Raw genomic sequence first — 129365 nt, forward strand, 5'->3', positions numbered from 1 at the left:
GGGAACAAGCGGGTGTCTGTGGGCGCCCCTGACTTGGTGGCACAGCGAGGCCTGCGCTTTGGGGAGAGCCAGGGGCACAGGGGGAGGCCAGGGGAGGCCATGGGCCTGGGCCGCCGGGGGGGGGGAGAAACGTGAGGAGCAACTAAATGGGGCTTTATTGGGAGTCGGGCTTAGGGACTGTTTTTGTTTGGGCCCTAGTCATAAATTAGTCCCACACATAAGCGTTCCCAGAGGACCCAGGGAAAATATTTCGGCTTTAGGAGATGGAATAAATCTGTTTCTTTTTTTTTTTCTTATTGATTTAGAGAGAGGGAGAGGCATCAATTTGCTGTTCCAGTTATTTATGCATCACTGGTTGATTCTTGTATGGGCCCTGACCGGGGGTCGAACCCACAACCTTGGCGTCTCAGGATGATGCTCTAACCAACTCGGCCCCTTGCCCGGGGCTCCTCTCTGTTTCCAAGGCCAACCGCACTGCTCTCCTCTCAGGGCCCAGGGCACCCCCCACCCTGTCTCTCTGGTGAGGTGCCCGGAGCTGGGAGGCAGGACCCATTCTTGGGACAGCCAGAAGGCCGGGGCGGGAAGGGACACCTGTCTGACTTGCTGGTCTCTCCCAGCCCGGGTCCCTGCCCCGATCCTCAAAAATAGACCTGCCAGGCCATGGAAGGACAACGACAAGCAGTAGGAAGGCTTGTAAAGAGGGTTAAAGGGAACCGTGAGGGGGGCAGAGGGTGGTGACCCTCCCCTCCTTCTGTGGCTCCCGCCACAAAGCCCGACAACGGGTAACAGGGTGGCGGTGAGCCAAGCGGTGAGAGGTGCAAGTTGAAGTGGGGGAGTTTTACAAGGGACACGGGTTCTGAACAGGTGGCTCTGTCCTGTCCCCTGATTGAGACCCTCGGCGGGAACATCAGCCACTGCCCACATCACAGCCACTTTCTCTTTGTGACAAATGAGGCCCAGAGATCCCAGCACCCTAGAAAACAGGGGTTCCTGCCCTCAACAGCTATGCTTTAGAGGCCCCTCTCCTGGCCTTCCTCTGGCCACAGTCCTTCCCATGGGGTAGAGTCGGTAGGACCGACGGGATGTCCCTACCTAGAGCCTGTGACTTGCCTTATAGAATCTACACCTTGCTCAGTGGACCCAAGACTCCCAAATTCCCTTCCCCAGTGGCTCTGAGCTGCTTCAGGGACCTGCATGGGACTCTCCTCCAGGTCTCTTTCTCCCGAGGGGTGGCCAGGAAGCAGGTATTGGTGGGAGGCGTGAACAGAGCTAAGACCCGTGCCATGCCAGTCAGCTTGGGGGTGTCCCTTGTCTTGGAGAGCAGGGCGAGTCTCATTTCCACTGTAGCCTCAGGCGTCCTTCCACTCAAAGCTGACATGAGAGAGCTCTCAGCATACTCTAAATTCTTGCGTAGATGCCAGGCACAATGCCTGCCTTCAGGGCAAAATTAACCCCCTGACCTCCTCAAGCCTGATCTGATGCCAGTGGGCTCCTGTCAGAAAGCAGCAGCAATAAACCACAGCCTCTGGGCACGTGGAGGAAGCAGCCGGTGAGCCTTCTGCTCTTACCCTGGGTCCCGTGTTCACGCCTCCAGGCAAAAGACAAAAGAGTGTGAGGGGGACAGAACCTCAGGGTCCCTGTGCCCCCACCTGACTTCATCAGGAGGCGTCTCTTAGGAAAATTGCTAAGAAAATAAATTTTAAAATCTCTCATTTCCATCAGGAGATATTTTAGTGGCATTTGGACCTTCTCAAGGTAACCATTGTGGACCTGTTAGAGGTCCCATGAGGCAGGACATGTGCATAAAACCAGGGCAGCGACCCACCCCAGCCCAGAGTCCATAAACTCAGCCCACCCTTGCTGTGCTGTGCACTCAAAGGGACAGCTGCGGGGTCTGCCTGGGCACCTCCAGCAGGGCTGGGTTAGGGTTAGGGTTGGGTTAGGGCTAGGGTTAGGGCTAGATTGAGGGGTTAGGGTTAGGGGTTAGGGTTAGGTTAGGGTTAGAGTTGGGTTAGGGCTAGGGTTAGGGGTTAGGGTTAGGAGGGAGGAAATGAGGTTCCATACGTCCAGAAAGCTCACTCCCAGGTCTCAGGCTAGCTTGGGCCCAGGGCTTTGGGAGGGATTCCTCCATCAATTCTGCACTTTTGCACTCACTAGCCTCCCCCTAACCTAAGTCCTGAGGATGGGAACAGGATGGGTCTGAGCCACTCTCCCCTGGGGCCCCGTATGCCTCATTTTCCCTGCAGGTATCAGACTCAGCCCTGCCAGGGCCCTTTCTGGTGGGATGGCCAGACAGTGACCTGGCCTTCCCTGTCAGCTGTCCCCATACCCTTTGTGGTGGCCGATTTCATCCGACGCTGAGGTCTTGCTCTCCGGGTTCTGTGTCCACATGCCTGGTGTGTACTAAGCAACCTGCATGTCATGTTTTCCACCGACGCCACACCCTCCCCTGTGCCCCACCGACTAGCCTCAGTGCCACTCCTGGGGCCTCTGCCAGTGACCACAGGCACCAAGGGGCTCTGTGAAGGCCGCCAGCCATACAAGGGCTATTCTGTGAATGTCACGGGCAATACTGGGCCACGTCACACAACGATGGCATTTACACAGGCGGCTGCCACCCTTCCTGAGTCTGGAAATAGGTCGGCCTGGCCACAGAAATCCCACAACCAGCCCCACAGAGGCGGGCGGGGCCGCGGGCTCAGAAATCTCCACAGTTTGTTCGAAAGGAGAAACACCCAGTCACAAGCCACAGAGCAAAACCTGCAATCGCTCCTTAAAAAACACACACACGCAGAGACGATGCTTCCCATGGGAGGAGGTGAGCAGGCAGGGGCTTTCGGAAGATTCGGCACAGAGACCACAGTCGCTCTGTGCGGGGCTCGGTGGCATTTCCCTGGGGCCCGGCAGAAGCTGCTCTGCCCCTTGGGGTGTGGCCCAGCTCAGATGAAAGGAGAGTCACCAGAGTCCAATGTCCCCATCCAGAAGCGGTGAGATGTGAACACACGCTCGGCCCTGCTTCGCCTGAGCACCTGGCTGTCCCCAGAATTGCTTCTCTGGACAGCACGTGTGAGCCAAACACAGTCCTGGTCCTTCCTCTTTGGGTGACCCTGATTCCCGGGCTTACCCCAGAGCTGGGATCCGGTTTCTCCATCCTCTGTCCTTGGAAGGGCCTGTCCCAGGGCAACGGGAGGAGTGGGAGGCACTGCCTTCCCGCCACCGGCCCTGCCTGCCTTGGGGTCGCAGCCCCAGGGCTCACCTCCTCGGCAGGACAGTAACCTGCTGGCGTGGGACCCGGCAGCCAGGGCAAGTGCAGGACTCCAGTTAAATTCAAATGTCAGATAAACAACGGATTTTTATTGGATCAAGTGTGGCCCATGTTTTATTTGCTAAGGGTGGCAGCCTTACCCAGGAGGGCTGGGGAGGCTGCCCGGAGGAGCCCGGGACCCCCGGTCCATGCCCCTCTCAGCCAGGCGCCTGGTGACAGAGGCAGGGGGCCATGTTTGCCCTCCAAAGGCCCTTCTGAGGCTACTCCCCTTCCGCACGGGGCCTTTCCGGAAGGCCCGGTGTCATGGGCAATGCGACAGCCTGGGGAGGAGATGCAGGGGCACCTGGTCGCTTCCATACCCGAGAGAGTGGGAACCAGGTGGACTGTGAACACAGACAGAGCCAAGGTCAAGGTCAAAGCCCAGCTCCGACCCTCGCTGTCTCTTTTTTTTTTAAATATATCTTTATTGATTTCAGAGAGAGGAAGGGAGAGGGAGAGAGAGAGATAGAAACATCAATGATGAGAGAGTCATTGATCGGCTGCAGCCCGCAACCCGGGCATGTGCCCTGACCGGGAATCGAACCCCGATCTCCTGGATCCTAGGTCGATGCTCAACCGCTGAGCCACGCCCGCCGGGCTCTGTCTCTAAGTGCGTCACTTACCCTCTCCGAGTCCCTGTTGTTACCTCATCTGGAGGTGGAATTCCTATCACCTCACTGAGTAATTGGAAGGAGTGTGTATAAAGTGACAAGGCCACAGTAGACATGGGACACACAGGGGCTGCAGTCACGGTCATCGTCGGCTCCTGACCGGCTGCTCTGTGATGGACGAGACGCCTAAAGACCCAGCCCTGTGCCTCTTCTCAAGGCGTTGTTGTTCGACGGGGAGATGAGACAACCAGCAGTACCCCATACAAAGACCCTTGAGCCTGCCCTGGGGACAGAGGCCTGGCTAGGCCTTGGGGACAGAGCTGGCCAGGTGTGGGCAGCGACCCAGAGCCATGTGGCTGCCCTGGAGAGCCTGGCAGGTGTGGAGATCACTCAGTGATGCTCTCATGTCCTCAGTGGGACAGGTGCCTGCGCTCACACCCTCAGACGGCGGTGAGAGGGGAGGGAGGACCTCACAACCATTTCCCCTGATCCCCAAGTGTTGGTCTGGTCACCAGAGAATCCCAGACCCATAGGAGCCCCTGTCAGGCCCTGGAAGCCAGCCCGGGTGCCTGGATAGGGCCTGCGTGGGCCACAGCCACCCACGTGTGTCTCTCCAGGCCCAGAGGTCCCAGGGGAGGCGATTCCACGGTCTAGGACCTTAGGGAAGATGCAGGGAAACCCATTTGTACCTGGCAAACAGCTCTCCGCGGGGTGTCATTGCGGGGTCCTGGCTCTGCTGGGGTGTGGGGTCTGGCCATGGAGGGGGATAGTCAGGCCTGACTCCCAGCCCTGCCCGCCACCCTGTGAGAAGCCCAGACTCCCGAGTGGTGTCAGCGATGAGGTTCCAGGTGCCCTTGGGTGTTTCCCCTGGGACCCAATGTGGAATCTGCAATGGCACAGAGAAGGGGCTGCCCCCCCCCCCCCCGGCTCTGGGGTTCATTCATATTTCCATCCAGCACAGCTTCTCGCCAAGAGCCCTGCCTGCTGGCTCCTTTTGGCAGAAACTGCTATAATTTCCCGATATAGCATCTAATTTGAACTTACACAAGCATCCTCCCTCAAAATGCTTAATTGTCATGTTCTTCTGAACCGTGGAGGGAGTCGTCCCAGCCACGTGCATGAAGCTCCCCGAGGGAGAGAAGACAGACCAGCAATCAGAGCCAGGGACTTGGATCCCAGACAGCCCAGTGCTGCTGTTCCCCTAACTAACAGAATGCCGAGTGTCCACTGTAATTGAAAACTAAATACATGACAGGCATGGGACTCAAATAAATTAACTCAAATGATTGCCACACGTAAAAAACAACCACAAGGCACTAGATTGTATTTGGAACTTTTTCGAAACTGCCCCGAGTACAAACCCGGCTTGGCCCTCTCAGGCTGTTGTGACTGCTGATTGCCTCCTGGCTGGGCTCCGAGGACGTCAGGGTCACTGTCTCGCTCACCCCCTTGTCTCCTAGTGTCTCCCATTGTCACACGCGTGCATGAACGAATGAAGGGATCGCATGAGCAGAATGAAAGCAAAGTGCCCAAATACATGGTTCTTCCAAGGCTCCCACCTCAGACCGACACAGGTGCCTGTTGACAGCTCCCAAATTCTCTCCATGGGACAAGCCGGAGCCCACCTGGCTGATGCCTGGACCCCTGGCCATGTGGGGCCAGGAGCTTGGAGACCAACTCAAGAGGCTCATATTGCAGCCAAACGGGCCAGCTGTGCTGCTTGGAGCTTCCTAAGGACGGGGGACCCAGCCCAGCTGGGAGAGGGGACAGTGGGGGAGGGCGGGGGGAGGCTGGCCCAGGGGAGATCCGATCTGCCTCTCCTTCCTGCTAATCCCGAACCGCAACAGTGTGAAACCTGAGCAAGTGTGAACGCCTGGGCTCCAGCTGCTTTTCATATCAAGCCCCAGTCCCAGCCTGTCACCGTGGAAGCTCTACACCACCCCCCCCCCGCCCTGCCCCCTGAGGATGCAGGGGGAGATGCTGCTGCGGACTGGGGCCTAATCCCTACGAAACGAGGGGGACACCCCAGGCTCGGGGTACATTCACGGGGAATCTGGCCTGGTCCCTTTAGCTGGGCTGCCACAGAGGCTCTGGGTGGGCGCCCATGGCTGCGTGTTCCTCTGTCCCCATTGCCCCTGGGCACCCTCAGTTCGCCTTCCTGCCCTTGTGAGTTCCATGGGGCCTTTGGGATGCAGACCAGGCAGGCAGGGGATGGACAGGAGCAGCTGCCTCCCTGGGAATTGGAGACCCCGGGGAGACAGCCAGCCCCACAACTGTGAGCCCAGCCCGGACACAGACCCCAGCCAGGCCAGGCGACAGGCCCAGGTTCAGCTGCTGCGGCTGGATTAGCGACAAGAGACAGCACCGGCGGCTTCAGGGTGATTCTCCAGCTCGGTAGACCCCATTGCTCTACGGGAGGAAATGCCTGGGACCCTGTCAGAGCCTGGTGCTGGAGAGCTGGGCTCCCAGGACCTGGGGTGGGCCTCGCTCCTTGGGTAGGGGCCTGGTGGGAGCCTGGGAGCCGGAGGCCAGGGCAGGGTGCTTTCTGCTGCCTGCCAGGAGAGACAAGGACCACCCGCCCCGCCTCGCTGTTCCCTTCCAGCCCCCCAAGGCCCAGCCCCGTGTGCTGAGCAGTCAGTGTAGCTGAGCGCATTGTGGGTTTAGAGCTCAGGGTGGAGGTCGCCCTGCCCAGGGAGAAGCCGGAGCAACTTCTCTGTGCCCCTGATCCTCCCGCCGCTGATGGCCAGTTCGGGCTGGGCCGTTCAGGTGGCTGATTCTGAAGTTTGTCCCTGGGACCTTGAGAGCCCCGGTCAGTTACCTGAAGGTGGAGGGCGCTGTTTTGGAGCAGCTCTGAGGGGCCACGTGCAAACAGAGCAGAGGAACAGAATTCACAGAGAGAAGGGGGGGGGGAGAGAGACAGAGACAGAGAAACAAGGAGCATGAGAGACCATGTCACCCAGAAGGAGACCATGTCACCCAGAGAGAGACCATGTCACCCAGAGGGAGATCATGTCACCCAGAGAGAGACTATGTCACCCAGAGAGAGACTATCTTACCCAGAGAGAGACCATGTCACCCAGAGAGAGACTATGTCACCCAGAGAGAGACTATGTCACCCAGAGAGAGACCATGTCACCCAGAGGGAGGCAGGAGGGTAGGGGAGAGCAGTTTTCTTGGCTCCGGCCCTTAGGAAGCCTGTCTTGGGGTTCCACAAGGCACCTCGGCTTCTCCCACAAAAAAATCTTCGCAGTGCATGTAAGATAGACGGAGCTGGTTTGTGTTCTGTGAAGATGCGCCATTCAGTGGGGTCAGGCTGTGGGGGCAGCCAGGGCCCGGAAGCAGGACAACTTGGGGCCTGGACGGTGGCCTCGAATTTCTCTCCTCTTGGGTCCTGAGAGCAGAAGGTAACTCGGGCATCACAGACTGGCCTTGACTTTGGTCCTGACTTGAGGAAGGGGGCGTCTAGATCCCAGGAGGCCTGCAGGCTGCCTCCCCCGTCAGGAATCCATGGTTTCCCTTGGCCCCTGACCTCCCAGCAATCGAGAAGCTCAGGAGATATGAGGCCTGCTGCCCCCTCCCAGCCCTGGCTCCTTCCCAACATCAGGGAGCAATTGTGCATTGGCCCTGGAATATCCCACTATCCAGTTTCCAGGAAAGGTGGGCTACATTATTGGAACCTGAAACACACCAGGGGTAGTAAGATCAGTTTGAGGAAGCTGAGAAGCTTATAACTTAATGAGAAGAGCTTGGCAGACAAACCAGCAGCCTTCCACGGTGTCCTGGGGAGGGGGCGGTGCTGGGATTAACATTTCTCCACCTCAAAGTGATTCTCTCTCAGGGAATATGGGCAGAAGAGGGACCCAGAGCAGGGATGGATGGAGCCAGACTTTAGGAGTTCTGTTCCCATCACCTGGGTCCAGACTGACCCCATGAACTGCTTCTGAGAAGCAGTGGCCATTTCTGAGGTCCTGGAGCTCCAGATGACTGCTGATGGGCTCTGAGGACCCTTGTCATTCCTGACTTTACCTGGATGCCCTCATCAAGCGCTGGAGCCAATCAGGCCTCCCTGAAGTCTTCAAGATATTTCAGACTCCCTTGACCTACCATGATGGGCACACCCCCCCCAACCTCCCAGAGAAAGCCCTAGTCAGGACTTTTCCCAGCCCAAGACTCAGTTTACCTGCTAAGCACTTTCTTAGGAAAACCTCGAAAGTTCAAAACTCAAAGATGTTGAGGGACAAGTAGAGGTAGTGTTGATCGCAGGGCTCAAGGGATTTGGGTGGTGGGTCTGGGATCCCAGGGAAGACAGGAGGTAAGGTGGTTAATTTGCAGGCCCCAGTGCTGGGCACTGACTAGTTCACTGGGTGGGAGCAGAAGAGAGAGAGGGACTGAGAGATGCAAATAGGAACTGGCCGTGCTGGATTCTTCTATGTGCCATTGAATCCTCACCTACAGGGAACACAGGTCATCAGGTGGCCACTATGTCCCCTCAGGCCCTGTCCTCCAGGGTCCCTGCAGAAGAGGGGCCCGTGTCAAAGACCGAGTGCCTTGGAACAGGTTACTCCATTTATGTTCCCAACCTCCCAAGCAGGCCGTAGCTTCTGAATGACCAGGGTGCAACGAGCCTGCACCATCTCCTAGACAATGTCCACCCAGGGCCCAGTGTACTGTGTGAGGGGTGGGCACTGGCATCCCAGACAGCCCAGGGAGGAAGCGGTACCACCCACCCCTGCAGGCCAGGCCCAGGTACGCAAAGGGATCAGCCTCAGGTAGCACTGGAGAGAGGCTGGGCTGGATTTGTGTCCCTCAGCCAGGGCTCCCAGGACCTTAATTTCCCTCTGCCTTGACCCTCCCAGCCTGGCCTGGAGGTGGACTCGGGTCCTCTCTCCAGGCCTGGTAGTGTCCTGGCCATCGGGTCACAGGACAAAGCCCGCGGCCCAGCCCTTACTAGTGTGGGTCTGGAAAAGATGCTGAGCAGGGACCATCTCACCGATCAATGTCAGGATATCCCTTCCTTCCAGTTAAAAAGAAATACCCCATGCAGGCATTTCCAGTGCCGGGACAACCTCCTGTTTACTCCGCTCCACCTGCTCCAGCGCAGACAAGGGGGGCTGCCCATTCTAGGCCTGCACCCAGCTTGCTTCCTGCCAACTCCAGGCAGCCACTTCCGAGCTGGACTTTTTCCCAGGGGGTAAGGGTGGACGCCACAGGGCCTCCAGCTTGGGAGAAAGCAACGGAGAGAGAGGGATCCTAGGAGAAATACCAGCAGGCAAGGTGGTGAGAAGGGGCCCAGGCCTGCCTGCGACAGACAATCTTGCTGGTACATCTTCTAAAACCACACAGAAAGCCATCTGCCTTCCTCGGAAGACAGGCCCCTTCTCTCCATCGGTGGCCCCCAGCCTCTGTACTTGATGGGAACCCAAACAAGAAGCTGGCCACCCAGGCGATGGCACAGGGGACTGGCCCCTCCTGGATGCAGCCGATCCCACCCAGCAACAGCAGCCCCCTCCAGCCAGACTGGTGCCTGCGCCCCCTGGGCAAACAGATGCCACCAGACAGTCGCCACTCTCAGTCTTTGCTTTCCGAATGCGACACCGAGACAGGCCACATGCTGTCTGCTTAAAGGACCTACCTCTTTCCCTTCCTCTGACCTTGTCCTCCAGAGCCTCGCCTGCAACATCAGGTTTCCTGCTGGACAGCAAAATTTTCTCACTTGACATTCAATCGTTGGCCTCTCAGTCCTTATTTTTGCTTTAACAAAACTTTGCTCACAAGAAAAGCAGAGCCTCTGCTCCAAAGGTACCGGATCTAGAGCTTCATTAACCCACAAGGCTGGCCTCACATGGGAGCCGTGGGTTAAGCCCCACTCCAGGCCCAACACCAGCCTCCCAGCGACCGGCCCGGCTCTCCTAAATCACCCGGGGCAGGTGTGACCCTACCTCAGGTGTTTTCCCTTAAGATCCGACTCCCCAGACTCTTATTGGCATGTCAGACCTCCAAATCCACCCCCCTTTATGAATGTAGACTAAGGGCCTAGGACCAGCCCAACGGGCTGTGTGAACTCCAGCTGAACCCGTTTCAATGACGTTACTCCCCAGGTCTAACATTAAAAGGTCATCTTCGCCGGCCGGTGCGGCTCAGTGGCTGAGCATTGATCTATGAACCAGGAGGTCATGGTTCGATTCCCGGTCAGAGCACAGCCTGGGTGTGGGCTCCATCCCCAGAAGGGGGAGCGCAGGAGGCAGCCGATCAATGACCCTCATCATTGTGATTTTTCTCTCTTTCCCTCTCCCTTCCTTTCTCTGAAATCAATAAAAACATTTAAAATAAATAAAAATAAAAGGTCATCTTCTCCAAAGGAAATCACAGGACTTTACAGCTGTCTCCTCGCTGCTCCCCTCCCCCCACCCTCGGCTCACATTTCCCTTTTCCAAGTGGGCAGGTCTCACAGGGAAGTCACTGGGAGAACTGGGCGCAGGCCCTGCCTCTACGACACCAGTTAGGCATCCTGGCGGAGCTGTTTCTCCTGCTAGCAGATGCTGGGAAGTGGATGTTTCAGAGGCTCTGAGGGCCAGACGGTATTACTACAATATTTAGCATACTTGTAAATTAACAGGAGACACAGCGGTGTCTGGGTAGAATTTACAACTCAGGGCAAATCCTAAATGTGACAGGAATCTAGTGGCCGAGGTGCTGGCAGAGGCCAGCGAGCCTTACCTTCATCTCTCCACCCCGTCGATGAAGCCGAGGCTGCTGAGGTTCTAAAATCCCGCTCTGCTGACCAGGGTCCTGAGCTGCGGATGACAGAGCCCGTTCCAGCCGGTTGTCAGCAGGACAGGATTTATTCCAGGAGCTCAGGAAACCCACCGAAATGTCACAAGGGCTGGAGGCGCTTCTAGGAACGACTCGGGCACCGCACGGAAGGCAGGGCCTGGAGAGGACGCGGCCTCCGCCCACAAACAAGCATCACCTGGGTATGCAAATGCGCCACCCCCGCTGCGTCACCCCCTTCAACCGGCTGATTGGCAGAACCTGTCACCTGTCTGCAGCCCTGCGGCGAGGGATGCTGGGAAGCAGCGTTTTGGACGCTTTGATGCCAAAGTAGATTTCACATCATGGGGGAAGTTTTTAAACTATAAAAAGGCTGTTGAAACTCGGGGGTACCCATGAGTGGCCTATGAATTCCCCTTTCCACTCATCACCCGGTGGGACAGTCTTTGCAGGTGGTGCTGATGAGGACAGAGGGACATGATGAGTGTGACAAGGACTGGGATGGCAATACCTACACGGTAGCATCTCTAACATGTCTCGTCTCGTTCAGCCCTTGCAACTCTGTGAGGTAGGCATCACCGACTTTAGTCTATCGATGAGGAAACTGAGGCAGTAGAAAGGGGCTGGTCTTGCTCTTCGAGCTGGGTCTTTGTTTTTAAACTCCGAATCCCTTGATTTTTTTTTAAAGAAGGACCTACTGCTTCATACCGGGGTGATTCTAAAATGCATGAGGCTATTTGAATCGTAATTTCGACATTTTTGATTTTTTTAAAAAGAAATCTTAGTTGTGCAATTACTTGCTTTGCAAATCCCTTTTTCTCCCAGGGCATCGATCTCGCTTTTTCGGGGCTGAAGTTTTCTCGAAGGCAGAGGTTCAGTATCATCAGAAGCCCTCGTCTGTCCCCTGAATGCCATGGTCTTTCAGCCACGTTTTGTCATTTCAGTGCCTGCTCTCAAGGACTTAGTCTAGTGAGGAAGCCAGATAATCAATTACAACACTGGGCGGTGGATGCCGATGGCGAACCTTGGTGTAGGGGCGACTCTAACAGAGTTGTGGGGTTCAAGCACCTGAGGCTCCCTGTAGATCCCTCCAGGGTGGCCCCAACTGCTTAAAAAGAATGACCAGCCTGGTTGTCCCAAGACCCAAATATGCCATCAGAACACAGAGACTATAAAACCTTCCCTCCACCTCTGAAGGGGCTCAAGATGAGTTCTCCCACTCCCGTGGGGTTTGTAGCAATCCACCCACAGAGGAGAAAAGTCACAGCTTTTGTTCTCAGGGCTGGACCTGTGCCTTCTGGTTTTCTGAATGATTTAGAAGATTTAGGGCTGAGTTTTGTAACCTCTGCTGGCTCTCTGATGGGAACGTGTCATTTGCCACGATTGGCAGGGAAGCCGCTCACGGAAGGGAAATTGCCCCCTACGTGCCAATCGGAGCCTAGGGTTCTCTTCAGGTCCTTTTCAGGGGAGACTAAAAATCCAGTTTGGGGTCTATGATAGAATTATTTAACGATGCAAGAGTATTTAGTATATATCTATTCCCATCTGGTTTATTCTACTAATAACACACACGATGCAGAAAACTGAAGGTACAGATCCAACTGTAGAAAAGAAGAGACACGGGTGGACTTCGACCTGCGTGAGGATGTCGCCAGGAATTTGCCTGTTTCCTGAAGCCTGTTCTCAGATCTCTGCACGAAAAGAAATTGTGCTGGGGGGGGGGCTAAGCCTGTGTCTTAACCCCACATCCCGTCCTCGGAGGCGGTGCTGAGTGAAGCTCTAGACAGCTGCCAGGATGCAGAGGACCAGGTCACCCCGAGGACCTGAGAGCTCCTCAAGGTGGGACAATGGCCCTCATGGGAATGAAGAGAATCCAACAAAGATCACAGTTACGTCTGTTTAGAAACAGGCGCGATTTCATTCTCAACTAGTGCTTAAACATCTGGTCAACATTTGCCTAGAGAGAGTCCTACTGGGCCTTCCTTTATCAGTGAGATTTGTAACAATCATATTACGTTGCCAAAAAAAAAAAAACCCCGCACTAACACAGTGTTTTAAACTCTAGAGGTTTGTTTTTTTAGGCGGACAAACAGGCTCTTGGTAATCTCATTTAGATCATTGATTTACTTAGCAAATCCTCTCTCCTTTAAATTGGCCAGTTCACTGACCAAAAAGGTCCAATTAGTGGACAGAGGTTAAGCAAATCTTCCTGATTGTCACTTGGTCTCAAATGAAAACCAGCTCGTTTGTAAGAATCTCACTAGGTAAGAAAAACAACAACAAAAACACATGCACGAAAACCAAACCAAAACAAAAAGCGCTTGCTGAAAATCAAGAAATGGATCACATTTTAGGCGGCTGGTGAGGATGGTAGGGGTGCTGACTGGCATTTCAAATGTTGGCTTAAACCCCCTAAGAGGGAGACATGTGCTCTTAACAACTTGGGCCATCGATTTAGCTTCTTATTTAAAATTAAAAGTATATGGTTCTCAAGGTTACCTAAAAGAGACCCCTGAGGAGTGTCCATCCTAGGAGGAGCCCTTTTTGTACTGACCGCTGAATGCATACGTCTCCCTGAAACTTAGAAGAGCCCTCTCCTACCCCAGCTCTCCGCAAGGTCTGCTGAGTTAGCGAACTGCGGCCTGGTGGGCCTGTGTGTGGTCAAGTTCATGCTCTCACCCAGGGTTTGGGGGAGTTGATGGAAACTGTGTTGATCTGGTTACTTAATGAGTCGTTCTTGGGTGTGTCCACTGGTTTCTAAAGCTCATGAAAAGAGAAATGAACCTTTTTTTTTTCCATAAAAAAAATCCAAAATCAGGGCAGTTAAAACACTATTAAGAGCCAAACATACAAGACTCTACTAGTCAACCATGAATATTCATGACTTATTTTTTTTCTATCTATTTAACGCAAAGATATAAAACCTCTAAGTGTACAAAACCAAACATTAATGGAAGTGGCTGTTTTAACACCAAAAAACCCATCACAGATTACTATAACAATTGTAGATTAATAAACTAGATGCCAGCAGATATTTTGGAAAGGTTTACTATAGTGTAAAGGATATTTGAATGAGTTACCTCCGCATTAAAAAAAAAAAAAATCCCTCATAATTTTAACAAATTTCTGCTTTCATGGCTGTGTCTGAATCCAATGAGAAACAATCCCAGTTGAGTCTCTGAATTTTTTTGACCCAGGCTTCATTTTTTTTCTTCTAACACGACCCTCTTCTTTAAAGAGAAAAGACACAGCTGTTTCCAAGTCATTGTTTCCTCATATTTCATTCAGAAACTGTCCTAACTGCTGGTGGGAAGGTGGTTTCCATGTGAACCAGTGTGGATCGGGAACATTTCTTAATCTTCTTAAGACCACATTTGTAAAACTACTCTTCATATTACCCGTTAGAAAAAGTTTCAAAATTTAGAACGATTAGGGCCGGGGCGCGATTATTGCAAAGAAATTTAATAGAATAGCAGCTTAGCATAACTTTAAAGAATATTGTTTGAGGAAGATGTGCATGTCACAGCGATGACATGCTAGAAGTGGACAGACACAGATGAAGCTGTGTCATTTATTTCAACCAATACAGCTCCTCTCTTGAGGGCAGAGATGGAAGCAAACCTGCACAGGACCAGTTGCCTTACTCTGCCTCAAAGGGCCAGGAGTCACCTGGCCTGGGGCTCTCTTTGTCAACAAGAGACTTATCCTAAGAAGCGTGGCACTATTTAGGGCGATCCCATCTCTTCCTTTGTGCGTGTCTTTCTATGGCACCCACATAATTGTTGTACATTTTGGCTGATGTGGGGAAAGACACCAATGTGGCTATAAATGTGTCACTGGCTTCATGTCAAGTCTACTCAGGCAGACCAGTGCGATGCACTATTAAAATGCTTGGTGCCCTGGCCGCTGTGGCTCAGTTGGTTGGGAGTCATTCTGTGTACCTAAAGGTTGCAGGTTCAATGCCCAGTCAGGGCACACGCCTGGGTTTTGGGTTTGATCCCCAGTAGGGGGTGTGCAGGAGGTAGCGATGGATGTTTTGATCTCACATCGATGTTTCTCTCTCTTCCTCTCCCTTCGTCTCTCTCTAAAAATCAATAACAATATATATTTAAAAATGCCTGGCAACTGATTTTTAAATGAGGCCTTGCCCAAAAATATAAATTTTAATGTCATTTAGTTCCTGAATTCCAATGGAAGTGGCTCTATTTATGTTGTGCAATCAAATGTCCTAATTAATGAAGACCAAATGCACCAGAGTAAGGCTATCAGGCAAATCGGGTTGATGGAAAATTCCAGGTAACTCACACTCCAGATTTCTGGCTCACTGCTATGAGAGACAATTATTTTTCAAGCTGGGTAGAGATGTAAAGCAACTGTACTTTTTGAAAATATAAAACCCAAGAATCAGCCAACACTCATTAGACATGTGTTCGACCTGGGATATCAGGGCATTCCATGATTTTTAACAAAGTGAACCCTTCTCACCTCTGCATTCTGGGGCTCCTTTTCTAAACCTCTGGGTTTTCTGTTTCAAAGGAACAGCCGAGGCGCTGGTTCTGAATTTAATACTATATTTATTAAAGCGTTTTTATTAACAGACTCTCACCCGAAAGTTCCGAGTGTGCCAGGACAGCAGGCACACCGCCTTCGAAGGCTGGCACCTGGCAGTGCACAGAGCCGCACCTCACTCTGGCCACCCTGCCGCAGCCGTGTGGACGGTTTGGGCACGACCCGCAGCCAGCCTCCCCCATTAAATGGTTCGATAGAAATTTCGGTTCATTCCGATTTAAACGTTCTGAGTTCACAGTGACATCGGTCTGTGGCGAGCTCTGCTCGGCTCCCGTTTCTGCCCTGTCGGCCTGACCCGCTGAACTGGAGGCCTTGCTTTCAGTCCCCGCACCGCCTGCCACATTCCCCGTGTCTCTGATCTGACCGGGTCCCCTTTGGTTACTCTCAGGATCACAACACGCTTTCCGTAAAGATCCTGCGCTCCTGCAGACAAACGCTGATGGCTCGGCCACCTTTGGCAGATGCTCCTCGATGCTCTGCAGGCTGTGCGCGCTGCTCTTCCCTGTTTGGTCCTGGATGTGCCCCGGGGGGAGGAAGAAACTGCGAGGCCGGGGGCTCTGCATTCCGGGCGCTTTTGCTCTGCCCTGCAGGCAGGGGCAGTGGCGGATGTGTGGGATGGGGTGCCCGAAGCCCTCGGGGGCCGGGTGTGCCGCCTTCAGGGCCGCCCCGCCGTTCTGGACGTGCACAAAGCTGCCGGCGGCATGGGCACACTGGTGGCACAAGCAGTCGCTCATCTGCTGGCAAGGGTGCGGGCCGTACTTCAAGTGTTTGTAGGCATTTGGGCAGCTGCACCTCTGGTTCAGAGAGAGAAAGTGACACATCGTGTGCTGTTCCGGGGGTGGCTGCAGCAGCGCGGCGCCCGGCTCGCTCCTGGCGCTTTTGCCCAGCTCGCTATTGTGAGCCGCGTGCGCGGGGCTGCCCAGAAACTCGGGGCAGGTGCGGGTCTCTTCGTAAGCAGCCTTCTCGGAGGCGGGGCAGCCGTGGGACGCCAGGGGCTCTAGTTCGTAAAACTCATGCTCCATGTCAGACTTTTGGGCCCTGGGATCCACGTGATAAGCATTCAGGGCGTGTGTTTTGCTTTGTCCTTTGTCCCCAGGACTGGCAGACAAGGAATGGGAGAAGGCACTGCACTGGAGCTTTTTGGGTAGAGGGATCTGACCGCAGGTACCCTGCGGCCCAAGGCACCGGCACATGCTTTGGAAAAAGAAGGTGGCGAAGGCCCAGCTGATGCCCATGATGAGCATCATGAAGGTGCCCAGCTGGGTGTAGGCCAGGACCGTGGACGGCATCATCATGGCCCCGGCCACGAAGGTGGTCAGGGCGGCCATGGCGATGGCAGAGCCCATGCGGCTCAGGGAGAAGACCACCTTCCCCTCCCGGTCGGCGTCCGGGGCCAGGCGGTAAGCGACCCCGTAGTGGACGGCGAAGTCCACGGACAGGCCCACCGCCACCGAGATGGTGACCGACTCCAAAACGTTGAGCTCCCAGCCCAGCAGGACAAGGGAACCGACGGTGACAAAGATGGTCCCGGCGATTGAAATGATGGCGTACAGGCTTATGATGATGTTCCAGGTGGTGAGCAGCATCACGCTGAAGGCCACGGCCACGGACAGCCCCATGGCGATGAGGGTGCCGTCGGAGAGGCTGTCCTGGAGGTCGTAGAACTCCAGGTTGCTGACAAACCAGCCGTTGCTGAGGCCCTCGGGGGCCGAACTCAGCTCGCTGGAGATCCACGCGTCCACCTCCTTGTAGAACTGGTGCATCTTCTCGTAGGCCAGCGTGAAGAGGTAGGTGCTCTGGAACTCCAGGACCACGGCCCTGATGGTGTCGTTGATGTCGAACCGGGGCCCCGGCGTCTTGCTGTCCAGGTGGTACCCCGTGCTCCTCTCCAGCTCCATGATGGCCCTCTTGATGCACAGCTCGAAGATCTCCTGCTTGTAGGGGAAGCTCCAGCGGCTGCAGCAGGGGTACAGGGCCGGCTCGTCGCAGTCCTGGTTTTCCATCCAGCGCTTGAAGGTCTCGATGAAGCAGCTGGTGAAGTCCTGCTCGTCCGTCTGGTAAAAGAACGTCTGGTTTCGCAGTTTCTGGCAGAAGTGCAAAATCCAGACCTGGGAGGCCGGGCTGGCGATGTTGAAGCTGCTGTCCAGGGTCAGCCTCCCCTTGCTCTTGGGGTTCAGCGGGTTGCCGTTGTCCTCGGGGGACACGCCCCAGATCACCGTGATGGGCATGTGGAGCTCCTCCCCGTGGCGGACGCGCTCGAACATGAACAGCTTCTTGTACTCGGCGTCGTAGCGCTCGAAGGGGTGCGACGCCCGGAAGACCTGGAACTCGGACAGCTCCAGGGAGGGCAGCTTCATCTTGGGGTGGACGCACACGATGTAGGCGCCCCCCACCGTCAGGGCGAGGAACCAGCCCAGCCACAGGTAGCGGAACTTGATGACCAGGCAGGGCAGCACCTTCTCGAAGAAAATCCGCGACGCCTCGGACGCGGCGAACAGCAGGCGGTGGCAGGTCCGGCGGGCGGCCGTCCAGCAGCTCTTGCCGTCGCACGGCCGCGCGCGGGGCCGCCGCAGGCCCGCCAGCATGTTGAGCAGGTAGCGCTCGTGCAGCACGACCACGGCCGGGAGCCAGGTGACCATCAGCAGGTAGTTGACCAGGATGGCCGTGCCCGCGTACACGCCGAAGCACCGGATGGCCGTGATGTTGCTCACGTAGTTGGCGTAGAAGGCGGCGGCCGTGGTGAAGCTGGTGACGAACATGGAGAGCGCGGCGTGCCGCAGGGCCGCGCCCACCGTCTCCGCCGTGCGCGCGCGCGGCCGGTCGCCCTTGGTGTGGCTCCAGACGTCGCACAGGACGAAGGCGTCGTCCGCCCCGATCCCCGCCAGGATGATGAGCGCCGTGAGGTTCATGAACGGGAAGAACTCGAAGGCGAACACCACGCGGTAGAGGAAGTAGGCGACGATCAGGGAGCTGAGGATGGCGAACATGGTCATGAGCGTGATGAACACCGACCTGGTGTAGGCGCACATGACCAGCAGCACGAGCGCCATGGCGATGGCGGGGTACACGGTGTCCATCAGCAGGTAGTCCTGAAACAGGCTGTGCTTGATGCCGAACTCGATCCCGGCCACCGTGGTCACGCCGTCCGACGCGTTCCAGCGCTCGAAGTTGTCCAGGTAGATGCCCATCATGCTCTCGCCCTTCTCGGTGGGCGACACGAGCATGCTGTACTTGAGCGCCGGCGGGGCCTGCTCGGCCGCGCGGGGCGCCAGGAAGTCCTTGTCCACCAGGTAGTGCAGGATCTGGTACACGGCGTTGTACTTGGTGCACTTGCGCGGCACGCTCGTGCACTTGAGCTGGTCCTTCCTGCGCGCCGCCGCGTCCCAGCAGTCGGGCTCCAGCGTCCCGTTGCGGTAGTGCTTGGCGCACGTGCGCAGCAGCTTCAGCGTGTGCGACACGTCCCGCTCCACGATCTTCTGGCAGGACGAGCGGTTGTTCAGGATGGCGATGTAGTTGCCCAGCGTCCAGCTGGGGCAGCAGGACGCGGCCGTGGTCCTCTGGCACAGGTCGCCGAACTGCGGGTGCGCCCTGATCTGCGGAGACAGACACACGCGGAAGGGCTGGCGTGGAAAACTCAACGGGTGCGCTCAGAGGTCTGGGTTAGGGGGGCCTGCAGGGGCGGGGGGGAGGCATCAGGGGTGAGTACAGGGTGAGGCCTCCCCCAAAAGCTCCCCTGTGGCAGGGGCCTCCGCTGGGTTACTTTATTCTGAACAACAGGCTGTTTGGGGATGAGGTACAGTGGGAGACAACTTCAGGCAATGCTAGTGTGGTTTTAAAAAGGAGACGAAATGAACCTCTCTTTCCTAAACAAGCCCTTTCCAAGTCACTTTAAACAGCAATAAAGTGGGTAAGGCTGGAGGCTTCTGTCTGCATGCCCACAGGGTTAATCACAAGAGCCATTGTCCAATTGATTTATGAAACAAAATTTGTGGCTTTGCCTAAAATTTCTCGTCATCAACACGAAATGTGGGGTGATGGAGGTGTTTGTTATAGCTCCATCAACCTAGTTGGAAGCAACACATTTCCTAGAAAACTGTCAGTGAATCAAAAGGCGACTGGAGCCCTGGCCGACGTGGCTCAGTGGGTTGGGGGCCGCCCCTGGGCACCGAGAGGTTGCCGGTTTGATTCCCCGTCAGGGCACATGCCTGGGTGGTGGGTTTGATCCCTCGTCTGGGAGCGTACAGAAAGCAAGCGATTGATGTTTCTCTCTCTCTCTCCTGCTCTCTAAGCATGTCCCCCAGTGAGGCGTAAAAATAAGTAAATAAAAAACAAACCCACCCTTGACCCTTAGTAAAGTGGGCTTTAGCAATCATGCAGTGAAGTACCTTCTCGAAGTGGAGGAGATGTCGGCACAGATCATCTCTGTGGAACTCAGACTTACCAAAGAACCAAGTTACTCATGACCCCCTAAGCCCCGGCCATCAAGGTACGTAGCTAAGTTTTGGGGGAGTCGAAAGTTGTATGTGGACTTTTGGCACCCCTAACCCCCATGTTGTTCAAGGTCAACTGCACTTTATTGGGACTAGTCCTGGGATGAGGTGTGGATAAAATAAGGTGGGCCATGTATTGGGAACTGTTGAAATTAGAATTATTCTCTGTTTGAAAATGTCCATAATAAAATGTTGCTGGTTTTAAAGATACTCTTTTAGGGGTAAAAACAAGTGAGCCAAAAGGGTTATTATTCAAGCGTACAAAATGAATGTTTATTTTAACAAGCCTTCATTTTTAAGCTCACTTCTAGAGGGCAATAATTACTCGACATTTCACAAAACAGGATAATTCCCACTTAGCTGTTTCAGGTGAAAACATTCACATAGGCCAAGTCGGGGGAAACTGAACCGTCTAGCAACACCAGGGAACACTGGGAGAGCACCTCCCCGGTTTTCCTGGCAGATCCCCAGCTCTATCCCTACAGAGAAATTACACGCAGGCCCCTGCAGGCAGCCTGGGGAACCGAAAGAAAGGTACAGCACCCTCGTGCCTGACGGTTTTCAGAAAGAAGAAAGCGAACTGCATCCATTTTGAAACCCAGGACCTGCTAGAAGGAGCCTATTTGTAGCTGATAAAATAACCAAATGGAGAGAGAAAGGAAACAGGGTTGCCAGCTGGAACTGAGAGAGAAGGCACCCAATCCTGTCCTTGAAGAACCTTTACAGATAATAGCAGGTGTTTTTTCTTTTTCTTTTCACGAGTGTATCTGACCAAATTTTAAAAAGTTGGACAAGATAAACACAGCCCAAATACTACTTGGATGGCAGCTATCAAAAATAAATGCTAGGACGCCTCTGGACGCTGTGCTGGCCGATGGACAACCTTTGGAAATCAGTTTTTGAGGACATTTACAGGGTGAGAAATAGGGACAGAAAAAAGACATCGGTGTCAGAGGTAAGGCCATATGTTCCCATCCATCCATCCATTAAAAAAAAAAATTATTGGCACCTATACAAGATGAGTAAGGCACAGAGGTCCTTGCCCTCAAGTCGCTCACAAGTGTGGCAGGGAAATCAGACAAGAAAATCCATAATTCTAATTCAAAGTGAGAAGTACCGGATTATGTGGAAGGGTCACTCACCAGAGTGAGGGAGTGGGTGGGACAGTGGCCCTAACTCAGCTGTCTGCGACTCAGACAGCTAAACACACGCTCATACATTACCCTGTGGGGCTTACAGAGATTGGCAAGCACACATGAAGAAGGCAGCTATCTTCCTGCCATATTTGGGGGAGAGGAATTTATAGGAATGCTTTCAAAATCTTTGACATTTATAAAAATAAGAACAGAATTAGCGAGAGCGCTTTCCTGTACCTCTCATGAGCAACATTACTCTAAATTCGAGGCGCTCGCAAACTGGATGCTTTAGGAGGTCCTGTTGCTTACGTGGTCATAACACGTCTCTACACACTTCTTAGTTAGATAGTGGCAGGGGTGGAGCTGGCTTAAAATAGGGGGTAAAGGGGAGAAGAGGAAACCTGCAGGGTTTTAAATACTACTTTAACAGTGGCTAGGTTGGAGATATTTTAAGGGGCTGAGACAAAAACTAAAGGGAAGGAAAGTAACCCCAAATACCAGGTTCTAGAAACTGCTGGACTCTCCTTCCCATGTGCCCATGTGCCCCATGTATGAAAAGTTGAAAGGACTAGAGAGAAAAGAAAAGGCAAGGGCTCCATGGTCACCAGGGAGGTTCCAGCTCCCCATAAAAGTTACCCTAGAAAGCGGGGTCTTAGGCACCACATTTCGAACCCCTTTGATCAGCTGAGTGCTCAGAGCTCCGGCTCCAACAACTGCAAAGCCTAAGAACCAGGGCAAAGGGTTTCTAGCCGAGCCAAGATCAGAGAAACACACTTCTGGGTACTAAGGACCAACTGCAGGAGTGTCTCTGAGGATACGTCAAAGGGCAGAAAAAGGAAGGGAGAAGATGGGAAGTCAACTGAGGCTCCTTGGGAAAGTCTAAGAGACTGTTAGGAGGGATAGGACAGCATCAGAAACGAAGTTCTGCGTGTTGGGAGCAAGGCTGGACTAGGAGTGTCTGTGGCTCGTGGTGGAAATGGAACCTGGAGTTTGAACTCAGTGTGCTGTCAACACAAGCAGGTGACAACGGAAGGATCTGGTCCCATGAGATACTACACTGATGACCAGACGCTGCCTGGAGTCGACCTGTGGACAATTAAGCTCTTCTGCTCTGTATAATTTTGGTGTGTCATTCAATGTGATAGTTAATCATCAAGTGCTTAAGCACGATACTAGCATTTGAGGGTGGAGGGAGGGAAAGACTGCCAAGTAGCCTCGGGACACAGTTTGCTCAAATCACCACAACAAATAAAAGCGCTAAAAGGGTCCTGAGCTGGGAGACTAAAAAAGGTACAGTAATAATCTGAAATCGGAACTGCTGGCCGATAATTAAGGTACCACTGAATATCTTATCCTACGAGGAAGGTTTATTATTCTGGGTTCATGGCAGAGTTTGAGACCAGAATACAAAGCACTAGGGGTTGGTAAAAATAGTATTTAATTTAACAAGTTAAAATGACAGCCATGCCCTCTGAGGCATCTCCATGATCCAGTTACTCATCTGTGGCCTGGATCTGTAATGGGCTCGACCATTCCTTGAGACATATGTCTTGGGTCTGTTCCTCCAATTTTCACAAGTGGGCCACAATGCTTACGATGTTCATGCTACAGATTATAAACTTGAACTCGTAGCTATCCAATCCTTATCATGAGCTCAGTGGAAAAAAATACTCAAAGAAACAGAGTGGCTCCACGCCTTCAGATAGTCTACATTCTGCAAATGCACTCAAGCCACTAGAAGGCCACATACTTAGATTTGCTTTAATCCCTTGGAGAAATGCTTTTGCTATGACGTTTTCCTGCTACCGACCTACCTGAGAGATGGTCTACCAACCAGCTAAGATTCAGTGCTGCAGCTCTTGTGAGCAGGTGTCGAGGAGCTTGTACACAACATGACACTTGGTTGATGAAGGCTGAGTTGTCCTCTCCTGCCTGAGTATTAGGGGAAGCCGGGTTTCTTCTAAAAACAAATTGGTTACCCTATTTCTCTGACTTTCATCCCTGACTGTGAATTCCCTCTTGCGTTGGCTATGAGGGAGGGCACAGACAAGGTGGCGGCTCATGCCAGTAAGTGTACAGGATTGCGGGGTGTTACTGTGTGTTAAATCTCACTCTCAGCTTCATGATTTCCCTCCCATTAACTTCTTCAGGTAACTCATTCAACTTATCATATTCGTTCTGTATGCCTTTTTGTGAGCTATCTATTGACGCTGATTTTATTAATCTGATTTATATGAATATGAGATTACATAGAAATAGTATATTGCTCTCACTAAGGAAAGCTACAGTGGCACAGTATTGCTTACTGACTTGGAGTCTTTGAGTCCAACACAGAATAAACTGCTAGCCCTAAAGATGACACTTATTCTAGGCCATGATGACTCTGAGGTTCACTGGAGAGGGAAATGGCATAGATAGTAACACTAAACAAAAACGGGGTGTTATCTCCTGTATTCTGGGAGCATGAGGCACGGGGAGTAAAGGCACAGGCTGGCGTTAGGCTTGGCTGGGCTCAAATCCTGCATTTGCCACTTACCACCTGTGTGAACTTTCCTCAACTATAAAATGGGCAAAATAATAATACTTGCTTCGTAACACTACCATGAGGATGAATAATAATGAATGATGAAATAGTTCATTCGGGTGTACAGGACACTTCCTGGCAGACATCAACAATACTCGAAAAGCCTCGTAATCAGTTAAACGCTGTTGTTAGGCGACTGCACTGGACTGTCAGGCTAGCTCTTAGCATTGCATGTGATCAGATTTTCAACTATACGGTGATTTTACATCTTAGAGTGTCGCTAAGAATGCGGTGAGTTCCTTTTCTGCCCGGTCACTGTGCGTGGACAGGTCCAGTAGTGACATCAGACAGCAGTTTCTACTCGGGGAAACTCCTCTGAACATGTGGCACTGACAGCTCTCCCAAGCCCAGGGCCGCCTGCACATGTCTGGGGCTGGCTGCTCAGTCTTCCCGCATCCTCAAGGTGTTCAGAGCTCAGGACAATCTGGACTGGATTACTCTGGCCATTTACATAGATACTGTCTTTATGTCCTTTGATGTCCCTTTCCCCAGCCTGTGCCCTAAATTTTCCTTTGAGGTCACAGGCCCAATGACCCCGATTGCTAGGAAGGCAGGCATCTTGCTGTATAATTAGGATGCTGACAGGTGCCTCAGGGGGAAGTGCAGTGAACAAATGAAAGCAGATTAGGAAAGAAAATATGACAAAAGAAGAAAAAAGGTCTTAATGATGATCCTGAAAGGAGATCTGCTGCGAAAGAATACAAAAGACTGTCGTGGACAAAGAACAGGAGAGTGAGAGAAAAAGTTCTTTATTAAGGAAGGTGGTCCGTTGAAGGTGGGGACACACAAAGACACTTTGATCCTGGGATCTAAAGACTGGGGTGTTTACTCCAGCAGGTAAGCCCCGCGAGCACTTTCATCCGATCAGACAGGGGGCTCAGCAGTAAGAGGAGTTTCAAAAACATTGCCGCATTTGTGCTAAACACACTGCAGCTCTCCTTTACATACCCTTGTGTTATCTACATTGCACATCGATTTAATTGCTGGTAAATTCCATAATGTGTCCCCTCCAGCTGAAGTGAATACTACTCTGGAGTATCGGTCACCTGGTGATATGAAAAGAGAAAAGAAAAAAGGTTATAAATTTTTCATGGATTTCATAAGCCTTGGCATGTAGGAGCAACTGCAACTGGGAAACCACATGGACGATTCATTAGCGCCAGGGGAGCCTTTTCTTCAACAAATTCTGGGAGAAAATGTAAAAAAAAAAATTTTAAAAAGCAATACTATAACATTGTCTTAGCTCCAAGCCTTTGTCTACTCACGACGTCTTCAAAATCATCGGAGTTACATAACAAATGAATTCTGGATCAGATTATAATTAGGAAGAATGATCCATAAGAAAGTTCGGCAGGTGGTTAATTGAACGCCTCCCTCTTAATTTCACAACACATCACCATGATGGTATATGAATCAAAGAACGACGCACTAGGGAACACACAGGATGGATTATAAGCATGTTCTCTCTGGCAGCTCAGCAGAGAGGCAAGATGGCAGGTAATCATTTAAAAGCACTAAAAACAGTCAACTAAGGACAGACTGCTGGCCAGGATCACAGACAGACACTCTGCATTCTACTTGAATGCACCAGTCTAGAAAAAATATTTTGAAAAGCATAGTAACATAAAACATGTTTCTGAAGAAGGGAGGTTATGTGATATTCTGGAAAGGGGGTGGTCTTTGGAGTTAGAACTGGGTGTGACCGGGTCTTGTTACTTCCTAGCGGGGTGATCTTGGGCAACCAACAGCTTCTCTGAGCCTTGGTTCCTCAACGGTTAAAGGGAGACAGCAACACCATCTCACACAGTTGTGAGAATTCAATGAGCTAATGAAAAACAGGTGCTCAGTAAGTCCTGCGTCTGCTTCCCCAGCCTTTACAAGAAACCTGAACCAAGTAAAACAAACGAGATGAGTTTCACATTATCTTAAATGCCTAATGGTGCCAACAAAGAAAATCGACCTGCGAATTTATGAATAAAGCTTTATTACGTGAACTTTGCTCACGAGTATGATGGTTTCTTTAAGTAAACTCCTGTCTTCATCAAATGGTTATTACCTTACGTTGACTGATTTTTTACAGATCGAAATAAGCTTGTGGAACATTTCATTCTAGTAGAGTCAGAAATAAATGACTTTATCAGCGCAGAACCTACTACTTATGAGACAAATATTTAGCGCTGACTACTGAAATATAAACAAGACCATATATCATGACTTTGCTGATGTTCCTCCTGGTTAAGACAGTCACTACCAGGTAGATACTAGTTAAGCAATATCTAGTAACACTTTGAGAGAAATAAACTAGCCAGAACATGCAACTAACCAGAGCCCAACTTTTCTGATGAGAGACAGAAAAAGAAACTTGTATTGCTTCCTGAGATCAGTATAAAATTCTCCCTAATCTCCTACTTTTTCTGTCTTTAATACTATATAGCAAAACAGGGTCCAAAATAAAGACCCCGAGGCTTGGCAAGACCTAGAATCATCAAAGAGTCAATCAGGTCCTCTGTGATCTGATCAGATAAGAAGCTACACATTTTAGAGAGATTTTCAACAACACAAAAAGCTAAAATCAAAAGAGCTTTATGTTAATATGCACTGGTAGAAACTAATTACCCACAACTCCTCATTCCTGCCCTGCGGCTAACCAGTGACTTACATACTTGTAGTATCTCCTCTGGGCAGCATCTTCCTTCCTCCGTGGCAGCTGCAGAGTGGGGAGGCCAACTCTAGGCTACAGCAGATTTTCAGGGAACTTGCTGCCAACATCAAAACCTGGATTCCTGGCCTCAGGGAAGTTCTTACAATATCTGGGCTCTCAGTTCTCCAAACGCACATTCTGCTGCAAAGTAGCAACTGATTTCTTCCCAGGGGTGCTCTTTAGTTCCTCGCGACCACCACCATCACTTCTCATTGTCTTCCACCCCGCTAGCTTCACTCATTCATATCATGACCCAGGGCCCTGTGGCATTCAGGCTTTGGACTTCCAGGCCTGATTTTGTTCCTCTCTCTATCTCTAATGCCTAGTGACAAGGCAGGCACAGAGAAGGCTGTCAATATATGCTTTTTGAAGGAATCAAAATTTTAGAAATAGATTTTTGGTCATCCAGTAGATTACTTCAGGGTTTGATCCCAAAATATGTGCTATTTGTTAAACAGTATGAGGAATTTTTAAAAGTGACTAGATAATTTGAGGCCAGGTCAAGAATTTTATTGATTTATATCTTCCTTAAAACTGAATATAACTCAATCATCTCTTTCTTACTCATTTTTGTTACAGGTAAATAAATTCAGATTCCTGGCTGACTGACCTAGAGAAGTTCAATGATGAGTTAGTGAAGCTAAAATCTCTTTAAGTAGAGAAACTGTGAAGCTGTGTGACTAGCCACACACGCTACAGTCCAGATTTTAATCATGTTTAATCTCAAAAAGGCTACTAGGAAATCGCTGAGGGTGTGATCATCTATGAAAGCCACTCACTTGGGACATCACAGAAGAAGCTGTCTTTGTGGAAGTTCCAGTCTACTTCTCTCTTTTCTCTTTCATAATGGTCATCTGACCATCTGTCATCCCGGTGGCTGAAACAGAACAAGTGGATCTTCAATAAAGTGCTAGCCAGTTCAAGGCCCACAAGCAAGCCCATAACAGGACATCCTCAAAGTCATGGCCTACTTAGCAATTAAAATTAAGTTGGGAGGATTAATATAAGCAACCAAATTAATTTTCTCACTTCTGAAAAAAAAAAAAAAAGGCCCCCAAACCCTCACTTTTTCATCCAATACAACAAAATCTTACTAGACAGTGACAATTTAAACAAGATTTTAAGACACATATTTTACATTAAATCTTTTTTGCTCAGGCAATGTCTAAAAGTGGAATTCATTAAGCAATGCTTTGTCTGAAAGTTCATAAACGATTACCTTTTGGCTTGCTCATCTGCATATTTAAAGGGATAATTGGCTAATGTTGCTTTGTATCCTGTGTTTTTCACCATGTTATTCCACGTGACCAGCCTCTGGCCTATTGTAGTCCCTCTTGGTTCAAAACCCTAAAGCAAAGAATTACAAATTCCCATCAGTGCACTGCATTTCGGGCTAAGGGTAGTTCAACAGCTTGGGAAAGCAACATCAAGATGATGACTAGCTTTCACCCGAAAATACCGAGGTTCCTCACAGCTACTCCAGAGGTGATGGCATTAAAACAAGATGACGTGACATGATAATGACCTATTTACTGTGACAAAACAGTTTGATTATTTGGTATGACACGTGTCAGGAAAGAGGGGAAGATCTTATCTGAAGCTTCTCTTTCAAATTCATATTTAAGCATTTAGTAAATGCTTACTTTTGGGTTATAAAACATTACGGCCAAGTTAAATTATTTGTGCATGTTACAGTGTTTTACAACAAGGGTATCATCCATGCTCATCTTTTCCTCATCATTTCACTCCAGGGAAGCATTTACTTAAAAACAGACCCTGCTATCTCGTAGTAATACTGAACTTCCCTTAGTTTCTTTGGGGCAGAAAAGAGAGTTTAAAGATTTTATGAAAATTTTTTTTGCAGTATAAAGATTCTCCAGTTTCTTGCTTTTTAGCCTAAACAGGGGGACCAAGAAGCACAATTTCCAGATTTTTCATGGTGAGCACGTTTCTTGACCTCTTAAAGACCTGAGAATACTGAGAAGACACGTCTCTACTTCACAGAAAGATAGTTCTATAACTACCAATGGCTTGAGAAGGTTTTTTTAAAAATGGGATCCTAAATAACATAATGCATTTTGTATTAACATACTTCATTTTTTTTAGGTGGTTTTGAGAGAAAGAAAATAAATAAATGCAACTGGCTCAATCCTCCTTACCAGCAATGGGTCAGAGAAGTCAGGAAGCTCTGGCACCAATACTCCCACCAAGGCACAGACCACGATGAGCACAGTGCACATGCCCAGGACCACCACGGGCCAGTCGGCTATCAGGGCTGCGTAACTACAGAAGCAGAGAGAAAGCACAAAGAAGTCCTCTTAGAAGCAATGGAGAGTCTTTGCCACGTAAGAGAGCAATTTGTTCAATCCTCATGCCTCCAACCCAGGACAGGTATTTATCAATAAAAGCTCTGATGAGACTGTAAGTGTTTATGTGAGATTGTAGTAGGAAGTTATAAAATCACTGTTATCTCGTTTCTTCGATAAGGTAGCAGTGGTCACATGACATTTAGAGTCAGAATACTGTCTATTTCTGACAAATAAGGTGTTCTGTCTACATCTGTGCCTGGGAAAGAGAAGATCTAAAATCTACACCTCCTAAGCAGAAAGAACATATATTCTAACAGAGGATCCAACTCCTTGCCATCTCTTCCAGGACTCTGGTTGTCTAGTTATTCCCTTTCTCCATACCTTTTACTCTGTAAGTTCTGGAAAAAGAACTCAGCCCATAAATGGGTTCATGGAGTGTAGATCTTAAGAATAACTGAACCAAACCAAAGACATCCCCTAAACCTATAATTTTCCTTCTAGCTAAAACTATAATAAACGTATCCACTAGACTGTGAGTCCCATGAGGCAGAGATTTTTGTTTTATGTGTTTATTTAGTGCAGTTTCAGAGCCTAGAACAGCCCCTTTTCAGAAGTGCTTGGTACCTATCTATTAGTGAGATCAACAAACACCCATGTACCTACCCTCCCTTCACTGCCCAACCACTACAGCCTGGCTTTAGTCTCCTACTACACCTCAGAAACCCCTCTCTGTTCCCAAATGCCACCATCAGGCCATCTCCTCCAGACACCCTTCCCACACCCTCCTTCACCACCCCTGACTGAAAGACCTACTTCTCTGTCCCTCCCACCAGACCCTGGACCATGCCTGATTACCTTGACACTTTCAGATCTTGATGGGAACTGAGCGCTCAGTAGAACCTGACTGAACACTGAACTTTCACTAAAATGCAAAATCCATCTTGCCAACTCCAGGTTTCTTGAAACATTTAACTTGTGGACAATTACTTCCAAAGTCGAATTGATGTTAGCTCATTGGGCTGCTATGATGGCTACTTATGGCTCATCTGATACTGGCTTCTGACTCATATATTTGTGAATTTCTTCAGCAGCATCTTAGATGCCAGCAGTTTAAATAAAGCTGGTGGCTCTAAATACCACTCTGAAAAAAGCTACTATGTGTATCTAAGAATAGATTGTCGATGTTTATATTCTAATCTCACACCTTCACAGATCTGGCTTTGTGGTGATATTTACTTCCAACTAAATTTTAATAAGGAAATTAAAATATAACATAATTATGCTTTAAGGGAGCACCTGCCCAGGTTTTCTTCACTGTAGTTCTTTTAAAAGTAATCTTAGGAAAATAAAGCATGCTAGCTTACACTTACAAGGGCTTCCTTTATATAGATTATCATCTCATTTAATTCTCCCAAAAGCTTTATGAGATGAAACCGAGGTACAGACAGTGTGATAACTCATTCAGTCACAAAGCTGGCTCAGCTATAAGATAAATAAGTCATGGGAATGTAACGCGCAGCGCAGTGACTATAGTTAATCATACTGTATTGCATATTTGCCAAAATAAAAGTTCTCATCACAAACAAAAAAGTTGTGTGGAGGTTGATGTTAACTAAACTCATTGTGGTAATTGTCATGCAATACACACAATACGGAATCATTATGTTGCACACCTATAACTAACATAATGTTATCTCAATAAAAAGAAGTCCCAAAGCTTGGAATCGGGTTGTCTGGTTCTAGAATCTGGCCTCTTAACCACTATGATATAATCTCTTGCTTCAAACGCAAGAGAAACAGAAGACATCTGGAATAAGTCAGCTTGCCCCAAATGTAAGCTTCCCAAATTCACATTTTAAAATTAAATTCCTAAGCCACACTCACAGTTCATTTCTCTATGCCAAACCACCTAGATCCATAGGACTTCAAGTCTGAATATTACTCATTAGACTGTAAATTCTGGGTTTAAGAACTCATCAAGGGAAAATTACGGTAGATAAGATGGAATAACCTTTTAAGAATGACTCTGAATGTAATGAAAACATATAAATCACAATACGCTGGTGGCGGCTGTTCAAATTTAAACACCAGTGGTCAGAGGCTTTGGAATTTCTAGAACACGCCCAGCACTTTATTCTTTATACTTTATCTCCTTTCCACCAAATGTGAACGAAGGTGAAGGCAGCTGGTTTCGAAGCAATCGAGCCCTTTGTCAGCAGCATACTGGAGACTTCTCTTCATTGCCTCAGACTTAAAAAGAGCCCTTTATATGTTAGACCTTTAAAATATCAGCCCTGCGAAATGAAAACGGCCCCAGGCTCGTACAATTCCTCATTGTACTTTATTTTAAATGGATCAATTTTCTTTCAAATGAACGAAGTTGCTCATTTTTTACCCACGAACCTGCTATCAATAGAGGGCAGTGGGCCCCAAATTGCTTAGTTTTCCTACTGCGGTTTAATTTGCCCATATAATGACTTTTTGTTTTGTGTTCTTGAAAAATCCGTGCACACGTGCGCAGCAACCTTAAAAGACCTGCTGCAAGAATGGCTGTTCTTCCCTTTGAAAGCATTTGGTTTTGATTTTACAGCTGCTGCACACGACATACGTGCATCGCCTACAAATGGCATGAGCGACTTCAGCACGGTCCCTCCACGCCCGTCTAACCTCACCCCATATTACAGCTCCACCTCCTCGCTCAGCTGGCCCAGGACAGCTGGTAACGCTGAGGAAACGCAACCCCCATCCCCAGGACAGACGGCAGCCTGGGGGAAACGTGTCCTAAATACCACGCTGTCGCAGAGGACGTTGCCGCTCTCCCTGCTCTCTAGGCTAAGATACCACATAGCTGTGGGCACCCCGTGGGAAACAAAAGCGTCACGCGCAGCATGCAACTCAGACAAGGCCTGTAATATGAAGATAAAAATCTAGTAAAGCAGGAAAATTGGGGACGTAAAGGAAATTAAAAATGGCCTATAAAATCTCACTGCTATGTTTTCTCACTAATTCCACTCCTGGCGAGTCTGGGTCCAAGGTATATATTCTAACTAAGTTGAAAGAATGAAGCACTTGAATATTATTTTCTTTGGAAAGGGGACCACATGTACATTAGGAGAATTTTCAAAAGGACCACTCATTTCACTATACTGTGTTCTTCTGCATATCACATAATACTTGTCTTTCAGCTGCCTGCTCCAGTTTTGGAAATCCTTCGACAACACGACATAATTGAAAATGCAGTCCACCTCTGTGACACTTGGGTTACAGCAGGCAGTCATTTTCCAGTCAATGACCAGGTGACAGTTTTCCCTGAGGCCCTGCTGCTGTCCCAGCTGCCCAGCTTAGAGCCCACAGCTCCACCCAGAGCACTGCTACGTACAAGTTCACATTGTCTTCTCAACAGTTTGAGTCTCAATAGTACACAGATGAACAGAGTGAACGAAAGGTGTTCGTGGGTGAGCTGTGGATCTGAGTGAGTGGATGCGCTGCCTGGCATCCTGGTCCAGGTTGGCATTTTCATGAGCGTCCAATGAGAAGTCCCATGAATTCAAGCCACATGAGTTGGCAGAACTGTATCTCTCTTCTCTACAGGTAGGACACGGGGAAGCCAGCCCATTACAGGAAGGAACACAAAATAATTAGGCCAACATGAATGATGGAACCCAAACGGAACTCAGAGGCTATAAATCTAGCTGGAGATTAAAACCACTTTGGAGACAGAGGTCCCCCAAGCAGCCAACTCAGGGAAAAATTATTTTCCTTCACAAAAATATGAGTGAGGAAGGTGGAAGCAGCAGCAAAATGTGGAGAAAACACTGGGAGGGGAAAAGCACGCAGGTAGGATGGTTACTTAGTAAAAGGATCTGATTACTTTACCTTTTTGGCAACTTGAAAGGTCTGGATGGTCTGAAAAAAAGCAAAGGAAAAACCATCAGAAGCAAAGCACCACGACATAAAGGCTTAATGTATGTACAGTAGGTCACATTTCACTTCTCTCTCCTCCTGGGAGAATCCTGAAAGTGTTAAAAAAGACAGTCGAGCCTCGGCCCGTGTGGCTCAGTTAGTTACCGTCCCGTGCACCAAAAGGTTGCCGGTTCAATTCCAGGTCAGGGTGCTTATGGGAGGCAACCGATCAATGTTTCTCTCTCTTTCTCTCTCTCCCTCTAAAGTCAATAAAAACATATTAAACAATCGAGACTTGAAGCACACGTGGATTTAATGGTGAATGTTGACCATCTGGGCTACCACGCAGGTGGAGAGCGCTGGAGTGGCTGGTCAGCAGGCGGCACCTGCACACCCTCCTAACGGAATCTGTCACACGGTGCGACATTCTCCAAACCTACAGCTACAGATTCCCTCGGCTCTCTTACAAGAATCCACATCCCTGTCTCCAATCTAAGCTGCTTCTTACTTACCAAGGATCCTCCAACATCTTTTTTTTTAAAAATATGACACTGACACCTCCTTGTACGAGAAATATTAGATGCCTCCTTTGAGATGGAGGAGCTGCTCCTCCGTCAGTTTCTTAGTCTCTAACTTCACAGCCACTCTAACAAGTATCAGCAGGTCCTTCCATCAGCTCTTCCCCTCCTCTGTTCCTATTCTCTCTCTCTCTCTTTGTGTTACACACACACACACACACACACACACACACACACACACACACACTTTGTAACTTCAGCCCATCCTCACCTGTCAATCCTGAGCTCCCTCACCACTGGACTACATTTTGTAAGTTTTGTCTGTACCTTCAGTCCTTTGGTAGAGGCCCTCTTATCCAGTGCTACATGAACCATTAATTTGATGGAGAATCAGAAAGGTTTATTCAAGTGTAAAATTCTAGAGAAGTGCCACACACATCCCTTAAGTATCTAACTGTAACATCAATGTCTACTCAGCTGCCAATCTCCCTCACGCAAGCCACGCCACACTGCGTGGTCTATGACTTCCAGTCTTCAGGGGACTTAGGACGCTTGCCAATACCCTGAGTACACTGCCTACAATACACGCCTCAATTTTGATGATTTCCCCCCAAATCTTTTACCACTGTCTCTCTCATGCCTAATCCAATATCAGTTTTTTCATAGCAATTTACCCCTTTCTAGCCTTTCCAAAGCCTACAATTTTCTTTTCAAAAAATAACTCTTTCTTTTAGAATGTATACACAAATGGCTAATTTTCAAAATTTAATTAAGTGACATAATTACAAAAACAAGCCCAGCTGGGAGGTATAGGTTTAGAAAACACAGCTGTCAAAGGCTGGGAGTGGAGTGTGCGGATACGGTGGAGCCCAGTTTCTACCCTCGAGCCCTCGGCCTGCTAGGCCCCAAGAGTGCACGGAGGGAAGGAGTGACCCCGCAATGCCACAAAGGGGCTTTCAATAAAAATGTTTGCTACTGAAGAAGTCATAAAGAATATTTAATTTGGGGGGTAAATCTACCAGGAAAAAACCCATAATATTTTGAAACATAATTATATATTGATTTTTTAAATATAACAGTTTTATTGAGATACAACTCGCATACCATGTGATTAATCCATTTTAAGTGTATAAATTAATGGTTTTCAGGACTTTCACTGAGTTCTGCATCTACTGCCACACCATCTGTTGATTTTTAAAGACTATGCTAGCTGAGCACCAATGATGAAGCTATTAATGAGCTATGAGAGGAAACTTATTTTTACAGAGCATTGAACAAAGAAGCCAATCACTTAACTTGTACACAAAGTTCTACTTTTTTACTCCCAGTTTTCAAGTTACACATTCTCAAAACCACCTCTTGAATTTCCGTAAGTTAGTAGATTTTGCCATCTTTAGCTCTAAAGGGATTTTCAGAGCCACTGGGATAGATAATACTAAGCAGATGCGAAGAAATGATATTTTATTATGCACACTTTGGGTTGTAACAAATGTAAATATTCTTTCTTCCTACTTAGCCCAGCTAACTTGTTTTTTTTCACTGAGAAATTCATGGCTCTGAGGCTAGTTTTCTCCCTAGAGACAAAAACCCCATAGATTCATGCATTCTTTCTGCTTGAGTAAAGACTTCATTGTATGTTAAACTTGAGACCGTAAGTGGAGATTGTCTACATCAATTGAGAAAGAAAAATTGAGGTTCCCACAAAGATACCTCCTGGGAAAACATTAGATCCCTTTGAAGTTTTTATCCTAATGGACATGACAAGCAGATGTTCGAAACACCCAAACCACAACTACAGGTAAGACATGAAATCTCTTTGATTCGCCTCCTGTTATCTTTCTTCCTTGCCTCAAAAATCTCTTCCCAGAAAACATCTGAGAAAGGAGGCGGGGAATTCACCCTCACTTTCACCCGTCAAGAGCACTCTTCCTCCATTTGTGAAATCTTTCCAATTTGTGACTTTTAATCTACCTAATAAAACCTGCAGGATGACTTTTCACACTAACGTCGGGCTTATGTTGATAAAATAAAAACGAGAAAAAATAAACAAACAAATCTAACTTCTATTGTAGAGAGAAACAATGTTTTTTTCTGATGAGAAAAAGCCCCAAGGCAGATGACATTGGCAGGTTCCAGGGCAAGCTCCCACAGGCTGGGACGCAGATAGACCTGGGTTGTGCCCAATTCCTGGAGGACTAGGTGGTGTCTCTCTTTCCCATTCAAGAAAGCATTTCTGCATGAAAGTGCGTGACAGTGACATTGTTACAGGGCTAAGCTCAATTCTGCCCTGAAAAAAATAAAATAAAGCACTTACAAACTCGGGGATGCATGATTAGTGATGAATGGCCCTGGCACGTCACGCCTGAGAACTGTAACAGCAGTTGAGGACCTTGGCTCCACTACTCCGATGACCAGTGAGCTGTGGTATGTGGACATCTATCGGTCAAGGGAACAGCTAATGAGACTGTCAAGTTCTCAGAAAGAGGGGGGCTGGAGAATGATCATTATAAGGGGCATTGGGGCAGATCCGGAGGCAAGGGAATTTTTTTTTAAAATAATAGAAAAAGTAGAATGGGAGGGAAAAAATTATCAAGAAACAGAAAAAAATGGTAAAGCTATTGATGGTCTGTTTCCCTCACCTTTTCTCTATCTGTTAGTAATTTTGGGGGAGAGAGTGGGAGATTGAAGGGCGAGGGAAACAGGAATGCTGAAACATGAAGACTTGTCACCCGTCTAAAAAACTCTACTGTTGACGTTGCTGTAGGATTAATGTCACAGCCTACATAGGGATAGCATCAGCTTTCACCAATTGCAGACAGCTCTTTCTAGCACTCCGGAAAATAAAAGCTCAGTAAAAAACAGCTTTGTAGGGTTCTGAACAACTAGTAAAACTCAAGTGAAAAAGTGCTTCAGGTCACATCTTGGTCTCAATGGTCCCATGGGATTGCACCGTGTTGCTTTTTCATAAATATTCTGCAAGGAATAACTTCAGCTCAGGGCTGCTATGTTAGGAGGAGAGTGTCTGGGAATGAAGAGCCCACACTCGGATGAGCATTTTTGAAAAGATCTCCAACAATAACAACACCATCCTTCATCGTCAAGCGCTCGCGTGAATTATCACTGGCACACTTGGGTTGTCCTGCAAAGATGAAACAGAAACCCTGCAGACACGCCAAGCCTGGCCTCTAACTCATCTCTCGTGCACCAGAGCTAAACGCCTGTGGTCTTGTCAGGCCATCTGAAGAGTAACAGCCGCCACGACCACTTGCGCAATGCACTTGCTCACTGCTCGAGGGATGGTGGCCCAAGTGCTGGCCACGCTGACGCCCGACGCTGCTGATGCGAACAGAGTCCCAACCACCACGCGAAACAGAAAATCACCTGGGAGGCAGGAGGAAAAGGTGGGGAGTGGAGGACCCGTGTTTAAAGATCACCCAGTAAATACCACTTTTTAAATGTTAAAAAACTTAGACATAAAAATAAGCTTAGCTGTGTGGCAAATAAACATTTGAGTATGCAGAAGTTGTCTTTAAGAATATAGTAAGTCTGGGCCCTGCAACAGTTTCATGGTCCAGAGCAAGTCCTTTCATTTCTCAGGATTTGTGAGAAACGGGTAATACCTAAAAACGAGCTGCTGTGAATAACAGCTTTCTGTAAGCTAGTGGGCATTATCTAAAAGAAAAAAAGTGTGATTACCACCACCACACCATGACCACCAGTTCATCTAGAAATGGCACCCAAGCACCAGCTAAGAAGTAGTGAGATACACTGCGAACCTTTATGGTTTACAAGAACCAAAGGGCACTTGCAACTAGTTGTACAATTAATGAGTGAAAAGAATTTTTCTAAAGGGAAATTGCATATGTAGTCATTTATGTATATGTGGCTGAAATGTTTTATTTGAAAACTTCTCTCACTGATACTGAATTTGGGGAGAATGGGGCATTCTGGCTAAGCTAGATTTTTTAAAAAGTAACATTACACACAGATCGTAAGTTTTCAAAAAACTTAAATAATACATTTAATACAAAATCTACAGTTCATTCTGTCAACTGAATTATTTACTACACAGCTGAAGTGACACCAAGTGACTGATCATCATGGGGATCACTTGGGTAGCTTATGAAAAACAGGGATTTCCAGGCCCCTCCCAGCATCTGGTTCAGTGGGTCTTGGAGCAGAGCCTACACGGTCAGAGCTTGAACCGCTGCCTGGGACAATCTGCCAGGAAAATGTGACCTCCAGACAAGAAACAAGGAGAGAACGGTACAAGAAGACAATCAGAACTTAAGGGTGCAATACAAACATTAAGTGAACGGGGGTAGGGAGGTAAGATTGGAACAGAGTGGTCCAAAGCGCAGCCCTTGAACTTTACGTAAGAAGATCTGAGCTAGGTCTTAAAGGGCACTTGGGTTTCAGACAGATACACACGAGGGAGAGAGAAAGAAATAAATGGAAAAGACCAAATCTTTCTTTCATGATTCAAAGAGCCTCTGAGAATCTATAAATATGTGAATAAAAAATATGAGCATCAATTGTCAAAAATATGCATGGTGGTACAAGAAAAAATCCTGTTGAAATTTTGGGTAAACCAAGGTTTATATATCCTATGTACATTATAACACATTTCCACAGTCACTGTTGTTTAATATTTACCTATAATGTATCATAAGTACAATTAGAAATGCTTAAATCTATATTTAATGGACGATCTCCTTGTGTTGTAATCCAAATTGTCCCAAAGATTAGTCTGGCGGTTGATAGTACAGTTTTGTAAATACATTTGGGGGGCTTACATTAAGCCCGACTCAGCATATATAGTTCATTAATTTTATTAAAACAAGAAAGGTACACGCACATTTCTCTACTCTCAAAATGTTACGGATCTTATCTATAAAACAGTAAAATGTTTTGCATTTTCATTAAGAACTATAGAAATCCTATAAATAAGAGTTTACACATTAATTATAACTGCAGTGAAGATATATCTGCATTTTTAAAAATAAGTTGAAGTTATTTTATTAATAGGACAAGGCCTCCATCCATGAGACCAGAGATCAAAAGTATAAACAATCGTAATTCACAAACTTGCCAAATATCTTTTCCTCCAACACTTGCCGGTTTTTAAGTTTTAATAGAACATGTCTCTATTTTGTTCAATGAAAGAGCTATTATTTGAGCTCAAAATTATAAGGAAAGATGATTAATCTTTCTTCAATTCATTTCCCACATAATTTGGATTATTTTGCCCCTACAACATTAGTCAGTATTGTACAAGATGCAGTTTGGAAGGTTAAAAGTCACACCTGCTATTAAAAAAAAACATTGGGAGGGGGGGTAAAAAAATAATAAAAATCCACTGTATCAAAATGAATTCCAACAGTGAAACCAATACTTTGCAGCTGTTGTGATATCTTCATTTTACTAGCCAGGAGAATAGACTATTCCCTCAACTTCTACGGAAATTCTTTAGTTATGCTTTTGACAACAATATAGAGTGGACTGATTTTTCTTCTTACCTACATTTTCTCACAGCCATCCTTTGGCTGAAAAATTAAATTTAGGTAACTCCCATAACTGGCAAAAGCTTGAATAAATAAAGCTCAAAGCAGAACTCTAAGACAGATTTGATAAAAATAATACTGATAGAAAAAGGGTTTCTTCTCAGCCCAAAGTCTGAGGTTTAAAAAAAAGAATCTTAAGGAACCTTCGGGGCAGTCGTATTACAGCAAGACTCCCACATGCTTTCCTTGTGCACAGACTATTTCTTACAAAGCAAAACTCCCGTTCAATTCTAAGTCAGCTGAGCACAGCACGTCTTCCCAGGACCTGACTTCTACTGAGGTATTTTGGAGGAAAAGGCTCCCATATGTAGAATCCAGGGACTCTTTCTTGTCATAAATGTTCAAAACACATTTCTGTTCCTTCTTCCTGGCCCTAAATCTGGCTCTTGCATATGGAAAACTTAAATCTTTTCGTAATCTTGGCTCACTTCTACGCGAAAATCTCTGGCAGGGAGAGGGAGAAGATGCGTTACTGTCTTCCCTAAGGAAGGCTGCCTCAGGACAGCCCTTTCTTTCCTCAGCATCATTAAATCATTCCTTTGTCATCTCCTCTCCATCCTGAAAGCTCCAATTCCCCATGTGCTTGTTGAGTAAAAGACACCAAAATAGAAGAGGAGAGGCTGACAGAGATACGAGGGGGGCAATAAGCCAGGATATGTGCACAACTGTGACCATGTCACAGAATAGATTCGGGGGGGGGGGATCACAGTGGCCCCTCAGAGTGGAGCTGGGTTTATTAAGAAACTCTCCTAGGAGGAGGTGAGTAACTAGCTCTGCCTCCAACCCTCCTCCCACTATGTAACCAGGAATATAAAAATTAATCGACTATTGTCCCTGCCTTCCAAGTGCACATGGACTGGCCAAGAAGGTGAAAGGATTAAAGGGGAGAGATCCTTAAATCCCTATGTCATTCTTTTAAACTACTCCTATTCCACCACCTCTTCAGGAAGAGGCGCAGAGTTGAAGTGCTCGGCCGGATGGATTTTTACACATGTACACATCCCTGTAACCAGCGACCAGACCAACACAGGGGACATTTCCGAGCACCCCACCAGCTCACCTGTACCCCTCCCAGTCACCAATCATCATTCTGAAGCCATTCCTCTTAGTCACATCTCTGTGCTGCTCAAACATAAAAGAAGGAATTTTTTTTTTTTTTTGCTAAAACTGTTTTTTAATGTTTCAGCAGCGGTTCAAGAAACAATTACTGAGTCCTTGCTAAGCTGTAAGCACCGTGCAAGTTCATTACCAATCACGGGCCATGTAAATAATCAACAGCAGCGCACGGTCTGCCTTAGGCTGTCCTTGTCGTGCTCAGGTCATGCACGTGGCGCATTCGCAGAGCTGTTTGTCACCTCTGCCCACTTTCAAGTCCACCTAAGCACTCAGCGGCTACCGAGCAGCTCGGAAAACTCCCCTCCAATTTTGCTGTTAAACGGTTTGCAACATCCCCTTAGAGACACGTAGAGTATCGCAGAGATGTGATAAAAGACCGCAGTGAAAATGACAAACGTGTGCCTTTTGCACATATTGACAAAGGCCCACGCCAACTTAACCAAACTTGTTGGCCAAAGAAAAATACCAGGAGCCCCCAAAAGGATGTTTTGTGTATCACATACGTGAGTCTCTGTCTGTCCCACTCAGTCTCCAAACCCCACAAAAGCTGGAACAAATCAGACCTTCATGTAACAAACAGCTTGAGCTCCAATTGCAGCTTTAAAAAGTTCTATTATTAGTAGAGCTTGGTCCTAAGGAGCAAGCAAGCAAAAAAAAAAGGGAACTGTGTCAGACAAAAGTGCGAAAGAGTGGGAAGGGGCGTCACTTCCTCTTCTATTATTAATTATTTCTTCTGAGATCGATAGAGTCTCAAGGCCCAGCAGATCACTAGTTAAAGGGCAGCTATTCTGCTGGTCCTGAGAGGTGAGGGACGCGGGGCATGGGAAATTCCTTTCCAAACACACTTTGTCTCTGCCACTTACAAGGGGGACAGAGGAGGGGCAGCACCGAAGGTCAACACGCCACATGGCTCGGGTCCTGTGTGAGGCGCACCCCCCAACAGGAGGCTGAGAGTGCCTTTTTTTTTTTTTTTTTTAAAGAAACAGTTTAAAGCAACTCAAACTCTGCAAAGGACAACTGGTTAACTTAAAAATATTTTGAAATGATTGGAAAGCAGCTTGGGTTAAATTTCTCAGCCCAAGAGGTGAACGGTGCATGGTTTAGTTGGAAGCTATGGAGCAAACAGCCCATGTGCTACATTTTAAAGGTACGCTCAATTATAAAGCACTTGCCCTTAAACTTGAGCTGTTTCAGGCCAGGCTGTTGCTGTGAGCCCCGTACAGCACATGCTAAATAGGGGCATAGATTATACCTCTCTTAGTAAGATGTGAATAATCACTAATAAGAGGTCCAAGAAAAGCGCCTAAGAAAGCCAGAAAAATCTTATTAAACTTAACTAACTTAAGAGCATGGAGTGTTGGAATGGAGCCTCCAATTCTCGAGCCAAAATCCCAGGCACTAGAATTAAGCTTTGGAAGAAGGAAACAAAAAAATCCCTATAATTTGAAGCTTAATGTAGGTTTAACTCTGTGTTAGAGGGGGGCATTATAACCACCAAATAATACACTTAAATCAATCTTTCCTAGGGATAGCTTTACCATGAAGTAGTTTCAGTTTTTGCTGGCCAAGCTGGTAGGCCAATCAGTGGCTGACAGCTAAAAACCAAGTCCCAGCCTCATGCCAGAGAAACAAAGACCCAGCGTAGTAAGTGTCGGCCAAGAACAAAAATATTATGAATCCAGCTGTCAATTAAATATCAGTGGAAACGAAGACACCATCATTGATGAGATTTCTGTTTGAACTTCTAACGTGTAGGGGGAAAACATGGCACAGAATCTTACTCACTGAGCTCTGTGACCTTGTACCTATCCAGAGCCAGAAGATTCCTCCTCCTGGACACCCTTCCTTCCCCAAGACACAAGCCATCCCTTAGAGGGACTTGCAGTGCCCGGTCAAGGAGTCTGGGGAAAGCACGGAAGATTTCTGAGCAGGGAGGAGTGACATAATGAAAGCAGTGTTTTAGGAAGGGGGCGGTGGGCAGGCCTGAGAGGCCGCAGCCGCACACGCAGGGTCCGAGGGAATGAATGTGCTAGCTGTCCACCCTGCGCTTCTCACTGGACGCGCAGAACAGCACCTGGAAACAGTGGATGGTTCACATTCCCACAGAAAGCATCATGCTTGAGTCTCATGCTATTTGGTAACTCTCGGAGTCCTGTACCACTCAAACGGAGAAAACAAACGGATTTAACTAAACCAACAACTTGGCAAATTCACATGGGATGAGGCATCACGTCTGAATCTGGCCCCTCATTGTATTCTACCTTCTAAATTCATAAAATACACATTAACAAACATAAGCCCAAACTCCTATTTGGGAATTCGTTCACCCATCATTTTTATAATTTGCTGATTGCTTAGAGAGTCACTTAGACAAGATTTGCAGATACCCCAGAGGTGGCCAGAGCTGAGCAAACAGAAAGGTTATTCCGGGCTACTCTCCCAGGGGCACCGTCTCCTGCCCCTCCCAGGATTTCTCAAAGGGGCTCCAGAACCAAACCTGAAAGCAGCTTAGGACTGTGGGAGTGGACTGGCCCTCTATCTTTTCCTTCTTTCCTCTTCACGGGTAAGGCTATAATTTTTTAAAAGTCAGAAACCCAGTGTGTTTGGGGAGGGGGGACTTAAAAGACAGGATGGAGAAATCTCCAAAATAAACTCAAACAACAGCAATAAAACAGCTTTCAGAGGGAAACAAAGCCTGAGGACCTTCTCCGGATGTTTGGCAAACATCTAACTACAGTGGGCCGATGATGCCATTTTCATTGTTTATTGAAAACATCCTAAAATCAAGCTCTGCAGAAGACGGACTTGACTGATACTCAATTATTTCTTCCATTCATTCAACGATTAATTTCTGAGCGTTTACTAAATGCCTGGCACCTTGCTAGGCCCTGGAGATACACATTAGTGCAAAGAAATTGCTTCCACGAGCCTAGTAAAAGAGCAACGAGTCAAAGGTGTTAGAACTATATAATTACAGCATATAAAGTACTTAGATACTTAATTAGATGCCTAATAAATAAACAAGTAAATGGTAATAACATTTGCAACCCACTTCTAAGGAGAAGTCTTCTTTGACTAACTATAGCATAGTGATCTTCAAAAGTCAACTGAGATGAACCAACAGGCACAATGTCCCATGAGGCCACCTCTGGTCCCCTCTCCAGACAAAGGAGACCACTTGCCAGGCTGCCTCCCACTTGCTCCCACTTCCATGTCCTCCAGGCCTCCTGTCCCCATACTTCAGGCAGCTGGACTCGTTATTTTTTGAAAGACCCTCCCATCTCCCATGATACTTTCTCCAAACTCTCCTATGACCTCCTCTCCCTCTTTTCGACTCACATAACCCTCTCCACTCTGATTGTGGTCCTCAGAGAGTGTGCTTATTTCTGCCTCGATCATCTCTCTCCTACTAGACTATAAATTGCTTGGTGGCAGTGACCAATCTAACTTTGTGAGGTTTTTTAAAAACACTTAAACTCCGTGAATTTAAAGAGAGAGAGAGAGAGAGGGAGGGAGGGAGGGAGGGAGGGAGGGAGGGAGGGAGGGAGGGAGAGAGGGAGAGAGAGAGGGAGAGAGGGAGAGAGGGAGAGAGGGAGAGAGGGAGAGAGAGAAATTCCAGAGATTTTTTTTGGTAATCATTCATTCAACAAATATTTGGTTCCAAATATCCCCCCAGGCAGCAGGCTGTGTTTCAAACTCCAAAATACCAAGTAATTGGTTGATTATCTGGTTTGTATATTTTCAAAAAAGATATAATTTTGTAGAATCAATTTCGCTGAACAGAACACAAAATAATCCAGCAATCAAAATTCTCTTATAAATGGTAAGTTCTATAAATTCTTTTAAATTACACAAAACAAACCACCGAAGTTTGGAAAGAGGATACAATAGATAATTGTGTTTTTCCTGGAATTAGAGCTGTAGCTGATCCATAACAATGACTCTTACGTTTTATCGTTTGCCAAATATTTTACTTTTTTAAACTTTATTTTTAACCACAACAAAAAAGAGAAAATTTGAACCATTTCTTTTTTGTTCTCTACTCTCCAGTACCTGCTAAACACTAGCAACAATATGGAAAGGGGGTAAAGAACATATGACTTCACTGCAAAATGTTATAGGAATTAATTTTATAAAATAAGAAAGCCATTGTTTCTTGCCATTTATTGTTAAAATAAAAGATGACCCAAGCTCATATTCTGAAATGTATTGCAGGCTGTGCAATACATTCCACGAGGCATGGCACGCTCTAAAATCTGCTCATTTATAACCTAAAAAAAGTCTCTAAAAGAAGTCCTGCTAATAAAACAGGCCTTCGCTCCATCTGACTGCCAAACTCACTCACTTTGGCAAGCAAGCTTGGAACATTTAAAATTTTACAAACATTATCCTGTTTTAAAAAGTTAATTTGGACTACTTTAAGGAAAGTAAAAATAAACGTTGGTTGCAGTGAAATCAAGATTTAATCTTACCAGGCTTCTAAAATTAACTATCATAATCAGATTATATAATTAGTAGAAAGGCTCTGAGTCTTTGGGGCTGGAGAGGCTCATATATTTGGCCATTTCTTTGTTATATTTCTCCTCTTCTGGAAGGCAAATCCGTCGCCTTTTCCACTTGTAATTGTGAACTGCAATTGATAAGTAAGAATGAAAAGCAACACTTACTTAAATCAGGGTTCAGGCATGCCTTGGTTTCCGAAACAACGCTAGAAGAGTTAGCACAGGCAGCAAAGACCAACAACAACAAGAAGAGAGGGGGAGAGAGAAGAAAATGGCATGAAAAGAACAAAGAAGGGAAAGGAGGTGACTATTTGGTTCTGGGCGCTGTGCTATGTGCAAAACGGCCACTGCTATCCCCATTTTTACAGATACAGAAACTGAGGCTGAGCGAGCTGAAATATCTACCCAAGGCCACAAAGCTGGCAAACGGCAGAGCCAAGGTTCCAGTGCACTGGATGTCCTCTGAAACCCCTGCTCGCACTACCTGGTGTTGTGCAGACAGGATTTAAAAAGATGAGGGGAGCCCTGGCTGGTGTGGCTCAGTTGGTCGAGAGTCGCCCATGCACAGAGAGGTCGCCGGTTCCATTCCCGGTCGGGCACAAGCCCGGGCTGTGGGCTCGATCCCCAGCAGGGGTCGTGCAGGAGGCAGCCGATCAGTGATTCTCTCTCATTATGCTTCTATCTCTCTCTAAAAAATCAATAAAAACATGTATTCTTTAAAAAGATGAGGGATGCACCACCATGACTGCTTCTGGAGGCTAGCTGCGCTTATCTGCCTGTGAGAAAACCTTTATTATTACATCGGTATTTTAGATCCGCTTCCAAAAAGCCCAGGCAACTACAGATTAGATCAGTGGATCCTCTGCCTTAGGACTGATGTAAATAATGAGGTGGCAGTGGTTTTGTGGGATGTAACTGTGGCCTCTAGAAGATGCTGAAGGTTACTGCCTACCTGCTACAATTCCTTATAATACAGGGCTTCAGGTTTTTGAAGCGAAGGGATTTTAGCTTTGGTCATTTCTTTGTTATATTTTTAAAAAAACATGAGCAATCAAACCCCAATTAACTACAATTATGTTGACAAAAAATGGTGTCCACTGTGAAATCCTGCTGTTATTCCACATCACATGTGTTCCATTGGCTGCCACGGAGGCTGTTTTAACAGCCAGGAAGGAGGGCTCTGTCCAGCACAGCTTTCTTGATGATGGGAAGGTCCTAGATCTGTGTTGTCCAAGACGGTAGCCACTAGTCTGGATACTAAGACCCGAAATGTGTCCAATGTGACTGAGCTGAATTTTTCATTTTATTGGCCACTACAGAACAACACAGGTCTGATGAATGCTGTGTGACCATCTCTTCTTGCAAAAGACACCTGCTGTAGTCCTAGACAAGTCACAACTTATATCAATAAATAAAGACAAATGATGATTTAGCTGTTAGTGACCTTTTCATTGCTAAGAGAGGCAAAGAGGGGGAAATAAATTTATAAAACTCAAGTCTGGCTCTTTTTGTATTAATAGAAAAACCGGCTGTGCCCCTGCAAAAGCGTGGATATTTACCTTCTGTGCTCCAGGGAGCAGCAGTTACTCAGTCAATATTTGTTGATCAAGGAAGACATCCTACCTGGGGAAGGCTCATGCCCAATCGAAGGTCTTAACCTGTCCACATTACCGCCACATCTCCGAAGTTGAGGACCATGACTGTACTTTCTAACTCTGTCTCCAGCATTTAACACTTAGTAAGTACTCATTCAATCCTTACTAAATAAGTAACTAATCTTGAATTTCTCCATTCATTGCTCCAACATCTTAGAAAAGCCACTTGGGTTGAGTCTGGTGATTTGGGCAAATCGGAGACTCTGGGGTCTGTGTCCATGCCCAGGCTTATGCTATACCGCTGATGACATGTTCAAAGTGATTTTTGGTTCAAACTCCCCAGCTAACTACAATAACACAACCACCAGGGCTCAGGAGAGGGGAAAGGGTGGATCACTGAAGGCCAGGTGTAGCGAAGTAAGATGCTTCCGAAAACGATGCTCAAAGCTATAACTTTACCCCTGGACATTATGATTCAACACATACAAAAGAACAAGGTTCCCAGTAGCAGTTTCTCTTTCTTTTAACATAAGACAAGGATTCTTATTTCTAAAGAGTTCCCTCCACAGAAAGTAACGAGTGTCCTTAAGGGAAAGCAATGAGAAAACCTCTAAGAAAAGTGAGTCAGAAATTGGAAAATTAATAAAGAACCAAAGGAGAAAGGAAATATAGGTTACAAAAAAATTATACAGTCACAATGTACGGGGGGGCAGGCGAGGACAGTGTTTATTTAACCTTTAAGGGGCTGAGCTAATGCTGGAGGCTGCGTGGTCCCCTCTGTGCCAAGCCTTCCTAGCTCTGTATGGCTGCAACGCCTCCAGGGCGCCACGGGGACCGTTCAAACTGACCATCTGTCTAGGAAATCACCTTCAGGGAAATAAAAACGCATTTGGCAGGTGCCCAAAACTATCACAGGTTCCCTGCCATGATCATGAGTCTGTGGCATGGCCAAGTATCACTTACGAAGTCCTCTGGTACAATCGAGCACATTTCTCTGCGACACCAAATTAAAAGGTAAGTCGAGTTTGGATTAGAAATTTTGTATGCTATTTTTGGATGCAGAACTCCTGAGTAATTGTCATAAACCATTACCCCCTCCATTTAATATGGCAATAAGAGGATCCCAGATGAATAGTTTGCTTCAACCAGCACACATGGAACGTGACTGGGTCCTGAGAGACATTTTCCAGATCTCTCTGCCAGAGAAAGAGCAGACCATGAGCGTGGAGCCTCTCGGACAACTCGGCTGTGTTCAGGATGGAGAGCAGGGGAGAGCTATCATCGCTCGTGACCATCCAGATGACCCCTGCACTCTGGCCATCCTGTGCTCTACTTTCCTTCAGCATGGCTTTATTTTTGCAGGCTTTCCCCCTACCCTTTCCCCCACCTTCCCTGTCCTGCTTCCTGCAGTCCTTTATCCTGTCCTGGTGTTCCTTCGAGGGTCACTCAAGTTCTCTCTTCTCACACTGTCCCAGACAGGGATCCTTCTCCCCTCTGAATGCCTACCACAAAAGAAACTTCTTATTATATTTATTTTACTTAGTAACTCTCCAGGTGACTCTCATGATCAGCTAGATTTGGGACTTGTGGGTACAGGCCTGGTCTCGTGGTGGGGACAGGCCACTTTCTGCCATTTGGAATTCCTCAGTGTTCTCATCAGTCATGTTCATGATGGCTGAGCGATGGGTGTGAGAGTGGGAATCTACAAATGAAAAAAGCCGGACACTTTCAAACAAGGTCTAGTTAAACTACTTCGTATTTGGTGATACATGGATTTATTACAGCCTAGAGATTCGAGAAGGGATGAAAGCGAACCTCCTGTGTTACAAAGGGTGGGGAAAGAGAGTGGGGCAGTGGCAAAGACCTGGATACAATGGCATTTTCTACTTGACTTGCTGAAACATTCTCTATGATTTATAAATGAATAAAAACTTTAAAAAAACCACACAAAATACCAACCAGCTGGGCCCATTTGTGGTCTAGGTACAAAGAGCAACGGCAGTTGAAAGCACTTAAATGTTACTCTAAGGCATCAACCTTGCATGTACCCTTAAAGCCATGTGAACACCATACACCTTTACCAAGTCACGAGTACCTCTTAAACATTAATTGAATAATGCTTCATTAAGTATTTGAGATTACCAATAAAAAGCAACATGTGATAAATCACAGAAGGGAACTAAAAGAAAACTTCAAGTTCCTAGTAGAGATAAACTTCTAGACTCTTTGTTCTAGTAACTCTCCTAGAAGCATTGGGTAGAGTAACTAATAAAAGGCATGGAGCACCATGTGACCTCGTTTTCAGAACTTCTCAGAGAAGACATCCTCTGTGGACCATCCCAGAGTGCCTGGCTGTCCCCTGCCCAGCAGCTGTATCCATGCCCACACTCACTGTGGACATCTTACTGGTTTGAGAAGAGACACAGCACCGGGCCCAGTGCTTTGCCCATAGCAGTTTTATAAATAAGTACATGCTGAGCTGGGTCTCAGTGCTTCAGTGTTCATCCTAAGATAACCTCCATCATTACTGTTATCTCTAATGTCATTGTCGTGTACTACCCAGCATCCTCGTACTTTCAAGAGAGCTCAAAGGACAGCACTCTATCATGGTCACTGCCCCCCAGGAAGCTCAATGCCGCGCAGCTCTTCCAGCTTAGGGCTTTTGTCCTGTCTTCCCGGTTTTAGTGACTGGAGTGACCATCTACCCACCCAGGTGCTCAAGCCAGGAAACTGAAAATCCGTTGTGACTCCCTCCTCCCCATATCCAGCTGTTCACCAGAGCTGGTAGATTCTTCCTTGTAAATCTCTCCAGCACGAAATTATTTCTAAATCCTGGTTCAGGTCACCATCACGCCTTCTCATGGTCTTCCTCTCTCCAGTGGTCCTGACCCAGCCCAACCTACTCTCCACAGTGCAGATTCTGGGCCTCTCTAAAATGCGAATCTGGCAGTATTTCTTTTTGCTTAAAAATCTGTAATGTCACAGACATTAGGATGGCTGTTATTTAAAAAAATACACAAAAGAACAAGTGTTAGCAAAGATGTGCGCCGCTGGTGGGAATGTAAAATGGTACAGCAGCTGTGGAAACAGCTTGGTGATTCCCCAAATGGTGAAACACAGAATGACCATATGATCCAGTACTTGTACTTCTGGGTACATCCCCAAAAGAAGTGGAAGCAGGAACTCAAACAGATATTTGTTTACCGGACTTCGCAGCTGAATTAGTCACAACAGCCAAAGGGGAGGCAACCCAACTGCGCACTGACGGATGAATGCATGACGCAATGTGGCCTATACATGCATATAATGGGTACTGTTCAGATACAGTATTATTTCACCTGCTTTTAGTAGGCTTTACAGTCGACAAAACATGAATTTTCATTCACCGACACATTTTTCTGTCCTTTTGGGGACCCCACCAGCACAAGCAACGATATTCAGGTGGAATTACGAATGCTAACGGCTAGCAAAACCTTGGGACCACTCACCTGATGCTGGCTGCGTGCCGCTGCGCGGGCTGGTGCTGGAAATGCTCGGGCCACGGGTGGTGCAGGCAGAAGGACGGGCAGTGCTGGAGACAGCACGCAGTCTGGTAAACGGGCGCATGGTGCGGGCACAGAGATGCGGAGTATTCTGCGTGGGGCTGCATGCAACACGAGGCCAAAGCGGAAGGGGACACGGAGCCAGCCTCGGGGTGGCACTCTTGGTGACTGCTATGGCTAGTCAACGGGTGGTGGTATGGGCAGGGATGGCAGCACTGGGGCAAGAGCTGAGTCGTTCTTTGGTTGTCTAAAGGCAGGAAGGATGACTTAACTGTGCCATTCACTTGCAGGCAACCGTTTGGACTCACTTTTGCTCTTGGTGCTTCTCTGGGTGGGAGCTGCTGGGCTGCAAGGTCTCCGTCGCAGGGGGGCAGGGGACTGGGGTTGGCTGCACTGGCTGCGAGGCTGCCATTGCTCAGAGCCACAAAATCGCTGTTTCCATTGCTCATGGCCATGCTCCAATTTCTTGACCCTAAGGAAGACAGGGATACAAAATCATCCAGTTAGAGTCAGGCAGGCAGATCAGTAGAAAAGACAGGAAAGATACTTAAAAACAGCTCTTTGATAACTCAAGGCTGGCTGGTGCAACAGAGCCAGCCAACACCTTAGCCCCCCTCGTCTCTCCTCCCAGCTACTTCGTGCACCCTGGGAACCCTCTCCTAGCCTTCCTGACTACTCCCCACCCCTACCTTCAATGTCTTTCTTCTCTCGCCGTCCTAGATGTGCAAGTAACAGTCAAGAATTACGGTGGGGTGGGGAAGGGGAAGAAAAGAAAGAAAAAATACCAATATCACCCTTCAACTTTTCAAGAGTATCACTGGGGGGTCCTGACATAGGAGTCAGGGGCAAAACGAAGGGCCACTCTGAGGGCAATAAGCTGTGTAGGTTAAACTCATGTGAATAATCTTAAGAATGTTTGATGTGTTAGAAAACTGTCAAGAAAACATGATTTTTCCTCAAAGTCACTCAGATCTTCAAGTAAGAATTAAATTAAATAAAAACTAATCAGCTAAGCAAAGAACTGTGGCAATCAAGATATTAGACACAAAAGTTTTATCCCCTAAGTCAATAAATAAGACGCCAAAAAAAAATAATGAACAGACAAGCCACGAGAGTTGCCATGAACTTATTAATTGGTTTTATGTTATGTGCTATAGTAGCAGTCATCGTTTGCAGGTGAGAAAATTAATAGTAGGGATGGGATTAGCTTCACATGAGATTTTTGTTCTTAATTTTTTTCCTCCCACTAAAGGGTCCAGGCCTTCAATGTAAAAAAATAAAACAATGCTCAGATTACCAGTAGCATGTTTCTGCCCAGGCAACAAATGAAAGCAAAAACAGACAACTGCCTCCCTCTCCCCTCACCCACTCACCACCCTCTGACCAACATGAAGTCTGGAAATTTGCTGTTAAGAAAATGGGTCATCAAATGCTATGATTGGTCTATTTAACCTTACATGAAGGCCAACAAGAGAAAAAGAAATCCATGGTTTGGCTCACTAACTCTCTGGCATGGCATACTTCTAAGGAGACAAAACAGCTTCTAGAACAATCGCTCTCCAGCCATCCCTACTTTCTGCATACACACAGGTACCCAAAGAAATCATCTCTCTCCAGTCTGAGGACATGCATGTTTTCACCCAATATAAAAACTACTCGGGCATTTCTGAGCAAAACATGCCAAAACAATGCCTAAAGTTTCCAGCCTCATACACAGAAGACACTCATTATGCTAGGATACAAATTTAGCATTATCAATTTATTTATCTTTTAGATAAACTCCTCAAACACACACACACAAATTCCATTATATAAATATCAAAGCTAAGAAGAAATGGAATTGTATAAATTGTTTTAGTGAAAAAACAAAGCATTTATAAATATCAAAACATGTATCAAATCAAAAAGCTATTACTTCTCTCATCAGCCTTACAACTTTTGAAAGCGGTCTGCCAATCCCAACTGCCTTTTATAACGGCTATTGAGAGGCATTTTGAATTGTAGTAAATGGAGCTGCTCTCTCCTTCACTGAATCACTCCTGGGTATAACTATACACTATAAAACACAGTTTTACATGTTTTGTAATACATTCAGATAACATACCCAACACAAAGCAGTGGTAGCTAATGTACCATATTATCTGACTAGTAGGGAGGCAGGGTAGGGAGCTGCTAAGGGCCCTAACCTGACCCAGGAGGGACAACTGTAGTCTTCCTTCAATCACTTATCCTAACGAGCAATCTCGGCAAGATCTGCTCACTTAAGCTTCTGTTCACACAGAAAAAGTCCCCCCTTTTGTTGTTAACAAAAAAGCAGTATGAAAATGCTCTGAAAACAACAGAACATAAGGCCATTGAAAAAGGCACTCGACTTTTTAAAAAGTTAATTGAAATGTAAGATGCTTATTTGGATGCTTAAGTGAAAGGCAGTCTAGATAACCTAAGAAGCCAAAGCTGGATGAGGTCAATGCAGTCATTTCCCAGAAGTGGAAACTCTCACTGTACAAATACTGAAGGCTCGAGTTTTCTCTCGCCTCCACCCATGACTCACGCTCCAGACCTGGGTCAAGCTACCCGGGTGGATGGCCTCTGCTGGGATGACTGGGAACATCAAAGACTCCCTCTCACCTTTCCATCAACATGGTGGGAGGAAGGCTTTTCTAGTTTGATGGTTTGGTTCTACCATCCCAGGTTGGTTAACATCTCAGAGAGTCTATTTTTTTTTTTTTTAAGTATTTAATTCAGTCAATCCTATTGACTCTAATCACAGCTGCCGGGTGAGTTATGCTAGTGGGAAGTATCTAACAACAAAATCTTTAAAGTTTTCAATCTCAACAGAGTGCCATCCATCTATCTCCAACACCCATCAAAGCGCCCTGCCATCCCCTCTGGGCTCTTGTCGGTTTCACGTCGCCCTATCTTCTAACTGAATCTACTTTTCCTCCGGAAAAAATAATGTTTCTTTTTCTTTGTAACCAGAATTACAACTATCACTCACCTCCTCTTATTTTTATTATGAATATATCATTTTTGTAGTTACGTAAGAGTTAAATAGATTCGTGCAGGCCAGCCAAGGGACTTAATCACCATTTATAATATTTTTTCTCCAATGTGGTAAAATGCAGTCCGAATGCCAAATCACTGACTTACAAATGAATTTTTGGAACAGAACCTGTTTCGTAACTTGGAGACTTCTTGCAACGGAGTAGAAACTAATGGATAGTAAAGAATAATTTGAACTCTGACTTTGGCTTGAAGTAAATCACATGAGATTTCTATGATTGTGTCTTTAATCATAAAATGAAAAAATCTAATTGACTTTAAAAGTTATGAAAGATAAGTAAAAAATAATAAAAAGCAAAACCAGGAAAAAGAATGTCCTAAGGAATGTCTATGGATCAAGTTCAGTGGATGAACTTGTGCGGGACTTTGGGGGACCAGGAGAACAGCAAAGTTTCCATCTGAACTCAAGAGTCGACCCAAGGCCATATAGAGAAAGCTCTTCTCTCTTTAGAACTGAGACAAATGAGAAAAAGATTTTATCTGAGCCCAAGATAGAACAGGAAAGGAGATGAGAGTCAGTATCATAAAAAAAGGAACTATTGTAGCAAATATAATGCTCTGTGATTATAAATGCAGTGATCATAGTGTTTATGGTGGAAGTTGAAACTCAGTTTTGGATCAAATATAATGAAAACTTTAAAAGACAGCTAGCTATGTTGAAATCATCTGTTTTCCCCAGGGCCATAATATGCAGGGGCTGCCAGAAAAGCTATTTTTGAGGTGTGATGGGGCCCATGGCCAGGTACTTTAGTGTACTTCCTGTTGTTCATGCTTCTAATATGCCAACAGCAATATAGGCAATGCCACTAATCTCAAACTCCCTATTTCCACTTTTCCACCAGCATTTTTATGCCCTGAGTGCTTCAGGAGTGTGGGGGCAACAAGGCCTTTGTCCACGGACCTTCTTTTGATTATATTTTTAAAGTTAAGTGTTTTTTTCTTTGAGCCTCGGTTCTTCATATGTATAAATCAGGATATTAATCAGTGTCCATCTCATAGGATTACCACGAGAATGTAAAAATGTCTTGAAAACTATAAAGGGCTATGTATTTATAGTGGAAGAATTAGCATTATTGCTTCACTGAGTGAGAATATTAAAAATATTTTAAAAATACAGAATGCTGCTTCCTAGTTTGAAAGCCAAAATTATGCTTTAGAATGGCAGCCGAGACATCTGTATCCTGGAGGAAATAGCCTGGGTAGGTCTGAGTTTGAAAGGTGAGACTCCGGGTCAAGTTACTTACACTCTTAGAGTCTCTAAGCCTTGGTTGTTCTCAGAGTTAAATTTGTTTGAAATGCAAATTGGTGCAGCCCTCTGAGACAGCCACATGACACCACCAATCCAAATTTAAAATACCCTCATCTTTGACCAACAATTCTACCAGGCATTTATCCTTTGGCCATATTTGAACGATGTGTAAAGATAAATGTGGGGATGCAGTTGTTGACTGCACCGCTGTCTGTACCAGTGAAAACTGGAAACAATCTAAATTCTCAACAGGCCAATTGAATTCTGTCATATCCATGCATTGGGGATGCCGTATAAGAACAAAAATGAGCTGGATCAGGATTATTGCTATGAAAAAAAGTCCAAAATAGATCTTCATGTGTAAATAAAACCTCGCTGCAGAACAGCCTAGATGGTATGAACCCATTTAGTTAAAAATGCGACGGACACACATACACATGGTTAGAAGACACACAGATCATTTTAGGACAAGAAAATTCTAACACTGTTTCCAGCGGGAGAGCTGGACTGGGCCATGTGGAAGGGTGGAGAAGGCGTTCACATTTTACTTTCCTGTACTGCTTGCAACTTTTACTACAAATGTATAGGACTTTAGTAAAACAACAGATAGAGTTTCTAGCACAGTGACTACTAATGAACAAAGGTAATTATTATTAATATGCAAAAACAGAAACAAACTTATTTTACCTCTGAGGATAACTAGGAACCTACAAGGTTCTGTGTTGTAGCCAATCATCTTTTCAAAAGAATGATGCCCCGATAGCACAATTTCTCTAGATAAAATACACAACACTAACCCAGTGCTTCTCCGACATTAAGGGCCACTTGGGGATGTTGTTAAGATGCAGATTCTGATATAGCCCATCTGGACTGGGGCAGCCAGCTGCCAACAGCATGGCCCACCCTGATGGTCCCCGGACACACTCTGTATAGCAACATCCAACCACAAACGAGGTGGGACGCCTACAAGAAAATTAGGCCTAAGGAATGGGAAAATGATGGGTATTAAAGCAGAATGGATAAAACAAGTAGGGAAAGGACAACACTTGACAGAGAAACAAAGGCCCATTTTTTTAATTAAGACAGGGAAAAGTAAAGCATTTTAACAATGGAGGTTCTAATTGATAACCAAGTTTAACTCTGGTTTATTTTAGGACTCAAATTGTTGTGTGCATAGAAACATAACTAATGAAATCTTAAATCTCTTTAGTGCAACACACACATAGATAGAAGCACCTGCCCAGTTAACTACATATTAGAAGATGGGTGTAGAAAGATACCTGAAATCTTTGTTCACACTGGGTATAAAGGCAGACTGGGAGTACTGTACCCATTGTTTACCAAACCTCTTTTAATATAAAATAGTTCCTCTTAAAATTGCTTGATGCTTAGCCCCAAATGATGGTCTCATTTCTGATCCCTGGTACTAAGTTGACTTATTAATACTTAGTGCTATAGCAGACAATAAACAGCTCCTCTAAATGCACAACAGAAACGGACAAAGAATTGTGCTTTAGGCGTCTCCTGTAGTGAGCTATTCAAGACTGATGGTAAAAGGACATCAACCAGGTTTCGTCTCTAGGAATATTTTCCCCCTGAAAGGACTATTAAAAATGGTGTGTGTGCCTTAATAACTCATTATGTGAAATACTTTCTTTACAACACCTCTATGAAGATACGGTTAAGCCATTATAGAGAAAACTGAGGGTCAAAAATATTAAAGTATAACCGATCCAAATCACATGATGGAAATTCAATCTCAGAGCTGTACATCTCGAAAAGAAAGGCTTTTCCACTACCTCGAGGTGCTTCTAGGGCACTGCCAAGTTCAACTGGCTTTTATAGGACCACTGGAGGCTACTGATACAAAGTTCAGTCTGAAGGTCCACGTGAAAAAGAGCCTCTGAATTCAGTATTTCCCAAGGGACAAGCCCACATTTAAGAGACGTATTTCCCTGAATTAAGAAGAGGTGCCATCCACCCGTGTATCGTATGATGCAGACCTGAAAAGCAAGGCCAGGAACTGCCCTGCCCACGTGGTCATTTAGCATTTAAACTATTTCAAAATAATGCCATTGTGAGCTGACAGCAAAATCTGTATCTTGAATCAAAGGAGGGGGCGCTTTTAAGGAACTCAAAAGAATGGTCTTAAAGAAATATAATCTTCTCTCCTTCTGAGACAAATTAAATTTTTTTATTTTTCTTCGAGTTCATGAACTTTCTACCATTACACTCTCCTTCAATAAGAACAGGTCTAAATATCTTCACTTAATCACCTATAAACATTTTATATGTTGCAAGGAACTATACAAAAATAAGGTATTATGGTTATTACTCCCCTTAAGCATAAACTGCAATGTGTTAGAAGCCATTTTCCCAAGAACACAGTGTTATACATTTGAGAATCTATTCGATACCACTAAAGATACATTTCATAAGAACTTTCTAGGTATTAGTGTGCCTTCCATCACATCATAAGAAAGCAAAAAATCCAAAAGTAACGATTACTATTCTTTTACAATGAAAACTTCCTGTTTCCCCATTAAATTTATATTATCAAGAAGGTAGAGTAAATGTATAACAAACACCATCTTTGAAAATGGAAATATACCTAACACTTTTAGATAGCCTCTTTTAAGATAAGATATATATGGATAAAGGCATCAATAAAGATCAACTGTAAATATTATACATTTCATTACTACAAAAAATGTTCATAATATTTACAAAGAGCTCAATGATACAGAAAAAAATTTAAATTGCCAGATAAAGCCCTCCTTCCCCAATTTGTAACAACAACAAAAATAAAAGTGAAGTAACCTTAGGAAGAACATTACAGTGTATGTACCATAACAAATCTGAAGACCCTGAATCTAGCTAGATATGAGTTAGGTTGTCAAAGCAGAGATTGTTATACCTGTGGGGGTGAGCAATAGGAATTTCAGGGCTGTGGAAACATGAATCTCATTTCTCTCATTCATTTTATGTCCAACGTGCCTTTGGTAACAGGTCGATGTGGGAAGAGACATGTGGGTATAAAACAAAGTTTATCTTTTATAGTCTGAGATAAATGATAGTGGATAACATCCTCTTTTTAGCATAAACACTAGTTCCTACATATATATCATATATATTTCAAGACAGATCTCTTTTTCAAGGTCATGCATAAAAATGATCATTCTACAGAATCTTCACCACTTCTCCCCATACTTATGAGACAAGTGCTACATCCATAGCATCAATGCCCTTGACAGAGGGAGGGAGGGAGGGAGGGAGGGAGGGAGGGAGGGAGGGAGAAGCTTCTTATATCTTTGAGTTCCTATTTCAGATTAATTTAAATTCTATTTAAACTATTCTACTCTGTTAATGCTATTAAGTTGCACTAATTTCCACTGACTCCTAAGTCTGGAGACTTATGTTCATTTGTATAATTGAAGATATACAAAATAAAACTAGAGATGCTCTCTATAATCAGAAATATCTATCAGTAGCCTTTCAAACAAATTCTAGAAAGCCCTCTGATAAGTTAACTAACCCAAGAACCAGCCAAGACATCCATTTAGAGCCTGCTGCAGATCTTGAAGGAAAGGCAATAAATATAATAAATATTCACAAAGTTACAAGTCTATTGCAGCGGTCTCAGCCCTTTCTGCACATTACAATCACTCAAGTAATAAATAAATAAAAAATTACAGACACCGGGCCTTGGCCCCAGAGGCTATGACTTAATTCATACTGTAATGTGATGTGGGCATTAGTAATTTTGAAAATGCTCCCAGATGATGTGCAGCCAGGGGTGAGAACCAATGACTTATGTTGCATAAAATTAATGCTGATCAATCTATTCCGAGTGGCAAGCAACTGCCTCTCAAAATATGCAACATTAAAAAAATATTGCTTGAAGGATGTTGCTGTATATTAAAAAAAAACTGGACCTAGTACTTAACGTTAGATACGCTTTGTAGTATTTGAACTGGCTTCCCTTTTTTTGTTTTGTTACAATGAAAAGAGGTCTCATCTATAGTATTTCTGAAGTTATGAGGGTGGGGGTAGGGTGCGGCAAAGAGACACCCTTAATAAGACATCAGTTTGAGGGACAACAGAGCAGAATTTACGTGGAACAATGTTGTGAAAATATAAACAAGTTGTCACATAGCCTCAATAGCTTAGGTCATTTGAATAAAGTTTAGGATATAGCCAATTTGTCTACTGAGTTTATTTAACTCTCAAGAAAAAATATATCCCCAATCTGCCAATCTCCAAAAAATGAAGCCACAAGGCCCTCTATTAAAAGAGCATGTTTCCTTTCCCAGTGTGTTCTTTATTTCTGCTATGTCACTCTTCATTTCTGCCGGGTTGTTTTCATAGTTTCTATGTCTTTTTCATGCTGTTGAGCATCCTTATAATCATTCCTCCGATCTCTATATCTGATAAATTGCTTATCTCTATTTCATTTAGTCTTTTGTAATACTCTCAACAATAAAGATAGATTTTTTAAAAAAGTATGTCTTTATTGATTTCTGGGAGAGAGAGAGAAACATCAATGATGAGTCATCGATCAGCTGCCTCCTGCACGCCCCCTGCTGGGGATGGAGCCCATAACCCGGGCCTGTGCCCTGACCGGGAATCCAAACTTGATCTCCTGGATCACAGGTTGATGCTCAACCCGCTGAGCCATGCCAGCTGGGCAAAGGTAGATTTTTAAAACATAAAATAAAGAGCATGTTTCCTAAAGCTTTATGAGGAAAAAAGTAGACAGGAAAGAAAAAGATTTTTTATTGCATTTTAAGCATCTTAAATGTTCCAATTCTAGGATCAGACAGCCTCCAGACACCAGGCCTGCTACCCCGCCTCACATCCCTGCCAAATAAGAATTACAAGATGCTTTGGTAATAAACAGGCCCCTCAAGATGTGATCGTTCTATCGTTAGCCCATAATATTTCATCTCCAACTATTTTGGCTCCACTAAAACTGCAAAACAGGCAAGTTTACAATTGAGCAATCTTATTGTATCACCACAGCTTTTGCTCAGCGACAGGATCAGATTACTGAGCTTCACTGATGCTGCTGAGTAGATCACAAGTGTGTCTAAAGTCACCACGAATGTCTAAGACTTCACACATCTCAAAACCTCAAAACTTAGCAGCTCAAAGGAACAAAACCATTACTGAGGTCAATCAAATTAAGAAAATTCTATTCCCACATAGTGTGAGCCAAAAGAATGTGAGAGAATTTTTATGCTGTCTTCCATAAAGTCAGAAATTGAGATCGATCACCACAAAGGCCTTGGAAATTGTTTGACGTAGATGGTAAGCTGTTGTTTTTTAATACTGCCCTTGGAATTACCTCAGCTTTCCCCGCAATTGCTAAGTATCTGATACCACCAGGCCCCGCTCCCTGCTGTTCGGGGCAGCAGCAAATCAGATTCCTAGAGCAGCTCCCCAGATGGGTTCTTCCCTGCAGAGCCCACCAGATAACACCCCAAGGGGATCCTTCCATCTACTGGGCAACTTGGAAAATGGCCCTCAAAGTTTTTGTAGGAAGCACAGTTAAGAGATATGCTTTACCTAAAGACTCTGAGATTTAAAGCTTAGGAAAATATCTTTTCTTACTTGAATTGGGTCAGTAAGTTAACTTAGTAAGAGCCTGGGTACACCTTTCAGAAATCTTTTTTCTATTCCTTACTTAAATCATCACTATAAATGCTTATGATTCTGCTATTTGCTTTCTTGTATAGAGTAGATGAACTGAAATTCTATTTACTGTTCATGTGGGCTTCCTGTTTGCTCACAAAGGTAATTAAGTCACATTTTTTTTCAGTTAAATAAGTGAATGTCCTTATCTAGGAAGCATATAAAAAACATCTACAGCGTTCCCTGTGAAGCTTTTCTTGCAATCGAATATGTGAGCCTGTAATAAGTGAGCCTGTCTAACAGAGATTAAAAAAATAAAAGAATAAAAATTGAGACAGAGCAAAGGCACCGCTTTCCCAAGTCTCCCTTTTCTAATTTGCTAGAGTTGCTCTGTTTTATATTCTTCCCGAAGGCTGACAGGCTAAGCAGTTCATTTGTCCATATCCTGTGTTAGGATGTGATCAGAAATTACAATTTCTTAAAAATAGGAATTGTTCATGTGGTCAGTGTGCCGAGGCTGTGTCTATCACCCGCACTGAGCTGAGGCAGAAGAGCTGCTCGGTGAGAGTGTCTGATCCAGCCCCAGGGAGCACAGCAGCCAGAGCTTCCTGCTGCCACCATTTGTCCCCCCTCTGCCCTCCTCCAATTCTCCCCACCCCTCTCCCTCTGGCAATCACCATAATGTTGTCTGTATCTTTTCTCTTTTCCTTAATCCCTTCACCTTTTTCTCCTAGTAACATGTATTTTCTAAAATGCTTTGTAGGGCCATCATTTCCGACTCTTAAGTATTATGCATCTTTTTCATAATCAATGCAAACAGTTCATGCTCACAGCTCTATCACTCGAGTCTAAGAGGTGAGCTATATGGAGCCTGGACAGCATGAAAAATACTCTGCCTTATTTCTGTATACTGAAAGTTACGAAGGAAGCACAGTCCCATGAAATACTCTAATACTCAAGATTTGGGCAATGAAAGCATCCTAAGGTAGTTTTTTTGAAATGCAAAATTCTAAAATAAATCAAAGAATGCAAAAAGACTACTCGTTTTAACATTTTTTAAAGAGTAGAAATGTGTCAACAGACATTAAAACCATGGGAAATAGTGAACCCACTGTCTCCAAGTGAAACGCGAGTTCAGAGCTTATTTACATAGTTTGGTGACTTCCCAGCCATCAAAGGGAACTGGAGGGTTTTAAAAGTATAAATACTAACATCTATAATAACCCTCTAGTGGGTAAAAAGAACATATTTCATTCTTTTTCTTTCAACAGTAATACCTGTCAAAGAAAATTTTAGCAAACTGTGAAGTATGCTCTCTGTTTCTGGCATTTTCACTGCAAGTCATTACAGTCAGTCAATGGTTTGCATGAAATGCCCCAGTTTTATGAAATTTTTATCTCATTCTTTTAAGGTTTACATTTCACTCTCAGACACACAAGTATTTCACAAGTTAAACTAGTTTGAATTTTTCTACCAGTCACATATAAATCATCCATTCTCATTTTAAGCAAAAGTAAACATGGCAAATTTTTTCTGACTTCTACTTTAAGGAATAAATCCGATTATAATGTAGTTACCATTGTTCCAAAATGCCCACAGCACATCATAAGGCACTTAATCAACACAAACACAACTGGACAATGTACACCAAGTTGTGTCTTCAAAATTAACACCGATAAGAGTTAAACTTCCCAGTAGAAGCTTAGTTCTAAGTGGTTATCTTCACGAAACTTCTATTTTTATAGTGGGGAAGATGCTAACATTTTATTACTTTCTTACAATATCTGATTCACAGAAGCGATTAAAGTGACTCCTACAATTCTGCATCCAGTTTGCTACCAAGTGGTAATAAGAGTAGCACATAGTTTTAAAATTCCCTGATTTATTTAGTGGTTAAAGAAAAACCTCAAAGCTGGAAACGATGCAAACTGCTTTAAATCTGAGGTTTCCTTCCATCTTCATAAAGAAAGCACATTTTAATAAACCACCCTGAGAAGCAGCCTGCCTTACCTTCCTGTGCAAGACAGAAGACGATTGCGACACACGCCGGCCTTTAATGCACGGAGAAGCCCTGCCAAGTTCACACTGAAAAGCAAGTGTGAGCTGGAATTTCAAATTCAACTCTAGAGGCACCGAACAAGGTTCAGCTTTTAAAGAAATTCTCCCCGGATAACGAATCTGCACAGACAGGCAGACGCGGGAGGAAAAGTATTACCTTGATGCTGAAAGCAGAAAGTCCCCTGGCTCGGCTGGGTCAGCGAATGGTCGCAGTGGCAAAAGCCCCAGCAGGCTGCCCGCAGAAACAACGCGACAGAGGAGCAGAAGCGGGCAGGGGCCGCTCCCGAGCGGTGGGACAGGCTCAATGACAAGAGCCCGCAGATCAGATGGCTTTGAATTAGGCGTGTTAGGGGCTGGGACTTGCAGTGTTTGCTCTCCTATAGGGCAGGAGTTTTCCTCCCACTTAACCCCTAGGGGCAAGGTCTTAATAATGGTAACAGCTGGCCTGCAGAGGGGCTTGATCTGAGCCCAAGGTCACAAGCCAGGATATGAAGGTGACATATAATTTCTAGCCTTTTCCTGCTTCCACGGAGAAATGGCACGAAGGGCTGGTTTTCGTTAGGAGCTCCTTTGATCTTCTGGATTTCAAGTTACTTAGTAGATTAAAGCCATGTTCGCTGATATTATTTGCTTGCTTAGACTAACTTAAGTGTCGCAGGCTGGTTTTCTGACACGCGGGGCTACTGCATTTAAACTAACACAAATAAACACCAACCCGTGTTTATTTCCGAGTTCCGGGGATGCCTGTGCTCTTTCGCACATGGGTTTGTGGGACCTGCTCTTTGGGGCAGAAAGTGCATCGTTTTCAAAGAGGCAGAGTCTTCTTTATTAAAGAGGAAAGTATTGTTTAAAACCGTGATAAGTGCTCCTCGTGTTTCCCCAAACAAAACCAGCGGTTTGTTAGATGAATTTGACACTGCCTTAAAAAATGTGGGGCCCGATGATGCCACAACCACGACACAAAAGCCTTGTAAAAACCTGCAAACCAATGCTTTAAACTGACATAGGACATCCACTGGCAAATAGGTGATAATTTATGGAAACAATGAAATCGAACTCCCCATGATTTCTTTAATGGAAGTGTGTAAACAACTCTTTTAACAGGGTGTACTGATTAATTATATAAAGATAATTAAAGAAAATAAGACTATGCCCTGGCCAAAATAGTCAAATCCATAGAGACTAAAGGTAGATTAGTGGGGGGTAAGGACAGAAGGCAGGGAGTGACTGCTAATAGGTATGGGGTCTCTTTTTGGGGTGATAGAAATGCTCAGGGATTAGATAGTGGTGATGGTGATGAATACATTAAAACCCACTGAATTGCACACTTTAAAATGGTGAATTCCATACTATGTGGATACATCTGTCTCAATAAAAAAATAAAGAAGGTACAAATTTCTAGCCAATAGGCCAATAGCTCTAACTGCTATTCGCAAACTGAATGTGCGTCAGAATCTCCTAGAAGGCCTGCTAGGAGGCAGACTGCTGAGTCCCATCCCCAGAGATTTTGAGTCTGAGGGCCTGGGGTGGGACTTGAGAATTTGTTTTTCTAGAAATGCCCAGGTGATGCCCACATTCTGAGAGTCCCTGTATTAAAGACAATATATGAGCTCATAGAGGGTAGAAAGAGCCAATCCTGGGGAGGGAAATGACAGGAGGAGGGAGAGAGGGAAAAGGGGAAGCACTTAGTCAAGTACATACATTAAAAGATTCAGTCCCACCTGACCAGCATGGCTCAGCAGTTGAGCATCGACCCAGGATCCAGGAGATCTCAGTTCGATTCCTGGTCAGGGGGCGTGCAGGAGGCAGCCGATCAATGACTCTCATCATTGATGTTTCTATTTCTCTCCCTCTCCCTCCTTCTCTCGGAAATGAATAAAGATATATATATATATATATATATATATATATATATATATATATATTTTAAAAAGATTCAGTCCTTGCAATCTTAGGGTATGCTGATGTCATGTCATATGTATGGCAAATGCTATAATACCTAAAAATCCCCCCAAAAGGAAAGCAAAGGTATTTAACACTCTTTGCTGCCTTGGTTTAGCTTGTTAAAGCAGCCCCTCAGATCACCACAACAGCCTAATAACGTGCCCTCACCTATGGTCTCCTCTTTCCCATCTAAGCAACACAGAGCTTCCAGATTCATCATCCCAACATCGTATCATCAAGCTGCTCCCAGGCCAGAAAACACCGATGGGATCTCCGTACCCACCACGTGAAGTTTAAACACCCGGGTTGGACACAAGACCCTCCGATGTCTGATTCCTTCCCTTCCTACGGGGTGCGCTGCCAAACAACGGGCTTTACTCCAGCGAGCTGGTGCACACCCCGAGCGCTCACCCCCTTCCTTCCACCGCAGCGGCCTTCGTTCACATTTCCAGCAGCCACAACCCATCCGTTCTCTACAGCGCAGGACAAGTAACACATCTTCCATGAAGCCCTCCCTGACTACCTAAGCCAGAAATTCCCTCATCCGATTCTCAGTAAGCACTATGACCCTGAGATCTCTCTAGTGGCACCTAGCACATATTAATTTTTTTTCCTGCTCACCTGTATACCTCGTTTACCCTCTTAATCTACACTTAACCGCAAGGTGATACTGTTATATTATTATTTTTATACCCTTCAGGAAGATCTTGTACCTGGCAGGCACTTAACAAATATTAATTTAAAAAATGACGTTTTACAATTTGTTCCTATTACATATGTCCTTTATTAAACAGAATATATGTAGTTTTGGAATATAATCTGCAAAATAAAATTCAGTATACAAATCCTATTTTCCTGCTGACTTATATGGGCCCCAAGGACCACTTCTACCATCGCTGTGGGAAAGAAACAACAGTCAAGGTCCCATATATTATTTTAAGTCTGACTGCAATGTTACACTATTCTCAGCTTTTAAATCCTGAATATTAAACTGCTTCCGAATAATGAGAGATGTCAGTCACTGGCTTTTCTCTAAACCAGTAGAGGTCACTCCAGAAGCTATCATCCAAGCTGATTCCTGGGCAGTTTTGAAAATTTCTTTCTGTTTTGTTTCCAAGGTAGGACTGTCCTTGGCATTAGCAGACATGTTTTTAAACGATGAAAACAAATAAAAGTGGTTTCCCCCACAGTAAGCCGTTAAGTTTAATAGACTTTCTGCTTAATTGCCAATTGACTTTATTGTAGCAATTATGATTTCTGTGATAAAGCGGAAATAGGTGAATCTGGGAGACTTAATTTGTATTCATTACATCCTGTGCTTGATTTGATTAAAAACTATCAATGCAGTTGACTCTTAAACAATGGGGGAGAGCGGTTAAGGGTGCCAACCCCGGTGCAGTCGAAAAGCCACACAGAACTTTTGACTCCCCCAAAAGTTAACTACTGATAGGATACTGTTGACAGGAAGCCTTACCAATAACATAAAGTTGATCAACACATATTTTGTCTGTTATATGTATTTCATACTGTATTCTTACAATAAAGTAAGCTAGAAAAAAGAAAATGTTATTAAGAAAAGCACAGTCCTTGCCAGGTGGAGGGGACCAAAGGGGGAAAAAGGGGGGCATCTGTAACACTTTCAACGATAAAAAAAAAAAGAAAAAAAAGAAAGAAAATCATAGTCCTCACTAGGTGGCTCAGTTGGTTGGAGTGTCGTCCCGTGCACCAAAAGGTTTTGGGTTCGATCCCTGGTCAGGGCAACTGTGGGAGGCAACAGATTGATGTTTCTCTCTCACATAAATGTCTCTCTCTCTTTTTCTCTCTCTCTCTCTCTCTCAAATTAATACATATATTATCAGGTAGGATAAAAAAAAATTTAATTAAAAAGAGAGAAATACATATACAGTCCTATACATATTTGTTGAAAAATCCACATATAAGTCAACTCGCACAATTCAAACCTGTGTTGTTCAAGGGTCAACTATAATCCAGAAGCATTTTGATCATCCAGAATGAAATTTACTTATTAATCTATACATACCAAGTGAAGACCAAAGCTGGGGTATATATTTTAAAGCAAAAAGCATAGAGATTAGTAACTTTCAGACAAAAGGCAGTCTTTTTTGTTTCTGTGAAGAAGAAGAAAAATCTTACAAGGAGATACAAAAAGCAGACAAAAATTTGAGCTCTCCTTAACGGAACCAAAAAATTACTATTAAAAAAACTTTTTAAAATGTGAAAATAACTCCAGCAGGTTAGATCACGATGGGTCTCACGTTGGAATTCTGGTGAACATTTTATCTTGATCTGAGCAGAGTAAACAGCTTGCTGCCTGAGACGCTTTCTCCCACACAAAGTATAAAGAATGTGTTATGTTTTAGAGGAGATGGGAGGCTCGGATTTGATAGTTTTACATCAAAAACAACTGGATCATTTCAGCCATAACAAAATAACCAGACTGTAGATCATCTAAGAATATAATCTTATGATGCACGAAAATTTCAAAGCAAAGCATAATACACCCATGGGCTCTGGAGAGTTTCCCAAATATTTCTGGTTTGCAATCCAGGATTTCAAAATAAGATGTTTTACTTTTACAACAGACACTCCTGGCATGAGCTCCACTCCTAGCATGAAGACTGCTGTGTCTTAACTTAACTTAATTAGAACAGTATTTTAACACCTTCAGTTGCATTGTCACCAGACCTTAAACGAATCTAAATGAATGTGGTGTGCCTATGTTCAGAGGGATTATGACCAATAAATTAAATTTTCTGTCAAGTCAGACTTCTAATATTTATGGAGAAAGTTACCCTTGCTTTCCTTATGTCATGAAATAAAAATACCTGCCAGTTAATTTTCCAAAAGTCAGACTTTACAGGCAAATACATGTGTCACCTGCAAACACCTGTCACCGTTGCTAAAGGCTTAGATTAGGTAATTCTGTGACACATCACATTCTCTGATATCAAATGAAGCTGCATGGGAGAAGGTAAATGAACATTCTAATCCTATTTTATTTACTTATACTTCTTGTAATATGTGGTCATATTATTTTTGGCAAGGAGAGAACTTTAAATTACCCACACTCTAAGATAGAAGGCATTATTAGGGTTAGGCACTTCACAAATGTCGTGGGAGTTGTTTTATATGTTGAAAACACACTTATTAGTTATTCAGAAGTTCAAGCAGTTCAAAATTATGAAACTCATGCCATGTCTGGTTTCAGAAAGTTGTTTCTATGAAATAAAATTCTGTGAGATGGCTGTTAAAGGGTAAGAAATAATTTAATAACAAATGGGAAAGGAGTAAGGATATTTATATCAGAATTTAAGGATGCAATATATATACTAGAATATTTTACTTAGGCTTCTCAAATAAAAAATTTTTTAATATGTTTTTATTGATTTTGAGAGAGAGAGGAAGGGAAAGGGAAAGAGAGAGAGAGAGAAACATCGATGAGAAACATCCATCTGCTGCCTCCTGCACGCCCCCTACTGGGGATGGAGCCTGCATCCCAGGTATGTGCCCTGACCCGGAATTGAACCTGTGACCTCTTGTGCATGAGAAGATGCTCAACCAACTGAGCCACACTGGGCAGGGCTCAGAAATCTTTTAAAGTATCCCAACATAGCAGTGTTGCTAGACTGAAACCACAGACATGGCTGAAAGGTTACATTTATACATGAGGGTACATTAGAGGCTAGGATTAGGTTATGGAAGGTAACAGTTATCTTAACATCTTTAAAGACAACATGTCACAGAGCTCAGCAAATGCCACTTCAAAAACATGAAAACAAAGGTCATCACAATGACTGATATGCTCCATGATCTGGCTACCCAACAACAGCTATCTTTGGCACATTCGCTGCAAACCCCAATGCCGAAAGCCTAGGCAAGTTCTAGTTGGTCATTACCATCCTAGACCTTTCTGGGTTGTGAGCCTTAACAGACCTCCTGGGTGTCGACTGATAAATGCTCCAGTGGTGGGAACTGACATGACAAGGCAGCTGTCCCGAGCCCCATACCAAGCCACCAAGTGTGTGCTATGACCTGTGCTACTAGATTCTGGCATCCCCAAAAGACTCACAATGCTATACCTGGGGCTGGAAAAAAATCTGCCCCAGTCTTAGGCATCCTTAACCTTTGACATCTTCAGAAAAGAAAAATCCACAAGTTGCTCTGTTAACCTGTTCCCAAGAACTCAAATGACTTAAGAGAGCAAAACTTTTGACCAAAATGTCAGGGGAAGTATTTAAATTGAATGTATAAACATTCCTATTCCTTTATAACAAAAACTGTACAGTGAAAATGGCCATGACCCATATGTAACAAGCATTTGGTCCAAGCACTGCCTTGGCCAAAGAACACCTTGAAGATGGGCAATCAGTTATATTGATTACAAAGCAGCAACAACAAAACAAGCTTCCACAGTCATCGATCAGAGCTCCAAGTTATGCTAACAACAGGATCTCACCAAGGCCACCTCTTTCTTCAAAGGAAACAAAAAGAGCTATGCATCACAATCTATTCGAAGTATCCAGTATTTAGATGAGGCAATGGTCCGTCGCCGAAAGTGCCCAATACTACTGTACAATAAAGGGTGGAAAAACAGAGTCAGAGAAATGAAACTAGCACGTTCTCTGTTCTGTTCCTAAGTTAAAGCATCTGTTTGGCTTAGTCACCCAACAGTCTTTGCTTTCTTGGACATCTCAGTCAAGGACCAGGAATTCCTATGGACTCTCCTGAGTACCCTCAGGCCCCATTCCCTTCACAGGGCACCGTCGGCACAGCCCTCGGACACAGCGGAGGAACAGTATGCATCCCTGCTGCCACCCCTATGGGATCTTAGGCAACCAGAGCTCGCCCCTCGCCTGCCAAGTGGAATGCCTCAGTAATAACACCGCCCACACCCTGCCGGCTTTGCACGGAGTCAAATCCAGCACCAGGATCAAGCTCGGGACCTCTATGTAAAAACACGTAGAACTGTCACAAATCTCTAACATAATCCCTGAGTTGGCATAAAGCTGAAATGCACCTTTTACGTAGATCAGAGCAGCACACCTTTTGGAAAGAACTGCTTTTGCTAATCTGTGATTCTGTCTGCAACAGTGGTTGCTGTCGATGCTGGCACACTGGCCACTGGTACCCGAAGGCAGTGCCCAGGACAACTACAGCTGAGCTCGGGTTTTATAAAGTCTTGATACTGTCGAAGACTAAAGTTGTCAAGATCTCTCAGCAAATCTACTAAGATGGGGGCAGTGTTTATTGTCTTATTCTCACAGTGGTAACTAACTCTGTAGCCTTCTCGGGGGGGCAAGTGGAAAAAAGCGGGGGTAGGTGAGAAGAGAGAACAAGGAGGGAAGATCCTGGTAGCCACGTAGTCTTGTCTCTGAGGGCAAAGGCCCTTGAGCTGGTCAAATAAAACCCTTGAATCCAAATTAATAATCATGTGCAGACCTCACCAGGCCACAAGAAAGAATTTTTTCTGATTCTGAACTTCAAAGCATAAAACTAATATATCCCATTGGTGTAATATATTTTGAAAGGCAATTAAATTTGTATATAGCGATACTCTGGATTCTGGATTCTGGTACTTTGCTTGGAAAGTTCAACTGTGGAGTTGCACAAGTCTCCCTAAAAGAGTGTTTATTTTTTTAAAGTTGCTTTTAAAAATTTAAATCCTGGTCCCTTTGATCAAGACTAACTTCAAATAGAGGAGCAAGGAATTTTATAACAGCCAAAGATTTTAATGATTTCCCTTGGATCACCTGGCATCAGAGTAAGTCTATACTGGCTCGGAGAAGGGAAACATGTAATAGTATTATTTATACAAGCAGAACTTACCCTTTTTTTTAGAATGTTTTTTAAGAAATGAACTACTCCCACTTTCAAGAACAAATCTGGGAACAAGTTATCTCCACTTGGCCCTGGAGTGTACCAATCATACAGAAGGGAGGTGTTTAAATCTCAGAATTTATGAGTTACCCCAAAGATGAATGCCAATAAGAGGGTCCTATTGTATTTTTCATCTCTTCTCTTGCGGAAGGTTTAATGCTAACAACTTGTGACTTTTTTTAAAGACTAAAGGTTAAACAGTAAAAGCACAGGGAAGGAGGAAAAGGAAGCTACCAGGGCAGCATCTTATTGCTAAGCAAATAAAAGAATACAATTCGAGTAAGTTAATATTTTATGAACCAACTTCTTTTCCAAATAAAGTAACTTGCAAGTTCATATTATAGATAATATGGCTCTTAATAGTAACATCCCCACTCTATATTTACACACCCAAACGAGTAGTTTGATATAGGAAACCTAATTATTTTATCCACAAAAAATAAACGTAGCCCATCAATTTATTGTCTTAATTCTTTAATGTCTTACGAAATGAGTCAGTCTTAATTTTATACTTCATTTCTAACCATTTCGTAGGTAAACCTTTGAAGAGAATACAAGTGACCCCTAAGAACCAAAGAGATAGGGTGAGAGCAATCCTTTCGCAACGTCGAAATAAATCTCTTTAATCTACTCAGTTCCAGTCACTATTTTTCACTTTACTCCAAAACTTTCAAGTACAGTTGCAGGTTTTTTAAGTGCTTTTTAAAAAAAACACACAAAAAAACTAAAACAACAACATTCCTGCTGTAAAAATACAGTCGTTCAGGTTGAGTCCTGCAGATCACCTGGGATCTATCTCAAGGTCACATCTCTGCGCAGGGCGCCCCGCTCCGGGCCTGTCCCCACCGCCTCCTACGTCAGCGCTCAGGCTTGAAAGCACGTGCCCATCACTCTGCTATTTTTCCAGCTCACATTCTTCAGTGAAACGTAAAATAACCAAACAGGTTCAACAAAAGTTTAGGGAAGCTTATGGATACAGTGTGATTGCCTTTTATTTCTCGGCTGTCTGGGCCCTGAGAACCCACCCCAGTTAACTGTGAGTCAACTCCCTGTAATTAGCTTTCTGAAATCCCTCCCAGAAGAGTTTGACAAGTGAGGAAATGAAGGCAAACGGGGATAAAAGGGACAAAAGGAGAAAAAGGAAGTGACAGGCAGAAGGTACAGGGAACGCGGGAAGCAGGCACAGTACCAATATGATAAATTTAAGACAAACGCAGCAAACAATGGGGCAGAAGCTAAAGCAATCAGAGGGGAAAACAGGAAACAGGCGAGAGTGCACAAAATCCAGCCCTGAAAATAGGTGAGGCGGGGGAGTTTTAGGTGGTTTCCCTAACAGAGTAGTAATCTTGGTCTCGAACAACTCCCTGGGAGAAAATCCACAAACGGAGACAACTGCAACACAGCACACGCCCGCAGAGCTCTTAGCAGGCGGGATGGAGCCCTCCTGCACCCTGCAGCTCTGGAGATGCCAGCTTCGTTTTTTATTCTAACCCACAACATCCATTATAATTCTGGGCACAGGAACTTGCTGAAAGCACATCAGTAAGATCTTATGAGAAACAAGGGATCCCAGGGACATGAGTCAGTGTCCTCTGGCCCATGAACCCTGTTGCTCAGTTCACGCCTCCCTTGCAGCAAGGAGCCGGCTCCATCTCCCGTCTCCTGCCAGGCTCCCCAGAAGCTCTTGAGCAACTCCCCGCTCCGGGGCAGGAGCTCGGCAGGCTCACACTCCCGGTCCTACAGGGCACAGCTTTCTATTTCTGATCATGTTGTGGCCTTTGAGATCTTTGTCTTGACTCTGAGGCCGGCTGTGTGACTTCTGTTCTCTTACATTCTGTCACTGCCACAGGGAGTGCCAAGAGCCGAGCAGGAGGCTCTTGTATCTGGTCTGCACCTGAGTGTCCAGCCTGGTGCCTAATAAGGAACAGGTTTTTGATAAATAATTTGCACAAGTACAAGTAAATGTACACATATGCCCTGGCTGGGTGGCTCAGTTGGCTGGAGCATGGTCCTGTGCACCAAAAGGTGGGAGGTTCGATTCCTGGTCAGGGCACATACCTGGGTGGCAGGATCGATCCCCAGTAGATCCCTAGTTGGGGGAGGCAGCCGATTGATGTTTCTCTCTCCCTTCCTCTCTCTCCAAAATATCAATGAAAACATATCCTCGGGTGAGGATTGGGAAAAAAAAAGTAATTGCTAGTAATTACAAGCTGATGCTTGGTATTTTCTCCAGAGAGATAGAAACTAAAATATTTGAGGGCAGGAAATAAACCTTCCATCTTGATATTTCTGGAGTTTAACAGAACACACAGTAGGTGCTCAGAAGTTACACAAAAGGATGAAACCACTCACTGCCTGTGAAATATTTCAGACACAATAGTTTTACAGATAACACTACAGCAATACACGCTTGGTGATAACATTTTACTCACGCTTTTGAATAAAATATTTTTAAAAATCCTCCAAATCCTATGAGTACATTTTAAAAAGTGCTTTTACCCATGCTTAGCTAATTTTTAAATAATATTTGTTCATATTCTAGTGCAAATCTGAATGAAGTCATACATGTTATCCAAAACCAATAACCCCATGGAATAAATGGCATTATTAATGATAAAGGACACTTTCACACAGACCCAATTAAGTAATTTTATAATTTTATTAGAGCATGACAGAAGAGTCCGCGTAAGTGCAATAAAGTTTAATGGAAACTCAGTCTGGTACTCAGAGTAGGCATTATACGCAATGGAAGCATAAATTATAAATACGAAATAATCTCATAAGTCTCTATTTCCTCAGAAATTAGCCAACACACGCTTATGATGAAATGTATGAGTTCAGAGTTTGCAGATAGCTATGGCGACGCTATATATTGTTTATACAGTCTGCACTTGAAAAATGAAGCTATTCTTTAATTAGCTATTTCTAAGCCAAAGTTAATGGTTGTTTGAAAATGAGGCTCATTACACGATTCTGTAATGTACTTTGTAATAACTAACATTAGCACACAGCTGTACAAACATATTTACCATGACATAGTCTCCCACCACAGGTGTGTATTTTCCACCCTGAGCATTACTAACATGTATCTGAGACCGGCTTGATTTAGTATTAACACTGAAGGGAAGAAATATTTCTTAAATTATTTAACTACTTGTAAAATAAAATGTTAACCCAACAGAACTCTTAATATGTCATAATTCATCTTATTTTTGCATTTTTATGCTCCAACTTGTTCCCAAAAAAGGGGTTTATGGTAGCTTCTTAATTCCTTTTTTATTTTAAGATATATTAATAATACAATATTCATCTGGAAAGCCAATAAAATCAGTCTCAAAATAAATTATATGACTTTCATTTACCAGCAAACATCACTTACAGTCATGACTATATTTTATGTTTTTCTAGTAACACAGTAAAATATAGCTTAGGAAGGTAAACTATTCCAATAGTATAATCAAGTGAGTAGAAATCACTTTATTAGGTAACACACAACTCCCTGAATAAGCTAAAGATAAATTATCCTTTCTAATTTTAATATAAAGTATATTAAGAGAAAAGGTTTCAGAATGAACTTTTAGCCTCTTCTGAACACCAAGAATAGTAATAGGTTAAATGATACTGCAAAAGTCTACAAATATGTTAGTATATAATTAGCATCTATGGTACAGTTCAGAACAAATGGCTTAGTAATGACTCAGGACATGAAAGATCAAAGGCTGGTGATCTCTTAAGAGCAGAGCTTTATTAGGGAGCTCACACAAATGCATTTTCTATCTACCAAATAACTCAGACTTCGATCTTGGAGATGACTTTTTGGTTTTGGAAGAATAAAACAGATTAAAAACCTCACACTGGCAGGTAATCGAACACCTTCTATGTTTCGAGTGATTTCTGAAGATGCCTAAACCTTTCCATAAAGCACATGAGAGTATTTTTCAGCTCCTCCTGATTATGAAAAGGTACAAGCAGACTACTGTTCTTTCTTTCCTACAACAGGGACCTGAGTTGTAGGAGTGCACAGCACATATACTAGGTTTTATTTGACCTAAATACAAACACTGAAGCAGACAAGGATCATAAAAAATGTATATAAGCACAAAATCAATGTTTATTCACTCAACTGCCTCTTTCTGAGGCACCGCCCAAACAAGACATTAGCTCGCAGGTCCCCTCCCCAGCTTCTGAGCAAACATCTCAGAGCCTGGGAATGTCCTTGGTGTCTGATAAGGCAAAGATTTAGAGTAATAATGGTCAGTATACTTGGAAGACAATGTCAAATATTTCTGGTATCGAGACTTTGACAGGAATGTCGTGTTTAGAGAGACATGCCTAGACGCTGGATGTCCCCAAACAGCTTTAAGGAGTTAAGATTGACTTTGGAAGTCGATAAGAATCCCCTTGGGAAAACAGCCTGGCACCTTATTTACACGGTTCATGGCAGTCTTTCCAGGTAAGAAATCACGGCTGCTTTCCTGGGAGATGGCAAAGGAAGAATCTCAAGACATTTCGGGGGACCTCAAGAACTTGAGGAATCCACCCAAAGTCTGACGGCAACTGTGTGGCTTGGTTTCTCCACCTTGAGAGGCTAATTAAAGCTCAACCTGGAGATTCCAGCAAAGCAGACTGCAGAGAGCCTATATGATCCATTACTAATCTTGTTATGTTTATGCAAATATCCAAACTGAAACTGGACTTAATGCACTAATAAACTGGTCTTAATTTAGCTCTTTGATAAAAATAAGGGTAATTTCACAGGGGAAACCTGTGTTCCCATAGAATCTATAATACACAGTTGTGGACATTAGACTCTAGTCCAGTTAATTGTCTTCAAGCTTTTATTTTCCACCTATAAACTGAACTGGATCTTGAATTTTTCATCACCAGAGATGTTACTTGTTGGTCGGGGCAAACAACATCCGAAATCTGGGCCAGCCAGACTTGGGGCACCCCAGTATCCTTACCTGGAGTATATACTCCCTTTCATCGTGACTCTTGTTGTCCTAACGTTTGCCCCAATAATATTAAGATTTATAACACAATCCCTCAGAAAGTGACCAGGACTTTACAACCAGGAGGATTTAACCAGAAAGCTTATGTTTTTTCTCAAAGAACATGGCCAGTGAAAATCAGATGGCAACAATTCACCTGCAGGACATCAAGACACAAAGCAGAAGGAAAAACTGACGGGAAAAATGCACAACTCACTGTGAAGCCTTAAGATGTACGTGGAAGAAGACAGATTCTTCTGATGCAGATTAGATATGGAATATTTTTTTGAAAGCAAATCCAAAATGAACATGCTCATGTTTTTAAGGCATATGTAGGTTAACTAAGACACCAAGTACTTTAGCCTCTGAAAATACAGAAAAGTAAATATAATAAAACTGGTACGTATTTTAAAAATATAAAACACTCAAGTGAAAGTGAAAGCTGTAGATGTTAAGAACTGTTTCCCTGAGGGAATGGGGCCTACCTCATTATTTCTGGATTTAACCAGACTATTAAGTGCAAAATTAAATTATTCATGACAGGCTCACTGAATTGCCTCCTAGAAAGTTTAATAAAGCACCCTAGAAACATAGAACAACTCCTCATAAATTTACCTGGCAAATGCTTTTTTAAAAAATATACAAAATGAGATGCTAACAATATTTTAATTATATTTTTTAAAATGTCATCATGTTCTTATTTTAAAACTTAACTGCAGTATAATTTACACTCAATAAAATTTTCAGATTTTAAGCATACAGTTCAATGAGTTTTGGCAAATGGACGAATACATGCCAATCAAGATAAAGGGTATTTCCATCACCACACAAGGTTTTCCTGTACCCCTCTGTAGCCAATCTCCCCAATGTACTCTAGGTACCTGATGACTGACTTTCTATATTTACAGATTACTTTGGTCTGTTTTAGAACTTTGTATAAGGAACCATATAATATGTAGTCCTTTGTACCAAGTCTCTTTTATTCAACATATGCCTGTGAGATTCATCCACAGTTGCATGTATCAGTCTTCATTTAAAAAAATTTTTTTTTTTAGATTTTTAAAAATTGGTTTTGAGAGAGGGAGAGAAACACCAATGTGAGAGTAAAACATGCATCGGCTGCCTCCTGCAAGGCCCCCACATTCATTTTTATTGCTGAGGAGTCTGTACTGCATTGAATGACTACACCACAACTGTTTATCCATTCCCCCTACTGATAGATATTTAGGTCGCTTTCAGTTTTTGTCTGTTCTGAATAAAGCTGATCTGAACATTCATGAGTAAGTTTGTGGGCATATGTTTCTATTTCTTTGGGATATATATGTAAGCATGGAATTGCTAGGTCATAAGGTTCCTCAATGTTTACTAAGAAACACCCTATTCTGCAGTGGTTATGCCATTTTACACTCTCATTAGAAATGTTCCACTTGTTCTGCCTTCTCTCCAACACTTGTTATTCTCAGTCTCTTTAATTTTAGTCAGTCTGGTGGTTGTAAGTGGTATCTCAATATAGGCTTGAAACAACTGAAGTGTCTTTTCAAGTCTTTTTCCATATGTTAAAAAATTGTTTATTTCATCATTGTGTTGTAAAAGTTCTTTAAACATTCTAAATATAAGACCTTTGTCAGACATTGTGTTACAAATACTTAGTCCTATTTTGTGCCTCACTTTTTCATTTTTTAAATGGTATCTTTTGAAGAGGAAAAATGTGCTATTTTCTTGAGGTCCAATTTATCAAAACATTGTTTTATCCTATGAATACTGCTTTTCCCCCCCTATGAAATTGCTATGGTTTGAATGTTTGTGTCCCCCCAAAATTCAGTAACATTAGGAGGTAGGGCCTTTAGGAGTTGATAAATCATGCGGGCAGAGCCCTCATGAATGGGATTAGTGCCCTTATAACATTTGGATCTCTTAGCAAGGTTAATAGCATTACACAGAATCCATGTCCAAATCCCCAATTTAAGAATTTATTTTGCTGTCAAGACTTGTTATTTCTTGAAACACCACTTATGGAATCATACAAAGTATACTATGTGAATAAACTTATTAATGCTTTTTTTTTTTTCAAGAATGAATCACTATGAGCAGTAGACAGGGCCAAGGAATACACACTAATATACGGCAACAGCCACAAGCAAGAGTGATCGTGGACCCTTCTCTCCTACACGCTCCTATCCAGGGTTCCAGAAATATCCATCCTAACCTGCTCTTGCTTTGGACGTGATATCAATGAATTCTTGTGAGTCAGCAACCTCTGCCTTGACTGCCGGAGAATTAAAATACACTCCCTGTTTCTCCATCAAGTGGGATTTGTAAAAAGGAAGCAAATCCCACACTTCTCTTGGGTCTCTTCATCTCCCTACCCCACCCCCCTCCCGCCCCCATTGAGTTTTCTGCCAACAAAAGAACTCAAAAGGCTCAGGTCTCAGCTAGGACTGATCTCCAGGTGATTTCATGGAAGAGACAAAACTTTTCCTTACTTTCTTCGTTAAGGTTTCTGCTCTGAAACAGCAAAATGGAAAAGGCTTAAAAAAGTTTCGTTCCAGATCATCAAAAATGAAAACTGTCTTCCTTGGCATTTGGTAAGACAAGTACTTAATTGCTGAAGTAACAGTAGCGACATTAAGAAATTTTTAAAAATTTTCACCCATTAACCCATGTCTTTAACATAATAGATATTTTCCTTTTTTCTGTTTCTTGTAGCCTTTGTCCAAAGCACATAAGTTTCACGTAGTTGTAATAATATACGGCTATGATTGGAGAAAAACAGTACATGGGGGAAAATGATAAACCAACAAAAAGCTTACATTTGGAAGCAAACCGGTGTCACAAACGAGACAGTGTCCCAAGTGCTACTGTTCGCATTGTAAGAAAATCTCTAGAAAGAGTCTCTTAAGGAACTGTGGAAAAGCTCTTATTTGGGGAAAACAGATTCCCTACCATCAATCAGTTCAACAGACAAGACATATGGGGTAACTGGATACTCAACCAAAACCTGGCTTTCAAGGGATTAAACATCAATTTATTTAATACTCGCTTACTTAGATTTTAAGGGCATTTTCTTCCCTCGTTCTTAACTTAAAAATTCTTGACCTCAGAAAGGATCCCTAGACACTTTCCTAAAATATATCACAACCAGAAATACAAAACCTACACTACTCAAAATATAAAATATATTTATTAAAAATCAGAATCTCAGAAAAAAGTATTTATTTTAAATGTTTCAAGTTAAAAACAAGTAAACTAAGAAATCTCTTATAAGTCTTTCAAATAGGAAAAAAAAAACATACAGAAAACTGAATATTACCCGTTACTCAAGATAAGGTTGTCACAAAAATAACCAAAAAAAAAGATCTTAAACTTTTCATAGCTCTGATAAAAGTTAGTGCTGTTGATGTCTAGGAAGATTTAGTTACTCTCTCCCAGTTTGGGAGAAAATAAGGATTATTCAAACCCTTCTGGATTGTCTGTTATCTTCCATGTGCAGCTGCATTTATTCTGTTATCAGATTACATTCTGATAAAAACACAGAGAAACTCAAAATTTAAAAGACACTCTCATTAGAATTTTATCATTTTATACTGCCCGCAGCATGCCCTTGCTCCAGAAAAAAAAAATTTACCACAAGTAGAACTTATAACGCTTTTCATTCAATAAAAATAGCTCTGAAAGTTTTACTTTTAAAAATTCTTTACTTCTTAAGATTGACTTGTCCAACACATATAATAGCTTGAAAGTCTTACATTTTAGTTTGTTCGGTACATATGTGTACACATGTACGCAGGGACTCGCCCCATCTCAGTCATGTCCATGGAGTAGCCAGCCTATGTTTCACACGGGTTGCTCATTATGAGTGGCTAGTGCATCTAAAATAAAAAATTACTAGAGGGCCCTTCTCTCTAGTCATTACTAGAGGGCACACCCGTCACTTGGAAGGGAATGGCGGAAACTCAACCTGGGCCATGTTGGGACTATTCTGGGTGATTCTATAGGCCTAAACCGTCTTCTAGAAGGGAAGCTGGTATGAAATGCCAACTTGCTCCTCACATTCAGGCAAAGCCACTTTGCAAATCCGCCCAAAATGGTGAACTCCTTAAAGTTTCATAATCATTATTTCAGGGTTTTGTAGCCAAGGACCCAGGAGAGTCGAAATCTGAACCCATGATTAGTGACTCAGATTAGTGACTGAAACGATCAAATGATGACGGGTCAGCAGTGCCAGTGCTCTGTTATTATGACCTCTAACCCCGTTCCAACCTGTTACATTAGAACAAAAGCTCTTTCTATTCTTAACGAGATCATTATTTTGAACATAAAAATATTAAAAACAAAACGGATGTGATATTTGTAAATAATAAAGCAAAGAAAACCATCAAGAAAATGAAAAGGCACCTACTATTTACAAATCATATATCTGCTAAGGGGATAATATCCAAAGTATATAAAGAACTCTTACAACTCAATAGTAAAAACATAATCTGATTAAAAATGGGCAGAGCATCTGATTTTTCCAAAGAAGACATACCAATGGCCAGCAGGTACATGAAAGGATGAATGTAAATCAAAACTTAATGAGATATCACCTGTTAAAATGGCTATTAAATTTTAAAACAATATGCTATCTATAAATAATTACCTAGTTCAGGAAACGATCATGCTCGAAACTAACAAGTATTCTGACTATGAACCGAAGAGTAATGGGAGCAGAAGACACCTTGACAAGTTTCTTTTCATGTCCACCGCCTGAGAAATGCCCAGATGCTCTGGCTACGATCAGAAGGATGACAAGCAGCCGGGAAAACAAGGGCTTGGAGCTCAGGCATTCAAACAAGTATTTCAAAAATGTGCCTCTCTTAACAAGCAACACCTGAAGGTGTGCGAGGGCAACACACACCAGCTTGCAGCTCCGTTTCCCATTAACCTGGCATCCCAGAGGAAACCTGATAATGTGCTATCTCTGAAATGGGTCCTCCGGCTTCTGGGACTTTCCCCCCGCTCCAAATCCTTTTAAGAAGATCTCAACCACACGCTTTGCGTTTATGGATAGTTGTGCATTTAGCAATAAACTGGTCCTTCCCAGAAATGTCTGCAGTTAAACAGCCGGTGCTCAAAGAATTCAGAGACGCCCTCCATGGGCCTGGAAATCCCCATAAGGAACCGTTTTGAACAGCCGACCCCCTGCCTTCAGGTAAACCAGATGAACTCCAACCGATCTCTCTGGAACCTCTACGCAGACATGATGTTTCCAATCACTTGTAGCTATTCTCAAGTCCCTTTGGGCAAAGGCCTTTTCTTTCTAGGTTTTCTAGGTCAAATGATTGGCCCTGTGTTAGCAAAGATCACCTTGAGTCTCTCTGTTTCAAAGGCAACGCAACCTACGATGGTCTCTCAAAGCAGTTTGACACCAAAGTACACGCCAGCTTCCTCTGCCTTTGGGACTGACAGGGGGAGTCCGTGGAGTAGGGGCTTCAAAGAGCTGGCCCCCGCCAGCCACAATGTGTCTCCTATACTGTTAACCCTCTTTACACAGGTATTAGCCACCAGAGCAATCTCAACTTCTCCATACGGTCCCTGGAGAGAGCTTTGTCTGACAATAGTGTGACTGCTTTGTTGGCTTTTCCAATGGAATTTTAAGACCCCATAGTAGGTGCTCAATAAACATGTTTGAATGCATGAATGCCTGAATCTAAGAGCAGACAGACTCTCAGGCATGGTAGCTGCTCCTGTCATCAGGGGTGTTGCCTAATAAACCTGAGAATATTGTTCAGCTCCTACGTCCGGTGCCCTCTCATTATTCAGACTCTCCAAGGCTGAGGAGAAACAGAAAAGGGACTTGGGTATCAGCTCGGTGCCCTGAGGTGCAGAGGTAACACTGAAAGGTCTTTCTCCACAACCCCTGTTCCCCCCAAAGCTGTTATCATCAGCCCTCAATTATTTTTCAAAAGAAAGGCATCTTCTCTGTGCCACATGGCAGCAGAATCACAATTTTCTTCCACCTTCATGAGCAAAGTAATCCATGCCCCCAATTTGGAATGTAAATTATAGAAATGTATTTCCAGACCAAGAAACTAGGTACATTCAAACACACACAAATTAGAAATTGTAAAAAGGCAGATGAAGGAAATGATATATTAAAGTAAGTATTCTATTTATTTCTTAATGGTTCAAAAATTATTTCACTGAAATGATTTTATTAATTATTAATATGTTAATATAGTGAGAACAGTGTTATACATGGGTTTTTAAAAATCTTGATTTAACCCTTTGTGGTAAAGTGATTTGCAAGTCTGGTTCTAGTTTCAGTTTCTTCAGGTACTTAGTTTTAGTGGCTGTCACACTGCGGGGGGGGAAACTCTCATAAATAATAAGTGGATCCGAATGAAAGGAGACATCTTCAGCTCTTATCAAGACATTTGTTTTTCAATTCCACCCATTAGCTGCCAGAGGTCTGTCCTCTCCTCCTGTGTTAATTGAAAATGTTTAAATGCTATGAAGGGGTGACGTCAGCAGCTAACACCTCAAGGTACTGTGTGCACAGAGTGAAGATGGTCACTCATAACAGGCTCATATTAATAAATTGAAGAACTGGGACCCAAAGCCAGCAAAGTATGATTTCAAAGCCAATGCAACAAACCCGTGTTTCTCAGTGTGACCACAACCGGCTGCATCTGCTCGGAGCTCGTTAGAAGTGTTGGTTCTCAGGCCCTGCTCCAGTCCTGCTGACTCTGCATCTGCTTTTTACCGAGATCCCCAGATGACGTGTAGACGCATTAAAATTACGAAGCACTGTTCCAAAACATTTACATGTATAATAAAAACCATTTAATAATGTCTACTATCTGAGAACACTGAATACCTGTCTACAAGCCCTCATGACTGGAGAATTCAACATCACATGGTCTGATATCCAGGCATTATTAAAAGCCTGAAATGACTTCTATTTGAGAGAGACACATAACTATCTATTTCTCCAGATTTTTTTTTTACCATGATGGTTTACATGAGAGATACATACACAGTCTACATTCATGAGGCTTTCTAAGGAAAAGCTTCTACAAAATCATGATTATGATCGTCTTAACCTCTTATATTGCACATCACTATAAGAAATGGTCATTGCAATTTCTGCAAAAAAAGCCCCCTAAAATGTGAACTACTCAAAGGCATGAACCATATGTTACATAGAGCAACACCATTATTTGCTAAACAGATACAGGAAAGAATGAAAACAGCGATCACCTGGGGTCTCACGTCGGGTGGGCACTGGGATAGACACCACATGCACATTTCTATATCCTGACAATAATTCTTAGAAGTAGGAGTCAGAAGGAAGCTCAAAGAGGGAAAGTAATTTACTCAACATTACACACCTGATAGGAAACTGGAGGTAAATTCAGGTCTGACTTCAACGCCCATGAGCTAGGCCAGTGGCTCTGAAAACAGAGGAACATCAGAATCATCTGGAGAACTTGTAAAACATCTTCCCACTTCTCTGAGTGTCCCTTATTGTCTGGCTCTGACTCTTAGAATCACGGTCCATACACTCACACAAGAAACAAATAAATAAAACTCCAAACTGAACAAAAACAGTAACAGATGATCCTGAATGTATCATAAATAACATGAGCATATTGAAGGGGGTGGAGAAGGAAAGAACCCTAATAAGCATGGGATGGCACTGTTTTGACTAAAGAAAAAACCATACACAAATATTATATTTGGGTTAGTACATTTATTTGTCATGGGGAACAGGCTAGCAATTCTGAAACTACATTGTGTCAAGGTTTCTCAACCTTGGGCTACTAACTCTTTCTTGTGGGGGCTGTCCTATGCATTGGAAGACATTTAGGACAACCAAAAACATCTCCAGACATTGCCAAAAATGTCCTCTGGGAGACGAAACTGCCTCCAGTTAGAGCCATTGCTTTATATGTCTACTAGGTTTGAACAAGTAAGTATGATTTCAAAGCCATATTATATACTGTAGACATATTATATGTCTATATAATAATATATTATAGACAACGTGAGCCAGGTTATTTCCTTCACACTGGAGAAAAAAATTACAAATAAAAAAGGGGGGAATGTTAGAAAGCACCCTGTTGGATTTGAGTCAGAGGTAAGTACTCATGGTATTTTAGATAGATAATAGATAGATGATGATAGATAGATATTGAAACAAGTATATGTGTGTGTGTAGATACGTTAGCATGTATCTGTATATATCCTAGCTCTATCCACTGAAAGGGCCTAGAAGCAATGACACCCCAGCAGCAAGGAGCACATCCAGCACCCAGACCTTGGTTTCTAAATACCCCTTTCCAAGAAAAGAAACCAGGGCTCCTTGGAGCTCTAGGGCTGTTGCAGGGAAATATAAGATGAGCCTGGGATATCTTATGATGTCTCAAAGTATAGTAGTGCTAAAAAAATAAAAAATAAAAAATAAAAATGGAAAGGAGACAAAAGGCTGAAACAGTTTGACCAACATAATAATGGTATTGAATTAAAACCCACAGAATAAAATAAATATTCATGAGGCCAGACTGATGTAAGTAAGGGGCAGTTCTTTCTTACAGTAGCTTTCCCATTATTGAATGTACTAGAAATTAGGCAAATCCTATAGTCATAATTGTTGCAATGAGAGCCACTATGGTTCCAACAAGAGCCACTATGATTCTATGAGAAACAGGATATTTGCATAGTCATTGAACTGCTAATGGCTCTTGACTGCAACAATTATCACTGTGCTATGTGCCCAATGGTGATTTTTTATGAGAAACGGGATATTTGCGAAGTATCTCCCCACAAGATACTTATTCAACACGAAGGGGAAAATATTAACTTTACGGAGTAAAAAATTGAGCAGACACCTTAACATCAAAGTCAAGGTCAAAGGTAACATCACCAATAAGACACAGTGACCTCACAGACACCGATCTGATGCACTGACAAGGGCACAGCCTCCCTTCTGGAGTGTTCCTGCCAGAACTGCATAACCTCAATGTAAGCATGAAACATCAAACATACCCAAAGCGAGGGGCATTTTACCAAAAAACTGAAAAGCACTCTTTGAAATTGTTACGGTTATGAAAGAAAGACTGAGACACCATCGCAGATCTTGAAAGAGAGTGCAAAAACCTGACAATTTAGTACAATGTGAGTTCCCGGGTTGGATTCTGGGCCACAGAAAGGATGGAAGTAGGAAAACTGGTGGAATTTAAATAAGGCTTATAGATTCATTAATATCATTATAACAATGTTCGTTTCCTTATTTTAATATGCTTCCAGGGAAACTTTAGAAGCATATACATATCTTAAAATGCAATAGCAAGATCCAAAACTCTTTTTAATTCACAATAGCAGGCATCTAATAAATGTTTTCTGATGCTATTTCCTACCCGAAATATCCTGCTCCTCTAGGAGGTCGAGAGATGCTCCAGCCATTTCCACTCTTTTTAGGCTCCTAATATATAGAAAAGGGGGGAAAAGCCAAAATAGTTAGAATAATTTATAGTACATTTTATAGTTTAATGTTTTTAACACAGAGGCAAAAAACCCATACAACTGTACATACAATTTAATTGGGGATAATATTAAAATTTTAAATTTAAGACCCTCCATGAACGTAAGGCCCGAGCTAAATGACCTGCCAGCTCCATCCCATTAGAAGCCCCAAATGCTCTCTCACTGTCTAGCTTCACTCTACCCTCTCCCAAAATTAGTAAGCTAAAGCCATGATTTCCTTTGACCTGACAATCGTCGAATTTTCCTTTAGAGCTATAATCATAGTAGGTACCAGAATTCTTCATGAAGGGTTAATTTTGATATTTGCATTTGAAAAGCTACTACGGAAATTTAGTTGCCTCTAAGTTACATGTCTCAAAATGTAGAAAAAATCAAGAAGAGAATAAAATCTATTTTTCTTTATAGTTGTCTCATTGTGTATAATTCATTTTGTTCTTTTATAACCTCAATCAACTAATCCTTAAAGTTATCATGAGCTTTTAGATCAGATGGCCATGGTTTCTACAAGATTTCCCAGCTCCTCAGAGAGAAAGGATTCCCTTGTTAAAATGTAGTGCTTGAGCCCTAGCCGGTGTTGCTCAGTGGTTAGAGCACTGGCCCGAGGACTGACGGGTCCCAGGTTTGATTCCAGCCAAGGGCATGAACCTCGGTTGCAGGCTCCATCCCCAGCCCTGGTCCAGGAATGTGTGGGAGGCAGCCAATCAATGTGTGTCTCTCACATCGATATTTCTCTCTTTCTCTCTTTCTCCCTCCCCCTCTCTCTCTCTCTCTCTCTCCCTCCCTCCCCCTCCCCCCCCCCCCACATACACAGTCTCTGAAAAGCAATGGGGAAAATATCCTCCCGTGAGGATTTAAAAAAAAAAAAAGTAGTGCTTGAATGGGGTCTTGGTTACAATCTCATGGTCTTCAAAAAGTATTAACTTGGTGCTACTTTAATGAAAAAATAAAAGCTTGCCACAAGAGCAACTGATTGTAAATAACACACAGACCTTAACTAAGAAACGGGTTAGTATTTTGTTTTCTCAATCCCAAATACACTCAAATTATTACTGGCATTTTTCTTACGTTGTAAATTGGCTCTTTTTATATTTATAATGAAAAACTGCTTTGTTAGTACTATGTGAAACCTATGATTAAGAAACTCCCAGTAAATATTTACATTCAAAAATATTTTTTCTTTTATTAGTACCTGTGATTTAAAACAAACAAACAACCTCTTAGGGCCTAAGGCCTCCTTAATGTTGGAAAATTACAGGAGCATTTACATTTATTTGGAATTACTGAATGCTCAGAGCCTTAGAACTTACAAAAATTCACAAAATGCAGAGAATTTATTTTGTCCCCTTTTTAAAAGAAAACCGTAATTACACTAAGCAATTCATTCCTTGGCAAAAGAAGGTTTGAGTCTTAATTAAATCAAAGGCATTGTGAGAATTTATTAGTCTTGGTTTCACATGGAAACAATATTCATCTTTCATTGGTGAATATACTAGTATAATCAATTTACTGCTAAATACAAAAGATTTCTGAAATAAACTAAGATGAAAATGTTTAATATTTGAAAAGTCTGATCTGAAGGAAAGCACTCTAAAAATTATGTCCAAGATGTTCCTTTCTGTATAGGTGTTACTGCTGAAGAACTGGAAGGTCTTAGAAACGACTGGAGTTGAGCTAATCAGTAGCCACAGAATCTGTATTTTTCTTCTACGACTTCACTGTTTTAAGTTCCTTTAAAAAGAATCATAAATACTCAAAGCTACAGATTGATCTGAATTTCTGTTTATGAGATCTCTTTAATAACAAGTGATAGATGCTTCCTATAACAATTAAACAGTATAATGATAAAGAGTTAATAATTCTTCTAAATCCCACTCCATGAGATAATTAATGCTAACAATTATCTCACTCCATGAGATAATTAATGCCGAGTTTTTCCTCCATGCTCATTCAGCTACATATGAACATGTCATATATAAATATATATGAAAGATGACTACATCGCATGTGGGTTCTGTTTCTGGGATGCTGTATTTCTCCAAGAAGGCACTGAGTTATCATGAAACACAACAGGGGGCTCTTAAGCGAAAATTCAAACAGAAACAAGAACAGAACTTTGGCTAAAAGTAGAGACATTTTTAGAAATCTGGCAAATACACCTGCCTCTACTAGTTAATAGTGTGTGTGTGTGTGTGTGTGTGTGTGTGTGTGTGTGTGTGTGTGTAATTAGTAATACTAGGCTGATGCTACAGCAATAAAACAAAACAGGCAGCAGGGAATCTGGTATGATGCCACCACTCCCATAGTATTTTTTAAGTGACAACTTTGGGATTTTAGCTTTCTATGTCTATACTTAAAAGAGATGAAGCCATAAAACTTTGCTTTCAAAACTTTAATCTTGGAAAAAAAGATGATTTGTGTAAAGTGATACTTCTTTAGTTTTTTCTTTAAATAGGAAAGGCATTCGGACGGAAGTGCCTTTAAATGTCTTGGTTTTTCTATCTGTGTTAGAAGATGTGGACTCCTCGACTCCCCTGATAAACATGGGGGGAGCGGGGGAGCTATGTTGCAAGAAACTTCTTTCAAACAAAAATTAATTCCAAGCCAATTGTGTGAGCAAGTCTTACTGCACTTGACTTTGTTTTATGTTTAGTAAAAGACCTTGTTTCTTTGAATTCTGTATTAGAAGTTACAATGCATATGCCACATTGAACAACTTTAGGTAAATACAAAAAGCAAAAATTTTTAAGCACATTTCTAGGGATAAACTAAGAGTTTATGAGCAAGAAGCTGTTAGTTTTAATTACATCAGGGCGGAAAATAGAGCACATTTCCTGAGGTTTAAGGGGGGAAAAATCCACTTCAAGATGTAACATCATTAATGGCTGTCCCGAGTTGGAAATCTATAACCTTTGAGGGCATAGGTGAGTGAAACCCTACTGCTTTCCCCCAGATCACTCCCAAAGTTAAGAATATAATTTGGCAATGAGTCTGCAGGTTATCAGAAATTTCTAGTGACTGGCTCCTAAGTTATCTTCAAGCTTCCTTGTTTCGAGCAGCTTAATAATAAGCAGCAGGGACGTGGAAATTCTTTTTGCCTTGACGGCAGGGGGGATAGGAAGAGAATTCAGATGAAGACCATATTTCACATCGCCAGGGCTGACAAATGTGAAAAGTACCCGACAGACTCTGCTGGCTGAGATTTTTCTAATTAGAAATACTGAAAGCTTTTCAGTGGCGCCCATTTCCAAGGGTTTTTTTTTTAACAAAGCAGAAGGACTATTTTTCTTATGCTGCAATTTTATTTTTATTTATTACTTTTTCTTATTGCAAAAAGACTTCATATTCATTGAATAATTTATCTGGATTCATGATTTAAATAGTAAAAAAAAAAAACCACCATCAGAGTACTCACATGCAGTCACATTTCATCTGGTTTAAAAGTAAAAAATGAAGATATTAGAGAGAAGGGAACCATTGGTTCAACAGTTTTGTTCAACATCTGTGTCACACTAGGCATTGGTCACAGCAGTGAGGATATTTACAGTGATAACACCACGATTATTTTACTAATTCATTCATTTAAATCTCTAAAACATGCACTTATGCCTTAATGCCAAGGCTTGGACAAGGTACCAGGGATATAAAACAGTATCACACAGCCAAGCCTTTTCACTGCTGGAGATGGGAGTTATAAATATGGAGGACTGGAATGAATCCTGGGGTGCTGGATTTGAACTGGAATAATGACTTTGCACCCTTAATTTAGATACAGAACTTTAATCTAGACATAGATATAGACACAGACAAGACACACACACACACACACACACTTCCTAGCTCAGTCTCAGAGACCTGAGGCCTGAAAGCATCTAGAGCCAATGACAAGGCAGTGGCAATGACCATACCAGCACCAAGACCTTGATTTCAAACACCATGAAAAGGAATCGGGGCTCCTTAGAAAAAGGCTGAGTCCAGGTGTCCAAGGCCTGGGGCAAGGAAGGACCTGGAACCTCCTGTTACACCAGAAAGTAAGAAAGTCTCAAAGAATGGTGAACACGTATCAGAAGGATAGAGGAGCAGTTTGTAGGGGCTCCCACAGGACAAATCTAGAATCATTCCAGACTCAAAACAATGAAAGACAGGATGGAATATAACTCCTTGAATAAAATAAGAATCTATGAGTTCAAACTAATACAAATTAAAGGTAAAGACAAGAAAGACAGGAAGCTCTTCCTTAGAGCATGATGCCAACTAATAAATGTGGAAGAAGGCGTAATGTGTGCGGCAACTATGGGGTGAAAGTTGATGAGAAACAAGATTTTACAGTTTCAAAGTATCTCCCCACAATTCCATATTAACTACAAAGGAAAAACAGTAATTTTACAGTGGAGAAACCTGGCAGATGTAATTTAACCAAGTGAAAAATCAGTGGTATTTGTACACTGCTATCCTGTGCCTGCCGATGGGACCTACTGAGGACACAACCTCCCTTCTATGGCTTTCCTTCCAAACTACAAAACCTCAATCTAATCATGGCAAACTAATAACCAGACCTACAATCTAATAATTAGACAAACCCAAATTGAGGGCTCTTCTACAAAATAACTGACCTCTACTTGCCAAAATACGTTAAGGTCAAGAAAAAAAGAGAAAAGCTAAAGAACTATTCCAGATTAAGCGTGGCTAGTTAGACATGAATTGAAGTGGAATGTCTGATCCTGGACTGGATACTGGACTGAGAAAAAAACAGCTACGGAAGATATTATTCTTTTTATAACAAGGATTATGATCAGCGTAAAAGCATATCGTCCATCCACTTCAACATCCTGACCCAAAATGGCAAGTGGTATCAATGGGTATCTTGTGGCAGGAAGCAGACGCTTTCCATGACACCAACTTAAAAAAACTTAGGGGCAAATCCCTAAAACGTCCTTATTTTTCCTTAATACCCTATTACATGCCTGTCCTCCACTGTATTATGTCTATCACCAAGCTCAGATCTACACTGGCCCTGAAACAAAGCCTGGCTATGTCGCTGTTGGGAGGCCCACTGTCTCCAGTTGCTGGAATTCAGGCCCATTATCGCTGGCTTCTCATGGGAAAGAGGGAAACGCTGCCTTTAGGTCCTGAACAAGAAAATTAAAAACAGTAAGCAGCCCTACCTGGATTAGTAATGAGTGACAGCGCCGCAGCCTGGAACTATTAGTTTCATCTGGGCCGGAAGGAATCTCGGTGCAGGGATTTAGGGCTGCAGCACTGCTATTTGCTGAGAATTTTGAAAATTAAACACTGATCCCCTGCAAGCAGAAGGCGCCTATGCAGATCACAGGGACGTGCAGGCAGTTCCAGCCAAAGGTTTATATGTAAGAGCTAATAAAGGACTATATGTCAGAATCAAGTTTGCAATGTTTCCATTTGAACTCAATAAAAAAAAAATCAGTGACAGTGATGGGGCTCAAAATAGTCACATCGTGGAGCTGCCAAGCTAAATAATTTAATATCTTTCTGAACAGAAAAGTCTTTCCCCCCAGGGCATATTTTTCAAAATATTAAATGTCCTGTTAGTTTAGACCTCTTGCAAGCAGCTGCATTCCTTTTTGGAAACTGGAAAATGATGGTTTGGCTCTTCCATAATTGGTGAAAAATTCCAGGCACATTAGGTAGGAAGCCTTCAAATCACATACCTTTAGAGCTTTAAAATTCTGGCCCTCTTAACAGTATGCAAAATTGGAAATAGTCAAAATAGCTTCAAAAGGTAGGGAGATAAATGTGTTTCGAAATAAAAGGGAGGAACCTCCACAGGGCAAAATTAAACCAGTGATCTCTTTCAATTTCGTTTCATTAAGCGTGGAAGGCGCTTAGCGAGCGAATGAGACTAACTGAAAATCATATGTCCTGGGATAATGAAGACTTAGTCTTTGACTTAAGCAGTATGGAGATGCGGCTCTATCTGCTGGTACATAGTAACCATTTCCATGTGCTAATCCCCTAAAGGTTAAGACTCATTATTAGCTAAAATATGTTGCTTTCTAAATAGTTAGGTGTGTTGGTTACTTCCATATATATTCTTCTTAATGAGGATAATGCAGTTTTCCGTTGGGTTAGAAGATTTAGGAACATGATTTTTGGGGCTTTGGCATATTAACTAACTGTTTAAATCGGTCATTGCTAACAGGTCTTCTCTAATTCCCACAGCGTGAAACTCGGGTCCTATTTCTTTTCCCTACTTTCCTTTCTACCAGGAGGAGGGTGGGGGACGAATGGTAGAAGGAGAAAAGAATAGGCGAGCCCAAGTGAGAAGGCACTAATGAGGTTCCTTGTCATACTCAAGGAAATCCTCCAGGTTGTGCCCAAACGCTCTTACTCAGGAAGGCTCTATGACACAGAGGCAAGAACTTGTTCAGGTTTGTTTTGTTTTGTCTGTTTGCTTGCTTGCTTTATATCTAGTAGTAGCTCCCTAGTTAAGGAAAAGGAGGTGAGCAGAGACCCCTCCCTTCTGTGAAAACCTATACCCACTGGAAGACCTGAGGGCTCTCCAAGGGACCCTCAGGCTCCCCAGACAACTCTGAAAGTGGGTTAGACGGAACTGCCTCAGTTTTCAGAACATAAACAGAATTGCTTATGCTCTAGAGAAGCCACCCTCCTACTCCCCCAAATCTTGTTCATTACAAGTAGCTGTGTAGCCCCACTGATCTCCTTAACACAGGTTTCCAAGCAGTCTTCTGGATAGGCATAATATTAATTGAATACAATAAAAAATTTTAAAAAGCAAACCCTGAGTCAGATACTTAGGCTTGACCACAGGATGCTTCTCTAATCAGCTAAAGGAGGGCACTGGAGCCCAGCATTTCATCACCTGAGAAATGGAAGGGTCAGCCTAGATGGGGAATGTCCCAACTGTATTCCTTAGAAACCAGAGTTCAGAGCTACCCCTAAGACAGGGTGCTAGGGCCTCAGCTTCTGTGATTCAGCCTCGTTGAGTCAGGGAAACACACAGTTATGAAAAACAGCAGACTGTATAGTCTGTAGCTAGCACCTCCTGCATCTTCATCTACATGTTTCCATTCCCAGAGCACGTTTTACATTTCAAGGTACAGACATCTTTGGATGACCAGAGCTGCTTCTTTTCAGAACAGCCCCACATCATGGCCTGCCACCGATTTTGTTATTAAAACAAAGAAAACAGATTAATCAAGACTAGATGAAGGGCTCTATTTTTTTCCACCAAATCATTGTAGGTGGCACTCTAAAGCAAAATTTACTCTTCCTTGGGCCTACTCATTTCTTTACTGCACTTACCACTATTTGTATATGAGCACACACACTATATATATGCATACATATGTGTATGTATATATACACATGTGTATATATATTTATATATGTGCGTATATTTATGTTTTTCTCAAGGGCAAGGACCCTAAGTGCCATGTTCACTATTGTACACCCAGAGCCTAGCACATGCCAGGCACCTGGTTTATTTATTTATTTTTTAAAGATTTGTTTTGCTGATTTTTAGAGAGAGGAAGGGAGAGGGAGAGAGAGAAACATTGATGTGAGAGCGTAACATCAATCAGCAGCCTCCCGCATATCCCCTACCAGGGACTGAGGCCACAACCTGGGCATGTGCCCTGGCCGGGAATCGAACCAGCAACCTTTCAGTGCATAGGTCAATGCCCAACCAACTGAGCCACACCGGCCAGACAGCACCCAGTTTATTTTTGATAAATATGTGTATGTCACTATGTTGGCTAAGCTCCACACACTAAGTAAGCCAGGATTGATTACCAGCATTTTTTTAAGTGGGGGGTGGGGTAAGGAGTTCATGTTTGCTAATTTGGTTTGATTACGCCCCAGTGGAATCCAGCCCTTGAAAATGGGCGTTTTATTTTTGAGGTCAGAGCTATCAGGACAGAGATGAAAGAAGTGCACTTTTCAAAGGAATATTTTTCGGCTCTAGACTTTTACACATGGCAGGATGTATGAAGAATGTGCTACTTGGGTATCTTCTTTTCCTAGAGGAGTTTTAAATTTTTCAGGCTGTCACGATGACTCATGTGAATGATGATTTTCGTTAAGAAAACAACTTGGCTCTTTGGCCAACTCGAAAAAAATACACCCAAAGTCTTCATCGCTGTTTTGTTATCGTTGACATGCCTGCCTTCAAAAGCTTAAAAGAAACCTCAACTGCTGTCAATCTGGAATTTTTTCTAATGAATTTATAATTCATTCCAAATACATTGGTTTCTCACTAGACAATCGGTTTCTGAAATATTGAATGCTTTGTTTCCAAGTTGGCTGGGGTGTACCATGCAGAAACGGAAAAGAAATTAAAATGAGAAATATCTATTTTGTTTTAGATTGAGCTGGACATATGGGATGCATAATGCTGTTTCGCTAAAACCACTAAAATTTGAAAAACAGAGCTATTGCACACAAATATTAAAGCACAACACAATACCACAATAGTTAATGAATTACCTGGGTTAAATTCCTTTATAATACTATGGTACAAATCGCACATGCTGAGTATAGACAGTGAGTGGTGAGCATCTTCCCATGTATAATGAGGTCCCCTCATACCCATGAGGCAACTGGCGAAGAGGCCCAACAAGTCATCGGGGGCAGGAGTGGGGCGGAAGGGGGTAGTTACATCCCATTGATCCATGGTAAAGAACTGAGGAACCTACCCCCCAAAAACTACATCATTGTAAAATTTTGTGTACAATTTCAGGGGTTCTTTAGGCCTGTGAAGGGCATTCGAAGATCTCACGCTAAAAGGCCCCGAGGCAGTTACAGGCCTATGAAGGGAAGAAGAAAGTATGGCCACTGAGCCTGCCAAACAAAATAATAGGAAATGGGAAATTTTAAAAGCTAATAAAAATTTGGGATAAAGTGGGAGAAAACAGACTTAAAAGAGAACGACTGAACAAGGGAGATAGTGGAATAAAAAAAAGTGGGAAGGTTAGACAACTAAAGAGAAAAGAGAAAAACAGAAGAGTAAATAGAAAAATGGAGGGAAGGCACACAGGGGCAAATGTCTGCTCACATTGAACTTGATCGCCGGCATTTACTAAGCGTTGCATGTGTGCTAATGATATGCTAAGCATTTTTCATGTGTTTACATAAAGCTTACATGTCTTAAATGCATAAGACCTATCTTACGCGTTTCATAGCTCAAGAAACTGGGGCACAGAAAGACTGAGTCTTCTGTTCAGTAGAAGGGGCAGCGCTAGGATTTAAACAGAGACCTGCTGTCTGATCCCAACGCCAGCCTCTGAGTCCTTACAGCAGTGCCCCCTCTACCTGCCTTCTGACTCTGAGAGGCAGCTCTAGACTGCTCATAGTTGAACTCCTCCCAAAGTCAATTTTCTAATGATGAAAGGGACCCTAGAATACAGTATCTGTCTTAACAGACACTGTACAGAATCTAGATTACTCTCCTCAAGGCCTGAAATGCTCATGATTTTTTTATTTTTCCAGATTTATTGAGATAGAACTGACTATAATACTGTTTGTCATGATTTTCATTCCAACTGAAATGGTACTTTTCTGTATGTTTTTAATTTCTGGAAATTCCATGTGTCAAGAGATTTCATATGCTTTAAAACAGTATCAAAAATGTAGAAATATGGCCTGTGAGAGTCCACTGATGTTGACTCGGATTACGCACTGACTCAGATTAGCATCGACTCGGATTAGCATCGACTCGCATTACGCACACAGGTCTTTCAGTTGCGTAATCTCCTTGCATGAAGCGTGTTTGTCAGACTGGCTGCCAGCTGTCTCACTTTCCTTGCTTGTAACAATACTGTTTTGTTAAAGCCGCCTTCCCAAATCACGGGTCCTTTTTTATCGACATTGATCTTGAAAGGTTTATGCTCTACAGATTTGCTCTATTGCATCTCAGTATGGTTTTGATTTAGAGGGCCTTCTTGGTATGAACACTAGGTTTACAAGTAACTTCATTCTGCTCAGAGTTTCGGTAATTGGTATTTTTCACATGGTTACCAAGCAAAAAATAGAGTGCACGCTTCAAAGCTGGGGGGGGGCCTGACAATGTGTTTCTCTTTTATAAGTGAATGGTTAAAATCATCTCGTTGCAGGTGTAGAACATATAGAGAACAGATGCCTGCATTTTAAAATGCATTCATCTGACCTTATAAAATTACAAATTAATTACATAATTTGACTCCCAGAACGAGAGGAGGCATTCAGAGAAAATAATTTTAGTATGAGGTACCGAAACTACCATCATTTTGTTAGTATGCAGTACCTAAGAATTCAATGTGGAATACATAGAGTTAACATCTTGGAAAACAGAAAGCATAAAAAGCATTCCAAAAATGTGGCCTTTTGCCTTTGTGTGATTGTATCATTCAAGGATTTGAGGGTAGGGGATGGGGGGACAAATAAGTACTTTGAAATACAGTTCACACGAAGGTAGTGTAAAAACACTATTTAAATATTTCCATCATCCCATCCAGATGGTTAGAAAAATGTCTCAGTGAATGTGTGCAGCTCTGATATAAGTATTTCCACATCAGTAGAAGACAACTAAAAACACTGGTGTATATAAATGCATTTTTAACTCTATTTATATTTACTTATATGTCTGTTTCCCCCATTGGATGTGAGCTGCTCAAGAGCTCAATTGCATTTTGTTCTATGCTCAGTGCCTGACACACGGAAGGGCTCAATAAATGGTTGTTAAATGAAATAAGACATAGTCTCTGCCCGCAAAGAGGCTGTAATCTAGAGCATCTATAATGCTATTAACTGAACATCACCGAATCTTGGTTGCATTTCTTAATCTGATTTATCTATACATAAAGAATATCAGCTCTTTCTGTTCTATAAGCACAGTATAAAAATTAGGAGGTCTAAATTTTTATGGGGGAAAAAAGAGATGCCAGTACTTCTTACTACACTTTTAATCTTTTTTTGCCATTTACTCTCTACTGTTTTACAAACAGTAAAGCAGTATTCCTTTTTGGCTAACTTAACAACGGCTAATGTGTATGTGTTGACACTCTACACCAGATGGCTAGCACTGGTCATTGTCTGTGCGGCTCTCATTTGATGCTCACAATCACCCTGAGTTAATGTTACACTGCCCCACTCTCAGGCATGTAATGAGAGAAACAAACCGGTAAATGGAACTTAATACGGAAATAGAGCAATGTAAAACAAGATCCAGTGGAGGCAGCGTTTCAAATCAGCGGTGAAAAGATGGATTAGTCAATATTAATGTTGGAATAACTGATAATCCACTTGAAAAAATAAAATATAATTAGATCTTAAAATAACCCCAAATAAACCTCAGATGAATTAAAGATGAAAGTGTCAAAAATAAGACAAAAGACATACAAAGTACTCTCAAAAGATTAAAAAATTAAAGAAAGAAAGAAATAGAGATAATACAATCTTACTTACATGGAAAGTATGATATGTCTGCACAGCTACACAAAGAATGGACGAATATCCTTATAAGTGGCTATGTTGTGGTGGAAACAGGAGAAATACAGTGGAAACCATTTTGGTAGCATCATTTATTTTTTTTAAAAAAGCTAATTTTTTTATACAGCAGATATAGAGTAGCTTCATTACAAAACTACAATATTGTGCCCAGCCGGCGTGGCTCAGCGGTTGAGCGTCAACCTATGAACCAGGAGGTCAGGGTTCGATTCCTGGTCAGGGCACATGCTCAATATATTTTTTTTAAAAACTACAATACTGTTAAGCTATAAAAAAATACCATAATGGAAATTATATAGCACATAGAAAATTGGTTGCAGTGAATTAATAAAAATGTTTTCACTAAGACTCTGGCTAGGCCCCAATCTGTGTGCACAGGGACAGGGACTAGGTGCGCTGCTGTCACTTAAGTCAGCAGTGTGACAACAGCGCCTCTCCACTCATGATGAATCTCCTCCCTGCCCTACGTTCCAGTCCTGGCCACAGACCATGCTGTTTCCTGGAACCATGGCCTCAGCCTCATCTTTGCTCCCCAGGCGATTTATTCTCCCTCTAAAGCGTCATCACCTCTGTCCCCTCGCCTGCGCTCTCCACATGCATGACTGCTGTCCTAGGTCAGGTCATTACCGACTCAAACCATCTTTTCACTCTTGGTTGCAACCTCTACACTGTCACCAAAGCTGTCTCCACGTGCAAACATTTTCAATGGGTTTCTACTGACGACACACACACACAAATTATACTCAGTATACACAAATATAAACTTGAAACAAATTACACACATAAAGTAAGAGCTGAAAACTATAAAATTTCTGGAAGAAAATCTAGGAGGAAATCTTTAAGAACTTAGGCTGGGCAACGATTTCTTAGACAAGGTACGAAAAGCACAAACCATGTAAGGGTAATTGATGAACTAAACATCAAAATTAAAATGCAGGCAAGCCATAGACAGGAGAAAATATTCACAATACACATATCCACCAAACGACTTGTATCCAGAGCACATAAAGAACTCTTAAAATTCAATAACACTGCAAATGTGTATATTTCAGAAACACATGTTGAAAACAGACCTGTTATGTAATCTTAAGTCTTTTATCTTACATTAAAAAATTTTAGCCCAGCCAGGTATGGCTCAGCAGATGAGCACTGACCTAGGATCCAGGAGATCGGGGTTCGACAGGGAACATGCCCGGGTTTCGGGCTCGATCCCCAGTGGGGGAGTGCAGGAGGCAGCCGATCAATGACTCTCTCATCATTGATGTTTCTCCCTCCCTCTTCCTCTCCCTTCCTCTCTCTGAAACCAATAAAGATATATATATATTTAAAATTATACAAATTAAACAACTTTGAGTAAAACATACACAGAGTTGTTTTTTTAAAAAAAGAGTTCTTGCAAGTAACAGTGTCCATGGTTAAATGTCAGACACACATATAAACCATCAGATTGCATTTATTATCAATCTAATTACTGTCTTTCATTTCTTTTTGCTTTGAGATGACAAATGAAGTGCAAAATCCATTTTGAATGCACATATAACATTAATAACACTTAACCGTGCCTTTCTTTCCCATTTACCACAGTTTGAGCACTCTTTGAGAAAAAATACTCTTTGCCAAATTCTTTTGTCCAGCAAAAAACAAGCAGCAAGGATTTTAAGTGAAAATTTTACCTTTTGGATCGCTACATTACAGAAAATCATTATTTTACCTTAATAGAGAAACGAAGCATCCCATTTTTCATCAGGTCAAGTAGTTTTAAATCCTAAATGTTGAGTTTGAGTTTGAATTTTTGTCATCCAGATATTGACATCCTTCTTTATATTCAAAACACCTCTTTCATGGTTTATTATTAAAATAAAGTGACTGCTGTCCACACTGGGGAGTTATTCTAAACTCTGTCTCATAATATCATAAACTACTCACTTAGAAATACAATTATCAATACAAAACCCATTGTAACTGTTTCATTCTGTTGCTTTGCCTCATGGCACAGCGCCACATAATGTATTTTTCTGCATTCTGAAAACTCAATGTCTTACTTAGAAACAGCTTTGAAAATTGGCTCACGGCCTATTTGCAACTGATACCGTAGCTTAAATACCTTTCCAGCAAAGTTACACTAACTTCAAAATATTCTGGGATCAACCATTAAAATGTTTTTGTTTCGGTTACAACACTAATGAGCACCAAATGTTAGAATTTGTTTTAACGACCTAATACATCAAGGATTTTCTTAAAAGGAAAGGCTGGATCAGCTGTCCATTATATAACGAAAGGTAGATTAGTCGGTACCGATATATATAATACTTGAAAGATTTAATATACTTAAGTGTAGAACCAAGCATAAAAAAAGTTATTTTCTTAAATTCAGAGAGCCGGCTCAATTAGCCATTGTATTTTTTCCCTATAAAAACACCCAACTCCTGGCTTCCAAGCTACACTTGAAAGCCTCCTTCCCTTGGTTCCTTGCATAAGCCACTTAACCTTCACCTTGATTTCCCCACTCCTATAAAATGGGTGATAATATTATGCTTTACTATATTTTCTTCTGCCACAAAGAAATATAAAGTATCAAAGGAAGTAAAGAGCAGTTAGAAGAAATCTCAGCGTATCAGCTCTGCTAAAGCCCAGTAAGAACCACTGATATGACAAGATTTCAGGAAACAAACGTGTACGTGCTATTTTAAATATACAAAAACAAAGAGTAGAGAATGGGTTATCCGAGAGATATTCTGAGATGAATACCTTACATGCTACAGCACCTTAAGGACAACTGCAATTCCACGCGTGTCTTTCCCAGCCCCAACACAACACTCCAACGAGGCTACAATATACCAGTACCTTCAGTGTCAGCCATGCCAGTAACATCATTTATCTGCTTTTGCCGCAGCTTTTGCTGCTGGCTCTTCTGTGGAGAGTAGCACCTGCTTTCAGATGCCCCCCACATCCATCCACCTTGGTTGCTGCAACCACCACTAATAATCTCATCTTTCTCTCCCAGCATCGTTTCATTTTTCTCTTTCTTATTTTTTTTTATCGCTATTGCAATTTAACACTTCTTGGCCTTCAATCTGGACTCTTACACAACTCGACAAGCATAGGCCTTTCCTTTTGGTTTATTGATTATTGCTCATTCCTTTAAACTGTAATAGGCAAGTCTGGTTCTTGTTTGTTATTTTTATCACTGATCAAAAGAGATCTTTTTCTTCATACTTGGAAAAGATCTCTCCTTTGACTTTGTTTCATTCCACTATCAATTAGGACACAGCTCACCAAATAAATGTTTTATGAGACAAAACATATTAAGAATTTGCAATAGATTAATCTGTGCAGAAATGGTATATAACATAATGACTCGATATCTGTATATACTGCAAAATGATTACTATAATAAGTCCAGTTAACATCCTCACCAGTTTTCTCCTGATGAAAACTTTCAAGATCCACTCTCATAACTTTCAAATGTGCAAAACGATACTATTAACTGTAGTCATAGTACTGCACATTACATCCCCAGGACTTACTTTACAACTGCTAGTGTGTACCTATTGACCCCCTTCACCTATTTTGCCCCCCCACCATGCCCTACCTCAGGCAACCACAATCTGTTCTCTATACCCATGAGCTTGGTTTTTTGTTTTCTTTAGATTCCACATGCAAGATCATACAGTATTTACCTTTTTCTGTCTGACTTATTTCAGTTAGCATAATGCCTTAAAGGTCCATCAGCCTTGTTGCAAATGCTTCATTCTTTTTATGGCTAAATAATATTCCTGTGTGTGTGTGTCTGTCTGTCTGTCTGTCTCACATCTTCTTTATCCGTTCACCCATCAATGAACATTTAGTCTGTTTCCGTATCTTGGCTATCATAAATAATGCTACAATAAACATGGGGCTGCACATATCTTTTCAATTAATGTCTTCGTTTTCAGATAAACACCCAGAAGTAGAATTACTAGATCATATGGTAGTTCTATTTTTACTTTTTTGAAGAACCTTCATACTGTTTTCCATAGTGGATGCATCAATTTACATTCCCACCAACAATGCACAAGTGTTCCCTTTCCACATATTTCTTGTCTTTTGATAACAGCCATGCTAACAGGTGTAAAGTGCTATATCATTTTGGTTTTGATTTGCATTTCCTTGATCATTAATGACATTAAGTATCTTCTTGTATATCTGTTGGCCATCTGTACATCTTCTTTGGAAAAATGTCTATTCAGATCCTCTGCCCCTTTTTAATCAGATTTTTCTTTTGCTACTGACTTATATGAGTACTTTATATATTTTTTATTTTAACCCCTTATCAGATATATGATTTGCAAATATTTTCTCCCATTCAGTAGGCAACTCACAACTCTTTACCATAGAGTTTTGTTTGGGCTACTAGGTAGACTGTGAAAAACCATAATAGCTGCAACAAAGAAATATAAATGTACAAGGGCTTCAATAAGATAGAAGTTTATTTCTCTCTCACATAGCAGCTCAAAGGTAAGTGAGGGGTCTAGGGTGGGTAAATAGCTCTACTCCAGGGAACCCAGAGTAGCTGGTTGTTTCTGTCATCTTCATCACTTAGTGTCCATTTCTGGCTCCAAGACTGCTGCTCTAATTCTTGTCATTTCCCAGCCAAGGGGAAAAGGAAACAAGAGCATCCAGGGCAAATGACTTGATCTTTAAAAAGATGATCCCCATAGTTGCCTGTATCTCTTCCTTTTACATCCCAGGGTCTCAAACTTAGTCACAGGGCTCCATTTAGGTGCACGTAGCTGGGAAATACACTGTAGCTGGGCAGCCATGGGTTAGCTAACACTCGGAGTGGGACTAGGAGTTCTATTTCTCAAAAGAAGAAAAAAAAGACCAGCTACTGGGGTATAGTTAGCAGTTTTGTCTGTATTATCAAAGATGCAGGGAGGGTAAGGAAGGGAATGGGAGAACAGGAGAAGAGGGATGACAACTCTAGTAAGAGTGAATGTAATTTAATTGGTACATCCCATAATTTAAATGACTGCAATTTAGTTAGAAAAGATATTAATTTTCCTGTCAAGGATACAAATATAGCCCAAGTAAAATTTTTAAATAAGTGACCCTTTCAAAATGTAAAATTATCTTTTTGTCAGTGAAGCTGTTTCTGAGAACTGATATACGCCTTTTGGGTTACTATATATAATTCAACAGAATATGGCATCTGCTCTTTCAGATACCTATAAAGAAACATGATATATATTCAGTCTACAAACAAATACTGAAACCCACAAGACTGACACTATTTAGAATGCTCATATTTTATCAATAGAATTTATTGCCAATGATATACAAATAGTTACACATTAAGCCTAGATCAAAAAATAATATCCATCATTAACTGAATCCCTACTGTGCACCTGGCAGTGTACTAGGTACTTTACACATATTATTTTTCACCCCAACAACTCTGCAAGGAACTATTTTGTTTTATAGCTAATAAAAAAAAAAGAACATTAAAAGAAGTTGAGTACCTTGCCCAGTATCACACAGCTCATGTGTAACAGAGCCAAGAGTCAAATACTTCACTTTCAAAAAAACTAACTTGAAGGATATATTTCTCTTACTAAAAAGAATCTCAGAGACATTGTTTTAAAATATACAAAGTCTTTAACTATCAGCTATCAGTATATGAATGCTGATTGACATGCATTAAGAATATTAACAGGGTAGCATTTTGAAAGCATGCAGCCTGGACACTACAGGTGTGTAAGCTCAGGGTGCACTACCTGGCTGGGACAGGATGCCTCAAAGGGAAGGCCTCCGGTGCCCCATTATCTTTCCCTAGACGCAGACCAAACTCCCTTTCCAGATTCTCCACTCAACTGCTGAGCCTGACTTCCTATGTGTCTGTCCAGCTTCTACCCAAACATCTTTCTTTTCAGCATTGTGTCCTCCAGATTCCCATCTGTCTTGTTCCTTTTAATCTGAGGCACACAGGGAACTCAGGAGAACCCTGCTGCTACATCTCCTGCCTCCTTACTTTTTGGGATTAGCCCACAGAGGTAGCTTATCTGTCCAGCTGCAGAAAAGGGCACGAGGCTTCGGTATACCATTTATTGAGATGGGGAAGGCACAATCAAAACTTCAGAGAAAAGGGGTGAAAAGACCAAAAATGATGAAAAGTTCTTAAACTTAGAATTAAAGAAAATGAGATAAGCACAGTTCTGTGAAGATCTTGGGTACACAGTGGGGCAGCAAACCGGGTTCTCACACAGCTTATGACTTCAGATCTGAGCCTTAGCATGTGAGTACTTGTGACATGCGGCCACCTCCACAGACGCAGCATCTACTCATTTCACTTGACACTGAAATAGCTCTTTAGAAGGATAAATGCTCTCTTAGCTTCTTATTTAAGTCTCATTGCAACAACCAACAACAGGAAGAACTACCCCTCCCTTGATACTAAAGAGAAAATAGATTAAGAAAAACTCTATTTCTTGCTCAGAGGGACACAGATAATCAGAGGAGGAGCCAAGATCCCAGCCTAAGTCTTCTGGCTCCGATTCTACTACACCAAGGGTCTCAGAGGAACAATGAGTCTGGTTTCTGTCAAGTAAATTTAGAGCTCAATTCCTAACATCTGAAACGCATGCTTCAGAACCCATACATCACACTCAAGTCTCACTCACACAGTCATGGCAAAGCGGTGGTCACGTGGGGAAAGCGGTCAGCAACTAAAGGGACATAAATTCTAAAGAACAAGGCAGAGCAGCAGGCCTGGGCCTTCCCCAGTCCCTTGTCCTCAGGCCAAACCCACTTCCCACTCTCTGTTATAAGTCTTGCCACACAGTTTGAATATGGAACTAAACTGTCCAAAAGTGTCAGAAACCAAAAGGCAGTTTGGGGTAAAACATGAGCAGAGTACTGGAGGGTAGCTGTGGGATATCCAAATGTTAAATGCCATCAACCCCAGACCAGAGCCCATGGAGTCACCCTGAACAAAAAAGTAGATAGTCTATGCCTGGCTGGTGTGGCTCAGTGGATTGAGGGTCGTCCCACGCACCAAGAGGTCGCCAGCTTCCCCGTCAGGGCACATGCTGGCTTGAGGGCTTAATCCCCAGTAGGGGACAAGCAGGAGGCAGCCAATTGATGTTTCTCTCTCATCGATGTTTCTCTCTCCCTCCCTCTCTCTAAAAAATCAATAAAAACATATTTTTTTTTTAAAAAAGTACTGCAGAAATCTCTACATTGAAACATGCTTTAAAGAAGGCCAAAGGAAGGAAGAAAGGGAGGGAGGGGGAAAAGTTCCAATACCCATCCACAAATTGCACAATCTTTTCATTGCACTGACCCCAGAAATAAAAAATAAAATCTACTTGCAGAAAGCCCTTTGAAACAGCTGCTTGATTTCACGGTCAGTTATGTGGTTTGTAAGACTTGGAGATACTCGAGTCGGTGATAAACACCGACTCACATGAGCCACGTGAGGAAAAGGCAGGGAAATCTGTCTGGAGTTTACATTGGCTGCGCAAATGAATGTCCTTAGTCATTGCTCAACAACACCGCTTACAAAGCAAGCAATTGTTTCCCTTCAAATGCTCCTCTTCTCTGAGAGCTCACTGAAAGCCACTGCCAAAACCACTACATTAAGACTGCCTGCTACAGAAAGAGTAACTTGATAAAACATTAACCTCGACACATTAAAAAATAGATGGGTTAAGCGCCTTTTCAATTAAAATATTACCCTAACAGTGTTTATCTAGTGAGCAAAAGAAAACACACACCGTATGTAGTAATCATGTTACAAGATTTCATGAAAGAAAGGATACAGGAAACACTGCTTTAAAGTTATTTTCTACTGCTAGATGCCCCCCGAGTATTTATTCTAAATAAGAATAATAAGTAAAAAATAGTACACATACTACTTTTTATTGTTTTTAAATATGTTTTTATTGATTTCAGAGAGAGGAAGGGAGAGGGAGAGAAACATCAATGATGAGAGTCACTGATCGGCTGCCTCCTGCATGCCCCCTGCTGGGGATCGAGGAGCCAGAAAGCTGGGCCTCTGCCCCAACCGGGAATTGAACGGTGACCTCCTGGGTCATAGGTTGACACTCAACCACTGAGCCACACCTGCCAGGCCACATACAATTTTTGATTAATCAAAAATAGTATGTTTGGAATGTTTGTTCCTACCTGAGCTTTTTCACTTAATGGGAACTCACATGAGATTTTTTTTATGGAAAAGGAAAAACTGCCCTAGCTGGTTTGGCTCAATGGTTAGAGCACTGGACCACGTCCCAGGTTCCATTCTGGCCAAAGGCTCGATCCCCGGTGCTGGTTGGGGCACATGCAGGAGGCAACCAATCAATGTGTCTCTCTCACATCGATGTTTCTCTCTCTCTTCCTCCCTTCCACTCTTTCTGAAAAAGCAATGGAAAAAGTATCCTCAGGTGAGAATTAAAAAAAAAAAAAAAAGAAGAAGAAAAGGAAAATCTATATTTGAGCCTAAAATTGAAAGAGAATTGATGAGGTACGTTTATCATATCTTTGAAGATTACGGAAGCCCTTGAAGAAGTCCCGAGAACAAACTTTGTCAGATTTCAACACAAGGCAGTTGTGACGTGTTCATGGTCACTTCAGGCTTATGGTGTAAACCTGGGAGTGTTTGTTCCTACCTGAGCTTTGCACATGGCAATCCCTGCTCAGAGCAAGTCATCCTTGGCCTCTGTTTATCTCAAAATAGGACACAAGATAAAACAATGTACTTAAATGTCCCATTAGGTTTGTTTGTCTTTTTCTGCCTCAAGAGGGCAGTCAATATAAGCCTCCAAGAACAAGAGTTTTCAAGTTTTGGGGGGAACTTATTTGGTGCTTCTTGTAGAAGAGAAAATACATATTTTCCATCTACCCTTCTAAGTTCTCAGCTGGGTCTCTATAACCAAAGGCAGGTTAACAAAAGAAAAACACACAGATTTATTTAATATAAATTTTATGTGACATGGGAGACTTTCTAAGGAAATGAAGGCCAAAGAAATGGTTAAACCTGAGTGTTTTTAGGGTTGATGACGAGTAGAGAATCTTGGAAAACTATGCCAGGACAAAAGGAGTATGAGCTTAGAGTAACACATTGGGGAAACTCAGCAAGGCCTGTGTGCTCAGCCCTCTCGGCGTCCCTCCATCTTTGGAGATAATGCTCTTCTCTCTGGATACAGGGAAGGCACCTGACGGTCTTCCAACCTGCTTCTGGGGAAGGTCAAAAGGTCCTTCCCACACCTGCCATTTCTCAAATTCCTTCACCTTAAAATATTCAAGCTGCCAAGGTGCCATATTTGAGGGTGGCACATCCTGTCCCTCGTCATTCCCTCATCTGAAACTTTCCCAGGAAGTCCCACAGTCCAGAAACTAAGCTGCTAGATTGTCCCATAACCCTCTGAACCAGTGCTGAGACTGGGTCCGTCCATTTCAACATCTGGGTCTCATTTCAGGACGGGGTGGTATCGATGGGAGTAGTCAGGCATTTATTTAACAAGGGGCATTTCTACAGAAACAAAAGAAAAAGGTTAATGGTTAGAACAAACCATAAACTCAGTTTTTGAGTCCAGAGACAGTCAAGATTTCTAGGTGTTGAACTCCAAGCATCTTTAGATGGTGGAGGGATAGGCAGTGGCAATCTGAAGGACTTCCCTGGTTTGCAGTTTGTCCCTGGTGAGGTCATCAGGTAGTCTGGTGAACTTCCTGGCTGGCCCACACCACCGGCATGATGGTTACCCGTACATGGTATGTTGTGGTGATTCCTCTAAAGTTAAAATCAAGTTGTCTAGCCTCAGGTTGCAGGGTTTCAGGAAAGAGTTTCAGTTCTCAGTGATTTCAAGTCAGCGGGGAAGGAGATAAACTGGAAATGTTCATTTGGAGGGCCGAGGCCAGATGTGGGAGGAAACTAGAATTCAGGATCCAGACCAATTTATAGGTAGATTACAAAATTTAAAGACAATGAATAGGACTAGAACTTAAGATCCACAATGTGCATTACAGTTTCCTATTGAAACATTCTCTCTATAATTACCCCCATTCTATCAACAACAGGAGGGTAAAACTAATTTGTTTGCAAGATTAGTCTAATCTCATTAAATTTGGTCTGGTTATTTATATAAGTGCAGCAAGAGCAGTGACCATATAGATTCTTCTTAACACCTTGCCGACTGGCTATTCGAGCCAGAATTTGCCCGTGCAGCCTGCTGCTTTGGTCAGAAAGGTGTTTAAAATTACTTAATGTTAAGTGCAGGCACGAGTTATCTCGTGGCCTGTCAGCACGGTGTGCTTTGCTGGAACTTTTAATAACAATCTCAAATTAAGACTTTTTTAAAAGACTCTCAAGGCTGGGAAGCCAGGCCAGAAACTTGCCACCAGACTTTGCCTTCACTACCTATAAACTTGGCTGAATTCCTCTCTTTTTAAGGTTCCCCCCAAATTTTAAGGTTCCTGAGTATCCCAGGAAATGACCTTCCTTACTCACCTGTAAGGCCAGGAACACTGTAAGCCAAGTACCAGGCCAGTTGTAGTTTTTTTAATTTATTTTATTTTTTTGTCTTAACACTTTATTAAATTTATTGGCATAACAATGGTTAATATGAACATACAGGTTTCAGGTGTGCGTTTGTTTCAAGATGTGTATATTGCTCTGTGTGCCCACTACCCAAAGTCTTATCTTCTCCCGTCACCATATATTAAGACCCCCTTAACCCCCTCCACACCCCCATTCCCTCTGGCAACCACCATACTTCTGTTTGTGTCCACGAGACAGTTTCTTTCCCCATGAGAGTTTTGTGTGTGCTTTTTATATTTTATTTATTTATTTATTTATTTTTAGAGCTAGAAAGGAAGGGGGAGGGGGAGAAAGAAAGAGAAACATCGATGTGAACATCGACTGGCTGCCTTCTGCACGTCCCCTACTGGGGACCGAACCAACAGCCTTTCGGGGCACAGGATTATGCCCAACCAACTGAGCCACATCAGCAAGGGCTTCCCAAGAGAGTTTTATAAGTATTAGCTCAATAAAGACCACCTTAGTTCCTTAAAAATGGCCATATCTGATTTTATACATCATTCTCAAATATGACATTCCAGTCAAAGCCCTGATAATAGAATCAGTGTTTTCGATTATGTCCTGTACAAAGAAAACAGATTCTTGTTGGGCTTATGCAAATAACTATATTGCCATGAAAATAAAAATAGTAAGTGTCTGAATTCCGGAGGGATCACGTAGGAAGGAAGTTGTCTTTGTTCACAAATGTACACTTTACCAAATTGCTGTAAATTATAGACAGCTTAAGAGAAAAACAAAACATTAAAGAACCAGCAACATTTCAAACAAAAAGTCATTAAAAATTATAATCATCCTCATCAGTTCATGTAATTAATTCTTGTTTTGTTTGATCTTGGGTGAGCAGTTATATGCATCCATCAACCTCTTCATTAGTTTAGAAAATTACTCAGTCCATTGGCATGGTCTCAAGTGATGGCTTCATTGAGCATTCTCGCCTGTAGCTGGTTGTAAACACTTTCAGAGAAGAAAGGGGAGTAAAAAACAACTGTCTATGAAAGACAAAAGACTTTTAAATGGCCTTGGTTAGAGATCCAATGAGAGGTCATTATAATGTAATTGACAAGAAAGTTTGTTTATTTCAGTTACATACAATATTTTAACATAATAACTGGAATATGACTGATAACGCGATGCTGAACATATCATGAATGTCACAAAGTACACACAAAATAAATCTTGCTGTGTGAAGATTATTTCATGGACTTAGAAACTGTGCTCTAAAACTTAAAGTGTTCAGTTCAAGTTTAGAAAGCTAAGCATTTCCCAATAATAGTGTTATCAGGTTAACTCTTAGGAGACAAAAGGTGAAAACCTTTGAATTCAACAACCCGCATATGGGTTATCCCTACCCTCAGCCCCCTTTTTAATTCTCCATGGTCAATTTTAAATTCTGAGTGGAATTTGTCTCCTCTACCCAGGCTGCTTCCAGAATTTCCCCATCTGCATATTTTATAAAACAAAAATCAATTTCCATATGTGTCTAAAATACAGTTCAAATGACAAATCTGCCCCCCCCCCAAATTATAACATAACCCAAAATAAAGACTGCTTTAACTGTTCATTTCTACAGGTACAAAGATCTGACCACCCCCAACCTTAAAGCACATTCGCCAAAGAGTCAGCAAATTGACACAATCCTCTTACCTGGAACAAAACACGCTAAAAGCTGAAAATGTTTTGCAAGAAACCAATTGGCAGCCACTAAACCTAAAGATGAAGTTTTATTAGAAGAGAAATGGAAAATCCGGCCTGTACACACAGCCTCTAATGGGAAATGACGTGGGGAATTTTATGAGTGGAAACCTTAAACAGAGCTGTACTATGTCTAAAGCAGGAGGCATGGGCGTGATGTACAGCAGAGCGGTCAGGGGCTCCGGCCCTGGAGTCAGGTCACCTGGATTAAAATCCCAACTCCAATTACTGTTCATTTGGCCAAGCTATTTAGCCTTCATAGACCTCAGTTTGTGCATCTGTGAAGTTGGCATAATAATGGCCCTTAATAGGATTACAGTGAGGATTAAATTAGATATAACAGATGTGGAGCACTTAGCACAGTAATTGGCACATAGTAAGTATTTAATAAGTGTCAGCCAGCCATACAATTACTATCCTCTTTCTAAAATTGTTTTATGATACCACAGTAGCAGGAGTGTCAAAAATCACCTTATGCAGACGTTAAATAAATTATATTTTAGTGACTCACTCCCTGATCATTGTAGATAATCCTAACGCCCATCAACATTCAGGAAATACAGTAACCTGGATTCCATACCAAAGAAATACAGGTTCAAAATCATTGAAAAGGCCCAGCCGGCATGGCTCAGAGGTTGAGCATCGACCTATGAACCAGAAGGCCAAAGTTCGATTCCCGGTCAGGGCACATGCCCAGGTTGTGGCCTCCATCCCCAGTAACGGGCATGCAGGAGGCAGCCGATCAATGACTCTCTCTCATCATTGATGTTTCTATCTCTCCCTCTCCCTCTCCTGTCCTCTCTCTAAAGTCAATAAAAACATATAAAAACAATTTTTTTAAATCATTGAAAAGTATTAATGCATAAAAGTGACTACAAATCTGCTCACTGGAGCCCAGAGTTCTAATTACTAATAATTAGGTAACAGTATTAAGAGACTGATGAAATTTTCCTATAATATACTGCTTCAGAAGTGATCCTGAGAGGCAACCTTAATGAAGTCAAAAAGCACCAAGACCCATCAACTACTGGGGAAGGGGAAGGGGAAGGGGAAGGGGAAGGGGAAGGGGAAGGGGAAGGGCAAGGGCAAGGGCAAGGGCAAGGGGAAGGGGAAGGGCAAGGGCAAGGGGAAGGGGAAGGCAGGAGACTCGGGCTATTCAAACAGTTTACTTCTCTCCTGTCCCGATGAGTACAAGGACCTACTACAGATCATTCGAAAAGTTTGGTTTGCATTTGACCTTGACAGCCCAAGAAAACCTGAGCAGTCTCAGGGAAAGTAACACCTCTATCTAAAACCAACAAGTTGGGGGAAAGACTAAGAGCACTTGAATTCTTGTACCAGGCCCCCCCTTCCCCCCCCCCCCCAAGGAGAAGGTATTTCAGACGGAACTGTTAACTGGCAGCTGCCCCCATCAGTGTTACCTAAACGGGCTTCCAGAGCAGGAATCTAATAACCACTTATTTGGCAGCCACTAATTTACCCTTCATTTCAAAGCGGCCTTTTTATCTAGGTGTAAAAGAATGAAACTGTCTAAAAAAAATTTTTGCAGCAGATGGAAATGCATTCATCACTGCTCTCCATTATACTTTTCAGCTGGCAATAACTGTGGTTGTAAAGAAAAGAAAAAAAGAGTTGGGGTGCTTTTAATCAAAGCTTGGATTCTAGCCCTGCCCTGCAGCGTGCTGTAATTCGAGAAAAGTTCCTGCTTCGCATTCCAAAAGAAATGAATTTTATGTGAAAAGCCCCCTACGTTCGCGCCACCTCTCTTAGTTATTGTTGTTACCCATGCAGCAAATATCATGAGCATCTACTACTTTAGATGCCTTGGAAAAAAAGTTCATTAATAAACTGATTGCATTTCATAAAAATTTAAAGTGGAACAAGTGAATCATAAAACACTTCTAGCAGTACGTAGATATAAAAAAAAAAAAAAATGTAGGATCACCATGCTGCTCACACTCTCTGAAAAAGTACTTGAGGTATAAATACCAAAACATTCAAGGTGCTTCTGAAAATTAGAGGAAAACAGTGTATAATCAAAAACCAATAGGCTTTAGAATTAGCTCCCCCATTTATAAGTAACACAAACTTAGACAAACTATTTAATCTCTCCAAATTTCAGTTTCCTCATCTATAAAAGGGAAATCTAAATACCTACCCTTATATAAGGGTTGCCCTGAAGCCTGAATATAATATAGATAAAGTGTCCAGAGCAGTGCCTAGCACATAGTATATGATCAATAAATAAAGACCAGTATTATTAGAGCATTTTCCACAAGGGAGACAGATTTAGTGATGACTTTTATTCCTTGGTAAAGAATTCATCATGTTAATAGAATGTATTACTGTTCTAAAAAACAAAGTAAAATCGTAGGTTTCATGGAAGAATATGTAAGTTGACAACCTAAATTAGGAGTATCTGTCCTGTGGCAAGTTGGGAGATAGGAACCTGCAACTAAGAGATGGGTTATATTTCATAAAAAGAGTATATAAACAAATAAACAGGCAAACAAGAAATATGTAGTGAGTTTATAGAGGAAGGACCTGGGGAAGGGGAGGTCAAGAAGTAGCTAGGCCTATTTGTCAAGCTGAAAGAGGTCCTACCTCTTTCCGTTACTTTCTCTTCTCAACTCCTCTAGGGATGAAACAAGTTCTCTTAGAAATTGGAAGTCCAAAAAAAAAGGAAGTCTGAAGTGACGAGGGAAACAAGCAATTTCTGTATGTTAAGCCACTTGTCAATTCTTTGGGTTAACAAATTTTTGGTGTAGTTTTGCAAGTTTCACTGTACAACAGATATAATTTATATCACGTATCTTAGAATACCAAGGTCTACCAGTTATCCCACATCTTATTCGAATTAACATAATCAAATAATTATGGATTAGCTACCAGTTATGAGAGAAGTGGAGATTTCATTTGGGGAGAGGTTAAAGACAAAAGAAAGAGAAATGGGTATTTTGCTGCATGGGGCAGTAGTGAAGTGAGAAAGCATCTTATCCAATGCAGGAAATAACAGAAGGAAAGGGAGAGCAGGAGAGTGTGTACCAAGGACAATGGGACAAACACTAATGGTTGACATCCAATGCTCTCACTCTGGCTTTTTAAAAGCAATAATTGGTAGTGTATGTTCAATGAAAATCAAATGCTACTGTAGATTACCAATAGTTATCAACTGTAGGATTGTGAAACAGGATACCAGATAATTTGAAACACTGGGGTCTAAAAACAGGAAGTTGTTCTACCTTGTAATCAAACTATAGAAAAATCATTACCGCTCAAAAAGTAATGTCTATTTAATTGCATCTTTAAAAACAACAACAACAACAAAACAGTTAGGGATTACTAAAAAAAAAAAAAAAAAAAAAAGCAAACTTACTTCTATCCCCTAAAGGCCACTTATAAGCTTTTCTGACTCCTTTTGCTAGCAAATGTAGACACACACAAGTTTCTCAATTTAAATTTATAACCTAGCATATAAAATTGTGCAGAGAAGCTCTCTTCTACCTAAGTGTTCCAGAAAGATCCTGGAATAGAACTTTAAGCATCACGGAGGCTCCTCTGACTAGTAACTACCAGTTAGTACAACATCACTATGAGGATGTTTTACTATCGGCCAAGTTTAAAGAGTAAGGGACCATAAATACAAAATTGATGTAGGCTTTGCACTGCTTTACTTAGTGATATCTGCAGAATCAATCTGAGAATTCTCCAGCTCTAGTTTTATTGATGAACTAAGATTTGAACCAAAGCTTTAAAAATGAGTCTATATAAGAGATTATTAGCTTGGGATTTAAAGGTTTGACATTGGCTAAAAATGGAAATAATCCCTACATTCAATCTATGCCTGTCTATATATAATCTCTATATTATTATACATCTATATAATAATAATAATGGATTGAGGCCATTGGCAAGCCTAGTTTCCAAGAACCTTAATTATTGTTCCCATTTATAGGTCTTTTCTTAAAATCTTTTTATAGCCTTGGCAGTTTTTAAGTCTTCACAATATGGATAAGAGTTCATATATTGTTCAAAGACTAAACTCAAAAGCAAAATCATAAACATAAGAAATAGCAGGTCCCAGATACTTTCCTTAAGCCAGGTTTTCAACTATTCTAGATTTAAGTGGTGACATCTCATTTTGAGGGCTAGGAGAGAGGCAGATATGTTAGAGCATAATTCCAATTATTTGTTTTTTCTATTATTCAGAGACACACGTGCAAAAGTGAGTGGTAGGGTGCAGAAAACCACTACAAGTTTTGGAAAGGCCTCTAAGTAATTCTTGGGTCTTTCAGGGAGTGAGGGCACCAGGCAGGTCCAGAGAACTATCCCTGGTCACACTTTTCTGCAGAAAACTCTGTATGAAGGAATCTGTAGATGAACTGCCTCTAAGTCCTACAAGGAGCATTAAGCCCTACAAGGAGCATTAGCTACTTAGCTATAATCAATCCAAAGCCAGCCCTGACTCAACACAAGCTTTAAGAGATAAGTATTATAAATGGAGAAGACAAAGACTAAAAGGATGGCTAATGGGCAAGTAGAGAATTGAGACCAAAATATCTCTACAGGCCGCAATGCTGGATGGCTGAAACACAGGCAGGATACAGTTCAACACGGAGAAATGTAAAGCACTGCATTTCAGTTTATAAATCAGTTGTATGAGCCCAGCCAGTGTGGCTCAGTTGACCAGGCATCATCCATGCACCAAACTCTTGCCGGTTCGATTCCCAGTCAAGGCACATGCCCAGGTTGCAGGCTAGGTTCCCAATAAGGGGTGTGCGGGAGGCAGCCGATCGATGTTTCTCTCTCCTTCTCTCCCTCTCCCTTCCTCTTTCTCTAAAAATCAATTCAAAAACCAATTAAAAAATCTGTTGTACAAGTACATGAGCAGACTAACAGAGTTCCTATGAAAATTCTGGGAGTCAAATCAGATTCTCTCCCAAGGTACTTTCTAGCTCTAGCACTCAGCGAATAGGTGCCAATAAATAGCTATTTATTAGGAAAAGAGATAAAGTTAGCCATTCATCTTGGGAATGTATTTTATGCGAGCATTCTACTTTACTCAGAAGAGTTCCTGTACTTCAGTGACACAGCAACTGGGGCAAAATCTTAACAACAGGTGAATCTTAATAAAGGACATATGGATGGTGCCTTGTACTATTTTTATTTTTGCAACTCTACTCAATTACCATGAAATAGTCCTCTCTTAGGCTTAAAATATTAGGGGTTGACTCTGACACTCCTTACCTGCGTAGTGATGAGTTCTTGAGGGAAACTCTAGGATTGGATTCGGCATCACCCTCTAGGGCCTGCCTCCCCCGTCCACTTTAATTAAGACAAGTTCATTCATAAATAGTGCTGGGTCTTCTCCTATCTGCAGTGTCCTCACCCATCTCCATGCCTCTGTCCTCTCGATACTGACTAAAGTGAACCTCAATGCTTGCTTGTTTGTTTTTAATTCACATTGCAACCCTTGCCTCAAACCTCTCCGTGATCCTAACTGCCATATCAACTTGAGCTGCCAGAGCCTCGGCCAGGTCCTTCTCAAGGCGGGGAAAGAGAGAGGTGGGGGGCATTTCTCTCCCTGGCCCCTGCAGGCAAGAAGGGAGTGCACTGTCTGTCAAGTACTTTAAAGCAATAATAAGAGCAACTAAAAGTCTTTCTGCTTTCTCTTATCACCAAGCACTGGAGATTGACTCTAAACAGCCTAAGTGCTGAGATACTCCTTCCAACCCCTGGGGACAGCTCCTACCATCACTCCTTAATACGGCACAGGTACGGGCTGCCTCTCCCATCTCTGCCCAAGTCTTTTATCCAATAGCTTTTCTTTTCCTTAAAACATTAAATTTTAAAAACCTAAGGGCACTCAGTGTATTTTCTATAGTACTTGTGATTGTGAAGTACATCACTTCAATAGGTAAGTTCAAGTGTAATTTCACAGGATGCCTCATTGTAAGTAAAACCAAGTAGAGTCCATTTATATAATCCGACCAACTACAATTTAGTTTTAAAACGAATTTTCAAACAACAATAATGTAAACAAGTGGCTCACAGCCATAACCACATGCCTAAAGGCTGGAAAATCTGCCAAGATTTATGGAACCAGACTCAGCAGAATAGACAAGGCAGACAAGGCTGACAGGACTGTAGTTCTTTTGGCTGCTCTGACACCCTTGAGTCACTCTGAGGCCCAAATCATCGTAGTCACTATGAGAGAAAGATCTAACACAGCAGAAGAAAGGCACAGGGAGTGATACTAGAAGAAGGGGTCCACTGAGCCTCGGCCCATCTGGTTGAGGACCATGTTTGCATCACAGGCAATGCAGCGGCTGGGTGGGAAGTCAGCAGAAGACCGACACTCTGCTTGGCACCTCCCCGTGCAAAAGCTACAACCCTCAGCTGTTAATAAGAAACGCCCCCTGATTCTATCAAATGACCGGGAATGGCTTTCTAACTAGGGTACGTAGGTTAACTGAGGATGGGCTATATATTATAAAACTGATCATCAGAGAGTACAGAACCCAAAAAAGTTCAAATTACATCCTATGTTACAAACTGGTGATTAAGGAAAACAAAATGCATACATATGCATGTGTGAAGACAGAGTCTGGATTGTCACTGTTTTAATAGTTCTTCCAATGCACAGATAGATGTGTCACTGTAGCAGAAATGAAACCTATAAGAATAACTACTAATTTGCTGCACCCTAATAAAAATCGCCATGATTGGTTAAGCTGTAAAATACATCTAAATCCTACAAAACACTCATAGAATTTATCTAGAGAAAGCTGCGAAATTTACACTACAACTAGAACAAAGGATACAAATTCCAAAGATTATTCAGAGCTCAAGGCACTCAAATGTCCAACATACCATTCTGATATAGAACTAGAAACTTGCCACCGAAGGCTGGGCTCTTGGGTTTCAAAGAGGAGCATTCGGTCTACCAAGAACTAGTCTAAAGACCTGCAGACTGTCCCCAGGGCTTCATCACCCAAAAACCAAGGGAAAGGGGGGGAATATATATTTTTTAAAACCAAGATTGTATAGAAAAATCAGAATAAGCCTTATCAGAAAAACAGTATTGTCTAATTGAAAGAAATGAGATTAAACTGTATAAATGAAATATATAGAAATCTACATAGCAGTTAACTCGATAATGACGTTTAACACTTGAAATATGAAATACCGGAAACAAGCAAAACCACCACCATGGATATCACCCTCCACCAATGGCAGTGTTATGGGTCTCCCTAGCTACCTGGCCCACTTTGTGGCAAACAGACAACTCACTTACCATCTATCTGAAGCTAGGAGAGCCTTTGTAATCACGCTGAAGTGAGATACTTTGATGGAGATTAGGACGTCGGTATTAATTGCAGCCAATAAAACATAAATGCAACGTAGACAACACCTAATTATAATTACCTCCAGTAATGATTAAAATAGCCACCTATTATCATTGCTGGCCATTAAGGAAAACTAAACGTGTTCATGCGTATACAACAACAAATGTTGGGTTACCAATATATATATTTTAAATACCGCCAATGGCAAATAGATTTACTGCCTCATAGCAGAAATAAAAAGTAACGGTAAGTTCTTAATAATTTAATAGCTGACTGCACCCTCACCTAAAATCGCTCTTACTGGTTAAACCAAAAAAAAAAAAAAAAAAAAAAACTAAACCCAACAGGATAACTTTTAAGTCTTTTGTGTGAAGACAGAGAGTCAGGCCAGGAAAACAAGGGATTATAACTGCGGAATAGTGACAACTGGCTTTCGGTGTCATTATCACCCCGAGTCTAAACGCACTGAAAAAAAAAAAAAAAGTTAATTCCACGACAAAGGCCAGGAGGCGGCCAAGGCCCCGCAGGGTCGAGGGGACTCCGCCGGGAACCCTCTGCTTTGGGGGGCCTGTTGGGAAGAACCTGGAAGAGCTACGTGGGTCCCACAAAGGCGGGCAGCGTGGGCTGGGAGCTGAATGGAGGAGACGCTTCCAGCTTCCCGAGGAATGTGAAGTATTTCCCCGAAACCCGCGTGGGGTGTGCACGCGCGCGGCCACGCACACGCACCGCCAGCATTCACTGAGGACGAAGCCGTCGGGGTTCAGCGAGCGACGGGCGGCTGGTCGCCTTTCCCACGCGTTAGGTCCAGACCGAAGCGCCCCGCTCGTCGGCGACCCCGGCGGGCCGACCCCCGCCCTCCCCTCCCCCTGGCAGCCGCCCTCTGCCACCCGCGCCGCCCTCGCCCTCGCCCTCGCCCTCGCCCTCGCCCTCGCCCTCAGCCGAGCGGAGTCGGGGACACTCCCCCTCGTGGATCGACTCCGCCGAGGTGCATCCCTGCCCCGTGTCACTCGCAGCTCCCCGTCTCCCGGCCTCTCCGGCCTCAGGGTCCCGGGGGCCTCCCTCCCTCGCGAGCCGCTGCCCACTGCCCCGCGGGCTCCCTCAGGTCCCCGGCCCCGGGATCGTGGTCCCCTCCCTCAAGTCGGGGGTCCCGATTCCCCTCCACCCGTACCGGGGGAAAGGAAAAAGGGGAAGGGGAAGAGGGAGGGTCCCGACTTTCGGGTCCCTACCGGGTCTCCGGGTCCACGGTGCTCAGGGCGGCAGCAGCGGGGCAGCCAAGGAGCCTCCACAGAGGACGCCAGCGCCCGGGGCGCTCCGGCTGCGCTCCAGACCCGAGCCCCGCTTCCGCCTCGCGCCGGAAGGCTCTGGCCAACGGCGCCGGAAGTCCCGCCCCCCTGCCCCAGCCCGCTCACCTGCCTGCAGAGCCCCGAAGCGGGCTCCTCTAGGGCGCTGCTTCTCCGTCCAGGGGCTCGGCCGGCCCCTGGGCAATCGCTGGGCCGGGTGCCCGCTCCGCCCTGCTCACCGAGGAGCAGGATGGCTCGGACACTGCCCCCCGCCCGCACAGTCCCGGTGCAAGGTGGCGTAAGTGCAAACAGGCTGACCCCACCAGAGGCAGTGCCAGTGGGACACGAGCATCCCCATACCAGGTCGCCTCGCTCCTTTCCTGGATTCAAGGTTTTGTCACCTAGGATATTATCACTCATTGAACCGACACAGACGAGAGCGAGCCCCTCTATTAGGGAGGGAGGGACGCAGGCAGGCAGGCAGGCAGGGCAGTGGCCTGGCCCTCAGGAAGCTTAGTGCCCTATAGGGACAGACACGCGAGCCAGCAGACAAGGGCACTGAAGACATGAAACATTAAAGGGGCTATGGCAGGGCTGTAGGGAATGCTGGGGTGTAGGGAACTGGACAGAGAAAGACGCTCAAGGGATCTTCAGTTGAAACTAAAATGAGTAAGAGTGAAAGGCCAGACAAGGCGGAGGGGGGCATGTAGAGGAGCAGGCTGCCAGAGAGGGAGAGCCTGGCTTGACGAGGGAGCTGGGGGGCCATGCAGTTAATTTAGCAGGGCCTGAGGTCCTAGGGGCAAGAGCCAGCACAGCCAGAGGAGGCAGGGCTGTTGTGCATGAGACCAAGGACTTTGGACTTTAGACTCCGTGCAACAAGAAAGGGGAGGGGGATTCTCTAGGGATGCAGGCAAGCTAGTGAGTTATGGGGTTGACTAAGGTGACTGGCCTAGTCTTCAAAGAAAAATAAAAACCAACCAATCGATTGACCAATACATGCATGCATTTAAAGAAAAACTGTCATAGTTACCATGGGGCTGGATGGCTGGGGCAAATCATACAATCAATATGTACATAAGTCTGGAGGGAGGCTTCGGAAACAATGTATTGCAAATTCTTCCTTATACAGAGAGAACCAAAGTCCAACTAGACATAATGGTTTCCCTAAGGCCAAACAGTTCAATAGTCCCACATACCGGACCAGTTTGAAATCTCCTCTCTCCCAGCCCAGTCACCTGATTTTCTGCAGTCGAAAAGGCAATTACCACCAGGACGCTATGTAAAGTCCTTAAAAGTGTACTATCCAGTCCCCTACCTACTCCCCCCTTTGGAGTTTACCCGTATCTATCTAATGGCATCAGCCTGCCTGCGGCATCATGACAACTGTTCAGGAGACACTTGTAACCACAGGTAATAGACATGTTACTCTGAACCAGGGGAGAACATTGTAAGGAAAATTTTCCTACGAATTTTTACCAGTACGCACCAATTGGCTCACACAGATAGACAGGTTCATTAATAGAGCCAATAAGTTTAGTTGTTTAAAAAGCTAATTTACACCTACATTCTCTGTAGTCCATACATGGGTGTTTTTCTTATTTATTCTTTTCACCACCAACATAAACATCAACACCATTAGCAGTTGTATCTGAAACTATCTCTCTTCCCTGTGCACATGCTGTAATTTAGTAAATTGAGGCAAAATAGACTAGTCTACAGATAGGTAAGTTCCAACAGCATGTTCCCTGCGATATTAACAGTCTGCTGGAAAATTTCATTAATTAAAGATTGCGAATTGAGTGATAATTAAGGTCAACTAGTTGAGAATTAATAAAGGCAAGTACTAAAGGCAAGGTCCCTTCTAGGAGGACCTCAATCTTCTGTAACTCAAGAATTCTCCTTAGACTAAAGTGAGCGATGGCTCTTTTCACATTTAGGGTGGTGTTTCCCTCCTAACAGGAGAGCTTCCTCAGAAATGTTTCAATGTGATTGAAACATCTAAAAAACGTGACCTTTGATATTTTGGTCTAACTGTTTTATTGTCATCAAATATATAAAACACAAAATTGCCCATTTTAGCCATGTTTAAGCGAGCCCTTCAGTGGCATCAAGTGTATTCATAATGTTGGGTAACTATCACCACCATCTACCTCGGGAACTTTTTCACCTTCCCAAATTGAATCTCCATACCCATTAAGCAATAATTTCCTATTTCCCCCCTTCCCTAAGTCTAATTTTGGTCTAATTTTATAGGTTTGTACATCCCATAAAAATATTGTCAACACAGATACACCCTCTCTTGAGGTAAACATATTTATAAATAGAACAAAGAGAGGGCCTTATTCACCTCTTTTCTTCTGTGGAATTCAAATGAAATGTTTAACAATCACATATTTCATCTTGAGACCTTTTTAAGACCTACACCAATGGAAATTCCATATGTAAACGAGAAACACAGCAGGGAAACTTGGCAAGAGGCTCACTAATGGGAAGTTTGGGTGCGCGAGTTCCCAAGGACTTGTGCACAAGTTAATAATTCTAGACTCCAATCTTTGTCTTTCTGCAAAAACAATGGGCATGCCACGTGTCTGACTGATGCAAAAGCCTCGCTTTGTTTGATTCCCAACAAAATGAAAGCCAAGCAGAAATGCTCCTGCCAGAGAAAGCTTCACCTAAATTTCACTCCATGGCTTGATAACTGCAATAGGCACACAGCTCTACCCCTAACTTGAAAATCTCACCACAAGGTAAGTAATAGAATGAACTCAAACCAGGCAGAAGGAGCTGTCCGTTCCTCGAGGCCTTCACACAGAAGCTGAGTGACCCTCTAGCTTCAATGAGGAGTGGGTGAGAGATTGCACCAGATAACCTAATTTCTCCCCGAGTCCAGGAGAAATCCAGAAACAAAGTCTGTGTGTTCATATATTTTGCTTAACGTAAATGAACTCAAATTGGACTCCAATGTTATCACTTCACCTTCCCCTCAATTCTTAAACTAAAAAACATGAGTATACACATAGGACACACCATAACTTGATTTTCCAGCTAATGGGGTTTGCGAAAGTTCACAGAAGGAAGAGCTCGACTTTCCTTGTATTACACACAAGGGGTTATTCTTCCAACGGGAAGACTTGAGAAATGCAAATTTAGTCTATTCCTATTACTAAAGAAATCAAATACGAAGAAAAATGATAAAAATGTAGCAGCAGATGTGAGAATGAGCCTAAAAGTAATCTCAGTCCTGGTTACCTTAGCAAGGCAAGTAGGCACATGTTTAGAATATTAAAATTATTCATTAATGGTGTGAAATGTCATGTTTTAAAATGAATGAAAACAATGAACTGTTTTGGCCAAATCAACCCCAAACACTTAAAATGTTGGGTTACCTGGCTAACTTGGTATTTACCTTCCTCTCTCCCTGTTTGCTCAAAGACTAAAGAAAAGATAAACTTTCTTGCTTTTCTTTTTAAGGTTCCAAAATGATGTTAATAGCAGAGGTAGGTAACATCCTTTCTATACCTTAGAAAGCATCCGTTTGTCTGAAAAGCTGGGCTCCCCTCAAGATTCTCCCCGAATTCCAGGCACTCACAGGCCCTTTAAGACACCAAGAGCCATCTGCTATGGGCTTTTTAAAGAGTTCATCCCCAGTGGCTCAAATGGATTTATCACGGCCAACAATAACTTTTTCTTGAAATTTAACATCTATGAAAATAAAAAACAAAATCAGTTTAACAACCAAAGTCTTTAAGCAAATAAAAAATATAATGCTGCCCACATTTCTAAAGCAGGGATTTCTCTGCAATCTGCAAGGGGAAGAAACAGTCTAGTTCGCAGGGCACCCAGCCAGCAGATCTAATTGCAGCTGGGAAGGGTGTAACCCTGTAAACTAAACGGGAATCAGCCACCTTTGGCTCAAGTTCGCTATAATCTCAAGTAGCTTATCCCATTATGCATGTAAGTACACTTAGACTTGTCAGATCACTTAGGGACATTTTCATTTCAAAAGTACGATCATTGAACCTTTGACATTTAGGCCACTAATTACTTTGAATGCTGCCGGAACAAGACTTCTGAGAGAGATGGTTCCTCAGGCAAAATTATGGAGCATAATCATCCGTCCCAGAGCCCCTCCTTGTTCCAGACCCGTTATGGTTTTAACTCATAGTGGAGGTGTGAGCTGAAGAGGTCTTCAGCATTGATCTTCTAGGGGCGTTTTCATTCCCTGAAAAATATTCCTTTAAAAAAAAGGTCTTCAAGAATTAACTAAGTGAAGCAATAATAGTGGACTGGTATACCAGAACACGAGGTCCTCAGTTTACCGGGCCAGCCCTTGGGCCCAGGCCTTTCCACCCCTCCCAGTGGGAGGCCTGAGCTTGGTCTGTAGCCCAGGGAACTTCGAGATCCCTCTGCCCACTTCCCTTCTCCCTCTGTTCTCTCCTCCCTCCCCACCTCCACCCTGTTCCCCAGCTGTTCCAATGTCACCAGACTGGGTGCATTAAAAAAAAGGGGTGCACATTTGAAAAAGGGTGCTCTCTGGCCAAATCATAAATGAAAAAGAGCTGAGCTGGTCAATCTAAACAATGGGCCGCTTACCCCGTCCTCGGTTAAAGTCTAAGCTTGTGAATTCAGCCGGGCCACTGCCCCTCACCACCCCTCTGCTGTTGGCTGAAGTATCTACCCGCCTCCAGGCCACAGCAGGCATTTTCCCTCCTCCAAAGGGCTTGGGTGGAGAGTCTTGATCTGAACGGTTTGCGCAAGCCTGACAAAAATAAAGAAGAAAGAAGAAAGACAAATCGATCCTGGCCAATTGAGCTGAGAGTACTGACAATAAATAAACCCTGCCTTTGGGGATGGCTGGCTCTCTGCTCCCGGGCAGCAGTCCTAGTTGGAGGCTCTAGGGCCGTTGTTGCAGGGCCCCCCACCCACCCTTGCTTGGGCCGCCTTTGAACAAGTGTTAGGCTTTGCTCTCAGGCTCCTTGGTTTTTCCTGGGCCCCACCCAGAGGTCAGTGATTCTTAACCTCATCTTAGTCGTGGCCCCTTCTGAGATCCTGATGGAAACATGTACCCATTCCCCCCAAAAGAAAGTGTCACCCATGCACACCCCGCCCCCCTTCCCCTACACACACAGTTTCACATGCAATTTCAGTAGCTTATGGACAATGTATGGTTTGTCTCGTCACCTTAGACTATTTGCAGGGTCTAGAGAGAGAAAGATTCAGGCCTTTCCTTTTTGAGCCAGAGGAAGGCCGCCAACCCAACTTTTTCTGAGGCTCCACTTTTCTGTTACCAAAACATGCTTGGAATCGGTCCTTTCTTTTTGAAAAGTTTAATGCATAGTTTGTACTTCCTCCTACATGCCCACACCCCCACCACATCATGTTTTTAAGAGATGAGGCAGGGAGAAACATGATCAGGATAAGAAAATCAAATCGTATTTGTTAAATATCCGTGGTGTCACCGGGCATGGGTTTTCAGGCCGCAGTTATGTTATGACCCAGGTTGTGAAGTACGATCGCGTTACCCTGGTTCTCATGTAGAACAAATCTTAAAAGAACTTAATGGTGCCATTATAATTACTGTGGATTAAAATTACTTGGGAGTGGCGGTTGTCCATTCATTTGACAATGACAGTTTAAGTGCAGTTAGCACACTGTGGAGATATTTTTACATTTATGCACTGAAATATAAGTATAAGGAATATTTAAAAGGCACTTTCTAAGCCTTACTTGATAGTATCTATTGTCAACCGCCAAGCCACTATTTCAGTTGCTTTGAATCTAAAAATTCCTGAGTAAAAGGAGAGTAGGCGGGAAAGGAGAAGAGTAAAGTAGAAAGAAATGATCCAGCTTCTTTTTAAACGGTATTTTTGTTTTTCAGCACTTCTGAGCACATGGACATTCTCACCAGGGATCACGAAGAGACCCGGGCACTAGCAGAGTCTCTGTGGGCTCAGGACACAGCCAGACGGCTGTGGGCCATACCTCTGGAGGCAGGGGAAGGGCTGAGGGCTGTGGGCCATACCTCTGGAGGCAGGGGAAGGGCTGAGGGCTGTGGGCCATACCTCTGGAGGCAGGGGAAGGGCTGAGGGCTGTGGGCCATACCTCTGGAGGCAGGGGAAGGGCTGAGGGCTGTGGGCCATACCTCTGGAGGCAGGGGAAGGGCTGAGGGCTGTGGGCCATACCTCTGGAGGCAGGGGAAGGGCTGAGGGCTGTGGGCCATACCTCTGGAGGCAGGGGAAGGGCTGCAGTCCTACCCATCACATCAGCCTCCTAGAGCATCTAAGGCAGGGTGAGGGAGCGAGCTGATGCCTTAGGGAGCAAGGGAGCAAGGCCCCAGGGGCTGCTCCAGATTCCATAAAAGGACAGATGCTCTGGCAGTGATCTGGTTAGAATGGAGCAAGGGACTTTCCCTGAAGCTGTTTCCAAAGCCAACCTGTAAGTGTTTTTTTTTTTCTTAAACTATAAAAAGTGCTGGCCCAGCGCTGGCAGGTGTGACTCAGTTGGTTGGGTATCCCAGGCACCAGTTTGAGCCCACATTGGGGCACATGCAGGAGGCAGTCGATTGATGTTTCGCTCTCACACTGATGTTTCCCTCTCTGCCTCTCCCTTCCTCTCTCTCTAAAAATCAACAAAAAATAAAAATAAATTAAAAATAAAGGCATACCTATTTGCCTTGGCTTTCACAGCAATAATAATAATAAAAAAAAGTGCTGGCCCTAGTGGTACTTATTTGGGGCGGCTTGGGGAAGGCTGATGGAGCTATGGTGTGGGAGTGTCCCCTAAGTCCCTGCCTGGAGCTTCTACACATGCTTTGCTGCTTTCCCACCCTCTGATTGTTCTCTCAGGAATCACTTTCTGGACAACTCCCACCCCTGCCCTTCCCGGAGCGAGGCAATGACCCCTACCCATGCTCATTGCCCGACACTCCCTGCCTCCTGCCTCCCATGAGCCTCATTTCGCTGCCAGTATCACTTCTGCCTGCGAGTCCTGCTACTCTACTTCTCTGAGTAGAGTTACCTTAGTGGAGGCTCATTTGTCATTCTTTCCTCGGGCACCTTAAGGCTCTTCATTAAGACCATTTAATGAGTACAATTTATCTCAGAGAGGGTTTAGTAATTGTCCCCTATCATAATAAAAGTGGCTCACATTTATTGATTAGTTTCAATTAATCTGCTGTTCCAAGGAATTTGCACGTGTCTATTCATTTACTCCTCACGATAACTAGAAGTCTGTTTTGCCTATTCTTAAACTCGTAATAATGCAATAATACAATATGTACTCTTTTAAGTAGCTTTAACTCAACAGATGAACTACATAGATGCTACCTTGGGAGATTTTCAATGTTTTATCCACTCTTGTATCTGCAGCCCCTAACCCAATGCCTGGCCCATATAGAATGCTCAATAAATATGTGTTGAATGAATGAAATAGAGATTGAGGAGCGACCTGCGTAGCAGGCACTGCAGGGAGACAGATGATGAATAAAATCCAGGGCATGAAAGGAGGAAAGAGAAATGTAAAATCTAAGGACATCTTTGTCTCCCTTACTTGACTTTGAATTATCTCACTGTGAATTATGGAAAACACAATGGGTAATTCTTAAAATCAAATAGAGAAAAAACAATCTTGGCCCCTCTACAAAAATTTAAAAGCATTCGGGAGCCAGGGGAAAGGTTAATAATATGGTATCTTAACAAATAGCTACACCTAGTGACCAGTTCCAAAAATAACATGGGGCTTTCCAATGAGCTCGTGAGGATTTTCAGAGCAGTCGGACAGATATGTGAGGAAGGGAAGTTACAGAAATGGATCAGTTCTGCTGGTGGGAGTGACGATAACTCATATTTATGGTACTTAATAATTTACAAAACACCCTCCTATACCTTAGGCTCATTTGGTAACTGAGATAAGTATTGTTGAATAAAATTGAGGTGATGTAGAGAAGAGTCTGGGCTGCTGGCCTGGTTGAACACCCTTTGCTCTGTGTCGCAGATGGTACATGAAAAGGAGTGTCTCTCTTCGTCCCACCTTCTCCAAGCGCCGCTGAATTTGTACCTCTGTTACATCCCTCCTGTCTCACTGTGGGCAGAGTCGCTGTGTCTGTGTTCAGGTCGCACCCTCTACACGCATCCAGCCAAGGAGCCAGTGGAAGAAGCAGTGCAGCCCCCACACCCCAGGCCAAGCACCATGGGTGGCACCCTTCACAAGGGCTGGAGGTGGGGAGGCCCTAGCTGGGACCACTCCATCTTATGAAGTTTTAGCCCTTGATTGCCAGTGGTTCCCCAAGTTCAGTCATGGTCCGGCCCATCAGAATCACTTGGGTCACTTACATCAAGAGACCCTTGGACCTTCTCTTGATTAAAACCTCAGAGTGCAGAGGCCAGGGATCTGGGTTTTTAGCAAGTCCCCTTGGGCGGTTCTAACACACAGTCAGAGCTGGAATGTTCTGTGTCAGCCATTTCTTCTCCAGTTTCTGTGGATGACTGTTGGGCCTTTTGTGCGTGTTAGACTTGCCTCCCTACCTAGAGCACAGCCCCCCGAGGATGTGGATTCCATCATATAAAACTCATTGTCCACTGAACACCTGGCATGAAACAGGGCGTGAAGGAATGCAGGGACCACAGGGGGCCCCATTCCTCAGCAAGGAGCAGTCCCTCAACATGCAATAAATCCATTTACTAAGCGCTGCTTGAGCACTCGCTTGGGCCGGCCCTGTGCTAGGGGCTGAGGAGACAGGTCCGCCCATTCTGCCAACAGCGTGGGGTGGGCTGTAAAATAAACTGACAATTACAATAGAGCGTGGCTGGGGCAGGAAGGAGAAGTGGGGGGCTATGGGAGCACAGAGGGGGGCCAGCTCACTCAGACTGGGAGGCCAGGGGTGCTCAGAGGAGACTTGGAGTGAGATGCGAGGCACTGTATTCTGGGCACAAGAAACCAGAGCAAAAGCCTAGAGGTCAAAGGGAACTTCATCTGTTAGGGGGAGGCTGGCGAGCAGGTTGGGAAGGAGGGAGGGAAATGAGGTTGGAGAGCTAAAAAGAAGCCAGTTCACAAGGGCCTTGTACACCTTAGTAGGGAGGGTGGACTTGGCCTTGGTTTAGGTGTAAACACTCTGCCTAAACATGTCAGATCTTTAATATAGGGGCTTGTTTGGAAAGAAAATCCCACACCTCAAAGCTCCCTGCTCATCCTCTCAGGGTTAAAGGAGGAACACTGTCCCCCACCACCTCCAGGAGGCCTTCCCGACCAGCAGCGGCCCCTCTCCAGTATGCCAGTCACTTCCTTCCAGCTCTCGATGCTGGTAGGGGGCTGGGGTGTCGAATAGTAAGGTACAGCCCTGGCTGTGGGGTTTGATCCCTCCTGTGGGGGAAGAAGGCTACACTGCGGACTTCGGTGAAATGCTTATTCTGGGTATTGGAAGTGCCAAGGGATAGAATCTTGGCACAGGATCTAGAATACCAGATGCCAGGACAACTGGGAAAACTCAGACGAGGCTCTGTAGTAGGGAGATGTTACTGATTCAATGTTAAATATTATAATTATATAGGAGAACATACTTATTATTAGGAGACAGTTACTGAAGGATTTAGGAATAAATTGTCAAGATGTCTACAAGTTAATTAGTAGATAAAGACATAAAGATATATATCTTTCTCTATGTATCTATCTATATATATATATGAGGGAGCAATCACATGGCAAAATGTTAACAGTTGGTGAACCAAGAGGAATGAAGGCTACATAGATGTTTATTGTGCCATTCTTTCAATTTCTTTGTAGGTTTGATATATTTTCCAATTAAAAGTTGGGAGAAGCCGGCAGCCATGGCTCAGTGGTTGAGCATTGACCCATGAACCAGGAGGCCACGGTTCGATTCCCGGTCAGGGCACATGCCCGGGTTACAGGCTCGATCCCCAGTAGGGGGCGCGCAGGAGGCAGCCGATCAATGGCTCTCTCTCATCACTGATGTTTCTCTCTCTCTCCCTCTCCCTTCCTCTCTCTGAAATCAATAAAAACATACGTTTTTTCAAAAGTTGGAAGAAGAATTTTTAAAAAGACCATCAGGTACCTGGCACAAGTCAGTCCTCAGACCTCAGGTTTCCGTTTCTCTGAGATGATGGAAGTAGGGACCTTCGGCTCTCTCTACGCTCCTCCCTGCAGCACCGTCGAGCTCCCAGAGTCCATAGATCTTGAAAACCTGTTTTGAAGTTACAAAAGCATCATTCTTCAAGATCAAGAGGCGCGCGCCAAAAGACTAAGAAATGGTTTTGCACACTCTGCAAGATTCTGTTGCTTTCCTGTGTTGGGGAATGATTCATACAAACAACCTAGTCAGCACCATATTTGAAAATACACACACGGAAATTGTATTACTCTTTCTGTCCTACCTTTCTTGGGATTTTGATTCCGAGCTACCATTCACAAAACTGAATTCTCATTGCAGGCACTCATGATGTATGCCGCCTTAAATAATTCATAACGCAACTCCATCATCTGTTACCACGACATTTCTCACTCCGGAGGCTCATAAAATGGGTTTTCAGATGATTGCATGGGGGCTTAAGAAATGTAGAGAGGGTGCCTTTTGAGAGAAGAAAGAGAAAGTGATTTACAACTGGTGAATGCAACAAATGACACGAGGATGGGTGTAATTAGTGAAGGAAAGCTATCTGCTTGAGAAAGTTTATTCTGAGCTTCAACTGCCACATGAGATGCATCATTCATGGAAGTGATTATTCAGGAAAACTCTGTCGGATCACAAACCTTTCAGTCTATTTACCCTCTGCCCTCTATTTGTTCTCTGAGCATGTTTGACAACATCCCTGAGGAAACACAGTGGAGAGATGATCCCTTCTTTTAACAAGATTTTATCACACGTAATTCATTCTTGATATGTCCATGGGGTGGGAACCATTGTACATTTCAGGAGCTAGAATGGATCAGTGTCCTTCAAACATTTTAACCTTGATCCAGAGAAAGAAAAACACTGACCGTGGAGATCCAGTATACACGCTTACCTATAAAACTGAAACAAAAACTTCATGAAACTACCTATCTTTCCTACCTGCTCTATGATAGTTTCTCTTTTGCTCCACTTTGTTTTTTAAAAATTGATGTCTGAGATTCATTTAATCAATTTTGGAACCGAATGGGTCCTGACCCTGCTGCGGAGGAACTCTGAAATCAATGAGTCCTTTTCGGATGCATCTCCTAATGGAGAAATAAGACACTGAAATGGAAAGAAAATAGGACACTTGTACGTTGTTTGCACCACAGAGGTTAGGACAAGAGGTCACAGTGTGATCCCTTGATGATTCAACAGTGAAAGCTCCTAGCACTGTGCCATTCTGCCTGCACACAGTAGGCATTTAACAGAGTTGACATCACCTCCATGCTGCTTGAATGAAAGTTCATATTTGAAATGACAGAGCTGTAAGTCATGAAAGGCCCCTAGACCATGGAGTCCCACCTCCTGGTTCTTCGAAAGGACCAGGAGCATCCAGAGGGAGGGGAGTGTCTTTTGTATCTTTGTGTCTCCAGGACCCAATAGATTGCTTGACAGTAGTTGTCACCCAGTAAATATTCAGTAGAAGGAAAGAAGGAGGGAAGTTAGAGAGGTGGGCGGGTGGAAGCAGGGAAATAAGGCTTAGAGCTGTAGAATGGTTTTGCCAAAACTGACCTCAGTGCCCAGTTCTCCTTTCCCAGTCCAGCTCTGTCTCCACTAGATTGCTCGCATTTTCCACATAACGAATGCTGTCCAAAATGCCATCCATTTTCCTGATACTGATGGCAATTTAATTATGAAAGCAGTTGCTTCGCTTCATTGCAGCTGTTGCTTCCACGTACCTGAGATGCTAGTGCTCCAGCTGTCTTGATTGAGAGGCCTAGTTTGCAAGAAAACAAGACAAAATACGTTGCTGCCTTAATTCTAGTGGGACTTTAATTTAATTAGCACCTGATTTACACAATGCACTCCTGACAGCTGTGTTTGTGGAGCATCGTGGAAGCAAGGAATTACCATCCATTGAAACCAGCATCAAAGCTGATTTATCTTCCCGCTGCATCTCTCCAGCCTACAGCTTTGGGGACTTCTGTGTGTTTATTGCGCACTTCATGGAGGTTGCAGTAAATAATACTCTAGTAAGTGCACTAGGATTTGTGGAGTGTTTAGTGCAGGCTTGTTCCTGGAGCCTTAATAGGTTGAATCTGAAAATGAGGCTTTGGAGGTTTGATCAAAGGACAGGTGTGTGTTTTTTAATGGGTTTTAAGGAACATGAAGAATCTCAAATGAGAGGATCTTACCACCTGGGCCAAAGGAGCAACCACAGCAGCAGGATTTGGGGGCTACACCGCACGTCTGCTCATGGCTGCTCAAGAATTATGGGGGGATCTAGATGGTCCATTCTCTGGGGCCTCTCCTTCAGCACCTGGAGCTGCACTGGAGGAACTAAGGGCTTGGTTGGAGGATCTTATCCATGTTGTATATTCCCCAGTGTCTGGAACATAATTGTTGAATGAGTGAACAAATGAATTGGGGTCAGGCTGAGCTTTGAGGCCTAGTCCAATCATTCACTATTACTCCTGCTCAATCAATCCATTGTCTGAAAAGTGACTGGCATGAGCTTAAAAATCATATAATGCTGGCAAGGGGCATATGACATAAGGGAGGTTCTAACCAAGTACAGAGAAGGGAGATGCACATCTAAATGGGAGTGAGAGGGCAGTTTCAAAGAAAGAGGTGGGCAGAGACCTGGGTCTTGACTGATAAAAATGTTCATTGGAGATACACGTGTTAATAACAAGAGATAAGAGGTAGAAAGCCTAAGGAGAAAAAAATTCTATTCACAGAGTTGAAAAAGCATGAAATAAGATGTTTTTTAAGGAGCAGGGAGCTTGGCTCATAGAGATAAGAAAGGTAGTCTAAGTTAGGGCGAGACCATGGACGACCTTGAAGAATTTCCAATTTTCTTCTGTAACAATGTGGGAGCTTTGAAGGTTTTTGAGAAGTGGGGTGACCTGATTCGATGTATCGTTTAAAAGAAAAACCTCTGGCACCAACGTCAAGAACAGACAAGCAGAGAGGAGCCTTTTCACGTCCTCGCTAGTTAGAGAGATTCTCAGCGTTTCCACCAGCAAAGCAATAATCAATAGGTCCGCCAGGAGCGCCTGGAAGCAGGTTACTGGCATGGAAATGAGTTTCGGAGATAACATAAAGGAGGAATTTTGGGGACTTAGCAATGGCTAGATTGACAGCTGAGAGTCAAGGCTGCCCCGTCTCCAGCTTGGCTGACAGCAGGCATGGAGATGCCATTAAAAAAAGAGAGAAAAGTCTAAAGAAGATGCAGGTAAAAATAAAACACGTTTCCCACTTTCACGTGTCATTTATGTGTGACACCTGCCCATTTTCTTAGT

The 129365-nt window shown here is 43.4% G+C and overlaps 1 protein-coding gene across 10 annotated transcripts; it reads right to left on the reverse strand.

Annotated features, from left to right (window-relative positions):
* Positions 1–15240: 15240 nt before the first annotated feature.
* DISP1 (dispatched RND transporter family member 1) lies at positions 15241–115991 on the reverse strand. Of its 10 annotated transcripts, none has more exons than XM_087828876.1 (11): positions 115902–115991; positions 83454–83518; positions 81426–81488; positions 56445–56524; positions 49524–49687; positions 32352–32381; positions 28326–28449; positions 27386–27513; positions 26946–27043; positions 24414–24511; positions 15241–18848 (listed from the first exon to the last, which is right to left on the reverse strand). In XM_087828876.1, exons 5-11 carry the CDS (start codon positions 49625–49627, stop codon positions 15264–15266), a joined length of 4167 nt encoding a protein of 1388 aa, XP_087685002.1. In that variant the 5' UTR covers positions 49628–49687; positions 56445–56524; positions 81426–81488; positions 83454–83518; positions 115902–115991; the 3' UTR covers positions 15241–15263. The 10 variants fall into 10 exon arrangements, with proteins under 10 accessions (XP_087685002.1, XP_016076660.2, XP_087685001.1 ...); XM_016221174.2 differs by having other exon boundaries at positions 49162–49687; XM_087828875.1 differs by lacking the exon at positions 56445–56524.
* Between the last annotated feature and the right edge of the window lie 13374 nt (positions 115992–129365).

The sequence above is a fragment of the Miniopterus natalensis genome, chromosome 21 (genome assembly GCF_054644295.1).
Source record: "Miniopterus natalensis isolate mMinNat1 chromosome 21, mMinNat1.hap1, whole genome shotgun sequence".
Lineage (NCBI taxonomy): Eukaryota > Metazoa > Chordata > Mammalia > Chiroptera > Miniopteridae > Miniopterus > Miniopterus natalensis.

What these genes read in the sequence shown, in the direction of transcription:
- DISP1 (XM_016221174.2), bottom strand. Translation starts at nt 56,508, where the DNA reads ATGAATGAGAGAAATGAGATTCATGTTTCCACAGCCCTGAAATTCCTA. An exon ending in CGGCACGCAGCCAGCATCAG is followed by an intron (nt 32,382 to 49,161) that starts GTGAGTGGTCCC and finishes GCTTTTTTTCAG; the next exon opens with ACCATCCAGACCTTTCAAGT. An exon ending in CCTTTCAAGTTGCCAAAAAG is followed by an intron (nt 28,450 to 32,351) that starts GTAAAGTAATCA and finishes CTGCTTCTGTAG; the next exon opens with TTACGCAGCCCTGATAGCCG.